This window comes from Siniperca chuatsi, linkage group LG14 (genome assembly GCF_020085105.1).
Source record: "Siniperca chuatsi isolate FFG_IHB_CAS linkage group LG14, ASM2008510v1, whole genome shotgun sequence".
Lineage (NCBI taxonomy): Eukaryota > Metazoa > Chordata > Actinopteri > Centrarchiformes > Sinipercidae > Siniperca > Siniperca chuatsi.
The window spans coordinates 9,638,090-9,759,985 of NC_058055.1; the positions used below are offsets into that span (position 1 = coordinate 9,638,090).

Genomic DNA, 121,896 nt, shown 5'->3' on the forward strand with positions numbered 1-121,896 from the left:
GCTGTGATGTGGTGCTGCAGGAGACTCACAACCGCCATCCTCAGCCTGCGAGGACACCTCAGGGCCCCTCAGCATTTATTAACGGTAATTATGAGCTAGTCTGAGATGCTGGCATGTTTAATTGCCAATTACAGGTAGGTTAGACATAGATGAAAATGACATCGATTTATATAGTACAGCAGCCTAAGCTGTGTTTATACCTTGAAAAGAAAGGTTGGGAAACATCCAGGATCCTCACACAAGCCTGGCATTGTAGGAATTCAAGTGCAATAATGAGCAATGTTCAATGGATATGCACTTAATTTTATGTGCATCACTAAATTATCTCCCTGCGCAGCCATGTAATGGTTGCTCCTCTTTTGAAGCGGAAAATTTTTTTGACAGAGCTGTGTAATAGAGTCAATAGTTGATGGTAAGACTGCTGTGGATGGGGAGATGAGGCACTCAGGTGGCTCTTTCCTCCCAGACTCCAGGCCTAATGTAGCCTTTGGCATGGAAATTGACGTGACATTGATGGGCACTCTCCCGCCAGCAGAGAGTCATGCGCCTGCACAGCCTTCCAATTCACTAATAATTGCTGATTAAAAACTAGTTAAGAGTCCATGAAAACTCAAATGTGCATTAACCAAATGACCTTCTGGGAATGGCAAATAGTCTGCAGCCAAGAACGCAGACAGCTTCATATGTGAAACTGGTCCCTGGATTGTTTTGGAGAATAAGAAACAAACAGCTGCGCGCTGTGTGAGACTATTGAGTTTCTTCCAAGAATGAGTTTTATTGTGTCCTAAATCACTTCACTTTATTTTTCAGAAATTGTTCTGTTGCACAGATAACCTTTTCATTATGTAAGAGGAGTCATTGTAATCTGTAGCATAATCCGATAGACAACCCCAACTGAGTATTATAATCTAAAAATCCTAAAAACAGGAAATTAAGCTTTTTCTTTTACAAGTTGTAGATTAAATGAATTAGCTGTAGATGGCAATGAATTCAAATTAGGTTTTATATGACCAGTATCTACATATTTTTAATTAATCAATCAAATGTATTTTGTAATGCAATTATTTTTCTTTTCAAATTTCTATGGGATGAGATAACTGCAATCCTACTACTCTGATATGTTTCATTATTCCCCTAATATAAATTATGCTGAATATGATTTATTGTGAGGTCTAAAGATTGGCATGTTTTGACAAAGACAAGTACTCGTCATTAACCTGTAGACATTGTTTTTCCTACTTATATAATATTTTGTTTATTTTATATGTTATCACACACAAGTTTAACATAATGCTCATCGTGGAAATGGAATTTTAAAAAAAGCTTTGCAGAATCATTATCTCCGGCACTTTATGTTTTATGGTTGAATGCAGACAGGTGACTGCGTTTCTTACAGAAACACACTTGCAGTCTTTTTTTTTTATATCAAAGTAATTATAGCCTCAATATTTAGACTATGAGCATGAAAAGCAGAGGAGACCATGAGCTAACTGACTCAGAAAATCCACATATTGTGTCCCTCTTTTTTTCTCATCTTACCCACCAGATGAGGCATTACATGCTTACAAAGGCCATCAGTTTTGGCCCAGATCACAGAGGATGCAGCTGTCTGTTCATTGTTCATCATCATTGTCTTCATGGACCTGATGCTCCAGAATCAATAGCTGCCTTAGAGCAAACTAGTGAGCAACAGACTGTAGAAGCAGGTAAGAGTGTCATTATTACCGGAGGACAGAGCAAAAATACAAAGTAAATGCCAAAGGGGGGGAAAGGTATTGGTGTTGATGGGATCATTACCAATGGATTAATGATTACTTGGCTGGGTGCTGCAAATTTCTGGCTTTTAAAGTTCACTTCACAGTCTGTAGTCTCTACTTTGGGAAAAATATGAGGTACTGTATATTTGAGATTTCCAGTCCTCCCTGTGTTGAGGCATCCCAAAACTATTATGACAGCAATTCAGTTAATGAGAGATTAATGTGGATGTGGAAAGACTGCTTATTGTCAACAGGTCAAGAGGCCTGCTACTTCTAATATTGTTTTAGTAGAACAGTTAGAGTATGTGTCACTAACACATTCTGACATTTGACATCAAAATGTTTCCCAGTGTAAAACATCCTCATGCTGATTATTTTTTATCACAATACACTAACTTCCTTGTCTAAATGGCACAGACCTCCACGAGAAAGAAAGGCCTGCAGTTAATTAATTAGCCCCCCCAAAAAATCCATGCAGACTTTAGTATTAATTGCAATGTTGTTTGAGAAGATTAGTTCAACAGCTTTCATACTGTATTTGTGGGATTTGTGATCAATTAAAAAAAAAGTCAGAGAAATGGCCTCAGAGGGGCCCTAATATTTAGTTTGACACCTCTGATGTCAGGTATCCAATCCAGTTGTGATGTGGTATCAAAAAATGTGTCTACAAAGTATTGCTGTTATTATACAAACATTACCGTGCTTTTTCAATGCAAGGAAAAGCTCAGAAAATCCGTTTTGCTGCCTTGAAAGTGTAAACACTAATGAGAGCTGTAACCTACCATGCACGAGAAGGAACACAAGCACTTCTGTTTGTTAACACTGTCATGCAGAGGTTTTTATCAGATAAAATGTGATTTGTGTGAAAAGATCTGCTTGTGAGAAGGCAAGGTCAAGCTCAAGGTCATTTTTATATCTCATCGGGATAATTTGATAAGCAGCACAGTAATGCAATAATACATCAAATGCATGATGCATACATATGAATTAACAATAATAATAAACAGCAACCACATAAACTTCATAATAGTGCACATTTTTTGTAGCAGGAGTACACCTAAACTTGTGCAAAGAAACAATTGAATTTACTGTAGTTACAGCTTAATGGCAGTATGAAGGTAAGGTGATACAGTTTATATTTTATTTTAAGTAGGTTTTTTTCTATCTTTTTTTTGGTGGATGGGAAGAGCAATAGGCAATTCCAAGCCAAACAGCATGCTCTTGCTTTTTATGTTTTTTTCCCCCTGTATATGTGTGTGTGTGTGTGTGTGTTTAGACAACACATACTCTTATCAATCTCTGCACAATAACAGAAAACAATTTGCTAATGTTTTGAAAATAGCGTTCCCTTCCCCTGCTCCAGCATTGAGAGATGTATGCACAATTTCATAAACACAATCAGTGCGCTGAATGGCGGCACTGATATTCAGAAAAAAAAAATCTCATTATTGTTCCTGAGCTATGGAAAAGCAGTCAATGGCCCATATCACACAAAATGCCCCCCACCCCCCACCCCCCACAGCAGCCCACCATCACACAAAGCTTAATTCCACCTAGCAGCAAACAATATGCAGCAGTTTGCTGAGAGAATATTACTCATGACCAAAAAGAAATCAGCAGCAGGCCAGCTGCACTTGCCACAGTCTTCAGGCAACACTGGTGGCCCTGCTGTTGAGATCATATGGATGCACCACTGGGCACACTGTCTCATCATGTATCATGTATATTTTGAGCTACAGTACCATCATTATAGCTGGACTGTATCATGTCTTATTTTAATAATCTAAATCTGGATCTCTTTAGTGCAGAGCTGAAGTGACATGACCCGTGTCACAGTATCCGCATGCGTATATGGATTTCCAGTCTATTGTAACTCACTCCATCTTCCCCTCACTCATGAACAAGTGTCAAGAAGAGTGGCCACTGAGGAGTGCAAGTAAACAGGAAATGAATGATCAGCATGCAGAGAGACGGAGTGTAAGTAACTGGTGTTTGTGACTAGACAGACTAGAACCAGAGACATGCTGTATGTTTCTGAGGCCACTGAGCCTAAATATATGGACAGCTTTAGTGATGGATGATGACAGTCCAGTGCACAATCAGAGGATTTCAATGAGCCATAATAAGGGCATATGTATCATCTTATAGAGCCCCTTTACATTACAGGCACAATATATCATATCCTGCCTTATATTTGAAAAACTAATGACATTCCCATCAGCCTCAGCTGTAGTTTGTGTGTAGTGCTTATTAGCAAATGTTAGCATGCTAACACACTTCATTAAGATGGGTAAGTATTATCTGCCAAACATCAGCATGTTAACATTGTTACCGTGTTGCCATGCTTGCATTAGCATTTAGCTCAAAGCACCACTATGCCACTATAAGTACAGCCTCACAGAGCTGCTAGCGTGGCTGTAGACTCTTAATCTTGTTAAAAATAGGTTCAGAAAGTCCTCCAATATCTAATTCGTTACCTGAAGAGTATATTCACACTCTAAGTGACACCCTAGTTGGTATCATCCTCTGAAGTCAGTGCAGAGGTCAGCCAGAGGGACATGTCTTTTGTGCACATGAAACTGACCGCTGGGAAATTGTCTATTACCCTTTATTCCAAAAATTATTTTCTATATGTAGCTTTCCCATACCTTATTAAAATGCATGGGGGTAGCTGTAGCTCTGCCAGAAGAGGTCGACCATTAACATAAAGTTGGTGGTTTGATTCAAATCATTTGTATGATGCAGCCTGACACCTGAGCAGCCTGAGAGCGTACCAAAATAAAATAAAATCACAGAAAGAATGTGTATTTGTACAAATAAATACATATATAAATGTGTATAAAGTGAGCTATTAACACAGAAATATGATACAGTACATTGTGATTTCACAACCTGCTGTCCCATTCCCAGTAAAGCATTTTGAGCCCTTCTGCGCTCACACACGGCCAACGTTAATTTAAGTCTGTGAGGGTTCGATGTTTAAAGGCTCGGGGTGAACATTGGGACTGAGCCTGCAGTATTTGTTCTTTGAACCATGATGTACATCAGGTCACTTGCAAACTCTGGCAAGTGCTTCAGTCTGACATTTGATGATGTATGGTTTATGGTGATCATTACAGATCACTAAATGTCAGGGGCTGTCGGCTCAGAGCTGATATATTCATCCCAGAAAGCAAGAGATGCACCCGGATGATACACTGCTCCTGGTTTCTGTCCCTGTCAAGAATGAACAGCATGTAAGGACTCATCAAAATGTGTGAGGGCTTTCAATAGAAAAACTTCTATAAAACAGTTCTTGACCTGTACAGCTGAGAAATGTCATATATCACATTTCTTCGGTTGTGACTTACAAAACCAAACGATAAGCAACAGAGGAATAAGACCACGGATTATTGAACAATGTTGCATGAACATGAGGCCTGATTAATAGACGCACAATCACACACGGCTTTAGAGAAACTGGCCAGTCAGTGTCACATTTGACATTCTGTGCCATAGAGCAGTTCAAGCAGAATGCAGATGTGTTTTCTATATGAAATCCTTTATCCTGTGGGTCAAAATAAAGTTAGAATTGATACTTTATTTAATGTAAACATTAAATTTTTACTGTTGTTTAGTATGTTGTGTTATTTTTTTTTATCTCACCTTAAGGCCAGACACTTGAGGTGAATAGAGTAAAAATGTAACTAATAGATATCACAATGAAACTTCCCCAGTTGATTACTGACATTAAGACAGTACATTTTTGCATTACAAGATTTCTGAAATGTTATTTTTAAATATGCAAATTAGACATGATCTAATTAAATATGTGCTAATTTGCATACATTTCCAGAACAGAAATCAGAACATTGGATGAAACCAGGTTCAAAATTCTTGTTTCTTTTTCTTGACATATTAGAGTAAAACGTTTTTATAGAAGGAATTTTGGATATCTCTTTTTATCACTCCATAAATCAGAAAATACTGTGAACAGCCATAAAAAAAACTAACTATTTTGTTTTTAGGAATAAAATGTTGTATAACTCAGGCTATGAATGATAACATGAACAAACCCCTCTTTAAAAACCTTCAGAATATAGATAAGAATAAAACTTACAAGATACTACAGGTGAATAGGGAAAAAATTTAACTAGTAATTATCGCCATGAAACGTTTCTGAAATTTTATGTTTAAATATCCAATTGAGGCATTATCTAATGCTACCTTTTGGTGAATTTAGGAGAAATCTTCAGATGCAAATAGACAAAGTGTAGTAAAATAAGCACCTAAATGTGTATTTTTGGGTATTGGGTATTGGTACTTTTACTTAAGTAAGGGATGTGAATACTTCTTCCACCACTGATGACTACTACCAACTCAGTAAATGTCTCAGTAATGGATCTATGTCATAGATGGAGATTAATTTACAGACCTCCTAGCAACATAAATATTATTTGTGCTGAATTGACATATAAAATGTATAAAGATCCATTTTTAAGGTTCACGTGATGTCATTTCTACTGGCAGTGGAAACAGAGTTGCTTGATGGTTGTATTGAAACAATAAATAAATTGATTAAATAGTGGAATAAGGGAATTACATATAGTATATGGTATTTTAAAAAGTTCAGATCAAGTTAACTTTTGATATTGGTGATGGAGTGGAAATCCAGGCCTGATCAGGTATTTTTCATTAAAAGGTGTGGTTTCCAGTGGTACACATATTAGACCTCTGGTAGCACATACATACTGTATTGTGTTCATGTTTTTCAGAAGCCTGATCCACATCTTGCAGCAGCGACAGGAGACACATTCAACAGATGCAGGTCAACATACTGGTGGAATACATATGTATTTTAATGACAGTTAAGGAATATTTGGTAGATTTTAAACCTCTTTTACCTCTGTATGGACAAGTTTGTTTGTTTTTGCTTGTCACCTTTTCTTTTGCTTTGCCAAAAGGGTCACCCTGTGCTCATCCTTTTTGCAGCAGTCCTGGAGTGAGAAGAAGCTCAGCGTCTTGTTCAGAAACACCTCAGCAGAGATGAATTGTTGAAACAAAGATCAAACCTTTTAGTGACCTTCCAGCACATTGGACAATCTCTCTGAGCACCGGTACACTAACCATCAAGCCCCATGTGGCCTCCGTGAAGTACAGAGTAATCAAGGTAAAATTGAGGGGGTGGCAGTAAACACCGGTTCAATTCCATGGACAGAGTGTAAAAAAAAAAAAATAGTGTGTATGTGTGTGTTTGAGGTGAAAATATGCCACCTGCAGTGTCAACAGCTCCCAGAGTCATCCGAGTAATCAAACAACTCCAAGATTTACACAGGTGGCAAAAAACATTTCAAAACACATACACACACACACATATATATATATATATATATATATATATATATAGAGAGAGAGAGAGCGAGAGAGAGAGAGAGAGAGAGAGATCTATATATATATATAGTGGGGTGAATAAAAGGATTTTCAGTGCATCGTGTCAGTGAGCATTTAGAATTTTGATGTGTATTAACGTCAGCTGTTTTACATGTCCTGGACACAGATACTTTCATTTTAGAAAGCTAGTGTTAAAGTGAATGAAGCAGGCAATGATATTTTAATTATTTAGGGAATATTAACACAAGACAGTTGTAAATAGTCTAGTAATAAAATAAATATTAAACTAAGCAGATTATAATCCATTTAGATATATATTACAAATGTATTAAAAAATGTTACAAGTCAAGTTAAAACAAAATTTATTGATTTATACTGCAATTTATTTACAAATACTGCAGAAAGATCTTATAAAAAAAATGTTTCAAACTTTGATTTGTAATTTTTTAAAGACTTGGAACGTTTGGATAACCAAATTAAATCTGCACTGAGTTATACATCTTCTGCTCATGAAATCAAAAGATGATTAAACCAGCATCTCTTTAGTTTTGTAGTGACTCAGTCAATGTGTACTAATTCTGCATCCACAAGAGGGCGCCTTTGAACAACAATCAGCACCTCTGCTCACTGACGGTACAGCAGTTCTCCAAGGCCTTTTGATCAAGCTGAGCTCATTATGCTTCCACCAATGCTGTCCTTGCTCCAGCTGCCTGTCTGAACAGAGTGGCTGTGAACACATCCATCACTGAGCAGGAACATTTCCTAACATATGCTGTCAAAAGAAAAGAGGACTTCCAAGAAACAGATGTGTGCACTTCCAAGAAAACCTCCAATTTGATTTGTAGTTTTTGTTGGTGTTGGTAACCAAAAAGGTTAGTTACAGCTAACTTTTGCACAAGTTGCAAAACTTCTTAAAAAAACAGCAAGGCACATTTGATGGCTAAATCTGATTTGATGTTATCACTGAGATTTTGCTGTAGGTTGGTTATACTAAATAATCATGAAATAACAAGGTAAACAAATCTCAGCATCGCCCAAATTACTGAAAATTTTTACTCCATGAGACTCAACGAATGATAAGAGTCTCTGCTGTTATCATTTGTCAGCACGGTTTATATATTGGACATTTTGTCTTTCGAAGCCGCATTTACAGTCAAACAAAATGAAGACATTAAAGAAATCAATATGCAACATGAGCTACTGTTTTCATACTTTAGATTTAACTGTTACATATTCATCATAGATTATCAGAAATTATTAAAGCTGAATTATCAGACAGGCAAACTAACAAAGCGGACAATTGTCCCAGGGCCCCAGAACTCCAGGGGCCTCTAAATGCTCCAGACTTATGGTATGTGCTAATTTATTTTTAAATCTATTATATTTCAAGTACACTTTATTTGAACATTTATTTTAGAATATGCACCACTAAAAAAAACGTATACAGATCATTCACTTAAGTAAAAGTGTTAATACAATGTGCAAATATTGCTACAAGTAAAAGTCCTGCATTAAAAATCTTAAGCTTATTAAAATCTTATTTTTCGCAAATGTACTGAAGGGTACCATAAATTAAAGCAGAATGACCCATTTCATAGTGCCATTAACAGATTATATTACTGTATTATTATTACTGATGTGTTACTGTGTGAGTAGCATTTTACTGTTGTAGCCAGTCGAGGTGAAGCTAATTTTAACTACTTTATATACTGTTGCAGTTCAGTCTTAATTCAAATTAATCTGTCTAAAGGATTGACTGTATCCTCAATAAGAAAGTATAAGGCACATCACTGCACCAGACTTCTGGAAAAATGAAACTTGACTTTAAGAAAGTACTTGAAATTGATTTGCATTGAAAACAGGCTGGCATATTCTTAGTCCTCTGGTGGATTTTTCATGTTTTGAGAAAATAAGGGGTTATGACTCAAAGACTACAATGAAAAATCATTTTGTATGAAAAATCTTAATTAGTAACGTAACTAAAGTTCTTAAATCTAGTGTAGTAAAACGTACAATATTTCCCTCTGAAATATAAAGTACCACAAAATAGGAAGACTTAAGTAAAGTACAAGTACCTCAACATTGTACTTTACATTCCACCACTGCTAAAGCACAGTATCAATTGACATGATAAGGGCCTTGAGGTGGGTCCTGCTTTATTACCTGATCTTGAGGCCTTGTCATGAAGAGAGTCCCGGGTTTAAGATTTTGAGCTTATTAATATATAAAGATGATTTGTCATGGTAAACAAGCCAATATACTCAGTGACAGCTTTTCAATCCCAACCAACATCAGACAGCAAAAATGCCAAACACCACCACACACAAAACACCAAATTCTTCATGAAAATTCAACATTTTAATGGAAACTAAAATTGTGAACACTGGAGGTTTTTTTTTTTTTTATTGACTCGATTACATTGTTTGGAATTTGAGGGTTGTTATCATGCTTTAAAAAAAAAAAAAAACATTGTAATGTGACATTTCTGTTCTCAAAACAAATTTAATAATCTGACTGCTCACTTATGAAGAAATGCTATTGCCTCTTTTTTTTTTTTTTTGGGGGTAAGAGATGTAAAAGTGAAACAAGGAGGAGCAGACCAAAAAACAAAAACAATAAAAGCATCAACAAGCACAACAGCCATTTGAGATGATACAAACAAAAAGATGACTCGGCACAACATATCACCTTTTTCCATGACTGAATCCTGTAAAGACACGTGTTGCCCTTGTTTACTTCACCCCCCTCATAAACACTGTAGCACTCAGGTGTCATTGAATAAAAAAAAAAAAAAAAAAGCCCCCTAAATCAAAACATTTCCAGAAGAGGCAATGACAGTTAAAAAGGAGGGACAGTTTTTAAGTTGAGCACAAACACCAAGTCCTGCATTTCCCATTACAGACGATTGATTACTGGATGAAGAAGCAGCACTTTCGGTATTTGTTTTCTTTTAAGATTTCTCCTCTCTCCCACCGTATAATAACACGCTCAAAGTGACATTCAGCTGCTACAGTAGTGTCTTCCCTAAAAACTCCTCCAAACCGAGCTGGAAGCTGGTTATGACATCAACGTCCCCCGTCTGTGTGTTTGCCATTCAGTAGCTGAATTTTTATCTGAGTAGTGTACCTTTGGCGAAAGCAGAATCAGAGTTGTTGAACCGCACATTAACACCACACTCCCCCTCACAACATGATCAACATCACTACAAATAAAAAATATATTAAGAGGAACTCTGGGATGCAGTATGTTTCAATGCTCAGCACTCCATTACAACTATTTGAAGAAATGAATTAAAGTAATTTGTATAAAATCTGCTGGAAAAGAGTAACTTCAAATATATTAACATTGGTGCTATTGGAGGAAAATAGGTCTACATCAGCCTTAATCAGTAACTAAATCATCTAAAACTCATCAAAAATGAGACATCTTGATTTTCTGTTTCATTTATTCATTTTAGTCTCATCCTACTTGTGCAACTATGGATAAACTGGGTTATAACTCAAAAAATAAGTTTTTAAAACATATGTTAAAACATTAATTTGTTACATCAGTTCAATTATGTGCTACTTCAGACATTAACTTGACAATGGACTGGCATGAATATACACCAGCAAGAGTTTTTCATCCGTCCCATTCAAACTGATTTTGGCTTTAGGTCACACAAATCTGAACACAAGCCATGAAAATTTCAAAACACATAAAATGCTCAAAATGCTCAATGCTTTCAGCTGCGTCCATGTCGCATAAAAGAAGAAAGTAGGATTAGCTGTAAGAAAACTTAAACAGCGTTGCAAATGTTACAAAAAAAAAAAAAAAAAAAAAAGAGACAAAATGGCACGGATATATGCTGGAAGCAGATTTAAACAATCAAAATTGCTGTAAAAGTATATTTTTTCACACAGGCACCTGAACATGAAACAACAGGGGGGGATTTTGAAATATACGAGGAACTTGCATATAATAGGAAGAACTCGCTATGCACGCGCCCACAAAACAACGAGGCCAAACTCGTCACCTGGAAGCCTGCATCATCGTCCTTGAGGTGATTGCACATCCTGAGGGGGTGAAAATATAAACTCCACATGATCAGGCTTTTCTTTCTCAACACACCAACTGTCAGTCACTTAACCCCCCCCCCCAAAATCACTGATTAACCATCTACTCAGCTTCAAGAACCTGTTTTTGGTTTGCAGGCTACAATGCTAAATAATAGTTCTATTTTTATAAATGCATATTCAACATAGCCTTTTTGCTGTATTAAGTGCTTGAAAAAGAGGACCCTCGGGGTGGGAGGATGGGAGATTCTCTAATTTCCCTGTACAGGACCATCCTCTCAAAAAAAAAAAAAAGGGAAAAAAAAAAAGACTAAAATAATTATTTAATAAAGAAAAAAAGTCGTAAGACTACAGTAACGTCACATACTACTCATTTTGATCACCCTGTTTTACATTTAGAAGCCTATAGATGCCCCACTGATAATGCTTTGAACAATTTGGCATTTACCATATGGGAACCTGATTATGTCACTTTGTCTATGGATTACGAGCAATCGGAAGAAATTAAATTGCGAGTTTTGTGTAACTTTATGACAGATTAAATGTCACTTTCCACAAGTACAGAAAAACATAAGTCTAAATGCTAATGGACAATATCTCCTCAAACACCCTTGCTTCCTCATTGACCAGCTCCGATACAATTCTTATTCGGAGGGCATTATCTGATGCTACGCTCATCCATCACGCGCTGTACAATGGAAGCCAAAAAAACAACAAAGCATTTTAAATACCAGAGAGCTGACTGAGATTAGGCATGGAAGTTAAATGTCAAGACAACTGGCTGCAGTTACGACTTTCCCTCTCTGCACACAGTACAAGCTGCAGTGCTGCCTAATCAGGACACAGTGAAAAGAAGTGTACTTGAAAGCTCCTACCCAGATTGTAGCTACCTCACAGAAACACCACTGATGTTCAGCAATAATACATCAAGAGGTGCTTCACTATGAACACATGAGGGAGAAAATCAACCATCAAAGATTGCAAGATTACAGTCTAGTATACATAGAAAATGGAGCATGGAGCAATGTGCTTTTTTTGTTGTTTTTTTTGTTTTTTTAAAAGGGGGAAAGTTAACAGGTCAACTTCTATTTTTAGAGCCCAAAATGATCAATGACAGCACCATGCATGCCATGACACTTTTCCTCAAGTAACTATTTGGTGTTTTGTCACAACATCATATGATAGGACTCCAATTCAACATTTCCAATTTGAGAACATGACATGAGAGGAGGCCATTTGGCAAAAACAATATTCAACATAGTCATGGCTTTATCAACACTACCTGAGTTACATTTAATAATTCTGTATTCATCAACTTGGTTTTTTTTCTGAAAAGTAACAGCCCAGAGCCATTCTTTCAATGAGTATTTTTTGTCAGTACATATAGATCTCTCTAGCAATTAAAAGATAAAAGCAATTAGTTTACATAAAGTGCTATTAATCCACACATTAACCAAATCATATCTAGAGAAAAGAAACCTGGACAGTTCCTTCGTTATGTTGAATAAACCAATCCTGATTTGGAGATGGTGATGAAAGTGATGTCACAGCTGGCCAGTTAGCAAATTTGGGCTCCCTAGACTTAATTCAATCTTTCAACATGAGCTCTTTTGCAAAAATCACTTAAGCATTTGTGCAACAAATTGAAAACGCACCTTAAACATTTTGAACAAACAAATGAACTGCAGGCCACACCAGCATCTTGGGTGATGATTTTGTAGCTCCATATAACCCATTTCACACATTGTGTGGATCACACGGTGTTATTGCACACTGCTTTGCAATTGTAAAATGTTATCCACAGTAAAACATAATAGTACAACTCATCTTCACATTTCAACACAGTTTGAGAAAGTGGCTAGTCGGGGGAACCTAGATTAGTATTGCAATTGTTGTTGTTACTGTTATCTTTGTGTGGCTATGACGAGCGACCTCTGACTCATTCATTTCCACAAGTAAACATGCAAGAAATACAATGCCATAAGACAGAAAAGGAAAGATCAAACACTGAGTCAGAAAAAAACAAAAAATCTAAGTCATAAAATGCAACACATGTTCCTTTGACAAGAAGAATTGAACTGTTTTTACAAAGACAGAAAAGCAGGCAAAATAATCTGTATGGACTTCCTGAGTCTTGCTGCTGAACAAATAGCACAAAACGCAGAAGACCTTATTGGTTGCAATGTCTCTTGCTTAGCAGTGTCACTCAGTTCATTCCTAAACTCAGGATTCACATATTAGAAGGTATACAAATCTGAATTTAAGAATTGTCTGTGCTGACCTCATAACAATCCGCATGACACGTATGAAAAGCTTTAAGATTAAAAAGGTTTTGCCTTTAACGGAGACCTGATTAAAACATTTTTAAGCACATCTGTAATAAACAATTACATGAAGGGGCGTACAGTAGCTTTCCTTCAAATTAGGCATTTCTGTACCTGTGCTCTGGGATCATACTGCAGTGCAGATAACACTCATGTTAGGTCAGACAAAAACAGTATAAAAGAAAAGCAAGCATTTCATTTCTGGGCTCTGATTTAAGACAAGGTTCTCCCTTCCTGGATGGGGCCTCACCTACGAGATTCCACTTAACTTACAGTTTAACAGATCTTTATTCAACAACTTCAAGGCATTCTTTGCAAAGTGTGTTCTCCTTTCTTCCACGATTAATTCAAGCTTGCACACAGATGTGTATGTATAATGTCTAACATATCTACAATGAACTCATTTGAATGCGTGAAGAAAGAAAATGACTGAGGCATCCCATAGTCAGACTTACGGCTGCCGCAGTTCAACAGGATAAAGGCTTAGGGAGGTGCAATACACGACACCTTCCTTTGTTGAACTCCCAAACATCATCCAAAAGAGTCATGAGACAAACGACTATCGCAGCTCAAAAGTTGTACGTGTCTATTGGAGAGGCACCAATCAACTCCTTTAACATCCCTCCAGAGTATGTGTGTGCGTTTGTCTGATGCCCCCAAAGAAGTCTGTTATTCCACCCGAGATTCCAAGGAAAATCTGTCATGCTAAACTATCAATGTTTTCACAGTTGTCACTTTATCTGTCCAACAGGATTTATGATTTCCAAGGTAGATAACTGCAGCACCCAGAAGAGAAGAAGGTAAGTACTGTAGACGATCTACCTCACTGGTCAGGTCCATCCTTGGTCTCATCATAAACCACTACTATTTTTGGATCTACAGCAGAGGGGGAAGAAAGGAGGAAACAGGTTAGATTATTCAACATGATATCAGTCTCACTGATGTTAGGAATTTGGGTCTGAACTCACAAAAGAACACAAGCAACAGATAATCCTGATTTAAATCAAACTTTTGGTATATTTCATTTAGGCTATATATATATATATATATATATATATATATATATATATATATATATATATATATATATATATATATTTTTTTATTTAAAAAGCTGCAATGTTGGTTGTTCATATTAAAACGTGACCAAAGTTTCAAATAATGGAGGTAAAAGTAATCCCTGTGAGCAAAAAGCCCAGGCTTCAGACTGCTCTGAATACTAGGTTTTCCAGCGTTTTTTTTACTTTCGTGCACATGTCCTTAAACCTCATCTGCTCATCATCTGGTCAAGGCACAGCACGCCCACGAAGTACAGGGACACGCCCATCCACCTGCTCAGTCTGTTATTCGACCGTTCTGCTAATAGCGCTAAAACGAAGCATTGTGATAGGCTACGCGAGACTACTCGCGAGACTACTGTCCTTGATGGACAGTTAGCTTTACTTGTTGCTAAAGTAACCGCTAACAAATGCTTACTGTAGATGCCGTTAGCTCAGTTAGCCACGCAGCTAGGAGTCCCATTAGCTCTACAACTCTGCCCGGACTGGGAGCTCGTAGCCCAGGTCCAAAAACCTCCTCCTCCCGGCGGTCCAAAGCTCCTGCGCTAGCAGTGTAAACACCAACACCTCACTCAGGGCTCCGAGCTTCCAGTCCGGGCAGAGTCAGCTAAGCTAAAAGCCGAAGGACATCAGAGGGAAAACCAGAAAATATTTTCTCCATAATATATACTCCAGTTTCACCAAAATCAGTGAATAAAGTTACAAAAGTTGTGTGTTTTTGTACAGTAATCAGTGAGGCCCGGTTCCCAGAAACACCAGTCTGGCAGCGTCTATCGTTTTTCCCAACCTAATTCTTGTCTCATTTATGGTCTGATAAACCGTAAATTCGGCGGTGCAGCCGGTTCACAAGCACCGGGGCAGGCTTCTAGGGAGCTGGCCAATCAGAAGAAAGTGGGCTTTTAGGGAGGGGGGCCTTAAAGAGACAGGAGCTAAAACGGCTTGTTTCAGACAAAGGATAAACTGAGGGTCTGCATAAAGGGCCAGTATAAGATAAATAAGGATTTAAAAACAAACAAAAAACAAACAAAAAAAAAAAAAAAACACTGTATAGATCCCCTTTAACGTTTACTTAAAACACTTTGGTTTTGTTGAAAAGTCAAAAAGTACCGTTTTGGCATTGGCATGGGAAAGTGAACTATCGGCACTAGTATCAAAAGGTTTCAAACAATACCCAGCCCTGGTAATAATGGCATATTTCCTTCTAGCTTGTGGTTGGATATTTAGCTAACATAGCCTCAAACATCACTGAACTCAAGCCTGTGTTGATATCAACAGACTGTTTGGAAAAATTGCTGTATTCCACCTGCCAGCTGGCATGAATGCAATACCAGAGGACCATACACCAGCAGTATGTCACACTCAGTCATTTTAACAGTCTCTGTTGATGATTACCTTGGGTTACTTATGTTTCTGCTGTTTAGTAATAAAACACGCATGGCCTTTTGTTGAAGGCATTAATGCAGCCCTGTGCACATGCAGCCACACGGCCCAACTAGAACAACATTTTATTTGTGCATGTCATTGATTTATAGCAAGACGTTATGTCATTGATTTATAGCAAGATGTGATAGCAACAATCTTTCTAAGCACGTCACCAGTATTTATGAACTAAAAGTCAGTCAATGGATCTACATGCAAAATAATTTGATTACAACCACAAAAAAAAAAAAAAAGAAGAAACATTATGGTAAGGCGACTGTCATGGGCACAATGTTACCAGACCATCTTACTCATATGAAGGTCGTAGAAGGAGTAAGTATAACTCCATTAACAGTAATAGATAAGATGTCAATCTTTAGATTCAGCATGTTTACAGCTTAGTCAGGATCCTCCATGTTTTGATGTTGACTATGTGCCGCAAGAGCTGCACAAGCAGTTCATTTTTGATGAAATAAGTATTCTGACAGGCTGTAAGTAATAGAGCTCACAATAAGGTGCTCTGTAAAATTGATTTAAGTGAAAAATACATACATCCCATTTAGATCAGAACCAAAAACACCAATGCACTTGGTTCTGTACATTTATGAATATAAGTAACTTCAGGTCCGGCCACCATTATGAATGTTAGACAGCGATATCTTTCATGAATCGTTTCTCAATGTAATATGTAACGTTTCTAGATGTAATTCTAATTGAGAAAACTGAACTGCCTAAACATGTCTAAAAATACAGGTTAGGAAACAGTGAGAGTAAGTTTAGTTTACCTTGTTTTTGCAAGTTGAAAATGGATTCCATTTCTGTTGAAGGAAAAACATTATTTCAGCATCTTAATAGGTCACGAAGAACATTTTCAGAAAATGCAATACTGATCTCTCCAAAAACATATAAAAAGACATACTTAAGCATTATTTCTTAATTTATTGTTTCAAACATTGGGCACATCAAATCTCTTGAGACTTGACGGTGCTTTAAGTTATAATCCTTAAGATTTTCAAACCCTGTTTTTGATACTATTGCATTTTTCTGCAATAGCCATTCAATGTATTTACATTCTGTAATTACCTCTCTATATATTAGTTTTCATTGTTAATGGCAGAGTCCGCCATTCCCGCACTGGATTCAAATGGCCTTCACACGCACAATGGATTCACAGGAAACGATGCAGCATGTAATACAGCCTTAACGTTTGTAATTTTATCTCATCAATACCATCACTCACTCTCCCACTGTCAAATCAGAGCTGTATTAAGTTACTGCAAACCGAACATTTCCTAATGCTTCACATTAAAAGTATTCAACTGTCGAAACACAGGGCTTTTACTGTGACGCAGTCACAAGACAATGTATTTGTCAGAGTTTAGTGCCAACCATATTTGTTCATCAAATATTTGTCATTTTCTAAATGTATTCGTCAGTGGATCATTTTTAATTTTTGCAAGGCAAGAATGGAACAAGTGGGAGCAGCCTGAGCGAGCTGTTAGATGAAGAGTTGCAGGCGACAGGCTGGTGACCAAAGGTGACCAACTCCTGTTACAGTGCCCTGCGCTCATGAGGAAAACTACTCGTGCCTTGCACAGCATGAAATCAGATTGCAGATGCAATTATTACTAGCAGACTTCTTTACTAAAACAATGCTAGCTTGTTTGACGGCACTGTAAACAGTTAAACCAGTTGCTCTTCTGTTGATTTCCGACAAAGTAGCTGCTCAATGAGTGTTTGCTGTTACCACCAATAACCACGGGTGTCGCCAAATCAATCAGGAACTAAACCTTAAGGATTACAACTTAAATGGTTACACAACGTAATTTAGAGTAGATAGTCAAAGTTACCTTTAGTGTGATAAGTGACAGCAGCTTTAACATCAAAGGACCCCCAGCTACACCTTCTGCCAATGTCTTTAGAGTGGGCCTGTTCTTTAGATGAACCAAACAACAAAGTGGTTAGCTGGCCCTGTGCAGGCTTAGCACCGATGTCTTTACTGGGGGCCAACACAGCAAAACCTGCACCCTTGGCCTCAACTTTTGTCTTTTCCTGGCCACATGGCTGCAGCTTGTTCTCCTCCACACTCATCACACAAGCAGGAGAACAAGCATTAGACACATTGCAAGGGACACAAGTCCTTTTCTCAGGGTCTTGAGCCAAAGTGCCAGGCTCTAAGAATGATGGGCTAACATCAAAGCAGGGCTGAGCAGCCTTGGCTGCAACAACCTGACACTCGCTTTGAGGTGTGACCACAGTAGTCTTGTCCTCTACAGGCACCTGGCCACTTCCTCCTTCTGGCCCCAAGTTGGGCTCATTGATGAAGGAAAGCCCCCACTGATTCTGGAAGATATCTCCCAAGGCTTTCTGATTTGTCTGAGCAGCCGGTGGGTCAAGGTGACGAGCGCTAGGGAGCACAGGTTGCATATTTAAAGGATAAATTAAAAGAGTACACTTTCTAAGCTCATATGCTTCTCCGTCTACAGGACTTGTTGTAGAGCTACAGTTACTTTCCAAAGGAGATGCTACATTCTCGCCACTTGGGATAGATGGGGCTGATGGAATACTACTAGCAGCAGGAGCAAAGAAGGTACCCACTGATGGGCAGCCGTTTCCATTTCCAGAAACAGGACCATTAGTAAAGCTAACTGAGGTGATAGTTTTCATAGCAGACATAGGGACCTGTGACAGTCTGACAGGAGGAGGCAGTGCCTCTCCTCCACCTTGAGCTACTTTATTGAGGTTCTCTTTTACTTTACTTGCATAACTGATCTTGGGAACAATTTTAGCACTGCTATTGTCCACAGGAAATACTGGAGGGGGCTTGAACAAAGTCCATGAGTCCTCTTTTGAAGGTGAGGAAAGCTTGGCTTTGTGCCTTTCCTCAGTCTTTTTACCAAAGGTGCCAACTGTTTTGCCATCAGAGTTTTTCCTCAGAGATTCACCCATTGAAGCCTCTGTCACAACAGCCCGTTTAGCTGCTGACTGAGCTTCTACTTTATGGGCGGCTCTGAAGCCATCAAGTCTGGAAGTCACTCCCTTCTCAGTTGTCTCAAGATTAAAAGCCCCATGCTCCTGTGTAGTGTTGCCCTGCTGCATGTCTTTCTCCTTTTCTCTTATCACATTATCAGTGTTCTTGGCGTTGTTACATCTGGCCTTGCGTTTCTTCGGAGTAGTATATCCACCTTCGGAGCCGCTGCCATCATTGTCCTTGCTAGAATAGCCATTTGTAATTAAGCCACAGTTTATAACGCCATTTTGAAGCAACACAGAGTCTTTCTTATCCAAAGGTTGGCCCTCATGATGATTCAAATCCACAGCCTTTTCCTTGTCATTTTTAAGGTCCATAGTCTTCTTATGGTCCAGTCCTTTGCTGCTCACTTTTGGAACAGTCGTGTACAGCTTTTGTGTTGACTTCTGCTTCACATTTGTATTACTTGTGTGTCTGTTACCATTGCTGTTGGGGGGATGCGACATACAAACCGTATCAGACAGATGTGGATTCTTCTCCCCCTCCTCCTCACTGATGTTTACTTTTTTACTGCCTGAAAGGGGAAACAAAATCAGTTTATACTGAAATGATAGAACACCTGAACTATTCTTTCCACTACCTTGCAGAAAACTGCCCCAACTGCTAGCAATGTACAAAAAACACTGTGTCAATTCATTTGACCTTTCCCACTTACAGAAAATAACACATATGCTAAGATTTTACATAAGCCATTTTGGGGTAGGCTACTATACCAAATGTTTGGTAAAGTATGTGATTAGCAATATAGGACTCAAACGTCACAAAACCTGAAAAATTATTAAAATGCTACATGCTAGTATGCAACTCATATTCAAAATTAATCCAAGTATGAATTATCCACACTGCACATCTGGTGATAAAAATGTGTATCTGCTATCCACACAACTAGTGTTTTCTATACAAACCACAAATATGCATCATAACTGATGAATGATAACAATTCATTTATTGTGTTCATAGCACTTTTTTCTTTTCTGATAAATTATCACAGCAGTCAATGTTGTTAAGAAAGCTATCAAATGAAAGTTGTCCAGCAACCTTTATCCCAAGCAGTGAGACAAAGACAGGATAAATATCTGAGAAGAGAAGAAAATATTCATGCCATTGCTTGTTTTTGTTCATAGTGTTGCCTGAAAACGTATCTCCTAACACATTCCAAGATGGGCTTGGTGCTCACTGTATTTAACCAGTTATGCACACACATATAATATCATATTTCCCCCCCAACTGTCAGCTGCGGACTGGACTGTTGGCTGATTAACTTTCTAGAGAATATCTGATCTGACATCAAAGAACAGTTGTTGCAAGATGTAAAAGGAGGAACAGCAGCATTTATGAAATACATGTGGACTGGCAGTGAACCACAAATAGGTATATGCATTGCACAGAGGCATGGGAACTGCTGTCAATGAGGGGCTTCCCATTCAATGGTGCTGCCCCTCATGTCTGTGGGCACAGCACACACAAGCTTCTGCATACTGCCTCGCTTCTCTTATTATACGTAGACAGGCTCTCGCTCATTTGCAAGCAAGCGTGTTAACATAGCTATCAGCAAACGTAAGGTCGATGGTTACACTGTCTGTTCAGCTGCAGCAAACCATATCTTTATCAAGTGGTCATAATCGAGTTGCTGCGTGGCTTTGTGTTGACTGGACATGCAACAGGCCTGCCAGAGATGGCTAGCGTTGGCTAATGTCAACTAGCCAGCGACTCGTTGGCATTAACATGCCCTGGCACCACTAGTTGGTTGTGCCACAATATAGCCGGCTAACACCAGCGACCCAAGTAGGCAAAAGACGACGACGACATGCCAGTACGGCAAAGTATCATGGTTGCACTTTTTTTTTTTAGCTAGCCAGGTAACTATAGCATTAGCTCGCAGTGATATTCTAACATGGCCGACAGGAAATGGCAGCAGAGAACATTCCAGTGGAGCCGGCTCGTTTTCCTAAACTGGACACAAGCATGCTGACATGAATAAGATAAAGCTTTGACTACTGTTGAAGGTGAATCGTCATGCACATATAACAAGTAATGAGTTTAGAACACATGGTGACCCAGCGGGATTTTCTGAAATGATTTAGTTGCATTTGCAAAAGAAAAATGGGTGCTGAAACCGGCGCACAAGGTCAATCCCCGATATGTCAAACCACCACCAGCGACAACTGTCACGCAACGTCAGCTAGCCAACTAGCTAGCTAACTTAATGGTTGGTTTCTGGACCGACAGTGGCCAACTATCGGTCTAATCAGCTACTCACCAGCTGTAACGTTTCTCAAATTATTCCGGGCAAAAACATATTGTTTGAATAAATAGCTAGCTAACAGACTAAGCCCTCAATCACGATGGAGTTAACACATTGGTTAGCAAATGCTAGTCGGCTCGTTGACATTAGCTGACTAAGGCTAGCAAGCGTTAGCTCACTTTTCCGGATGGCCCAACCTGTTTTCTTCGTCTGCGTTTCCTGATGCTGGCGCTGGAAGTGGCTCTGATCATTTTTTTGACAAGTTGTATGTTGAATAGAGTTTCTGTCCTCTCCGTAGTGGTGATGTTGCCTTTCTTGTGCCCGATCTTTGGGCTGTTCCTCCATTGAAGTGTAGAATGTCGGACTTCAACCACTGTGTTAGCTCACTGGGTAAGTACAGCGCGGTCCAATCACTACCAGTGTAAAACGGAAGCTATTTGAAGCCTCTGTAAACGTCAGCAGTAAACGTCTAAAAATGGCACTGTTTTGGGGTGGACTCCGCCACTAAATTCCTTGTGTAGTATTTGGGTTGATTTATGCAGGGAATATTTTGCAGGACTTTTCCGATTTTGGCAGATGTTTAACGTCACTTAACACTAAAATAACGGACAAGTGATATTTAAAAAAATCTTTTCAGGGTGGGAATAACGGGGTGGGGTTCGTGTATGAACTAAAATCATATGACCGGAGGCGCTGCCACGTCTCCAGCCAGTGGACACTTTGGTGGAGGGTCCCGGAGAGACCAACCCCACTCCCAAAAAGGAAAACAAACTTATTGCAAATTCAATATTTCTGTCTTCAAACATTCCTAATTCATTTGTAAAATATTTTACCACATGTCGAATGAAAAAAATGAATGTTGTTGTTGTTGTGCCAAAAGGAGCACAAATTAATATTCTAATCAGAATACATGTGCACAAATGAGTAATGTGCAACATGAATCTTCCATCAGGAATAACACTTTTTTTTTGCATACTTTAACTTGCATTACATTTTTCTGTGTTGTGTGATATATTTCATATGCTATGTATCTTGCTTGCTTAATTTTATATCCCATCACAAATACCACCTTACACATATGGAAATAGCCAGGGTTCTATTCCACTCCAAACTAATCCCCCTCTATCTGCCTACATTCAAGAAACATAGAGACATATCACTTGGAAAGGATTCCATCATCACCAAAAGATTTTAGCACTTTTCCTTAGTAAGTTTGGATGGAGCAGCAGGCAGAGTAAGTCATTATGGTATTAAATATTGTGTGTGGAATGGTTATATTGCTTTGTATTTCCTCAATGTCTGCCCTCCTTCCATCCTTTTAATATCATTTTTTAAAATCCTCCCTTAACTGCCCTATAATTAAGATGTCTATCAGAACCAGCCTACAATTTTTGTCCTGAGACACTACTAAGTGAGTGAAATCACCCTCTCATTTAATGTGTGGATCTGGCTTAATTGCTTGTTTTTGACAAGTCAAACAAAGAGTAAATGCATACTAAAAGGTTTTTGGGCTGGATTAGAACAGCTAACTCACACTTAGTGAGCCATATAATAGGCTGACATTTGGCACAGCCTGTAGCAATTCAAAACCTCACTCAAAAATGTAGAAAAATAAGAACAATTATTATATAAGACATTACACATTTAAATATTGTGCAAGTAACTAATAATTTGCAAGTTAATATCACACCACAGAAATATAAATACCTGTACATGTAAAAGTCAATCTCAAACAGCAAGAGATCCTCCCCTAACAGTGAGTAAAAAGGAAAGTCTCTTACACTGTACTATGTGGGCAAGTGTAGCATAGTGCAACAATGCTCACATTGGACATAAAAGAGCGAACAGCACCCTCTTGTGGCTAGAGACACAAAGTCTCAGATTTTTAGCATTATACAAAAGATGCAATTAATTTTGCAGCCAAAACAAAGGTGTTTTTATATAAATGTAACAAACTTTCTTGAGTTTCTGTTCCTGTCTGTGATCAGATTCCAAGATTCATAGTTGTGTGATTGATGAAGACAAGCTTAATGTAACAGAACAAATGATTAACACAAACAATGTATCTTTCAAGATAAAATGTGATATTATGTGAGACAATTTCTTTGTAATGATGTATGTATTCCCTTCAACAACTATAGAAATCTCACAGTCCTTTGTAAAAAAAAAAACAGGTATTTTGTTATCAAACGTTATTTTTGTATTTGTGCCTCGATGTCTGCAAACTCTTCAACAGTTCAGTATCAAGAAACCTCTCATCATTCCTTTACTGTTATTTAGAAAAAGAGCCCATTACTGTTTCACGCAGACTCACAGTGCTGATATATGCAGCCATTCTCCTCCTACTGTATGTACATGGCAGATACCTTTTTAAATTAAATATTAATATGACAGCTTCATTTTATGACAAGATTTAATTTTAAAATCAGACTAGGTTTCCAGAGATGGACCTAGTCTCCAGGCATGTGCACAGAGAAATGCTAATCTAGCAATATGTTAAAAACCCATACAGTGTGAGGTACTGTGCAAGTCATGGGGACAGTTCAAAAGACAGTTATTTGCATTTTGCACATTTGCACTTTTAGAGTGACTATTGAGAATAACCTTGACTGAGGAAAGTATTAGAGGGAAGACAAATCTAGTGAAAACTGGTTCAGTGCTGGTTCGATGCTTCTGGCAAGTCATAGTTTGAACATTTAAATATCATGATAATAAAGTGTGCAAATCAAGTGTAATCATTTGGTTTAATTCCTGGCATGCTGTTACATTTGCAGAGGAAAAATACATTTTCTCATATTACATATCATCAAAATGAACACATCTTTTAAAAACTGTCATCATACATACGAAAGTTTACACTTTGATTCAGTATTTCTTAAGCATTTCTTTATTTTATATTGACCAACAAAGAGTTTCAGGGATGTTTGTTTCTTAAGAAACAATACACAGAGACAATTTATTCTCAGTGTGCAGGCCTCAGGATAATTGAACTGATAAATAATCATGTCATAAAAAATAGCATTTAATCCTAGATTTCTGCAGAAACTAAATGTTTTGATTCATGTATTTCCCTGGTCTGGAAAGCATAGTTAAGGTGAGAAACACTGTTTCAAAGTGCCATTCCTGCTTGTGGTGATAAATGTTTTGTCTCTGTGATATGAAACCTGTAGCTCTGGACACTGTTGACCATGACACCAGTAAAATTAGTGCACAATAAAAAATGTAGGCCTGGTAAGGGTGTGCTGCAGTCCAAATATATGTGAAGCTACAGTAAGTGCACATACAGAAATGTTTCCAAAAAAGTGTCTAATACTTAATAATAAATACTTAAGATGCCAACTGTACACACATACTGTACACTGACGTGTAATGCATAAAGAATTAGTGCCAAAAAAAGTGCATTTCTTTGGAATTATTAAAAATTAAAAGAAACCGATGGACTCTTCCATGTCATGGAATTTCCCAGTGGCACTGGATATGCAGTCACAACGCATCTTGCATGGCTCGGCTGAGAACTCAGCCTGTAAATGTTTCAGTGAAGGGAGCTAAATTAAAGGTATCCAGTGTCTTTATGATCCTCAGTCGTTGTGTTGTCACAGTGTAGCTAGAAGGTCTTCATGTCGTAGAACTTTGTAGGTAAGCCAGTAGAGGACATTAAACATGAGGAAACTCATGGGGAAAAGAGCTCGGGAGATAGTATCGATCCTTTTTGCGCGATCCACAAAGCGCCTGCGTATGTCATAGAAACCTAAGCCAGGAGGTAAATCAGCAAATACTGGTGTTGCATCCATTTCCGGAGCACTTCCTGTTGACAGTGCAAGTCCAAAACTCTGGAAGAGTAATCCCTGCTGTGCCAGCTCCTCCTCCTGGAAGAAAAAGACACAGCACAGAATAACTGACTGCTCTCAGTATGAATCACACAGCTATACTTTCTTTTTGAGCCACTGATTGGCTGGCGTTAAACCGAACAAGGCGACAGTACGTACCCTGGCACAGACATTGCACTGCTGGGCTACGTTCCCATGAGGAGCATTGTTGCCTGACATGTTATTTCCTTTCACCTTACTGTCACCACTTGCCTGCTGATGGGGCAAAGAAAAAGCAGCACATAAATGTAATCATCAAACAGACTGCATTGATCGAAGAGTCTGCAGCCACGACACACACTTTGCTCTGCTGCATGTATGTTTCACACCTTGTACATCAACAGGCAACCATCATCTGTGAAATGAGGTAGCTTGAAGATGTAGTCAGAGCAAATTTCAGTGGCATTGCATAATCCCAACAAATGAAGTACAAAGGATTCAAGCAGATGTTTTGTGTATTGTGTTATAAATATTCCAAGGTATTAATGAATCCTGCAGCTGCCCTCACACTGCTTCATTCAAGAAATATTTATTAAATATTATTCAAATGTGGTTTTGCCTCTTTTATCTCCCCTACTTTTCTCCTTTTCATGCGATCCAAAGTGAGGCAACAATATGCTGAGAACATTCAGCCAACAATGGAATAAGGTGATGGCTTGAATTAATTACAGGTCAACGCTTTCTGCATTTCCCTGGCTGGAGTGCAACATGCAGCCGAGTTGTGTAGCTCGTGCATAGCTAGGCGCAGGGAATAGCAGGTGACAGCCGCCCGAGGGGCTGAGGGGGTGGGTTGCACTCACAGTTCTTTGCCGCTGTTGCTCTTTGAGCTTCTTCCTCAGTCTGAAGAACTCCTTGTGCTGGCGTGAAACAAAATTAACGGCCGCATACTCCAGCAGTGCAGCAAACACGAAAAGAAGACACACCGCCATCCAGATGTCTATGGCTTTCACATAGGACACCTGCGAAACCATGAAAATCAAATCCGTAAAATCACTCAGTGAACAATAGCGTTTGTGTCATGCTGGGCAGTGACATGAAAGAAAGATGGAATTACAAACTCTATGTCAAGAGTTACATGTTAGATTACTTTGTGTATCTTCATTGTTATTAAACAGTGGTGGAAGATGTAAACTTCCACTATGAAAATACTACATTACAAGTAAAAGTCTTAGATTCAAAATTCTACTCAAGTAAAAGTACAACACATACTTGAAGTATCAAAAGTAAGATACTCATTACTCAAGTAAAGTACGAGTACCTCGAAAATGTACTTAGTTACTTTCCACCACTGATATTAAAAGATTGAAAATGATTTCAAAACATCTGCTCTACCTCTTTATGTTTCTTTTTGTTTTTTTCAGCAGTGGAAAGTCACTAAGATGCTACTTTATAGATTTCAGATTTTTACAAACAAAACATGACCAGTTTCTAAAATATAGTGCACTGTTAAGTAAAGTAGTTCAAATTAGCTTCACCGTGACCAGCTACAGCATCAAAATGCATGTTAATGTATCAATAATTAGAATAATAATTATCCAGTATTATAATATATGCATCTTAACACTCTGAAAAGGGCAATTCTGCAGTAAAATGTAAAATGTGTCATGCTTTTACATGTAGTGGAGTATTTTAACATAATGGTATTACTATGTTTATTTAAGTAAAAGGATCTGTGTACTTCTTCCACTACTGCATTTTCAACCATTTCCTGTGAACCTTTCTGGTCTATTTCAATGTCTAGGGCATTAAAAGACCTATTAGGGCTCAATGCATCATCAATAAAATTTGGGATTGAATTGACTGGAACAAATAGTTACACACCTGTGATCAAAAACTAAAATGGCTCAATTTAAAGCTGTTTTCCTGCCCAGTCAGAAAGCCATACCTGGGTGCTGCAAATGTCTTTTTTATTTTATAGGCTTTTTTAAACGTTTGCTTTCTTGAATTATTACCATCTCTGCTCCCAATAACAATAAATAAATGACAATGATGCAGCACTTCTATTTGTCCCATGCCAGCTTCATATTTGGAAGGTTTGTCCTTATGAGTCAATTAGAAAAGTTCAATGCACACATTCAATCTAGTAACCAGTTTTTCCTGAAACCACGATTTATAATAAACAATGAATAACTTGCATTTTCTACTGCAAAGTGTCACAAACCAAACTGTCTGACCTTTGGCAGGGAGGCCCTGGAGCCAGAGCTCTGCGTCGTCATGGTGAGCACTGTAGTGATTCCCAGTCCCACTCTGGCTGGAGCCGCATCCATGTTGATCCAGAACGACACCCAGGACAGGATGACAGTGAGCAGGCTCGGTATGTACATCTGGATCAGGTAGTAGCCCATTTGACGCTCCAGGTAGAATTTGACCTCAATGCAGGTGAATTTACCTAACCACAGGAGGAGATACAGGTACAAACTGACAGTCTTATTAGAAGTTGATTGACAGCATCTATCGAGGATGTTGGTTGGCAGGTCGTCACACGTCATGTACCTGTGTTGTAGTTCTTGGTGCAGTAACCGAGGCCTTTCTCCTCTTTCAGCACAAACTGAGGGAGCGTCAGATCATCAGCCACCTGCACCGCTCCCACATCCAGCCATTCAAAAATAAGATCATTCATGGTGTAGCCAACTAGAAGAGAGACAGAGAGAAGGTATACGGTATGCAATACAAAATCTATGTGTAATGTTTTCAAGACTGTCTTGAAAGATTAACTCACAGCTTTCAAGCTGCATCGTGCATGTCTGGCTGTCCATGGGAAAGTTTTTCAGATCCATGGGACAGGAAAGGGTAAGTGTCAGCCTGGAAAACAGAGACAGCAACACCATAATGGTACTGGAATGGTGTGTAAAGTAAAAAAGGTGATACCCTCATACTCCATCCCAGCTGGATACCCAGCTAGCCCACAGCACTAAGCCTGGAGCACCAGCCATGTCCTGATTATGTGTCACTCAAACCCTTTTTGCACACTCACCCTACATTAAGGGTCACATCAAGCAGCTCCAACCTCTCTGACACCTGTCCTCCTTTCCATCTGTCTACTCCACTGCGCCCCACACAAACCACACAAAGGACTGACAGGTGCTGACTGACAACATGTCAGCCTTTTATGGAGGGCTTGATGTAAAGTGGGCTGAGAACACAGCACCACAGTCAGTAAAAATAGGAGAGTGCTTCCCCCCTCACAAGACATAGAGCTCAAGATTGACAAAAAAGAACATTCCATTCCTCAATAGAGGTGTTGGCATGGACTTTACTGATGTCTAATGCATTGAGTTGCACAGCTCTTTTTGTTGAGTCATGATGTCTTTCACTGTTCATTTTAAGTACCCTTCTTCTCATTATTCCTGCAAGGACAAAGTGAAGCATCTCACACAAATGAGCAATATTGCAGAGAGGAAGAAAGGGAATGATCCTGGTTCAGTGTCATCCAGAGATACAGTGGTTAGCCATATGTGAGTAAAAGAATGAGGGCATATATATGTTTGTGTGTGTGTGTGTAATGTGCTTAGTGTTAATCTAGCTAGTTGGTCATTTCAGGGTGGTCCCCTAAAGTTAAGGGTTACTTTTAAGGTTCAGTAAGCAGAGAAGCAACTGTTTTGTCATGTTTAACAGAATTGCTAATAGAGCTTTAAACATGGCTTCCTCTTTGTTATACTCTAGTGATAATTTCTTACCATTACGCTACAATTCACCACTGCTTTAGTGCCACGTTACTGACCTGATTCTGTTTTAGCCTGCAGTTATTGTTTAACATGAACTTATTCAGAGTGGCTGCTGGACAATACAATGACAACCGAACTGAACTGGAGTGAAACAAACATGTTGTTGGACCATATATTTAGAACTGGCAACTTGACAAACCATGGAACTGGCTTTGTAACGTCTGATAGAGGTACATCCTGGTGCATTACTCTGCCAGATTCACAATTTTGAAAAACGGTCACCTGATGCTGTAGAGGACATTTCCATTCTGGAATATCCGAAGCAGCTTGTTGTCTGTTGTAACCTCGTGAAAGTTTGCTCCCTTTTCATTTGCAAAGAACAGGTCAGGTTTCCAAATGGAGTCCAACATTGAAGGGTCCAGGTCCAGAGAGTCATCTGGATACTCCTTATATGCCAATCGAGGGTCGTTCCACTGCTGTCGCAGAAATACATTGAGCCGGTAGTCCTATAGAATTAAGTCATAATTAGAAATTAAACTAGTTATAGTTATAAATGACTGAAACAAAATATATAGCCACGACGGGAAATTGTGTAATTATGCCATAGTAGAATTATATTGAGATTGTATAGGTTTGTCGGACATATTCAGTAACATTGGACTATTTTGTATATGTCTATGCATCTAATTATGGTCTCATTTTAATAAACTTTGTGAGAGGACCAAGATCAAGTGAACAGCAAGAAGCAAATGAACCTGCAGCATCTTTCAGCAGGTGAGGAGCTCTGTGCCCATGCAAACTCTAAAAAAATACACTGACAAACAGACCTCAGTGCTCATAACCTGAACGACAGAAAACTCCACTTACAATCATCATCAATTAAAATTTGATGGCCCTCCCTAGACGTATTTTAGAAAATGCATGAGTCTTCCTAACTCTAAACTTGAATTTTAAAAAATCAAGACCATCTCAAAAACACTCAGCATGGGCCTCATAAATAAAGAATAGTCCCTTATTTGACAGAGACAGAGACATGAGAAAATCATAGCTGACATTATGTAATGAACTTTTAAGATGGTGTTTACAGTCATTAAGTAGTCGTAATCTAATGACAGTATGTTTAGGCATCATGGAACTTGCACCAAATGGCCTCTCCAAACAGAGGGAGAAGAGCCAGAAACGCTTCAAATGAATAAACACCAACGAGCCTGATGCCTCTGATAAATGAGCATTCACCAGCTCTGTTGTCCAAATAACATACGGCCTGCATTGGCAGCAAGTTAAACCAGCTGAGGCCTTTTTAAGGACAGTTAACATCTCTAAATAAAATCAATCAGTTTTGATACATGACTCATTAGTCTGCACTCATTGTTTTCAATGAGTAATGTTTAGGGATAGCTAAGAAACAAATTGGGTTACTAAATATTTAAATTACAATACATTAAAATATTATTAACCTTATGAACTCAAGAGAACACATACATCATCAGTATGTGTGTCTCCCAGCCTGTATAAATGGCACTGGAACAGATCCTAAATAGTTCTGCCTCAAATTTGGACTACACTCCTGACTGAAATATTGTGGTTTTTACTCCACTACATTTATTTGACAGCTTTAGTTACTAGGTACTTTTCAGATTCAGAATATTGTTGATTATATTAGTACAAATTATAATCAACAAATTATAATATATTTTTATACATTAAGCTTCCCAGAAGTATATAAAGTAGTTAAAATGAACCCCAATCGTTCTGCAACATTGAAGTTTACGCATTACTTGAGTATTTAACAGAGTATTTCTGCACAGTGGTATTACTACTTTTACTTAAGTAAACTATCTGAGTACTTCTTCCACCACTGTTAAAACATGATACTTAAGTTCTGTGACAAGAATCAGTGGTGCAGTTATATGAGTAGGAGCGATTATTTTGAGTGGCACATGTTGAACAACCTACAACGCAGAGACAATATCATGACACTGATATTGAACAATAATATAACTATGAAACTGACTACTACAGACACCTGAATAGTTGTTTTAGGCATCACTTTTACAGTCTTTCCTATCAAAGTGACACTTTGAAAGACTGAGATGATCAGCACAATTGTTGTGCAGAGCATATCATCAGGAAGTCTTACAGGATACTGTTTAAAACCTCACCTTTCCTTGCTATTGCCATCCTGTACAGTAAGTCAGAAGCTTTCTAGTGGTGCAATCAGCAGTTATATGAAAGAACAGCAGGTCTACTTCATCTGAAACCATAGTGGAAGACCAGTTACACTGATACAGATGACAGATACAGTAGAGTGCACTCGTTGCTGAAATAAAGTGTAAAACCTCGACTTCACTAATGTCCATATTATAAGACTCTGATGCTAAATTTGCTATTTTTAAGGTAATTATAATGTAGAAGGCCAAAATTGCCACTTGTAGTTACTTTTGTTGCTGAAATCTTTATCATGCACTTGATGCAATCAGATGTTAAAAGCAGATGTTCATCGGTAGTATCTTCCAGATGATCTGAGTTTTTTGTCACCATCAGATCATCTGAATAAAGTGCGACCACTGAGGATTATAAAGAAAATTCTCACCATAGTCGTTTCAGTGATGGATCCGAAGCTGTTGATGAAGATGTTACAGGTGACATTGACGGGAGGACCTGACAGAAGCAGATTGTCATCACACATCATAGTCACAGTGGTTTCTTAAACACCAATGATGATGTTTACTGAGGAGACCGCATGAAGTATTGAAGCCGGTAAAGAGCAGAGCGTTCCTGCAAAATAACATCAAGCTTGTTCTCTTCATAATGTGCCACATGCACTATGTCCTGATTATCCAAGATAACCAGCATGAAATTGTGTTGTCATTTCCAGTACGCTCCCATTAGTGTAGTCCATCTGTCGACCACCACAACCTTAAATATTTCAGTGACTCATTTCCTAAGAGGCATTCATTTATTGATTCTCCTTTAGTTACATTAGTGTATTTATAGATAATCAGCCGGGATTTACCCAGCATGCGCTGACAAGGATGTGGAGCAAGTATGAAATATATATGAAATGCTACCCCCGAGATTGAAGGGGAAGTATGTCAGAGAGAATCTGCTGGCTTCACTCACAACGAGAGATCAAGATTAGACTGAAATACGCCTGTGGGCTAACATACGAGGGTAACTGCACATATATGACAAAAGAAAAACACAATCTGAAAGAGAAGTCTGTGTAAAAATATCATAACCTAAGGCTGTGGGTCAGCATAAAAACAGTAACAACACATGACAAAAAAACAAGGCTCGTGTGTGAAAACATCATGGCCTGCAGCATCTCTCACTTTCTGACCCATCTGTGAATGATTTGTGCTGCTTCACTGCCCTGATTGTTGAATTCAAATTGAGCAGCGCCCTTTCTCACACCTGTCCTGACAGAGGAGGTCCTCCCGCTGCACGCCACAGTATGTTACCTTTGAAGTTTGGTCTGATGCGAGCGTCATAACCAGATGTGCGTCCCATCAGCTTATCCAGAAAGTCAGATGGAGAGGGGGGCTTGGCTGCCCTGCTGGGGAGCTTCATCTCCTTACAGACCACAGACCTGCAAGGTGACGGGACAACCAACTCTAGATATACTGACATATTTATATAGATTTTTTTTCTTAACTTAATATTTAATACTTGTACTAAAGATGGACAATATCATTTGTCATTTTAGCTGAAGAATGTTTTACTGGTTGGCATCACATGCATTTTGTAATTTAAAAGGTACTGAACAGTATTCAGATTAAATGTATTAAACTATTTTTAAACATCTTTATACAAAGACCCAGCTCAAATAGTCACATCATCTTTGAAATTACTTCGGCACACTTCTTATCACTTAGAATCAATCACAAGCTTTTTCTTCTTTTTTTTTTTGGTCTGTTCAGTATAATCCTGCATCTTACATTAATGAACATTTTCCCTTAGAAACGGAACTGTTGTCTTTTAATTATGGATTACAAAATATTTCATGCATGATTCTTCTCACTTTAAGAGAACAGTAATGTTGACATGCCTCTTGGTCAAAGAAGCAGAAACTGCCACTGTCAAATAATTTTAAATTCCGTAAATACACTGCCAAACAAACAGGCATTTGCATTACAATAGCTAACCAAACAGCAATTTACAGAATTCTCCTACAAATAAGTTCAGGAAGCTTGATCTACTACAATTTCAAATTGTCTCTTACCTGCCTTGTAGAAAAATGACAGATGAAGCCCACACCATACACAGGATGTGCAACAGCATTCTTAGTTAGTAGAAACAATAGATATAAGACCAATGGAGGGAAAAAGAAGTGAAAAAGGAAAATAAAAGCAGAGATGCAGGGAACTTGTTGTTGCTCTTCCAGCCAAGCTCTGTCTTCTGCACTCAGCAGAGCATCCTTCCCTCTCTGCAGGTGTAAAATACAGGAAGCTGCTGCTGTATAATTCAAAATCCCAGGGAAGTTTTTTTTTTCTGCCCATGTTTGTGTGGATGACTTCAAGCCTTATCTCTTTTTTATGGCCATATGCATGTTCAAGGAATTACTGCAAGAATATTTAAAGAGACATGACCATTTTCAAAGCAGAGTGGCCAACATTGCTCTTCATGACAGCATCAGATAGCCAGTAATATTTGGGATTCCAACCATGTTACAATTACATTTTTTTTGCTGATAAATAAGAGATACAATTTATTAAAATAAAAAAATACATTATTCAAGACACAAATATTTTTTTTAATAAGGTGTCGTGTTTTACCATTGATCAAACATGGCTGAAGAGACAATAATAATACAATAATAAACCACACACTTGAAAGAAGCCAATAAATATGAAATATTATTGGATTTCAACAGCTGTCTTCCAAAGCCACAAATGAAGAATATGGTCCTTAAAATGAGATCATTCACAGAAATTTTAATGACACTGATATCTTCCACATTGGCTATTTACTGTGTTTTTCATATTGTGGTGCAAAATTGTTGACAAGTGTGGCAAAACAAAAGCCAGTATCATCAGTATATAACTTCCTATAGTGTAAATGTGTCAACAGATCTTTAAGGGAGATCTGATCATTTAAATCAAGACTGAATTGTCTACAATTATAAGAACATAATATGTAATCACAGCAAAAGGGAAATAGGATGAAGGCATTAAGTTCCAATTAATTCAAGTGTAACACGTCTCTAAGTGTCAGTACACATCCAGAGGTTATTTATCTTTAGCAGAGCTGTCCAAAGTTTCTGGTCTAATTATTTCATCTTCAAATCAGCATACAAATTCAAATATAAATGTGGACGCTCATGTTTATTCCTCCATACGGAGGGGGAGGCAGTTCAGCCATTTACTCATGTAAAATTAATGTCAAAGAAAGCGATGGGACGTTATGGCTGCACGTGTTTGCCTCACACTTGAAAGGCCGCTACACACTTCGCTCTGGAGCCCACAGTGTCAAATAGGATAAGAAATGTGTGAGAAAACAAAGCATGAATGCATTCCTAATAAGAAGCCCACGGTATGAAAAAAAACCCCCAATGTTTCTGCATGCTTGAACATTTTTACCTCCAGACAAGATAAATAGGCCAAGCTTCATTTTACTGTTGCTTTTGCTGGAACGCACATTGGCTCTACTTAGATTGTACTTCCACACACTGTAAAATGTACTTGTCAGGTGCCATTTATACAAGTCTGCCTGTTCCCATGTAAGCTAACAATAAGTGCTTTTAGCTGAGAGTAGACCTTTAATTTCACCTCACTCAATTTTAAACAGGTCTGATCACCATAGTTGACATTTACCCAAGTAAATTTGCCACATTGATTAAAATGCTTCAGGACAGATGAGCTCAGCCACACAGGCTTTAACAACCATCACAGCTCAGAATGCAGGTCAACTTATCTGCCATCAGTGCATTATCTAGGAGCAAAAAATAATGGGATAACTCCAATTTAAAAATAGCTTTTATTGCAGCTTTTCTCACAACAAGCTGCCCTGATCACACAGAGGAAAACAATAATCCATGCTCAACATTTCAGCCTGGTGGGGAAAAGCAGACAGACAATCACATCTTGACCGGGATTTTAAAAAACATGAGTAAAAGTGTGGTGGAAGATAAGACAGTGATTTCTCCTGAATAGAAAAAAACCCCAACAAAAAACAAAACAGGTGATGCAGGTACAAATTCCAAATATGAAAATATTTCAGCGACATGACGTGATTTCCATTAATTCTCTCATTTTGTAGGTATGATCAGTTGTGTCTTCAAGAGTGTGGTAATGGCTGTCCAAGTTCAGTCTTAACATGAAGCGTAACTCCCCTCCCATGATCGATTGTCCTCCATTTTATTCCTCATGGATGTTGAACAGCTTGGCCACTTCATTCAGATCTGCATGTTCCTCTCCATCCTTGATGATCTACAAATAACAGATACAAAACAATTTACAATAACCAAATCTATATTTTAATCCTTACTATGACACATTTTCCTTACGAAGAGACAGTGCTTACCTTCCTTGCAATGGGCATTCTGTTGAACACGTTCCACAGGATAATACCCACCACCACTTTGTCTCTCAGGTAGAAGATGACTCCTTTCCCATAGTCGTCTTTGTGCTGCTCCACAGCAGGAGCAGGCGTTGAAGAGGCCACTGGGCTAGTGGCCGTGTCCTCCGTTTCACTTTCTGAACGGATCCCAGTTCCTGTGATACATTTAACAGGTAAAACTTAAACTGACCCCTTGGTCCTCAAATTCACTCTTTATTTTTGCTTTATAAGATTAAGATTTCTTTAACAATATAGTGAATGCTCCTACCTGACTTCTCTGTAGCAGCTTTAGGTGTATCCTTGGCAGTGGCTTTGGCAAACACTCCTACCGTTGGTAGACTGCTGTCCACAATGCCAATCGCCTCGTAGCCTACATCAGGACCCAGGTCACTCCTGTGAGAAAACATATGATTGGAGAACATGTTGAGGGAATAATATGATTCAAAGCTCTCATTGATTTATTTTTCCTGCGCTGTGACAAGACCTTTCAGTGCTACATGGAACTGAATAATAACTAAAAAAACAAACAAAAAAAACCCCTCTTTCAAACAAATGGCTTAAAACTTTACTATCAAAACAGCTTCCAAAACACTTTGTGTACCTCACACAGCTCCTATTCTAGACACACACAAACACACACATACACAAACAAACATGGCTGAGAGGGCACTTGTTAAAAATGTAGCTGTGAACATCAGTGACACAACCCCCCCGATGAGTTTCAAGCTGGCTGACCTGAAGTAATGTCACAGCCAACTGTACTTGACAAATTACATGCTGTGGTCACTCTGCCCAGAGAGCCTGTACACTAAATGTGGCATCCTTCAGATTTATAGTTCATTAAGATTTTTGGGGAATCTGTTGGCACCTTTTTAGTGTTACTATGCTAACATTCCTGTTAAACTCAGACAGATAACAATTTAAGTAAATTTGCAGACTTTATTTGAATAGTTTTACAATTTAAAATGTTCTTGAAATAGTTTACAAAAAAATTCTGTATGTTTTATATGCTGTATTTGACCAAAAAGGCCTTTTAAACTAAAAGTTGTCAAGGAAAAGTGGAATATGGTACTTGTATGTTTAGAACAAGTTAAATATGAGAAAATTGGACTTGACTGCCTTTAAATGAACTAACTGACCACTGCTGCTGAATAATAAGGTGGTGTGTGTCCTGGTAGTTTACCTTTGCAGTCTAAATGCCCAGGAGGCATCACAACAGCCTGACTCTGCAGACACATTACACTGGCATTCATGGGAATATAAACATATCATCTATCTACATCTGCTGGTGCATGAACCATGACAGTTTGACTAATGGCCCTGTGTTTTTTTGGACTGCAATGAACCCATGTTGTCAGCAGTGTGTCATATTTCACCAGCTGCTAAAAGCATGCAGTCACAGCATTCATCTGTGCAGTGCGGACCACCCTCCACAGTGTAGTTCAATTTTTGCCAACTCCCCTTGTGATCATATCAGTAATGTTTTTAACAGAGTTCGTAAATTTATGATGGGCTTAAAAATGTCTGGCTGAGTAACGCAGCCCTCTGGTGGAAACTCCTATCCTAATGTCCTCTAAAGGCATTTTAAATATTTCAGAACTTAATGGTGTTCAAGACTTCAGAGCAATCATGCGTGTTCATTTGACTTAAACCAGAGTCATTTGCAGAATTGTACATGCTGCCCCAGTGCCCGCTTATTTAAATGTATTCACTGAACGTGGACCTGTGCTATCAACAAATCAGATTGGATATCGCTTTCTCAAATATTTTCCTTCATTTCCACTTCAAGCTGGTTTCATAGCTTGCAGCCACACCTCTCATTTGCAAAACGGTTTGAATTTGTGACCTATGAAAACCTTGAATTAGCATCACTAGCAGGAAATAGGAAGTGCTCTAATACCCACCAGAACATAGACTGATGCCAGTAGGGTTTGTTGGCTCCAGTCATGTTCTCTCCTGCTAGTCTTCCACTCACAACGGCGTGATCGTGGTGCTCCACTCGTCTGCGGCCCAGTCTGATGTCATAGAAACACGCAGCATCTCCTGCCTAAATGGAGACAGAAGGAATTGAGGATATGTGGCATGGATTCGAATTTCTGACTACATTACAATTGCATTACATGTCTACAGAGGTGACCTGACCATGACCTGAGTTTGCCTGAGGAGGGCACTATAATACAAGATAGGACTGAAAAGGTCATACAGGCTACTTCTGAGTAAACCATATTTAACCTCAAAAATCCAGCACAGTGGATTTTGTTTTTAAATTCATGTTTGTTCAATTGGAAAAACAAGGGTGAGTCGTATCACTAAACGACCATTAACTCCATGAAAGTTAATCCATTTATTATGAGTCTCAGCTTTTGAAAGGAGATACAGTTAAAATTGGCACATGGGGTTTTACATAAACAGCAAAATTGCTACCATAACCAGTGATCAGTTTCACTAAATTAAGTATACATGATCATGATCTTGTTGACTGTTGTTATTGGAATACTTCAACTACTTTACAAACATTAACTTACCACCCAAATATTGGATCTAGCTTGCAGCTCTGCATTGACCCGATAGCCACCAAAATCAGAGTCCACCTCCAGACCTGCTGACTTAGCAAGGTCAACACTGGGCTCCAGGCCAACAGCTGCAACAATGTGATCGGTTTTCACCTACAAGGCGAAGCACAAGATAATCAGTAACTAATAATTGAATTACACTGAACTTGTGCAAAAACCCGGACCTACCAATCGGCCATCCTTCAGTTGAATTTCTAATTTATCATCTTTGCAGGTCACAGACTTCACCAAAGCTTCTGAGATGACTTTTACCCCCTCTAGAAAACCAAAGGGAGAATATTTAATTAAAAAAATTAGGAGATAAAAAATGGAAGTGCAACTAGATATGAAAGTTCAGAAATGCTAGAGTACAAAATGGACATTAACCTCTCTTGACTTTTTCTGTTGTCCAGTTGCTCAGGTACTCAGGCAAAACTTTTCCCATGTTGCCCTTCTCAGGGTACATCTGTATCACTTCCAGGTCAGACTCATTTGCTGAAAAAAAGAAAAAAAAAAAAAAAAAGAAAGAGGATGAGCGATTTCTGTTAAACATCAGTATTATCTATTCTGTCATTTTCTTATCTTGTCCAGTAGTCTTACATCTCCTGCCGAGGGCACAGGCCAGCTCGCTGCCCAAGAAGCCGCCTCCAATGATTGTGATGGACTTGATGTTTCTGGTGACCTTATCCAATGATTTGAAGTCCTCGATCTGTGGAGGAGAACAAATGATCAAACAAATGTTTGATCAAATGTACTTTTTTTTAATTGCGGTAATTACATGTCACACAGTTACTCTAAACACATTAAAATGGCCTTCATATGAGTGTGTTAACATCTTTGTGCACCTATGAAGGGACTCTACAGTCTTACTGCAGGAAAACCTCTTGAAAATGTAACATAAGTAAACAAAAGTAAAAGTTGCACACACTGAAGCCCCCTTAATACCATTGGAGTTATTGAGTAATGCATCTGCATTTCCTGCTGTTTTCATATCTATCTATCTATCTATCGTGCTTTATTGGCATGGCAAACAGATGTTAACACTGCCAAAGCATGTGTGAAATAAAAACATAACCAGAAAAAACTCTCTCTCTCTTTATTTATTTATTTATTAGTGGTGTAAGCCGTACGTGTATTCGTCCCAAATCGTTCGGTACAGGACGTTCGGGTCGGTCTGCGACTCCCTCGGATCGGTTCGCCCTGTGACCCAAACTATTACTGTCAAAATAGTCTGTTAATGTCGACTACTCGCGCGGAACAGAAGAAATAGCGTGCAAGTTTTACCCGGAACGTTTTGGCAGCGCACCAGTTGCTGTCTGTCAGCTGCAGCATGCTAGTCGCTGCCTCTGAATGGTAAACACAAAGGAGAGACCAGAGCTGGAGGTCCTCTGTATGGAAACATTACGGTTTCCCGGTTAGTTACGATGAGCAACTATGAGTGTCAAACTGTATGCCGACATTGTTCAACTGAAGTCGGGTGTGTCTGTGGAAACGCTTCATTTCCATTTTGCATTTACACTCGAATGTGTTGATTAGCAGAACGAGACAAAACCAGACAGGAAGGCAGCCTCTCACGGCAGATTCAGACCGTGCCAAATCAATAACTAATGCTATAGGAGTGTTTATCGCTGCAGATATGCGACCATACTCGGTCATAGAGAACACATAATTTACACATATGGTCAAAGTGCTTTAGCCCTGCTACAATGTGCCTACGAGGTGCATTTTAGTCAGTCCGTTGTGCTGCTCTGTATAAACCAGCCCAGGAATTATCAACAGGTCAGTCTTACATGGAGCATTACAGCAATTTGTGTTATTTATGTTTTCTTACTGACAATATGACAGTATTTGAGTGCATTAACTGTTCAACACGAAACTCTCATACTCTATTATTTTCAACACGAAACTATGACATATTCCAATATTTCTTGTTATCCAACACTTCCAAATAACTTTTAATATTGGCATCTAAATATTCCCATCTTGTCATACCTTTATTATTACTCCCACAGCCAAAATATTTATATTTTAGAGCTTTGTACCATCAGCCAGAAATTCCCAACCTGACACAAAGCTATCGCCCCCTTGTGGCTAAACACTGACCTTGCGGAACAAAGTTGTCTTCTTCATCACCTCCTCTCCTGCTCTTTCAATGACCTGGAGATTTCTTGGCACACCACCTAAAGAGAACCGTTCAAATTAGCTTCCACCAGGTTTAAGCCACATGTGGTAATAAAAACATTTTAAAGTGGCTTACCTGTAGCAATCAAACACTTGTCATATGAAATCTCAGTATCATCGTCCAGTTTGACTTTGTTTCCTCTCACATCCATGTGAACCACCTAAAATGGATTCACAATGTAGTTGTCAGAAATCTCATTCAGTTTATTCAAAAAGTAAATTTACATCTGCCAATAAAAAGTCCTCACTTCTGGTATGAATCATTTATCCAACTACTATCATGTACTGTATGTAATTATGAAGTCAACACACTGTAGTGTCTGAAGGAAAACAAATACAAACCAACCTTTTTGCCAGTGAGAACAGCCACTCCCCCATTTTCTGCACTATCCAATTCCTCTGGATTAATGTAGAATGATGCTGGCTGGAAGTAGATACTGGCAAATAAAGACAAAGGTTATTCAAGTCTGTGAACATTTTTCTTATAAAAAAAAGAAAGAAAGAAAGAAAAGCTTCTCGCAATGTTAATACATAGTCTGCTAAATTTTCGCCACTAGTCAGGCAGCAAGTAATACATAAACCAGCCAAAACTAATGAGAAATCAGTATCAGTTTTACTTGGTTTATGGCAAAAAGGGGATGTCAGTAGTAATAGAGTTTAGTAAGTGCTGATATTTCACATGTACAGTCATGTCCACCAACAGAGTTTCTGTAATGTAATAAAAGTAAAGAGATGTCACAGGACATCCCAGTCTAACTGACACTACTGTAACGACCACTTATCACAGCGGAGAGAGACAGAACAATCAGACAGACAGACTGTAAGAAGGCACAGTGAGACAAAGAAAGAATTCAAGAGAATAAAGTTGAATAAGCCAAAAGTACAATACAAGAAACTTAAACACACCTTCTTTCCTTTCCATTCCACTGTTTGAAACGCAGTGTTTCCGTCACACGAGGGTCATCGGAGAACCACAGTTCCTTAGAAAGAGGTGGTCTCATGTATGGAAGGTCTGGCTCATCAGTCACAATCAATACCTGGGAGCAACAATTTTAAAAACGCATTAATGTAGGTAGTGTCACTCGACAGATACAATACATGAGGAAAAACACACAAATCTAACTGAGAAACTCTGGTACAACTATGTGGATAATGAAGTGAATTCTGAGCTTGGCTCTTATTGTGGAAACAGTGGCCTGACTGACCTTGGCACCGGGGTCTCTGGCTCGAATAGACCGGGCAGCTGCGAAAGAGGCAGTCCCTCCACCAATAAGGAGGTAGGGGGTGTGTGAGGGGACCGTGAGAGAGGCAGGTGTTGAGTCCACGCCTGGAGTTTGCATGAGTGAGTGACAGCAAGCACACGAGAGAGAGAGAGAGAGAGAGAGAGAGAGAGAGAGAGAGTCAGTGCATGATCTTGGGTGCTCATCAGTACCCATGACTTACACAAATACACCTGAAACGAGTAAATGGAAAAAGAAATTAAATTTTTCATATCAGCGAGATTAACCTTTATCATTACAAGAAACCAAACAATGTGAAAAAAGACATGAACAAGCAGGAAAAGCTGTAATGAGAAAACATGTTAAAAATATAAATGGTGTTCGAAATTAACATTAACATTATCAAAATAGGGAAAAAAAAAAATATCGGTGACGTGTCTGCCCACTTCCCCGCTCCAACCGAGGCTGGACCATAGTCTTACCACTCACTGCCACAACTTCAGGCTGAGGCTCGGGTGGCTCTGCTGCGGGGCTTTCTGCTGCTGCTGCTGTAGTTTCTGTTAGTATAACCGGAGCATTAACCAGTTAAGACAAAATAAACCCTCAGATGTGGTAAATGTACATCACTGGTTCCATGCACAGGTCTGACTGAGCGCTTACCACTCTCCACAACAGGTGCAGGGGCCGGCTCTGTAAGCTCAGCTGGGGACGGTTCAGAGGGGGGCGATGGTTCTGGTAGTATAGTGGCAAAGTTACATAATAACCTCTGATGTGCACTACAGCTTGTATGTGAAATCCATCTATAACTGAGCTGTAGTATGTATCTACTCCATAGACTCAGGTCAGATGGAGTCCAATATTTCCAATAGAATGAGTAAATTAGTAAGATCAGAGTATCCTTTCTTCTCAAATCTTACCCTCCTCAACTACAGGTGCAGCAGGTGGTTCTGCTGCCTCCTCTGGGGCTGCTTCTACCACTGGCTCATCTGCTGTTGAGGTAATCCGTAGTATGGGTTAAGATTATATTCTTTACAAGACTATTGAAGGGGAAGACCGTCACGATTTATGCATTTCTTCAGCTTTACCCTGGGAACATTCTGCAGAGCATGCAGACATTAATAACAACTGGAAGCTGCCCAATTTGTGGTTAACCTGATAATTTTTACCAAAACTGATGTTCACAAGTACCAAGACTTTTTGTTTGAATTAGATCTTAGACACAGCATGAAAAAAGTCTGGAGGAAATAAATGTAATCCACTTCCAAAGGGCAGCTTCCAATCATGAACAATATTATCACATAACAATTAACAGTAAAGACAATCCGATCCCAGGACAACGTTCCACAAAGTATGACACATTCACAGAAAATGTCAAACAGGATGGGTTCCATTTTATATCACAAATATGACAACAAAGCACACCAAGAGCCAACATATTTGTAGAAAATACTCCAACGACGGTGTCCCACATAAACAGAAATATTTACAGTTCAGAATGGAGACGAGTATGTGAGTGTTGTACTGAAACTGTAAAGGGTTCATTTACAAGGTTATAGGATACAAACTAAATGAAACCCAACAGAACACACCGGCCATGACACATGTATTACTAAATACAAGAAGGTGAATGAAAAATAAACACATGCAACAAGAAGGCAAAATCACAGTTAATGCAGTAAACCTCTCAGCTTCTGGATATAGACAATACAAGTCTAGAATATCCAGGGAGCCTCGTGTATGAAACACATCATCACCATAAAATTGTATTTTTAACACATTACTGCAATTATGAGCAGGGTATAAAGAGGAGTGAAAAGACAGGTGTGTTTTACAGCCTGATTATTTTTGCACTAACCTGACTTTACCAGTTGGTGTTGCCATTTCTGACACCTTAATTCTCTTCAAAGTATAGTATGTGTACAAAGTGCAATAGAACACATTACTTTTTGGTTCTAAGATACTGTTTATACAGGAGGCACATGTTATGCATGCACGTAGGGGTATGGAAAAGTATGCAGACAACCTGGGGGTGGTTCAGTGGTTTCACTGGGGGCCGCGACTTCAGCTTCAGGGGCCGGAGGTCTTGGCTCCTGTGGTGAAGGTGCTGCTTGAGGTTCTGGCTCAGGGACGGCTGAGAGAGAAATTAATATAATTAGCAAACATTAGCTATGAAATTATGAACTTGGACTGACACTCAACATCATTTCTTCTGTGTAATGACATGCCATTCAGATGGCTTATTAAATCAGATGGCTTATTAAATCAGAAAGGGAACAGGGTTAAAAGTAAGTCATTTAAATCAATCCACCATTAATTTAAATACAGTTTTAAATACAGTTTGTTTTGCAGTCCCAGAATCTGTTGTTAACATGGAAATAAAGAGGAAGCTCAACTGTGCAATGCAGAATCAGCTGATTCCAAGCCTACTCTTACACCAAATAACCTTTAACTATGATTTGAAAGCAAAAATCTTTCTGTCAAAAGAGCACAAAGACACAGTAAACACTATACAGGCACTGTTCTTTAGATGTTTATTGCGTATGCACACACTCTTTGTTCATTGTTATAAAAATATCATGGTTAAGTTAACTACCTATTAAATTATTAACATAGGTGGAGTTTGATCTATAAATGTTAAGATCTACTCAGAAATGAGAGAGAAATCACTCACCCTCTGTCTCCGCGGCTTCCACAGCTAAAAACACACACACACACACACACACACACACACACACACACACACACAAAAAAATCAAAACAGTGAAATTCTTAATTGATCATACAGTACAGTAACTACTGGATGCTGATAAGGGTATCTTTAGACTTGTTTATGTAATTAAGTAAACAGTCAAAGTTTGATTATCATTAAAATCAGTTAATAAAAATTGTGCACCAGGAGGCTCTGACTGGATGGGTGTAGCTGTTTTTTCTGTAGCGGCTTTATATGGTCTGGATGCAATTTCATCAATACGGTCCTGATATCTTCGTTGGTCTCCCCTGATAGTTTGGTAAGCCTGTGAAAACAAACAAAGCTCTATATGTACTCACAACCAGTTCAACTATTACTCTGCGAGTCAGCCCTGATTCTGCCAATCAGATCCTGTGACGGTCAGTTTACAAGCATGAATATTTGCAAACAGGCAGAGTAGGACCTTCTGGGTGAAACACAGCAAACAAACAAGTGATGTACGAAACACCCCAAACATATTTCCAACTTATCACTTATGATTTTCAATGCCTGTACTGTATGTTATGACAGACAAAGCTAACTCACATATATTCCACCACCAAGGCAGGCTGCTCCAACCAAAAGGACGTACAGCTGATTTTCTCCACCTCCCCCTGTAGGCCCGGTGGACATGTGAGCCACGGGTACACGTGCTGGTATTCTGCCATTGGTTAACCCTGAAAACAATTTGACACATAACAAAATATTAGATTTGTCAAAACTGCATCAATTTCAGTCTAACAACTTTGACAGTGCTCAGAAAAGTAATCCAAACAGAGGTCAATCATAGTTGACAACACAACTAATACACTGAACTTGGACTTTTAAATTAAATGTGTCGTGTCTGTATGGTGGAGTATGGTAAAACACTAAAATTGGTGCAATGGAGATGCTCTGCAATCTTTGTTTATGTTGATCAGGCTTACCAGGTGGCAGCAGTCTGACTGACAATGCCACTTAATTAAATTAGATATTAATTGTTCAGACAATAACATCTCAATTTGCTATTTAGCTGGACACCACTGATGATGAGGCGAGATGTAACAAGCGTGACAATACATGTTCCACCATCTTTTCTATAGTTTATAGCATGTGAAAAGGTGTGTGCATAAAAACAACAACAACAACAACAACAACAGCGTCTGCCTAGTCAGATTGCCAAGCCGTAAATTAGGTAGGTGACTGCTACATTAATGTAACAGTCAAAGGAACAGAGTGCTAGCTTGGTGAAAATATAAATATATGCAAACAAGAGACTGATTGTTGAATAAGACAGATAAACCATTTCTAAAAGTTTAAACTATTTGTGTAAATGCTGCTGGCTGTATGATATAGCTGCAGAACATGCCTGTGGATATTGCCAATGAAAACACATGTTATTACAAGATCTTCAATGTAAGCATATTATGCTGATATGCAAGGTAATAATACAATCTATTTAACTGGAAATTCCCCAAAATGAGGGGCATACTTTGGTGCTATGCTTGCACAAGAATCCTTGAGCTTGTTAATTAGGTTAATTAAGGAAAACACACACACACAATTTGGGTTTAGAGGCTACAATCCTCATTATGATCAACCTTCTCCCATGAACAACTTTCCTCTAATAACTCCCCACTGCTTCCTTTCTGCATCATTGTACATTCAAGCAACCTGTTAGGCATGCTGTGCATCAGGACTCCGTTGTACCTGTTGTGCTTATCCTTTCAGGCTCACAAGGGGCTGAAAAAACCCCGTGATCCAAATCAAAGTGGGCCTATGTAAGCATGACCAAAATCATGACGGGTTACAGAACATGGTGTAACACCTGTAATAGAAACACTGCAAACAAGGACTGAATCCAAGCACGTCAAAAACACGTGTGACAGTGACACGAGTTTATTTTATATTCACTACGGCCAGTTAAGTGCAATATGATTTAAGTTAGTTATTATCTTAATGTCATCGACTTTGCATTTTCCCATTTACTAATTAGCTCAGTTAACGTTAGGTTAGCTTTGTATCAGCCAAACGAAGGTCAGAAGTTACCCTGTCTGGTTTAACAAACTGCCGACATTGTGTAATATCATGCTACAAGCAATGTATGTTTGAAGTGAGGCCAGCTAACAAGAAGGTAGCAAGTTGACATAACGTTACTGTAACTAGTTACTTACCCGCTCTTCTCACATTCTGCCGGCACACAGTCGATGAGGCTCTAGCAAGAGGAGCAAGCTTTTTCCATACGTTTCTACATTTCAGCATTGTGGCTCAGCTCCGCTGTAACGGTTCCCAGTTTACTAGCCGACTTGTCGGGTAGGAACACCCGCTAGTTAACGCTAATCAAGTCCTACAGCCAACACACACTGACAACTAGCAGCACCGCGCTACACGCCAAGGCCAGAGACAGGTCATACGTTTCAGGAGAATCATGGGTAATTGAAAAGACTGTTTGAACACCTAAGATTGGTCACCACTAGAAAACGAAGTAGGATAACGCCAGAGACGTTCTTTGATAACGCTTTTGGAAGAAAGATGGCGTCGCCCGTGATATCAGTGACAGTGCTGAACTTGAGTTCCGTAAAGTTTTAAAGGACTGGACATTGTTTTTTTTGTGCTATGACGGATCAGAGCATTTTTGTAATCCTGTAGTCAACAGCTACACAATAATAACGTTGTTTCATTTCAGATTTAAACTCTGTAAAAAAAAATGCTGTTACACCGAGACGCAGCTGTTCCGAGCTCTTCCCTTCAAGACTCTTTGGTAACTGCCGTAAACCCGGTTCTTCCGCCACAGTGGACTCAGACTGCTGCCCTCCACAGTTTATTTAACATTGAGTAACATGGTTAAGAAAAGCTTTCCAGACAGTTTTAACAGAGACGAAACGGAGTCAGAGGTGGAGACAGGTGACAGGAGTCCATAATAACATTGTTATGGTTGTGTAAATAAACTATTAATCTAAAACACATGACAACATAATAATATTAACAATAACAAGGATTTACTAAATATATGTCATCCAAAACACATGAGGTAAAAATAGAACAAGAAAAAAAATGTTGCTGTTTTTTTCACATTATTTACATAGTGTCCATGGATTTGTATTTTAACTAAATGACGACATAATTAATACAATGCACTGTAATGTTATGTAATTGTAGGCTAATGTATGTGGGTGTAATGTAAGTTATGTGCACAAATCTTAATTTTTCACTGAGTCATGATTTAGGAATATGAAATTTGCCCAGTGATAGTAGACAACATCATAAACTTAATCATTATGTCGCTCCCTGGTGGTTGCTCAAGAAATTTAAAAAGAGGTGAGATTTAGTCTGTTTATATTTATTGATTTACTGCAATCAACTGCAGAATGCTAATTTAGAAAGTTCATAATGATGTCTTCTGCAATGGACTTGCAGTGGTCTGTGTTTATCTGTTGAAAATTAAGTTAATATTAAGGCAGTTGATTATTCGTGATAGATAATCATTTTCATTTAGACAATGAGGATTTATGTACTTCCCTTCAGAGAGGAAATCTGAAATGGTGATGATGACATGTGAATAACTGGTGGCATGCCAGCGATTTTACTGATAAGAGAAGTTATAAAGCGAACTTCTCTTATGCAATAAAAGGTAATTTCATGGCAAACAAGCCATTGTGTTGCTTTGTTGTTTTTTTGTGTATTTCATTAGTGTGCGTGTCTGTGATGTATTTGATTAAGTGACTGATAATGATGTTAAAGTTAGAATATTTCATAGAAATTAATCTTAGAATAATTGTACCCCACCTCTCCTACTAGTGCTGCTGCTACTACAAACAACAGTACTACTATGACTATTACTATTGCACTACCACTACTGTTATTAGTACTTTGACTACTACTACCAATACAACCCCCTTATTTTATTTGATGTTCATTTTTTTATTGGGACAAGTATAAAACATGGACCAGTACCACATATCACAATATTTATAGCCAAAACTAGTCTGCAGTGCCTGTTCCTTTTTACAATTTATACATTTTATACAAATACACAAAAATCAACAAGAAAATTCACACAAAACAGCACAAAACATAAACAATGACACAATATAATTATCATAAAACTCTATGACAAGCACCATCATTCATGACTACATGACTGATCCCTCTTTTGAGTTTAATAATATCCCATTTATGATCCATAATGATTTCCACATATTGATCCCCACGAGCAGAGAAGGATTTACGAAAGGGCACCTTACTACTCCTCATAGATGCACCCTGAGTTACTGAGGCAGGAACCCTGAGAGGTACCACCATGTCACTGAGCCCCTTAGGGGCCTGATTATGTAGGCATTAAGTTTAATATTAGCAAATTGAATGAAATGATCACAAATATGGCAGTGCTTGGATCTTATCAGCTTCCTGTGCAAAATTTAATTGCATGGTTATCATCTTAAGAGGCTTGATTGTTGTAGAAGCTGCTTGTGACTAAGAAGTTACATAATAGCTTGAATGTGAAAAGATCATAGAATGCATAAAACTATTTACAGCATAAAATAGTAAGTAGTCTCCAAAGAGTTTAAATGTTTGCTTTTTCAACCTTTCTTACCATTTTAACATGTTTCTCAAATTTAAAGTGGGAATCTAACATAAAACCAAGATATTTTACTTCTTGCACTTACTTTAAAATCTGTCCAGTACAGTGTCCATCTTTAAATTGACCTACTTTTGACAAGGGCTGAGCACTAGAAGAAAAGCAAATTGATACATAATACTTGTAGTACTACTACTACTATTAATATTATGTCTGCACCAAGACCTCCCTAAAAGCTCAGATGGAAATAGACACTTATTAGTTGATTATTAACCATCAAAGAAGTGCAGCAGGTCCATTTTTCAATCAGTTATGCACAGTTAAAACCACTTTTGGTTTCTGTAGAGTTCAGAAACCACATTGAACAAACAAACAAATGAACAACATTACAACAGCAACATGGAATCAGTAACACGTTTATTGTATTAAACATGAACCTTAAAATAAGATCTTTTAACATCATGTGACTCAGCCGCTGTATGTTATCGGTTTATACAACTCAAACCTCATATCTGTCAAACCACGTTATGTGTAGTATTTGTCTCCTTTATCGACCCCACAGACCAACAGCTCCATCCACTTGCCCCGAGCACTTGAGAAAACAAACACATAATTCTCTCTCTCTCTCTCCCCTTCTCTGTCTCTCTCTCTCTGTCAGTGTGATCAATTTCTTGACTTCCTCCTTTTGGAGTGGCTAGGCTGAATACCAGAACACAGGATATGCTTCGCAGTGCTCTCAGTTTCACAGCAGCAGCAGCAGCAGCAGCAGCCGTGAGGACGACACGCTCTGCAGTCAAGATGAGTGCTGGGGATGTGGTCTGCACCGGCTGGCTCATTAAATCCCCCCCGGAGAAGAAACTAAAGAGATTTGTGAGTAGGAATACATACCGGACACTTGTTTATGTCCTCTACCAGCAGTAGGAATGCCAGGTTGTGTTGTTGAGCCTTGTGTTTGTGTGTGTGTGTGTGTGTGTGTGTGTTTGTGTGTATCTATGTGTTGCGGTGTAGAATGATGATTTAGAAATATACTGTTTGTATGCCTTGGTTAAACTGAGCTGTAATTCAATCTCCTTTATATACCTTCCTCATTGCTCATAATAATGCCTTGCTTTTGTGTTTTGGCTTGTGGATGCACTTTGTAGTCATAACAACAAGGTATTATGACAATAATAATATATTACAAACTGCAGATATACTTCAGACAGACAGGGAAATTACGCCTACAGCAAGTATATGTAATTGCTTACATGAACAGCATACAGCCTTCTCTGTTTTGTGGTTGTTGGGGTCATGTGATAATGTTGGGCTGGCCACTCACCCTGCTCTGTGTGTATGTGTATGTGTTTGTGGGATGAGCGTGTGTATTGTGAAACATGGGAAGTAATGTCAGAGGCAGTCAGACACTTCAGACTTAAGTGACAAGCAGAAATAGTCCAGCTTTATGATGGCTGTTTGCACTTCCTTTGTACGAATGGAGGAGGAGGAGGGCAATTTGTTAACACCAGTGCAGGGAAAGGGTGGGTGTAGGTGGAGGTGTGCGTGTGCGTGTGCATTGATGGGGTTTGGAGTGGGAAGTAGAAACTTATTTTAGCAACGCTATGCAAATCCTGTTGATTCAAGAGAACAAAGTAAATACATGTTTTTCTGACTGTTGTAAGGACTATCTGCGTCAGTATTCAAATGCCAAGCACAGGCATGTAGCATTATGGAAATTTTGATCATCTTGGTCACACTTATCTTCTTCTATGGTGTTATCAAATTAAATTAAAATCTTCAGACAGTATTAAAGCCTACTTCAGTGTAGAGTGCTATGATGGTGTTCACAAAGGTGTTTGTTTAGTTGCTGTGTTGCTGAATTTGGCTGCAGCTCCTTGGTTTTACTTACTTGGTTTACCTTGTTTAGGAACAGAAGTAACAACACACTTCAGACCTAATCCTTTCTGACATGGAACAAGTTCTGTTGTCTCATTTTCTGTCAACATTGCATTTCCACTTTCTGCCATCATAAATGTGCATTTAACACTTGTCTGCTGGGTCCCGTCCACTACAGTGTGAGGTAAAGTTGGCCCTTACTCACAAGTGCTTGTATTTCTTGTATCGCGATACGATACATCAGTTATTGTCATATCCCTTGAAGGTAGGAATATTACCTGTTGGACCTTCCACAGTGTGCTATTACTGTTTTATAGAGTTGTTTGCTGTTTATTTGTTTCATTGCTACTTTTGAGGAAATATATTTTATTATAAAAGCTCTCTGTCACTGTTTTTTTTAATAGAATTTCATAAAAAAGACTAACTTCCACTCCCCAAGGTCACAGGAAAAGAAAAATAAAATCTTATAAATTGATTGAACTATATATAGAAATCTAATGTCTCATACTAAGCATTGTTGATACTATAATTTTAATACTTTTGAGAATGGATATTGGCAACATAACCTGCACATGCATAGGCCTTTTTCACTGAAAACATTTTGACATGTTGCATCAGGAAAAGCAAAGGTGTAAATAATGAAATTAATGATGGCTGAATTCCATTTAGCTGCTTCAGTTTCAGGGTCCTGGTATTGCGCATGCTGGCTCACTGTCACACTGTCATAGCTCACTGGGACACTTGAATAGAACGGAGACATTGTTTATGATATTAGTAACACCTGTGCTTTTCCTACTATAACAAGTCAAAATGTCAATGCTGTGTAAAGGCCTAGTATATTTTAGAATGTTGTAAATATAAACCTCAGCTTGAGCGTGAACGTTCATTCTTGACCTTGGAAATTTTGGCCAAAAAAAAAGATGTAACCAGCATTTTCCAGAGTATTTAACCGCATTTCATGGTCATCCTCAGTGGATTAAGTTTGCTCAGTTGTCACCACCACTGACCTCCTTCTTTCATGTGACCAAAGTTCCATACTTAGGTCACATAATGACAAGTAAGCGAACTCCATCTGCTGATGAAGACCATGAGATGTGGTTGAAAGATCTGGATAAAACTAGTAAGCAAACCATGAGTTAAGATTTTTTTGTCAAACCTCAACTTGATTCTCTAGTTAGTCATGTTCTTGTATTATATACATAGTGGGGGGAAAGATGGGCTTTAGTTTGCAGATAACAGAAAGCAAAGATTGGAAGTCCACTTTAATGAAAACAGTAAAACTTTCCAAAGTGCTCTGTCTTTACTTGCTTTCTATTTTTCTGAAAGAGCAAAATAAGAAATAAAAAACATGGATCAGCTTTTACATTTACCATCTACTTCTATTAGATGCACATGGATATACAAAACAACATATTTCTCATAGCGCACACTTTCCATATTCAAAACATCTATAGGATCAAGATGCCATCTGCTTAGTTACGGTTTCCTCTTAAATGTGGCAATGTTATTGGCAGTAAGTGTGGCGTGTCTAACCATTTCCTGGTACAAACACACAAACTACCAACTGACTTGAGCAGGAGCAGATTACCCACATGCAAAGAAAAAATGTGTTTTAAGTTTTGACACCACAAACATATCAGTAAAAGGCTCTGCTCTAACAATGAACGCAAAACCACAAAACCAAGTGTGAAAATGACATCTACGCATTAGTATTGGATGAAATATGACACCTACGCAATTGGGCTGACTTGATCACTCTACAGTATGTAGTGAGGGCTCAGGCGTAACATATTACAAGTAGATCTTTGGAGATATAAATACCTGTTAACAGTTTCAGTATTACGTTTTCAGTAAGTCCTCAGTAAAAAGCAGTGACCAAGTATTGTATAAATATCTCTTTCGTTGTGTTAGACATTTTCTGCTAAATACAGTGAACTTCCTCTTCTCTGTTCTTCTGGGAAATTTGAGTTGAGGTTCCGCTTACTGACCATATCAAAAGCAAAAAATTGAGTTTAATGTTACTAAGTTAGCTGTTGTGAGCAGGAGCTGAAATCTAATTCCCATGACTATGACTAATACAATGGTGGTGGGGGAAAGGGAGTTATAGTAGATTACAGTGTAAGGAAGTTAAAGTTAAAACTTAAAAGTAACTCCATGATGAACTATTTGTCCCTTTCTCCTGCAGGCGTGGAGGAAACGCTGGTTTGTGCTTCGAAGAGGTCGCATGAGCGGTAATCCTGACGTGCTGGAGTACTATCAAAGTAAAAACTCCAAAAAGCCAATCCGCACCATTGACCTGAAAGAGTGTGAGGTCGAAATGCTGAACGGGCAACTCAGGATAAAGCGAGACTTCCATGGGAAGCACCTCTTTGTAGTGAAGACCTCATCACGCATTTTTTACCTGGTGGCCAAAACTGAGGAGGAGATGAACAGCTGGATCAGTAGCATCAGTCAGATTTGCCAGTTTGGGAGCCTGGAAGATGCAGGTAAATACACAGAAAGATTTCATTCTGTTTAGTTTGAAATGCGGATGTGCAAGTCAGTAAATTCACCCTGTCGGTCCAGAAGAAATTGGTGTCACTTGAGGCAAGTAAGTGAGGAAGTGAAAATCAAACTTTAGAATGAGGTCAAAACAAACTTTTTATTTGGTGCTGTGTGGCTTTTGGTAAAAGCTTCACAGTATAGTCAGGGTTCAAACAGAAAGGTGCAGTTTACTGACGACTCACATCATTTTTCAGTATTAAAGTGTTATATCTTGCTGCAGAAATGTCCAAAGTGCAGCATTAACTGAGAAACTGTGTAAATCTGCTGTACCCATGGGTGTGTTGATTACTACACACTCATGTTTGCACAATTTGTTCAAACCTAAAGTACTTCATTAAAAAAGATCCTCAAGATAGCAGTTTCAGGCAACATTTATAAAATGATGCACAAAACATCTAGAATTTCCATGGTGTCCTAGTTTTGAGTATTTTGTATTCTTTTCAGTGAAGTATAGTGTCAAGTGTTTTTTCTAAATTCAAAAACACCTGAGGGAAAATTTCAGGGGAAAACCAGGACTTGAAGAAATAAATTACTATCTGTCTGAATGATCTATGCTTCTTGTTGGAGTGGCAGACTTCAAAAACACTGTATCAGCTGAAAAGTCTAAAGAAAAGTCGGTGTGCGTGCACAGAGCTGTGGTCTTTTCAGGCTAATAGATTTCTCTATAACTGAGCTCCTACACCCACACCCAATCTCACGTCATAACATTGTGGTTAAAACCATTTGATGCAAATCATATCTGGTGTTCTTTCTACAGCAGCAACAACAACAGGTAAACAGCTCATCACGCAACTCTTGGAAATGGAATGAAATGAATTAAGATGAGGGCTCCAGTCAAGCAATGTACACGCTTTAATGATGCAACCTCACATTTGACAATAAATCAGCCTGTTGTCTGTGTACAGAAGATGTTTCCAACAGTTCAAAATGTTGTAACTACTGCTTGCCTGTCACGCAGCCTAATGTTGGAGCTGTATTAGAGGAGATAACAGCAGATCAACAGGGAGCTAGGGAGCTGAGGTCACATTCATATTAACAGATAAATAAGGAGATTTTTGTATCGCTTCCGTGAACGTGCTTTGGGGCTGCACAGAATAAATTTTTGTATATCATTAAGTGCATTAATGGTGTTGACTTTTATTTTTATATTTACACTTATTTTGCTAACATATGATCACATTCTAATCTATTGTCAGGGTGATGCTGTTTTGACCTTTGCTTTACTGTTGTTGCTTCAAATGAAGGCATAAGTACAGTGATATTTTGTGAGGAGACTTAAGGACATGTCTGTTAGAACACTGTCATCTGTGTGAAGGAGATAGAGCAACGGCACAAAGTTGCTGATATGCTGCCCTGCATGTTACCCTAAATCACATGTGCTCTCAGAAAAACACACACAAGTAGTCGATTATAATGCTAAATTATAAGGCACACACTTATCACTGAGATACAGATTGTTGCTGTAGTTTTTGTAGAATTTTAGTTTAGAAAGTTATGTTGCTTTAATTAAAGGTTTTTAGAGAACGTCTTTAGAGAGAGTTCTGTGCAATGGCACCTCATAACTTTTGCAACGGAATATAAGAGGTTGTTCTGCACCCACAAGAGAACACAAATGTCTATTAAGGGTAGCAAATGTTTCATGAGAACATGCAGAGACTTTTGGATTTTTTCCCCCAACATGGTTCTGCAGGGACAGCCTTGACTCAGTGGCCTTGAGTGAAATGGAATGAAACAAATTTCTGAACGAGGGCCAATCTGACTAAAAGATTGAAGAATATATAAACAAAAGAGGGAACAGGACTCACATGTGTCTACTATCAAGGTGCTTACAAAAAATACCATTCCTCTTTTCGAATTCCCATGCTCCATTGACAGCATATCATAAATGTGAGTACAAGCTGGGATTGCCCGCTTCAGCTAGCATTTGGTGTCAGCATGATGGCAGTTTCACTCTTTAGTGGTTGTAACATTTCAGAAACTACATGCTCTCTGTCCCTCTCTGCTTGTTCTCAACAGAGAGCTCAGAAGAAGGCTTTCCTCACACCCCCACCTCCCTTCAGCCGTCACCTGACAACTCTGACCGAGCATCTGTATCAAGCCAACTAGATTCCAGTCATCCACTGGACTACCTCTTTCTCTCACAGTGTGAGACGGGGAGTGTAAGCACTAGTAGGTATGTGTGATCTGTAAAACCTTTGACACAAGACGAAATGATGGCAATAGTTCATGTTTAACAAGTACAGTGTTTTCTTTTTTTCCTCCATATTTGTAGATGTGACAGCTTTTCAAACTCTGAGATCTCTCTGGAGCAGAAGTCATCAGATGATGCTGTCAAGGACATTGTCCCCTCACCTCTTTACAATGATTCCTCCTCATCTTCCATCTCTCATGCTAGCTCCAGTCCATCTCTTTTCCCCCATGGAAGGTTCACTAACCCTCCTTTCAGCGCTCCATGCACCTCCATGGCTTTACCGTCATCCTCTTCCTCTCCACTACGTCACTGTGCCACAAGTGTCTTCCAGTTTGACAAACCTTATTCTTCTGCGTCGCTCGAGGCAACGAGTGACAGACAAACACCTCCTCCGCTGCCACCCAAGCCGAATCACCTGCCAGAGCAGCCAAGTTATGAAGAACCTCACTGGCCGAGGGCAATGATTCCACGGCATTTCTCAAGCCACACTGCATTATGTCCCCGGAGGACCTCTTTGTCAAGCCTGGACCATTTCAGAATAGGTATGTCCTCAATAGGAAAGCAGTCTCATATGCATAATACAAAAACTGAGAAGGTTGGGTCCAACAAAATTAAACATAATCCTGGTGCTATAATGATGGGGCAGCATACTGATTAATATCGACAAGAGCTCACTGTAAGGGTTGAGAACGTAAACAAATGTCATTTTTCAATAATATGTCTTTTTAGGAGATGCTGATAGCAGATTGGTGAGGAACAGGAGGCAGAGTCTTAATCTGGTAAGAGAATCATCAACAGCAGAAAAACAAAAACATTTTTTATAAGATCTTGCTGAAAAAAAGACATTTTGACATTTGTATCTTGGTAAATACGCTTATTCTTGCCGAGAGTTAGATGAGAAGATTGATACCACGCTGTCTGAAGTATGAAACTATAGCTAGCAGCCTGTTAGCTTAGCTTAGCACAAAGACTGGAAACAGTCTTCATTTGTTTACTCCATACGACAGGCACAGTTCCTTCTCACAACTTCCTGGAGTTCCTGCTGGAGCTAACGCTACAGCTGGGAGATGGTTAGCTTAGCCTACCATACCTGGAGTCTTTACTGGTTGCCAGGGCAACCTCACGGTGACAACAAAACTCCAGGTACATAAAAGCACATAACCCCCCACGACTTGCCATTTTTACACTTTTGTTTTTGTACAGATTAAACAAACGAGATAAAACGTGTTAATTGGTGAGCTTTAGAGGTGCTGGTAGGCAAATGTTGTTACCGTTGGACAAAGTCAGGCATGCTGTTTTCCCCTGTTTCCAGTTTTTGTGCTATGCTAAGCTAACCAGCTGCTAGCCTCATATTTACTGTATAGACATGAGAGTGGTATCGAGCTTCTTATCTAACTCTGTTGAACTATTCATTTAAAGCCACTGTGGGGTTTGAAAATGTACAACTTCAGAGCCCCATGGGTTATTATGCTTTTTCTACAAATAAAAACATATAACATCAGAATAATTTGAAATATGCTATAAGCAATAAAAATTCTCCACACAGTGGCTATAACAAATCTTCCAATTGTACCAAAATGACTATTGCATTTGTCTGATCTTATGATGCTTTGTCTTTCAACAGCCTTGTTTAAATACCATACAAGTTCAAAGCTACCAGGATGACTCATATGTCCCCATGGCTTCCCCTTCTCCCTCTGTTACCACTGGTGAATGTGATGGTTACATCCCCATGAGCCCCAGGACATTCACTTTACTCAATACACGCTGCAGTTTTGAGTCCTCCATGACCCTCAGCCCACTAATGTGTAAACCTGGAGATCTTGTGCCACCTCCAATTCACCGGCATCTCAAGCCTCGCTTAAGGAGAGGTGAGACTCATAATAGCCCTGATTGGTTCTTGTAAAATTTTTGGCATTGTGTAGAAAACTGAGCTTTTATATCTACTTACGGGGGCTTCATGTTTTTGAGTATGTGGTCTTTGTTAAACTTTAAACAGGGTTTACAAATGTATAAAATGATTGACAATAATGACAATTCTGATCCTTATACACATGCTAATTCATGGGCGCTGATATGTCAGTACAGGATTCATGCAAATATCAGATGCACAGATTTTTTTCACACAATGGTCTTTACTATGCGTCACTGTTTGAAAGCTGGCTTTTCTGTGGCACATTAGAGAATTACAACCAATCCAACAACTTTGTCCTTTCTTGGTTCACAGCTCGACCCCCACCTCTTGACTTGAGAGGCCTCTCTACAATCACAGAATGTCCCACTCATCCTCCTTTGAGCAGAGCAATGACTGAATCATGGTGAGAGAAAAAAGTAACTTTATCCACAAAGTCTTTCCTTCACATGGTTATCTACAGTACCTAAACATGATTGATACATTTTTTTAAATTGCTATATTTTTGACCAAGGCAAGTTTATTTGTATAGCACCTTTCAACAACAAGTGCTTTATGTAGGACAGAAAGGCATTAAGAAAACATATAAAAGAAACATAAGGAAATATAAAAAAGAATATAAAAAAGATGTTAAAAGTCCTTTGACAGCATCATAAAACCTTACTATTTTTTGTTTTTATTGTGTAATTGCAGCTTTTCAGTGAACTGTTTACCTTTTGAAAGAAGACTTGAGAATGGGGACAATCCAAGAGTTGAAGACACAAACTGCACTGCAATGGTAAAATTTCTATTTACAGTCAGGACACATTTTAAACAATACATATGTAGTATATTTTAATTTTAAACATCTTGACATTATTGATATAATTAATCAGTAGCTCTGATGGTAATATACTTTTACTGTGTAGCTCATTAAGACAGCCCACCTTTTCACCTCCCTTTGTCATATTACTTGTATCAACATATGAATCATCCACTGTTCACTTGCAACTGGCCCTAAAAATTGTTAGTAAAATAAAAAAATTGAGTGGAACTTGATGGCGCTTTCCCCAACGAAATGTAAATCCATGTGTTATCATATTGTGACACTGCAAAACTGTCTTAATATCCATGATGTGGGCAGAAATCCTTAAATCCCTGTTAACTTTAATATCAACAGCATGTAGCCAAAACATTTTCTAGATAATTTTGGACCTCACTTTACTAGTTTTTCTTTTACAGAACACTAAAAAAGAACAAACTCTGACATTCTTATAACCGTAGGACCATTTGAGAGTGGTGAGAGAGAGGTGTGCACAAATCTATACACACACATAAGAATGTGGGTGTGGAAAGTGACTGAGTGCTTCTAAAATATTCTGCTCAGCAAATTGTAATTGCACTGGGGACCTTTCAGGATGTGAGAAGTTGTAACAGTGCGATGTTGTACAAGGCTGTTCCTGGAAATGGAAAATTATTTTCCTAGAATAAAGTTTTAAGAGAACCATATTAGTCATGTGTTGGTGAGCTGCGCTGTCCTGCAAAAACATGCTGGCAGGCATCAGGTGGATGCACACACAAGTAGCTTCCTATGATTTCCTAATCTCAATTTGAAAATGAACAATCTAAGGCAGTCTTAGGAACTGTACATATTTCAGATCTGTCAAACTGGGAACAGGGATGATTCAGGAAGGTCTTCATCTATTTCTTTCTCTGACAGGAGTCAATGCAACAGTTCTGTATCTCCTTTGATGGAGTGGTTCAACCCTGGGCGAGAAGATCAAACCTTGACTATTTGTCACTGGATTTCAATTCCGCATCCCCGTCGCCTGTGCAGAAGGTATGTTTTGATCAGATAAATGACACTGGCTTATTATTGTAGCCTACTGTATAGACAGTAACAGACTTCTTGATTTGTCTTAACTTGACAAGACTAACATTGTTGATGTAAATGTTCTATTGCTAGCACTTATTCTGTCACCCTTCCTACCTGCACCACTTAAATGCTACAAGCTATGGATGTTGCCGAGGCATCCTGGGAAACAAATGAAATCACTGTCTGAAGTGGAGAGAGAACACCTAAAACCACAGATTAGTCATCTTTGACATTGTAAAAGGAATTTTTTTAACCTTACCTCACACCCAGCAGGGGTGTATCATTACAATCACCACCAACTATTAGCTCCACTGACCCTTATTATTACTATTCAAATGACCAAATCAGTGCTCACTCTGAGGGTAAGAAACCCTATCAACAGTCTTTGAAGACTTGTTGCTTGTGATATGTTGAAGCAGTTGATGCAAGAATGCTACTATTATGGCACTGAAGAATTGAATGTTGTGCACAACATAACTTGTAATAAGAAATGCACGATCAAAGATATGATCCTAAAGATTTCTACAGTACACTAAACAGCATCAGTAGTTTAAATACATTAAGTGCAACATGAGTGTTTGTTCGCACAGGTATAGCAGTATCGTGTTCACTTTGGAATCTGTTTTTAAAACGTAACCACATCACATCACTGTCTCCTCATCGCTCCCTCTCCGTGTCTAGCAGAAGCCCTTTCTGTCTGATGAGTACAGAGTGGATTACGTGCAGGTGGATGAGAAGAAGACACAGGCACTGCAAAGCACCAAAATGGAGTGGACAGATGTCCGGCAGTCAAAAACATGAATGGAAAATACATGATGGAAAAAATCTTGGTTTCAAGAAGACCAACAATAACACCAGCACAGCGGACATACATGAAGAGGACCAAAAACAATTTAAAAGCACTTTGAAAAATAGTATTGAAATAAAAGCACAATAGTAAATAAGCAGTTAGGTGCTTGTTTGCAGGTTGGAAACACTGTACTTGCACTGTAAAAACGTATTTAACTCTCAGTAGATCTGTACTGTAAATAATACCAGACTGTGCACTGTATCACAATGATTTTTTACTGTAGCATAAAGTTTTACAAATTTTTGAAAGGACATCATATTGCTTCATTGTAAAAAAAAAATATTCTGTGAGACTAGCTGTAAATGTATGTATTGTAATTGTGACTGAAGAAGAATATTTTAATTATAAAATGTTTTTTTTAAATATTTCTCTTTCATAAAGGGTATCTCAAAAACCTATGCAGCATTCTTCAAGTGTTTCCAATGTTTCTATGCTACTGAAATAGCGGTCCATTAAACATTCAAAACTTCGAGAACAGCAAACTTTTGCTTTATAACTTTTACATCTGAGTCGAAATGTTGAAAAAAAAAGTGAAGGCTTTTATTTCAAGTGTGCAAGTGACACTGCTACTCTGCACCCTACCAAGAGGTATCTAAAAGATTCAGGCAGGATATTGAAGTGAACTGCTCCTTCTGTGACCTTCATATTGAAGATTTTTTTCACTTGGTACTATGATTATACCAAGAGATTCTGGAAACAAGTCATGGAAATTATTTCCTGTAGCCTATATCCACGCAAACATCCATAAGGTTTGAAAATGTTATCTTTGGTTACTGATTGTAAGACAGGGAACTCTTACTCTAACCTTATCCTGCTTCTAGCTAAATATTACATCCGTAACTATCAATCATCATTCTCTGTTTTCATGATCAATGTCAAAAATTATATTGAAATAATCCCCATTTCCTTTACATTTAATGTTTTCTCTCACATGTTTTATTTATTATGTTTTGGTTATTTATTTAATTATATTATGTCTTTTGTCTTGTGTGTGTGTCTTCCCACTGGCATGTTCTAATGTTTATGCTCTGATAAGTATAAATAAAGTTTATATTAAAAAAACTTTATAAAACCGTTTTCTTCAATTCACAGATGACACACCAATCATCAATTGTTTTCATTACACCTAAGCAGATAAAAAATATCTCACCTCATTAAGGTTCCCTTTCCCATGCAGACAAATGTGTAATACAATGTGTAAAGCATATAAATAAAACCATGAACCAAACAATTTATCTAGACAGATAAGTATAGATAGATAATAGATGTGTGGATAATATAATGATTTCAAAATTGTACAAATGGACATAAAGGTTAACCCAAGTCCTATGTTAGCAATAAGGGTATTTTGGAATGGATAGACATTGGTGAAGGAACTCTCCCTGCCTACTTTGTTTGGAAAAAATATATTTATAAAAACAATAGTGGCGTTAATTGTTTTTAAAATTAATGCAATTATGAGTTTTTTTCCGGATTGAATATTCTATTATTATTTTTATTTTATAAAACACTCGTTACACACATGTTGCGTCACTAGCATGCGCCGAGAGGAGTCTGAAGGAGATTTGGGAAAATTACCTGAGAAGTCGGGAGAGGAAGTCATCATCCAGCATTTAAACGCTGGGGGTTTTGTTAACATCTCAAGTAAAATCGGCATGCGTAGCTAAACTAGACACATTAATCCAATCCCTGTTGGTTTGCGTATATACACCATACTGTTTTGCTGCGATGTTATTTAACGTTATCCACCGCTAGCTACTGTCAGACTCACATTACAGCCACAAACACACCGGTGATTTGGGTTAACGTAGTTAGCAAACACCCCAGCTAGCTAACGGTAGCTGGAAACAAATGAAACCGTATCTGGTGTAAGCTACTCCGGGGCCCGAGTCGACCACAAGTCCGCTGCAGTAACCCAAAGTTAAAGCCGAGTTAGCGTTACCAGAAACCATGCATTGAGAGGTAACCTCGTCTCTTCCACCTCGCCGAGAAACCAACACGAGCTCCCTGCTGCGAGATTTTGGCTTTGGTTGGTAAGTTTGTTTACTTCATGACTCAGTTAGCTCCGTGGTTTGAATGTGCTAATGTGGCATTTTGTTTGGTTTACATGGAAACTACGGTCTCACATATATCTGTTAGCTACAGTCTATTATCTTTGCTAATGCTCTCTTTTAAAGTACATTTTTGGAGTATTTTCGACCCACCTGCCACCGATGGTCTTTATTGTGGCAGAGCAACTGTACAGCTGTGGCATAGTTACATCTCTAGCCTGTTGCTTTATCACCTGGGCTTTTATATCAAAATACAAGTCAAAATCTTACGGGTTTTGTTTTATATTTGATTAATGTTCAATCAGTCACTTCTGTAGGTAACTGTGTAGACTAAACATAGTTTTGCCTTAGTCTGTCTTTATTTTACTCTGGCATGCATGGAAGTTTAGATATAGCTTTGCAATACTATATGGTTGTATTTATTGGTGTAGTTTAGTTTTATTCTCCCACAAATACATAACATACTTGCAAAAATACACATTAAACATACACAGAAACAAAATAGGCCATAGCAGACCCTTGTACCAGGGAATACACCAGGGCCGGTGTACATGCAGTAGGTGCCAAGACAAAACAGTAAAATTTACTGTAAAATAAACAGTGAGGTAAGAAAGCAAGTAAGACAACAAGACACCACAGAGGCATAAAAACTTGAACTTGCAGTCAGAAACCTTTAATATATTGAAAATTCCTAATTGTTTGTATAGTCAACTCACATTCGGCTCTAACGTACACCTACCCCGCTAGACATGCCACCAGAGGTCTCTACACAGTTCCTAAATCTAGAACACCAGCAAAGCAACGCACAGTATTGTACTGAGCCATGGTTGCATGACTTCCAGCTCAGACTGCTAAGGGACACAATAAAGCAAGCTTTAAAAAACAAGTGAAGCAACACCTAATAGCCCTATGCCTGTAACCACATTTTGTACATTTTCTCTTTTTTTCATCATTGCAAGTCACCAGTGTCTGAAAGAGAGGAAAGGCACAAAGACAGACACACATGGCCACACAAAGCATAACACACACACTAGAACAAGCCATGCAGACACTGAGTTGTCATAGAGAGAAGAGTAGGGGAGACTCTGGCTCATGCAAATCCACTCTGACTGAGAATATGTTAAAAAATATGAAGTAGTAATTTGTTTTCTTTGTATATAGGGTTGAGTCATTTTAGCTGACAAAAGTGTGACTCTCATCTCCAATAGTAGGCTGAACTAATAGCAGGGAAGGGAAGAAAAAAAAAACGTGTCTTGTCATCTCATCATACACTAGTGGATGTCAAAAAAAGTAAAATAGGCTGATGGCCACAGTGATACAGATGACACCAGTTAGTATTATAAATTCCACCCCCCTAATGGAAATAAGTTTAAAAATGTGTTTGTTTCATATCAATGTGGTCAATGTTGAATTTGAGTTGATCATTGATTTTGGTCTCAACTTTCTCAATTCAGGGCTCATATCAGATGGAGGACAAATTCACTGCAGTTATCCTACCAGCTGATTTAGAAAATTCAGCTACTATGCCTTCTGTTGGACTGCTTTTGTAAACGTGGTAGCCATGGCTTCTCGCAAGGTGGATGAGCTGCCAAGTGACACCAAGGATTTAGCTTCGGTCTCCAAACAGCTTTCCCGATGCGGCCCTGATGACATCACGGAAGAGCTTCAGTCGGATACGATGAATGCTACGGTGAAATCCCAGAAATCTGGAAGATTTAGGAGGACTGCCCTGACATTTTTTGGAGTTCGTAAAAGTATCTGTCTTTTACCTAGTTTTTTTGGAGGAAGGAGTAAAAATCAGAACAAGTGGTCTTCTAAGAAAGGAATCACCAAAAGCAGAACACACGATGGGCTGAGTAAGGTTAGTCATGATGACAATCTGAGAAGTGGCTACACCTCAGTTGGAGATTTTGAGTACCACAGCCAGAGGGACTCTGCTGGAGAGCTCCACAGTAGCTGCCGCAATGAATGTCGTCACCCCACTGCTGACCAGAAATCACTGACTCTCACCCGGCAGAAAAAGGGTTTGAGGGGTCTTTTTCACAGCTTGAAGCATCACAGAAACCATAGAAATGGTGGATTGGATAAAACTGAAATGATTGCAATGTCCTCTCGTCACTGCAAGAAAGAGGTGCCCGTTGTCCAGAACAACACCAGCCAGTATGTCACAGAGTGCCTGGGATCTGAACCTGATGTGCCTGATTTTGCAGATGTTATATGTGATATTTCCATTGGCCCTGAATGTATTGATGCTGATGCAATGGCATCAGAGAAGAGCGAGGAGCAAGTAAGCCCAAAGTCTGAGCTTGATGATCAGATTTGTGATGATGAAATGCAGGAAATGAATTTGGTGGCCATAGTTTCCAGAGAATATGAGGAGAGTTCTAGAGGCCACAGCGAGCCTTGTCTGAAACTTCAGATGATGTCTGAGCCTGTATTGAAGTCTGAAACACCCGCTGGCTCATCGGATCAGCTAAACCTGATTTTTGGAGATGTTGCATCATTAAAGAGCTTTGATTCACTCACTGGCTGTGGGGACATTATTGCAGATCAAGAAGATGACAGCATCACAGAGAGCACGGTTTCTGGAGAAAGGAGCAGAAATGGAGGAAAGAGGGCCTCTTGTTATCTTACTTATCAGGGTGGAGGAGAAGAAATGGCCTCACCCGAAGATTTGGATGAGGAGTGTCTTAATGATTTCTGGGCAAATAATGCGTCAGAGGAAATTTGCTATACCTGCAACCAAGACCACACAGATTTGACTGCTGACCTGACAAGTTCTCACAATATGGACTTACTCAACAGTAACAGTGCACAGCAAGCCAGTGGCATGGACACTTCTTCAATTGCTGATGTGTTAACTCCTCAAAGTGAGCATCAAGAATCAGTTCCAACTAGTGATGAGGGCTACTATGATTCTATGACCCCAGGGCCAGATGAAGGACAAGAAAAAACTGACAGATTAAGGACAGACAGATTACCCAGGGACAGTTACAGCGGTGATGCCCTCTATGAACTTTTTGCACCTGATGAGAGTCTCATCAGTCCACATTATGAAAACAAATCAAAAATGCCCGTTTCCAAACAGTGCGAGTATTTAAGTGAGCCAGTTGATGTGACAGATTCTGCCTTTGTTCCAGAAATGAATCGATTACAAATAAGTGCTGAACTGTATAAAGATCATGATTTTCTAGAGATGCCGAGCACATGCAGTAAATCCTCGGAGTTGGCACAAAATATGGTTGGTCAGCAGGAAGTCGGCACAAATAAAACCTGTAATTTGAATTCAAAACCACAAGCGTCAGTCAACAAGAATGACACAGAACCGGATATATATGATGAAAAGGGAAATAGTCCTGCTTCCACTGAAAAAAGAACAAAATCTATAAATGCTGATTGTGAGAAAAGGCACAGCAGCATATCATTCGGAAGCACATCTGACCCAGATTTTGAAACATTTTGTGAACCCAAAGAGCAACATCTTGAGGAAAACAAGCCTGTGGCTCTACCATACAGAAATATAAATTCTCAGTCTCCAGATTGCAACAATGATTTGGATGATGGGCAAACTGTGAGTTTCTCTCAAGCACTTGTGGACTACACAAAACACTCTGAGATGCTGAGTAACTTGCACAACAATGTGGATGATTTGGAGACAAACGCTGCCTTCACTCCAAATATGCAGGCCTTACCTACGATAGTCACATTTGATGTAGTGGATATGCATAATGAGGGTGAATACGATGAGCAGATTCACATGGAACTGGAGGAGGACATTTCATCACCCTATCAGGAATTTGAAGAAAGCTACCTACAAAAAGATGCATTTGCTGAATGTGACTATCAAATGTTAGACCTGTATGAACAGAACCTGATCAGTAATACATGGGCAATTGCTAGTCTCCCACAGCACCTAGGCCTTACAAGAGTCAGTCAGGCCATGCCTAATCCGTTGCCTCTAGACAGGAGAAGTAGATCTCTGGACACAGAAAGCCTTGAGTTGAATATGCCTGACACTTACAGAGACAACAGAGCTGCTATCGTTTCTTGTCCTCAAACTGAAAAGGACTCTGAAAGAGATTCCTCACCATATTACAAAAAGAATGTACTAGTGTCTGCATCAGAGGTTAGAGACAGTAGCAGCATTATGGCCTTATCGTGGCAAACAAGGTCAGAAATGGCTTTAAGCCTTCCTCTGACAGATGGGGAAATTGCACAAGAAGTACAGGGCCTCAGTCAAACCCAAGCAGAACACAAAATATTTTCTAGTTCATCCAGCAGTAAATCGCAACGTCTTTGCTCGAATGTGTCGGACAGAGTGTCCTGTGATTTAATTTCACAGAATACAGAGCTTTACAGTAGGCAGTGTCACCATCCTTTGGAATCAGATTCTTGTTTACCTCATGGCACCTTTGTTTATTCCGGAGGGATGGAGGAGGTATCGGATGATGTTGATGAGGATATTTTTTGTAAAGCTGCCACTAATTTACAATCCTATAGTCAGTGTGGTAAAAGCAGACCAGTGGCTAGTAGGGATGGAATATCTCATACTGGGAGTCCTCTGAACGCAGGTGTGTCTAAAGACGAAATGGCCGTCCTCAGTGAAACAAGAACACCCAGAGATGTGGCGTGCCCTGTTGCCTGCAACAAACTCCCTGAGGCAACCTTTAATTGAAAGTCTGTCAGTCATACAGTTGGCATTAAGATCACATGTATATGTGCCAATGAGTGCTTTTATGTTACATCCAAAAGAGTAATTGTTGCTTAATTTGTACTTGCACAACTGATTTCTTTGAAAAGTTGTTGTACACTGTGATGACAGGACATTAATTGAAATTTGAAAATATGTGCCATCATGCTGAGTTAAGTACAACGCTGTCTTATTGGGAAGTCAAAAGGGATTTTCTGCATTTGCACAGTAACTGTCGCTTGCTTCACACAGGTCACATAGTCTGTTCAAAGTATTTAAGCAAGTCATTGTTTCATTTGCATTGAAAATGCTCACAGATTCATCTCATTACGCTACAGAATTGTACTAGAATGTTTTTACACACATGTAGCCTCATTATCCAGGTCTCAATAGTAATGTCACACTTGTTTAATGGATATTAATTTGCCTGGTTTCCATAGCACAGCCGAACAGGGCTAGCCAAGTCTTGCTAGCAACTCATGTATGCTTATGCTTTAAGTGCCGGCTTATGTTTGTGTTTACTGCTTTTTCACAGCCTCTCTGTGCTCCAGTAAGGTTTATGTTGGCCTGTCATGATGCTTCGATTTAGTGTTTCTATCTGTTTTCTTGGTTTACCTAATTTCAGGCCAGATTGGGTTTAGGAAACAACAAGAGAGGAGTATCTCAATTCACAGAAAAGAATAGTTCAAGATACACAATATAAAACCTATCTCTTGATACCATCATGAGGTATGATGGTAGATGTTTTTGCATTTGGCTTAATCTCAGAATATCTAACAGCTAGTTCTTTTCCTCAACCCAGAACAGGATAAGCAGGTATAGGAAATGTACAGATAGACTCATAGTTGTTGCATCTTAACTTCAGCTGCCATTTCATTAACATGTTGTAGATAGCTTTGCATGGTGAAACTACTTTTATTTGTATAGCGCATTTCACATACAGTTACGCTGTGTATGAAAGTGCGTTACATAAGACATCAAAGAAACAGCTTGGAAACAGCCGGAGTAAAAAATGGTAGAGGAAAACAAATCGAAGAAGAAACGCTAGTAGTACCTAATAGTCTCAAACTTACTGCAATTGCTTCTGGCCTGACAAGCCAGTTTGGCCTTACTATGGCTGTTGTTTTTCTTTGGTCCCATTTTCCAACAGCTTGACCACCTGTGAAGTGCAACATTATGACTGAAATGATGCACTCCATTATTGCATTACTGTACGCTTGTGGAATGAAAAAGTAGTTTGGTTTTGTTTGGAATTGAAATAATATGTCAAAAGATGAACTGGTTGTATAATTTTCTAGTGCATTTAATGTTTGGTCAGAGGTTAAACTGTTGGATGATGTTTTTTTTATAGTGTAATATTGAACAAATGTCAAATAATTTGTATTTATATTCTCAACTCTTTGTACACTCAGAATGGTTATTGCAAATTGGCAATATTCTTTTTGAGTTTTCTTTTTTAATTTTGGATATTTGTTTATTGTCTCAAAGTTACATCCATGTTACATTAGGGGATTCCTCTTGAAAATATGTTACTGTTTTGTCAGAGTAGAACACTGCCTTACACTAAAATAAACATGACATAGACATAAGACATACTTTTTTCCATTTTCATTTTTTTATTTTCTCTATTGTTCATATTCAGGACATTGGGGCCAAAGGCAGGGAATAGTCTGTTGTAGTGCTTACACATAGGCAAACGTTTATACTGACACCTATAAGCAGTTTGGAGGGTCAAGTTCACCTGAACACCTGAGGAGACCGTGTACATGGAAGCCCCCAGTCTGGTTTGAATCCAGGACTGTCTTGCTGAGAGTCGACACAAAGCTGCTGTGCTGCCCCATGACCGCAAACAATTCAAATCACTGAGACCTGTCTTGTGTATGCATGTATTTCATATAGATTGTTTTAAAAACACATGACTTCTCTAATGAGTTTGGAGCAAGTCACTCAATGTGCAATGAGAACAGGTTTAGCTATTGTGGGCTAAAAGTATAAAATAAAAGTAGTCAATACTACATTTCATTAGAATTTACATCACAATTTGAGTTCATAATAAAGTTATTCATATCTCATGTACCCTACTAAGAATCTATGACATGTCCATCCTTGCTTGTTTGCAAGGCTCCATGTTCTGGGAAATGTCCCTTATTTTCAGAAGGCAGCATTCACACAGGTATGGGATAATGAGTTCTGAAACTATCGTTACAAGCCACAAAGAAAGCATCATAAAAGCCCTGCGTTGATGAAACGTCTGATTAAGTGGCGGGGAGCAGAAATCAAGTTTGTAACGGTGTTCTGAACCCGGTGTCTCCTCACAGCTTAGGTTACTTGTTTCCCTCGCGTTATCTGGCAACCTTGACCAAACTGCGACAGCGCCAATGGCAGCAAAACATAACTGTTACAGGCGAAGAGGATGACAGCAATAAGGTGAGATGATCCCCGTTTGAAGTCAACGATGGCAGTGATAACGTTATACGTGCAGGTTATGTAGAGATTCATGTTGTGTTGCTGTGGTTTCACCTCCGTTTGAAATATTAAAAGGTCGTCAACTTTATCTCAAGTTACTGTAGTATTCCGGCAAAAATGTTAGCACACGCTCAGCAGCTAAAGCTAACTAATGTTAGCAACCTGACGTTTGAGTTAGCCTGTGGAGGCTCTGAGTTTGCTAATAGTACTGTAGGTTAGCTAACTACCTAGCTTTGCTAACGTTACCGTTAACTCGCGTTAAAGAGAGACCGGGTTTGCTTGACAAGCTTGGTAGTTAGCGTTAGCTTGCACTAACGGTTATCTAATCGTTCTCTAGCCATTGACCAGCAAGATAAACCGAAGTAGGCCGGTTAGTTTATGTTGCTAAAATGTTGACTCTCCAGCTGGCGAAGTAACGTTAGACTAGCTTGCTAGGGTGTGCTAACCGTACCTCGGGGCCTAAAGGTGTCAAACCACTTCCCTCTAATCAAATTCAATCGCAAAGGTGACGTCGTGTACAGTAGTAATGCCATAACGTTATTCGAAAAAGTGTATTGTAAGTATGAGATCTCTTTAACTGTCATATTGTTTAACCTTCCCCCATTTCATACCTATCAAGTCATGATGCTGTTGCTAATGATATCAAGCACTTAAGTTTTTTTGTATTGACGTGTCAACTAGTTAGCTGATGAATGCAGTAACATCTAAGTCGACCTAAGTTAATTCAACAGTTCAGGAGGTTTCCTATATGGTCACTGCCATTAGGATCATTGCAGTGTTTGAATTTGGTTGCACATCCATGTAGTTTGATGTTAAGTAAAGGCAAAACTGTCCTAATATGAGAACACAGTTAAATCCTCACTTATCTTTTTGCCTACTGTCAATAAACCCCCGCTAAAGGGATAATTTCCTACTTTACTTTGAAATAATTCTAGTTTCCAACGTGTTTAAAGACATAATTAATCGAAGAAGACTGTTAAAAGTTCAAATTCTACTTAATAATTACCAAACAAATTAATGAGAAGAAAAACGTAATGCTGGTTAAGTAGAAGCTCACATCAATATAGTTGGTTTGAACTTATTGCAATGTTTATGACATACACACATATGACTCTTTAAAGAATGAGAAGTCATGGCATGCAAAATGAAGCAAGTTGTTGCCCAGGATGATATTCATGTTATTTGTTTCCTCATTCATGCATTCATTAATTCATACAGATAAATGGAATAGATACAGCTTTTCTGTATACCATATGATTAAAAAAATATCTTTTTATCACTGAGACATCGGTCTTTCTTGGTGAAGTGTTAGCTTGACACTCTGGAACAGATCATCTACCAGGGTCATATGGAGGATTTTGGTATCAGCGTTCTCATCTTTTGATGCGTAAGATGACCAGAGAACAAGTCCTCCAAAAACGTAGTTTAATGATTATCAGCCGGCATTCAGTCTTCCCATTGTAGCAGTAGAGGTGTCACTGGTCAAATTACTGTGATTTTCCTTTGGTTATGTTGAAGCATATTCATGACCAAAAATGTACACTCTTATTTATGTGTGTGTGTGTGTGCTTTTCAGCTCAGAAGATGAGTTATTTCTAGGCCAAGATAATCTTCACATGCCCTAATGGCAGAATACACTGATTAGGTTTTGCAGTAGCCACTGTTCAAGAGCTGTTTGTCGTTTCGAAGTGATGGGTCTTCTTAAAGGTGGTGGCTAAGCTAATGCTGAAAGTATGTCGGAACGGTCGGTATGTCTTTATGCAGAGTACTGGAAACTGGTTGTGCTGATTGAGTTTTCACAGATGAAAACACACTTTGTATTCACAAAGCAAAACAGCAAAAGGAAGAGGTAAATCATCAACCTTTCACCTTTAGTGTAATGTTACAGAATGTTAGTGGTGTAGATATCACAGTAACAAATACAAGCTATTCTGTTATTCGTCTATCTCATATGAAATAACTGCTGGATCATTTTTGTACAGTGGTGATTGCACTTAAATCTAAATTTGTCTTAATTTCAAGATATCTAACTAGCCAATTGGTACATGCAACCAACACTGACCATAATGCAGTTCATCCCTGCTTCATACTGGATACTATGTAGGGTCAGCAATGCAAAAGATGGCTTCAGAGACCTTCTTCACTTGTTGCTATGAAACAGAACTACACGAGCCTGTGCATGTGCAGAGATAGTCTGGAGGCCTCGCTGAGTCTATGCCTGTGAATCTGGAGGTGGAAGGGAAAGGATTGGAAGAGCTCTGCTCCCTTAAACATGTATTGGTGGTCATAAAATGTCTTACATGGCAGTGGGCTGTGTGAGTTTGCTGTTGCGTTCCACAACAGTGCCTCAACATCCCTCATTTTTCAGCTAATTGTTTTAAATGTTCAAACCTTAGTTTGTCCATCCTAGTGAGACCGTGTGCACCACTGATGCTGTAACCCTACACCAAATACTGACATTAAAAGGCATGCATTTGTAGCCATAGATTAACCCTCAAAATATCTAACATTAAAAAAAGAAATCTCAGACAAATACATTGGTCATCATTTGTTTTATACATGCATATCCAAGTACCTAGATTGATCTTTCTTTTTCAATGGTCAGCACTGATCTAGGTACAGGTCTAAGTAATGTCATTTTTATTCCAAAATGGGCTGCCTCAAGAGTTTTAATGTAGAGTTGTAGTGTAGCTGTAAGTGTTCTGCATTTACTGACTGCCTGAAGAGAGATGATGAGCTGTGTTTGTGTTAGTCGTGACTGGTAAAAAGGAGTTAGCTGATGACAAGGCTGTGTTGCTAAGCAACCCACATCATGGGCTGTGCCTCTTGAAGCTCGAAGCTGGCTGTATTCTACTCTCTGCGAGACTGGGGGAAAGTGTAGTCTAGTGTTTCTGTTCATTAATGCACTTGTTGTTAAAATTACTTGATTACCAATTTCCATATGTAAAAATGTACACTTGGAGATGTTGATGGTGTTGCATGTTTCTACTGCAGGCTCCCCTGAAGTCCTGCTCTGCTTCACCATAAAACAGCTTTGTTCCCTAAGGAATTCCATTCAATTCAGATTGTCTGTGAGAGGGCTGTAGGCGCAGGGATACACTGTTCAGCCCACACTTTGTCTCAGGTTATGTTAACTCATGCACTCACCCCATGTGTGTCTGGCTCGAATGTTGCTTGCGAGACCAGTAAGGCTTTTGTGCTCATAGACGTGAGGATTGTTCTGCAGTACACTAACACGTTTTGTGCAGGAAGACTGGGGGTTTCATTTTAAAAGCAGTAAGCCGGAGAGACAGGGAAGTTGGGTGGAGGCTTTGTTGTCTGTTGTATCTATATTCTTCCATATTGCACCTAGAAGCAGGAGGAGATCAGTGACACAGTTTCTTTTTTGTATGCATCATGTATTTGTTTATTGTGAAAAAGTGCCAAAGTGAATTTATGTAATATTCACATGCTGATGCTATTACCATCTAACATTAGTAAAATATTCACAATTCAGTTCAGGTTTGTTGGTAACTTTCTCACTGCATACCAACAACAACTAGGGCAAACAAACTTCACAAATACAGCACTGCTGTAGATGCTTTGCTATAGTTTAAATGTGCAGTTAGTTACAGCTTACAGCTTTAAGTACATCATTGGTTGTACATTTGTAAGAATCAGTGGGTTTGTAGGTGTGACATATAACATTCAGACAAAAAGTATAGCCTCCAGTTTCACTAAAAATGCAACCGAAACAAAAGACTAGACCGGATTAGTTACCACAAACACCAAACACAGTTAAACAGAGAGAACATACATATGTCCATATTCAGATCAGTCCGTTTCCTGCGCTGTTGTTGTTTTTTGGTAACTTGTTTATTTGGTCGGGTGACCAATATATCTGATTCATTTTGTCACTTGACAGCAGTGTTTCCCACAGGTGGAGAATTTATTGGTCTACCACAAGTGGGATAAAGGGTGGGGAGGTGATGGTGATTAATACTCCCCGCTTTGGGGAGAGAAAACTGCTGTTTTAGTCTGGACAGTGGGCTGAAACTGAGAGAAAAAGATGTCAACAAAATATAATCTATGTATGGGAACAGAGGCAAATGATTTCTCTCAAAATTATTTCAAGGTTAAGTAAATTTGAACACACATATTACTAATTGAAACTTCCCATTGTGTTCTTGCTCTCTTTCAGGATTTAATAGTTTGATTTTGCCTGCCGACATAGGGGAGACCGTGTTACTTTGGCTCTACACAAAGAGCCTGTAGCGCTTAAGTCCAGCATTGAGTATGATTCCCTGGTTGCGGTGGAGGTGAGGAAGCATGGGGTGCAAAACTGAGGTGTCAAGACGAACGTGATGACAGTATGGTCGATGGTGGAGAAGCTCAAAATGGAAAAACGCCCATTGAGGGAGGAGAACATTGACTCAAGCGAGGCCCAGCATGCCACTGACGATTCAGAGGATGGAAGCAGCTCAGAAAGCGAATCAGAAGAGCAGCAATGCCACAGGGTTCAGGTGAACAGCAGTAGGTGTAAGAAGAGGGAGCCTTTGGTTGTAACAAAACCCCACCGACAGCTCTGTCGCTCTCCATGCCTTGACCGGCCCAGTTTTTCCCAGAGTAGCACTGCGCAAGATTTTCGTGAGGATGAGACCAGCGCGGGATTAGGGATCAAGCATGCCAGTGATAGGGAGTACCAGACTAAGATGGAATTTGCGTTGAAGTTGGGCTATTCGGGAGAGCAGGTGGAGACAGTGCTCAACAAGTTGGGGGCTGCTGCACTTATTAACGATGTTCTTGCTGAGTTAGTAAGGCTTGGAAACAAAGTAGAGCCTGAAATTCAACCTTGCAGCAGTACGGCCACATCAATATCACGGTCCCCATGTGTTAAAGAGACTGTTAGTCCAGAGGTGTCAGTGGAAGATGACTCTGTGGATACCTATGATAACCTCAGGCCCATCGTTATTGATGGCTCAAATGTGGCAATGAGGTAAGAAACTAACAAACATACACTCATTTTTAATTGGCCTTTGCTTCATAAGGAATGCTTAAATTCTGAAACATTTCCCGCTAATGGATGTCCATTTGGTGAAGTTTAAGTAGACTTTATACCACACTGTTATGTTTTCTAGCCATGGAAACAAAGAGGTATTCTCTTGCCGTGGTATCCAACTTGCTGTTGAATGGTTCTTGGAGAAAGGACACAAAGACATCACTGTGTTTGTCCCAGCGTGGAGAAAGGAACAGTCGAGGCCTGATGCCCTCATCACAGGTAATAAAGTTATTTTTTAGGTAGTTGCTATTTTAAGTTCTACTTAGTAGTTGGTAAGTTGTAGTGAAATTCGTATCAATACCTACATGTCAGAAGAGTAATATCATGTAGTATTTGTGTATGTGACAGAGGCATGACCTTGTGGTGTGGTCATGGTCAGTAAGAAGGGGGTGCTGGGAAACCCCCCACCACATTTTAATTGATAAAACACCATAATATACCCTAATGCATACCATTGCCATCCAAAATACATCATGATATTGATTTTGGTTGTTTTTGATGGAATTATGATGAGCTGTTAATGAAATATTAATCAACAGTAAAACTTACATGAAACTTCTGTTTCAGATCAAGAAATATTACGCAAGCTGGAAAAAGAAAAGATCCTTGTTTTCACCCCATCTCGGAGAGTTCAAGGCAGGAGAGTGGTGTGCTATGATGATCGCTTCATAGTGAAGCTGGCTTATGATTCTGATGGAATTATTGTGTCAAATGACAACTACAGAGACTTGCAAAATGAGAAGCCAGAGTGGAAGAAGTTCATAGAAGAGCGTCTTCTAATGTACTCATTTGTCAATGACAAGTAAGAAACCATGATGCATTCTTATAGCAGCCAAATAATGTAAAAATGCACTCTAGGACTCTTTCACCCCATGAGTATAGCCATATATTTTGAGGATATGATCTTTATTAAAAAATAAGATATCTCCCCCACTACAGTAGAAAAACAATGTTTATCTAAGTTGGTTAGTAGTATAAATGGTTATTTATTCAAAACATTTTAAGACTATCTGTGACATAATCTATTTAGTCATTGTATTATGTATGACCGTTGCTAATTAGAAAGTCGGGGAGACCAGTTATTTATTCCATTTGGGGCAGAGACTCTTTATGCTGGAAATAATAAAGCTGACATTTAATAATGAAACATTTTGAATGGCTATTGTGAATAGGTTTATGCCGCCTGATGATCCATTGGGAAGACATGGTCCAAGCTTAGAAAATTTCCTCCGCAAGCGTCCTGTTGTTCCCGAGCACAAAAAACAACCTTGCCCCTATGGTAAGTTCCCTAAATGTCTTTTCAAAGCAATGTCTGAAGAATGCTGCATTTTTGTCAGCATAACTTAAGTGTTTAACTTTTTTGACTTGATCTATTCTTTCTTTAAAAAGGGAAAAAGTGCACGTATGGACATAAGTGCAAGTACTATCATCCAGAGCGTGTCAACCAGCCACAGCGGTCAGTGGCTGATGAACTACGGGCCTTTGCCAAATTGTCTGCAGTGAAGACGATGAGTGAAGGAGCTTTAGCTAAATGCGGTACTGGTCCAGCAACTATAAAGGGGGACAGCAACTCTGAGGCCAAACGTGTGGCACCCAAACGTCAATCTGACCCCAGTATTCGCTCTGTGGCCTGTGAACCTCCAGAGGCACTGTCCGTTATTAGGAAGTCTGAGACAAATTCAGTGCCTTCCCTTGTGTCTGCTCTCAGTGTGCCCACCATGCAGCCTGCCAAGAGCCACGCAGCTGGGGCCTTGAACACACGATCAGCCAGCAGCCCAGTGCCAGGTTCTTTGCAGTTCGCACACAGTTCTCTGGAGCACATGTCTAGTGTACAGTACCCTCCTATATTAGTTACTAATAGTCATGGCGCCTCTGTTACATACAGTGAACAGTTCCCAAAGTATGACTCAGTTAGCGACCATGGATATTATTCACTGCACAGTGATTTTTCAAATATGAGCATGAGCAGCATGCATAATGTCGACAGTTTCTGTAGCATGGAGCACGAGCATGGTGTGTATCAGAGAAATCCCAACCACTGCCCTGAATCCTGCCTCAGCCATTCAAACAGTGACTCGTTCTCCTCTTATGGGGACCTGTACCCAAGCTCTGTGGACAGTAGCTTAGAGGAGAGCATGAAGGGGCAGCAGCAGTCTCCTGCACAGGGTAGGATGCAAACTTTCTCCCATGGGTTTCGTCATGAAGCACTGACTAGGGTACAGAGTTATGGACCAGAGGAACCCAAGCAGGGCCCCCGTAAGCAGTCTGGATCTCATCTAGCACCACATATCCAGCATGTTGCTGTGGGAGCGAGGTCCAGCTGTCCTGGAGACTATCCCCTAACGCAGAATGTCCTCCCACCTTTATCCTCACAGCCCACGAGGTCTCTTGGTATGACTCGTATGGACAGCATATCAGATTCAAGGCTATATGATAGCAACCCAATGAGACAGAGGCGACCTCCACTGTGCCGTGAGCAGCATGCAAGCTGGGACCCTCTGCCTTGTGGTAATGAGTCCTATGGATATCATTCATATCCACTGAGTAACAGCCTGATGCCGTGTTGCGAGCGGGTGATGGTCCGCAGCATGCCAGACAAAATGGAACAAATCTGGAACTCACCATGGGAGATGCCATCTGCAGTTGAACATCAAGAGCGGTATGTCATCCCAGACCACCAGTATCAAACATATCGGAACCTTTGTAACATCTTTCCTGCTTACGTAGTCCACTCAGTAATGGAGAAGAACCCTCATTTGACAGATCCACAACAACTTGCGGCTGTCATTGTTACAAAACTGAGGTCATGCCATTGAGCAGTTAATCTTATTAAACATTCAAAAGTGATGTGATAAGGGAAATACGGATTTTGATTGCAAGATAGGCACTTGTTAAATGTTGCTGCATGTGCAACATCTGCCCTCAGGAGTTTTTTAAAAATGTCTCGGGTGTGAAATCTGGCAATCAGATTTTACATCACTAAGATGACATAGAAGTAATCAGCATAGAGGAAGTTTGTCTATTAAGTCTATCTCAAATTGTAAGATGTTTCACATAGGAAAGCTAAGTTTTTATATGAAGTGTGGTGCAGCTGATATGAGGTAACACCTTATTAGAAATCTGGTTAATTCAACACATTCATACTACCTGAGCAGGAGCTGCATAGCAGCTTTGTACCATATCAGTGATTAACTGAACCTTTGTTCAACATCTTCAAAATATATATAGAATAGTCTGCTAACATTTGGCAGGACTGTTGTACGTCCCTTAGATCAATTCTGAATGTGTTCCTGTTGATTTAATTGATACATGTTGTATAAAAATTATATATGGCTTCCCAAAGTGTTCAGTATTAAATAAATAAATAATTATGAAATAAATGATCACAGGAATAAATTGTGTAAAATATATAAACAAAACAATCATTTTTGAAATAATTGAAGAAGTACTTCAAACTCAACTCACTCACTTATTTTTTTAAAGTTTTTATAGGAGTTCATATGGGACTGTATGGCACTTGGCTTGTGGTGCTCAAAGCACCAAAAAAACACATTTGAAAAACTCAACAGCAATGTCTCCTTCCAGAAATCATGACCCGGTCACTCAAGATAATCCACAGATTTGTTGTGAGCAGTTTCATGTAGGAACTATCGGTAGAAAATAACAGTCCATTATTTTCTATAACTTTAATTGCACACATTTTACAGTATTTTATGATTGCTTTTTCAAGTTTCAATGTGAAAAACTCACAAAGAGCCAAACTGACTTGCTAAACTCTTACCTTTTTAAATACAAAATGCTAAACATGCATACAAAATTCAAACCTCTAAATCACACGCTCAGTCCTCAGAATACCCCATACCGCCCATTATATTCAGAAAATGCAGACATCTGTACGGCCGATATCTCCAAAACTCAGCAACTCACACCAAAATAATCTAGATGGATAAATAGCACTACAGGTAGGAGTAAAATATAAAATATGTATTTTATTTGATTTTAGGGTGAACTGTCCCTTTAACATCTGCCACCAGATTTAGCCAGTTAGCACCTGTTAGCTAGAGCAACAACGCAACAATGTCTGAATCTACCATCTAGCTGCTACTGTAAATAAGCACTGAATAGTCGGGGGACTGAGTATACAGGACCCTCATGTAAGGATGGCCCAGAAAGATACTAGAGTGAATAGCCATGGATGTGGGGAATTTTGTGCTACGATCCTTGGTAGCATTAGCAGTCTTGTTAAGTAAGCCTTGAAAGCTGAAGAGGTTTAGTTACAGAGTCTGTGTACTGTGTTTACTTACTTAGCAGCAGTCTCTAAATTGATAACTTTGGCATTGTTGTTGCGCTAGCTAACAGGTGTAAACTGCCTAAATTTGGTAGCAGTTGTTGAGCTGTTGAGGTAAAATGCTATTATGAAATAAAAACAGACTTTTGAATAAGGGAATTTCTATGATGAAATAATATTTCATAATGAGTTGAGTTTTAATATTTTCTTAAATTATTTTACAAATTGTTGGTTCATATATTTAATCTATATATTTTACAAATACATTTTTTGTATGTATTTTGTAATGTATTTTTTTATTTAATTAATATTGATTACTTTGGGGTTCCATAATTATGATGGCCAGCTGGATAACCATCATAATTTGAACTAACCATAAACTAATCCTAACTAATATAGCTAGCTAGTGTAATACTGAACGTTGTCCTTATGTAAATCAGTGGGAACTAAGTGATCAATTAACAGGTTAGCTACATGGCAATGCAGTCAAGATAGGAAGTAATAACTCAGCAACATCTCCCACATTTGCCTTATTAAATCTGACATAAGAGTACATACATTTATACACCATGTAGCTTTTATGAAGATCTTGTTCAGGCCCTGTGAATGTGTTATGAAAGGCATCTAAGTGTTTCTGGTGCAGTGGAACTATAAATAACCTTGCTTAGGTCTGCCTCTGCTGTAAATAATTCTTGTGACTTTTTTGTGCATTTATTTGAAGATAAGTAAGAGGGAGGTAGGTACCTCACAGCATGAACTATGACATTTAATGGCCTTATATCTGAATGACCTCACGCTTTAGTCATTGTCTGATTGGTTTCAATGAAAGTCTTAGTCACTGAAGCCTCCTATTTTCAAATGTAAAGCACTATCTCAGTATCTAAAGAGATATATTTTCTCAGCCTCACTTTACAAAGCTACTATTTTGGTAGAATTTGACAGTGCACAAAACAAGCCAAAAAAGAGATTTGACTTGTATACATGTGCACATATCTATGTACATATAATCACACAAAAGCCATTATTTCAAAGTCATTTATAAGCTGCTAAATAATGCCAAAAAAAAGATAGAATTTATATAGTGTCAGTATTCTATATAACTTTACATTTTGGTTCACAGAATTGATTGGATTATAGTATAAACTAATATATGTGTTTGGATAATTTCCTATTGTGTACTGTATAGTTACCTTTCTGATTTTATTGGATGCTACGTCCAGAATTTTCCTATTTATATATTTGTCAAATTTGTTGTGCTGATTCTTTTCAATGTAAAAATATTCAAAGTATCTTTGTTTCAAACAGTAGCTCTAATGGACTCCTTCAAGTTGTCAGTGGAGCAGTTTGTTTTCAGGGGCAGGTTCATTTTGTTTCAAAGACTAATTTTACATGCACTTAAGTAGTCTGATGATTTCCAGCTTTTGTCAGTGACCTGATGCATGAATGAAAAATGAAGAACCTAGTTTCCTTTTATCAGTTTAAGGCATTAAGAGAAACTTGGTTTACCCAGGTATCATCACTGTGGCAGTAATCTAGCAGGAATAAATTTATGCCCATGCATCACTGCTTTTAGAGCAATTACATCCAAAGTCCAGTCTATGCTGAACAAACCTATTGATTTTCCATATTATAACTGTAAATGGTTTAGTTTATTAAATGGGCGGAGTCTGTTTCCACAGATGAACAGTAAAGAAGTTAAATTTAAACACATGCACACAGTAAACAAACGGTGGTTTTACAGAAATCAGACTATTTCAGTGCATCTAAACGAGTTGTCCACTTTCATGCCTTAACCTGATTTCTGACAGTCATCTGGTTTCTTATGTGCATGTAAACGAAGGAAAGCTTTGAGAACTCATTTCACTGGGCTGTGATGTGACTTGGATAGGGACAAGTTGTAGAAATGTACTATTGCAGATGGAAACATTGTTTACGTTTGCACAAGGAATTCTGAAACAGAGTGAATATTTACTTGATGCATTTGTCAGATAAAATGATAAGAATATGACTGTAACAGTTAGGTCTGGGAGTGAGTTAAATATTGGACTCATTTTGTGATATCTTGTAGAGTATGAGGTTTCAATAATTGTATAAAAAATGAAGTGAATGCTAGAAAGCATGTTGAAGATTAAATTTACTGTATGGCTTTTTATGGGAGGCTGAATTGCTCAAATACAGATGTACAGAACGCATACATGCAGCCAGTCTCCTAGGATCATGGAAGGGTTTGGCTGTGCCTTGCAGCACGTTGCTCTCAGGATGCTTTCAATTTTCTAATTTTCAGTCTTGCCCTGCCAAAAACCAGTGGTTACTGGCAAGAGTCTACTCTGATCTAGTAGTGATATATTTTGTGAAAATCCTACATGTAACATGTAGTACCTTTTAAGGTTAGTTATGTACAGTTGAAACGTGGAGATGGCATTGCAAAACTTTGTACTTTTTGTGTATATCCTTGTTATGCACCTTGAGATTTAGAAAATCGGGCTAATAGGGTGGCTTTACTTGATGCAGCTTTGATGTCAGATGAAGTGATGTTTGTGTCCATTAGGGTGTGTTCCCATGCAGCCAAAGACAAAAATGGGTGTTAAAAAACTGCTTAAAGACCATTTGTTTGCATATGCTGATTGTCAGGCAGTTTTTGAGCCAGTGATCTTGATTTGACCTTTAAATTTTACCCATGAGTTGCGGGCCTAAGGATGCTAATGTTGGATGCTAATCATGACATTTGGTATGGCCCCCAGGTCATTAGGTCAAACCTATCACTTATTCTCAAGAAATATTAACTAATGGTGTAGATTAGCATCTGTTTTGCTAAGCACATTCATGCTCTCACGAGGATTAACTTCCATTGCCTTTTCCCTACTCCCACCCTCAGGACAAAGTGCTACATTAAACATTCAGCCTACAGTTGCAGTGAGGTTGTAACATGTAAAGCCAACCCTAATAGCAAGACCATGCTTTGAGTTCATTTAAAGGGAAATGCCACTTAATTTCAGGATTCAGGTATGGTACCCCTATTAGATTGCATGGCTGAGCATTACAAATTTACAGTATAGTAGCACATGCCTGTGAAAGAGAGGAGTTTCCCCCCTAATGTTTAATAATCAGATTTGTGTTAAGACTCATTGTGAGTCAAATAAGTTTATTGTTTTGGTGTTTTATTAATAAATAATAAAAAACAGGGAAGTGATGTTGAGCTCAAACACAAAGTCCAGAAACTTGGGCTCCCATTTGGAACAGCATCAGACTATGTTTTGATGACATCACAGACCCGAATATTTGTCCTTTTTGATTTAGGAAAGTGTTCATGATTACAAAGAAAAAATTGTATGAATTTTTAAACTAAGTGGTATTACTCTTTAACAGGGCTAATTATGTGAGCCTGACTTTCTCATTGGTGGTGCTTCAAAAATCTATATTTCTTTATAATGTTTAGGTACAACAGTGGTATATGAACAGACATAAAGAAAAAAAAAACATTTGAATGTGTTTTGCCCAAATAAATTTTGGGCTTTGCTGACTTTGTTTTTTCATGAAAAAAGACGAGGCCACTTTAGGCCGGCTGTCTGTTCATGAGAAGGTGAAACAAACTGCCTAAATGTTTCTTCATGTGAAACAATCAGATTGCAAGGCTGCTGTCAAGGTTGTTTCTGGCATTTGGCCAAACGTTTGCGTGCCATCCTTTTTCCTTGAGATAGTCATAGTTTCCAAGAGAAACGTGTTCTCAGTGCAAAAAGACTGAAGTACTGTATGCTGTGATAAAAGAAAAAACTCTCAAATTTAAAACACCAACATGGTTGCTGATTGAGAGACCAAATTATGATCACTAGTGTTTTGATTTTAATATGCTAATATGATATCGCAATATGTTTCTTGGTGATAGTGAGATCCTTCTTGAACCTGAACAATGGAATAGTCAATTGCCCTGATGAACTCAGAGTACATTTACTTAGGTGTGTTAAGGAATTAGTAACTGTAATGTAGGCCACAACACAAATCTACCAAAATGAAAATGGTCAGGGTTCATCATAGTGATTTGTATTCATTGTGGGAATTATCCTAGAAATGTTACTTTGGGTATTAACAGGTAATCACACTGACTGATGTTCACAGACATCTGTAGCAGCTGAAGCAAGTTTCTGACAAAATAAACGTATACAGTAGACTACATTAATGTCAAATCAATTTAATATTGGATAGATCTCGTTATATTGTCCTTAAAACAGTTAGTTTATGATTTCATAAAGATGTGTACACATTTAATTTTAACTGCTGATTTTGCTCACAAGCTTGTGTGTTACTATTTCTGGCACCGTGCCACATTGCTAGCACTTCTCTGTAATTAGATAAAATGCACTCATGGACAATGTGGGCTTAGCAAGTATTAGAGCAACTTCACATTCAAATCCCAGTGATTGTTAAATGTTTGTCCATAATGCTGAAATAGTATTGATGGTAGCTGCCCTAATCATAAAGGTTAGACTCTGCTTTCACAGATTCCGTCTGGACATTTTCCCATTTCCCAGCATTAGCGATATTTCATCTTTTGTCCCTGTTCCTAAGACCACTTCCAGAAAGATTCTGTTTTCACTGGGCGATAGACTACTTCCAGGCAACAAACAGAAACCTTGCAATTGCTGCAAAAAACTTTCAATGTACCAACCCAGTATTTTACTGCTTTGCCAAAAGCTTACACTAAAGGCCAGAATGGTGGTTCATAGTCCCCACCCTCCCTTTGAAAGTGCCGCAAACAACTAAGCCACAAATGTCTAGAATTGACTTTTGCTTGTTGATACAAATTGTATCTATACCTTGAATGTAACAAAATATGAAATGTATAATATGAAAATAGTTTTATTTAAATAAAGGGGGAAAAAATCAATGCCATAATGTTTGTGACACTGTGTGTCACTGGGAGTAGCCCATTGGTATGTACTAATTCTTACTGGGTACAGTAGTTAACTTACAGGGACATTTACGTGCTACATAAAAGTGCACAGATACCCTGTGTACAGCAGTAAGCATCATGTCCTCTTTGTACATAGTCACACGTGTGTGTGTATATATAGAAAGCGATTTGTAAATGTAACAGTAACTTCAGTTGTTCAAATACTTAGATCATTTCTGTGTTGTAACCTGTGCATCTATTTCCTCTGAATTGACATGTCTGCTTTATGCTATTTTAATGGGAATTTCAATATTTTTTTGAATATATTTTGCCTAATAAAACATGCCAAAGTTATTCTTCGGTGGCTTTGTCAAACATAATTTCTTGTGATTCGAACACACGGGTTGTCATGTAATGAATTCTGTATTTCAGGGGACAAAGGATTTCTTTTCAACACACTGTAAACTAAGAGTAACTTAACATCAAATGCAAATCTGTGTCTAGCCTGACGGTTAAAAAAACGGTTAAAAGCATAATACAGAAATTGCAATCTGTCATTGGCTGATCTCTGGGTGCCAGATGATGTCACCACATGCTGTCCATATGATTGACAAGGAGCAGACGGCAGTATCAGTAGCATACTGACACTGAAGGCTAAATTCAGTGCCAGTTTTTACTTGTGATTTGTGTTTGATGTTTAATGCTCTTACAAGACACAGATCCTTTTTAAAACAGGAATTTATTGGAGTGTTTAGCAGTTGATTTAATGACTAACCCTGTATGTTGACAAAGCAGAGGTGTGTTCAATTGTGATTTATTCTACTATCGAATTATTCACCAATTGTAATTTTATAATTTTGGTATCTGAGGCCAGTTTGCATACTGTTGTTTGAAATGAACAGTCTGTAGGTTTTAGCTGGCCCTATGGGAATTAGACTAGTGCTATTTTCAAGATACTGATATTGTCAATATAGTATTAACTTAAGTTCAGAATCAGTTGTTAATGGCTAAGATCAAGACCAAAGTGATTTTTGATGTGCACATATTACGTATCTGTTATGATAATTGGTTCAAACACACATACACAAACAGTTGTGGTCAAGTAATTGTGAACCCCTTGACGTATTGCAGTTTCTGCTACCATATCATTTAAAAATCGAATTGTTGGTGTACAAAATGCCACGACAAGAGGTACACACATTTGAACATGACTGTAGATATATACAGTGTAATACTCAGGTTAAATCACACAAACATTTTAAATCACATACTTGGTTGTTTTCTAATATTAAGAAATGGTCACATTTCTGAAGTGGTGTAGGTTTCCTGTTTGAGCAGACCGTTGTGTCTGCAATGTAAAAACGGAAATGTAAAGCAGTGTTTTTTGTGTTGTGATGATCTGCAGTATTGTAATCCACACTGACTGGAAAGCATTGCTTTTATAGACCAAAATATACAAAAATAGACTATTTGGGTCTGTGGACTCAAACAAAATGTAAGTCTTAATGACAAAATGTGTTTCTCCCCGTAAATAAAGCAAAATTCTGTTCAAACTGTGTTTTATCTTTTTTAATGAGACAGGAAAGAGACCTGACAAGATTACAAAAACACAACTGTGTTGAAAGTTTTGTGTGGCAACTTTAGTTATTTACATGAACAAAATGACATATTAAACTTTGGAAATTGTGATGTCTGAAATAAAGAAAGGTAAGAAAATATTTCCCTTTGTCGAATATCTCAGTAGGCGTACTGATTAATATGTATAGCACTCATCCTCCGGCAGTGTATGTGACATTTCCTGGGATTCAGGCCTTTTTTGTACCAGCTGTTCAATAACTCTTACACATCTTGAACAAGTTACCCTAGAACAGAAACAAGTTCAACAAATCCAATTTAGATTTCAGTCATAGAGAAATAATAGCATCATGATTTCTCCATGACACCTGAATAGATGACTTGAAATGATTGTTCATTGAAAACAGTCTCCATTGTTTGTTAGAGGAAGGTAAATATGTTAGGAACAATGTAGCCAAAGAATGTAATATCTTATTTTCTGGGCAACTTGTTGTGTAATTGTCTATGGCAAAACCCTGTTGAATTAAACTTTACTCTGCAAACATTTATCAAAGCCAAATGGTAAACTTGCTTCTACTGTACATGTGGTCAAACATCACTAAAAGATGCAAATGTTTGCCAAAGCAGGGCCGTGACCTTTTTTTTCCCCCTTCCCTCATTTTTGTGGATTTATAGGCTAAATGTTTTCACACAGTATCTTTGAAATGATAATATAAAACCTTTGAATTCTATAAAACATAAAGTTCCTCATGAGTTAGACACAAGCAAGGCCAAGTTACTGTGTTTCTCGCATTTCTAATGCCTTCAACCCCTCTTTGTATGTACAGCAGCTGTACAGTAGTTATGCAACAGGTTACACATCACATGCACACTATCTGCTGGTTAAATGGTGTATTAGCTCAGGGCATGTAAACAGACTTTCATGATTTCACATGAATTCCTCTTGCAAACGGACACTAAAACGGCCTATTTAACTAATGCAATATACTGTACATCAAAGTGAAAAAGAGGCCACTGCTGCTTGTCCCTAAATGACTTTAACAAATTAAAATATGCTGCCTTTAAATGAATAAAACATATGGAGAGATGTAGATCTCAAAAGTTATACATTTTTACAATTGCTATCAGGCCTGCTAAAGCGATATGTAATGTTGATATGTACAGTGTCATAAGGAGAGAGTTGTACATGTTAGCACCATCTTAAATGTCACACATTCATTTCTACAGCCTTTAAAAAGCAAAACTCAGTATTCAAGTCAGATTCCTAAAATTTGTAATATCATTGATCTAGAAAAGTACAGTAACTTGAGATGATATTGAATTAACCCCGAAATGTTCTTTTAAACACCACAGAGACAACAAGTAACCCTCTGCAAAAAAAGTGAATATGTGGATAACTACATTTTGATTAAAAAACTCTTATAGTTCCAAACTCACAAATACTGTCGTTAGGATTAGTTAATTAAAGCAGTACAGCCGTTGCGGAGTGAAATCTTGAGTTCAACAGCTGTTTTTACACCAAGTACAGCATTGTGTATCATGAATGTAAGTCAGATTGCATAGACTGTGATGCAATCCACACAGTAACCATGATAACGGAGGATTAGAGGCCTGTTCTCTTTGGCCAGCATCAACCTTGATTTTGGAGAATTACGCACCATCTCGTCTGATTCGGCTCCAGTGAGCAGCTCATACAGTGAGTTGAGATTGTGGGAGGTCATCCTGCCCTGGGAGTGTAAGGATGAGTCAACATAGAAACGCAGTGACGTCTCTGGGAATATTTAAGCACTAGCCGGTCTCCAGGGAATCCTTCATGTAGTCATTGTTTTTTGCTGTTGTCACTATTTCCACAGTGTACATTCAGCATTACACTCTCTCGTTTTTGCAAATATTTTGAGTTAAAATTGTCATTTAAATATGTAAATGAAACTAATACAGTCGTTGGAGGCCATACTCAGAGTTAAGGTTAAAAAAATATACCTACACCAAGTACACAGACTGAAAATGACATGTATGAACATGCTGGACCGACCACAAAATGGAGGTTAAGACATAATCATCTGTGGAGGGAAATGTGTGATTTGAGCTGCAAAGAAAAGAAGACTCTGACAGTGTTGACCACAAATTCTCAATCTGGTGTGAGCAGGAAGTTTCATCCAGAGACAGATGCCTTGACCGAGTTGTAGAGCATCAAGCATTTATTACACACACACAAAAATGCACTTTTGCGGGTGAAGTGGTACAAAGATGACATATTTTGATTTACTGAGCAGTGGAAAAAAGTATGGTTTGATGAGTCATCGTGCTCTATTTGGTGCACACCAGAAGAAGTCAAGAGGCCTGAGGTCTTGACTCCCACGATAAAACAGTCTGGACTCTCTGTCATGGTGAGGGAAGCATTTTGTGGCACAGTTTAGGCCAGCTGAACCTCTGACAGAGCAAGGTCAAATTTCAGTAAGCACAATGTTATTCTGAGTGATTGGGGTCGCCCTTTAAAGAAGCATTTCTCTCCTGATGGTTTCCAGGATATGGATCCCTCTACAGGAGATAAGTGGTCACAGAACGGTTTGATAAACGCGAAAACAACTTTGACAACACACCATACTCCACTGCCACCCCATGTCACCACATCTTAGCCCAGCTAGAAGTTTTTGGAGCAGTGCCCAAGTGTCTTCCACCACTCCATCATTATAACACCATTGGTTATGTGTGTGGAAATGGCAGTTGTCTCCACCACATTACATTATGTTGTTCCTTTCTTTTTGGTATTGTAGAAAGCCTGCATATATAATAAACTGGGAGTTCAAAAACATAATGTAACATTTCACGAAAAAGGCTATTACAAGGCTCCTATTGTGATTGTGTGACATAACTTGTTGGTTGGTTACTGCTGTTGCAGTTTGTCTGCGATTTACATTGTAATCATTTTTTAGACTTTACCCCTTGATATTTCACTTTTCTTTCTACTTTGAAAACTCATAACTGCTGATTGCCAAGACCTCGTTTATAACTTTCATCCAATCTAATATAACCCAACTTTACAGAAGTGAAACTGTGAAGTTACCTCAGAGTTTAAGATGCTGTAGTCCCTCATTCGTCCAGGAGTGTTCTATCGTAGAAAAGGTTTCAGTCGTAGTCATCAGAATCAAGACGTTTCGGCTCCCACCCGGACGTTTTTCACAATTGAGAATGACTTCCAGATGGGAGCCGAAACGTCTTGATTCTGAAAACAGTGTCCAGATGACTACGACAAAAACCTTTTCTCAGAGTTTAAGTCATACTCCATGCATTATGGTGTCTACCTCCTGTAATTACTAAAAAAAAACCCCACTCTGAAGCAACTGTCATTATTGATTCAATCCCTCTTTATCTGGATGCAGGTGCAGGATCTCTGCACTGTCTCTACGTGATCTCCTCTGGGGCCACCAGGACTGCGCTGCTAATTGCATTCACTTTCCTTATGTCCAAAACTGAAAGAGTACATAATGTCAGACGCACTGAAATGGATTAATTGAGAAGGTAAATGTAGCCAACCAGCATGTGTGGACACACGATGACAACTAAGATTTTCATGGTACATACAGTACATGATGTACATTAGTGTACTGGGTCTCAAATACAATATCAGAGCTGTGTGCAAATATGGCAGCCTAAGAAATAAGACACCATCCTTTTAAATAAACATATTGATTGGAAATATAGATTGGAAATATGCCAAGAGATTGAATACCACTAAGTACTTTACGCTCTTAAATCAATATGTTCAGTAGCCTATGTAGTAGGTTTTCATCCCCCCCCCCAAAAAAAAACACTCCTCTAAACCACTTCATTAAATTTTATGATTATCATCTATCATATAGTTTGTGTTAGTTGCTGGCAAAATGCTCAAACCGTTAAAAAAAAGGCTGGTCCTCCGGTGTTTTAGTGTAGTAGGCTATAAAAGTTATTGCACCTCTTGATAGACCTGCTTTAATGGTGTACTTGTAGGCTAGTAACACATGAGTAATTATTTTGAGAGAAGAATTACCCATGGCGTGGTGCTGAGCCTGTCTGCCGAGCGTGAGAGTGCTGATGAAGTTTTTGGCTGGGAGTTGAGAGGCAGTACGCTGCAGCCATGATGATGCGGCTGCTGCAGGCGGAGTCTGCTGGCCTGAGCCCTCTTTTCAGTCTGGCTGGCTGCTGTCCTGTCATCGGCCTGGGTGTGGTCTTGCAGTCAGGGGTACCGTTAGCAGGAAATCAAGCTCCAGCCCATTTCACTTTAAGGCGAAACAAAGAAAAAAACACTCTCACAAGCGTAAGGCTGAAAATAGTTCTTTGTAGTCGAGCTAAAAGTAACGTTTGTTTCCTCGATACGGGAAGGCGTTTGATTGGCGCCGTTGTTCTGATGGGAAAAAGTTTTCTTCTGGTCTCGCTAACTACTCGTCTGATTTAATAACTTTTTTATTAAACCTGAACCGGACGTGAACGAAAGAAAAGATGCCGAAGACGGTAAGACTGAAAACTGCATTAACGTTATCATGTAAAAACTACCGTCTTTTTGTCTCTCTCTCCATTGTTCCTGTAAAATTGCCAATAGGACTTAATGTTTGACACTGCTTCTTAATAGCAAGTAACCTTAATTGCATCTCTGGTACATATTGTGGTATTTTAAAATCTTTTACATCCCTTCAAGCTCACCCGAAGATGACTGGGCTACTTTCCGTTAGGTGTGTGCGCGTGCGCGCTCCCGCCTGTTTGTTCATTAAAATTAGCGCCTTTAATCAGCTCGTTCATTCAGCCATTCGGGCTCCGCACAGCACGTTATTAGGTTACTATGAACTTATCTGCACTGCTTAAGACCCCGAAATCACATTTATAGAATCGGTTTCCAGCGGAAGCCGCTGTGTGGCCTGCAGTAGCAAGCGAGCTAGTCCTCCCAAGGCCTCCTTTTCAGTCAGGTCTAACAAGGAGGGATTTGAACTGTCATTCAGGCCAGCTGTGCTGCCCAAATCTGGAGCAAATGGAGGCTCACTTAAAACAGGGAGGTGGCTTAATAGTAAGCACTAAGAACTACAATGCCATATTGCCACTGATAAGAAAAGAGGCCAAGATTTGGCTCTGAGCTGTGATATCAAATGAAGCAGCACCCAAAGCTTAATAGATTTGTGCTGGTGTAGCTCTGAACAAAGAGAAAGAGGGCCTCACACAGACTTGACTCTTTCTTTCATTCAAGCAGCGTTATAATAGGCCAAGCCCAGTGTTTCGGCTCATGCCTTCATCAGTGGCAAACAGAAGTGAAAATGGTTTCTAACCCATCTGTTCTCAGCATGAGATGAAAGTGCAAGTTGGGCTTTGACTCAGCATACTGCTTTTCGATTTAAGAAGATAATATAGAAACCGAAGTCTGTGTGTGATTCTTCCTATCCACAGTTTGTTCGGAGCAGTGATACCCACATGCACACTCTGACAATGAAAGGAACGTTATGCTACAGAAAGAGTCACTCATGACCCATGAGATGAAGGTGATGCACAAAGCCATTTAGGTGTCACAATAGTGCAACATCAGATTACGCATCTCTACTCTGGGTACATTCTTCAGACTCATAATTTTCCCCACATTATAAAAACTATATTATTTTGGGCACCAGCCAGTAACTTGGCCAATGTGATACCAGGTCAGTATTTCAGTAATTAAATATCTCAGTGTAATTGTAAATACTTAAAATGCATGTATATTTATCACTGCTGACATGATATCATGAAAACTGACTTGTGAACTCAAATTACAAACAGAAATACAAATGGTACCAAGGGTTGTAGCTGCTTTCTTCCTGCAGTATTGTTTCAGCTAGTACTTCCTCGATATTTTTTCCAGCTGTCAACCAGAAAAAATGTTGTAGCATCCTGGCATTTAAAGTGTGTACTTAAAGAGCCTTCACTCCCCTCCACTTCCCAAAAGGAATTCCTCTAATCATATCAGCATTTTAAAGTAAACTTTACAGGGCCATTTTGTGTAATTCATTTCAGTAGTAAAAATTGTGCTATTGGGATCATCAGTTATTAATTATTAGCACTAAATTGGCACATTTATTCATAAAATGCTCAAAATTTTAAGTGCAATTTTTAGCACAAGACAATAGAAAAATAGAAAAAAACTATCATGTTCAAAATACATTGGAGCAGTGATACATTATTGGTCACAATCATAGAAAGTAAATAGAGCTCAACAATATCTGAAAAAGCATTAAAGCATTAACTTTATTTTCATTGCAAGTGTTTACTATGCTCTTGATATGTATTTTTAGTCCTTCACTTAGTGTCAGTCTTTGTGCCAAATCTCTGCACAGTGCAGCTGGGACGCTGTTAGCCTCAACGACAGCAGAGTAGTAGCTTATAGTATGTGTAGCAGCTACTGAAGTAACAGCTGGGGAACTCCAATACCTCAATATAAAGCTGTTTGGCAATCACGATCAGTTCACAGTCACAGGGATACTGCAGGAAAAGTGCAGCTGTGTTGCAGAGACCTTAGCCTGTACAAAACAAACAGTTAGAAAAGAGGAAACTAGTAGTGGACAGAATAGATGACAGGTAGCAGCACAATTTTCTCAAAATAAACAGAGACAATGAATGATGACCATAAAGGATTGTGGAATATGTTAGACAGTAAGGCTCATATTCATTAATGAGCAGCCTATGATGTGTTGCCAAAACCCAAACTAGGGACCACCAAGAGAAGTTTTATTGTCCCCTTTGTGCAGATGCAGCAAAGCCTAAATACATCAGGCTATATGCTGTTGGGATGCCAAGTTATCCCTTCCCAGGATCAATCATTGCACCTGGTGGACGATTATATCAGTGATGAAGTGGTTAAAACCCAGACCTGTTATTACAACAGTCAGTGGTCTGTTTCCTTTAGTAAAAGCTTGCGGCGCCATGTGAAGCTGCAGTAGACAAGGCATATGAAAGAGGGAAGCTAGATACACTGATTCAGCAAATGCTCCAAAGCTCACTCTGCACCGAGGGAAAGTTATGTATCCGATTTAATTAACTGTAACAGCCTTGATGTTTCACAATAGCAATAATTATTGAGAAAGTCTGCCTTTGCTGGACTTCTCTTGGCAGTGCTTCAGTTTCCCAAGGAAGTCATGTTGTGACTCAAGGTTTCTGCACTTACATCAGTTCCTCTCTGGTAATTTCCTTGCCTGTAGCCTTATATGGACTTTCACATCACAGTCTAGCTGTTCTCCTCCCTGCTTTCCCCTAGCGTGGTCCTCAGATGCCATGCTCCACTTTAGATTGCATTACAGCAGTGCAACAAGTTCAGGGTTCACTGTAGGTCTGTGTTTATCAGTCTTTAAAGTGTTATTTTACACCTTAGTGGAGATACTAAAAAGCACCTCCATTACGTAAGATTACATTTTAAATAGACAATTTTTTCTCAAGCACTTAACATACACAAAAAATAATGTTCTGTTTGGTTTCATTGCTTTGTTAACCCCTTTTAACAAAAAAGATTTTTCCCGTTCTGATCTGCATTGCTGAATGGGCCTAAACAACAGTTTGCTCTCCTTTTCCTACTTGCTGTTATGTTAACAATAGAAGCATTTCAATGTTAGTACAGAAGACAACCAGCCTGTTTTTAAACCAGTTTTTCATTTTTTCACAAAACTTGACACCCTTTTATCCACAAATACAGAAACAGCCCATTACTATCACAGAAAACGTAAGCATAACTTACCACTTTAGCCCATTATGTAGAAATCATGGCAGATGATGATAGTTCATGGTAGTTTTCTTCATGGCAGGACCAAATTTTTAACAGGTTTGGCTATGGAGAAGTGGTAAATGGAAAGACCCAGAGGTATGCAAGCAGGGGATTAAACGAGTCTGTAGTGCACATAGCAGAGCAGATTAACAGTGTGTAGAGGTAGAGGTTGTGGACAACTACAATCAAAACGTCTGGGGATTTTTCACAAATAGCTAGTTCGATGTTTTCTGTTTGGAGGTTGTGAGAAAAACTTCTGAAAGTAAGTTCTTTTTTATATATTTATTATTTATTACTTCTGTTTTTTGTCTATTTCTATAGTTGCTGTTATATAAAAAAATCATCTTAATCGTCTCAAAAATATAACCTACCATTATAGACATTAAAATATTATTACAATTAGATGTTACAATGCCATGAGAGGTGAATAAATTATGATTATTTGGCCCTCATTATAATGAAAGTGTCTAGTACAACATTCAAGCCAGCAAAGTTCAAACTGTGTACATAATACAAGAATAGTATAAGCAAAGCACTACAGTGAGCAGTAGTTAACATAATACTGCATTACTGCATACTGCAAACAAGAGCTGGTGGTTTCTATCAGTGGACTTCTTGTGTTTGTGTGGTAAATGTTGTGTCCTGCTCTGGATCTGCTGAGGAGCCATGAACTATGCTGGAAACATGGAATTAGGTATATGAAAAGTTGTGTTAGTTATATAAATAGGTATATTGGAGACAAGTATTAGTACCTCCTTGTTGCTACCTAATGTTTTTGTTCAGTCTGCATATTTTTGCATATATGGCAGTAACAATATAACAGGATTTGAACCCAAAAGCAGACTTGGCAGACAAAACCAGCAGGGATAAAATAGTCCTTACTTGGTCAGTAGGAGGCTTACAGTTGGCAAAATGATGGCAGGCACAGTTAGTGAACAAATGCAGGGGTCAAAAGGAAGGCAATATGTCACCAGAAGAAAGGCAGCTCAGGCAACATTGTCAATTTGGTAAGGAGTAGCGTCTAACTGATAAAATACTGTTTTATTATGCTTGTAGTGACATTTGATTCATTTAGAAAAGTGGTTGTGTGTACTGTCCCCTTGTCAGAAAAATTCCTCTTCTCCATCCTCCCTCTTCGTGTCACCCAGTTTGTTCTCTTCAGCCATAGGGTTTCTTCAGTGTAATGCTGAGAGGCATCCAGCACAAAGCCACAGGCTAATCTGGATAGCAGACAGGATGAGGACTTGAGCATTTCTTTCTACAGGCATCCATTGATATTCTGGCAGACAGGTGGTGGAATTGTATCTGTACCAAATTTGACCTCAAACGAGAAAACCCAGACCACTGAAATAAGAGTATTCATGTTTTTACTTATTAGGAGCTGAATTGATTTTTGGATCATAGATCTTTCCTGTTGACTCACTGCAAACTCAGTACTGTAGTAGAGGTTTATATTTGTATATTGGCTTTAGAGGATATCAACATGCTTGCTGTCTTTCTCACAAGTCTTTTCACATGATTTCCCTTGTATTGCTGGTTTCAAGCGATAACATAACAAGGCTCTTATGCTGTGCCTCACACAGGATAGTTCATCACCGTCACATTTGTTAACTGTATGCTGTTGGGTGTGACAAGGTTAGAGTATAGATTTCAAATTGTAACTGTATGTGCCCTGCCACATTGTAATACTGTCAATAAATTGTCCCACCTGACTGTATTGAATCTGACCCATCATTTGTTATGTCTCTCAAGTAGATCATAAATTTGTTGCCTTTGACATCTGCTGTCTGTCTTTAAGATAAGCTGTAAATCAGGTAGTGGTAGATGTCACAAGCATGTTTGCTGTGGTTACCAGGCTGTATCCATTGTTAAAGATTTGCTGACCTTAGTTGCTGACCTTTTGTGACTGTTATGGATGGCATGACTCAGATTTAGCAACTGTTGTATGTTTAGTTACTTGTATTACGTTTCTCATATTTTATTTTCTATTATATTGTCTTTAAATCTGTGATCGTGGTTGTGAACAGCACGCTGAGTTAACACTGTGGGAATGTAAGGGTGGTGACTGAATGCTGCGTCTTCAAGGGATCCCAGGGAATATTTTTACTATTAATCTCCTTGTCAAATGGTTTCTGTAATGTGTTTGGTGATTATTTATATATATATATATATATATACATAAAGGGGATGTTCCCTCACATACAATATTTGATCAAAGTGCATCTCAGTGGAGAAAAAAGTATGCTGGACTGTACTCACAGTACATCACTGGCTCTGCTCTATGCTAGCCTGCATCTCACACCTTTTCCGTTCAGAAGTTTCGCTTCCTCTTCCTGACAAGGTAACCTGGGGTGTCTCCCACAGTTCACTTTTGGGTTAACTTCTCCATTGTTGCAATTCTTAATAGCCATATCATTTTAAAATAAACATGTCCACTTCCTACAAATGATAAGTTAGTGCTATTTTTCTCTCGATGGGTTAATGACGTTAACATTTAGCTCAAAGCACCACTGTGCCTAAGTAAAGACTCATAAAGCCACTATCATGGATGTAATCTCTTGTTGTCTTGTTGCTATAGAGTGTGAGTTGAACTGATATGGTGAGGTGAAAATGGAAGAGGAGTTTATTATTATGGCTTATAATGTATTGTAAGTCAGAACCTAAGTCCAAGACGACCTGTACAATTATCTTGAAACTCGATTTGAATCTGATTTAAATGACAAATCAATATACCTTTGTACCATATATATTTTTATTTTTCATATGATTTAATATCAATAATTAGGTTTTTATTTATTAAAAATGGTACAGGACTTACTCAATACTTATGAAGTGATAAGTTGGTTTGATAAATTAATGTTATACTAGCATAAGAGGAGATGAGACCTTTATGATTTGCGGCCATTAATAGTAGTAGGACACAGTTGTATGAGTGAGGATAAAGCAAATGAAGATATTAAAAATAACACAAGTGTCAGGAAGTCAGTGAAGCGGAGGATTCTTGAAGAAAGCTTCACAGGTCATTCAACAAGCCAATAGCTTGTCAAAAACAAATCATCGAATACAATACTGTCACAAAATTAGTCTTTAGATATGCTTCTAAATGTATAGGTAGTTAAAAGTTGAAGAATTTATTTCTGCAGTATAGTTTTGGTGAAAAACACAGTCATGGAAACATGACACGTGGGCCTGAATAGGGTGTTTTTGAGCATGTGCTAATAATAGCGTGTTAAGTGTTTTTGAATTCTGGCCATAAGAGACACACCCTAACCAGGCCGAAAATGTATGAGTGTAGTTCCTTTTTCATGCAGCATTTGCAATTCTGCCTCAGGAAATGAAACCGCTTAAACCCCAGCAGGGGTAATGAACTGAACACTCTTATCTGCACTCGTGAAAAAATGTTCATCGAAGTTTATAACTGTCCGTTTAAAGAGTGGTATGTGACTTTAGGCATCTGTGTTGGAGTTCAGTGTAGTACCGGGTTGTACGTTTCACTACAGACTCTAACTGCTGGTGATGACAGGAAGTGACAAGAGGGGCATGTGTCCTGAGCAGTAAATGGGGTCCTGCTGACATGAGTAGGAAAGAACGCAACTCTAATCAGCCCCGCAACTGGGAAATAATGCATACCATTGTTGTTCAGGGCAGGCGTGGGCCTCGGCCTGCACAGTTATTTCCCAATAGACATGCATGCTGCTGTTTTCGTCATCTCTAAGAGAACAGAGAAAATGAGAAATGCCTACATGGTCAGTTTACTAAGTACAGAATCAGTTTGTTCTCTGGGCAACATTATCGAGGGGGACTTTAAGGTTAAATAAATGTATTCAACTTTTGACATATAATTTTGCAGTACACAAACTTTTAAACTCACTGAAATAAGAAGTGCCTCACTGGCTAAATAACAAGCTGTAACAAAATGTGTTACTTTATAAAGTCTGTTCTTTTCCACTGTGGCAGATAGCTTAGCAGAAAGCTGACAGGTTGTCTGATACATGACAGGATGTAGGCGGCTCTCATGAGAGCTCAGCGTTTAGCAGCAGTGCCCCACAAGGCTCAGCCATCAGAGGATGTGGTTACTTCCTGTAGATAAGTTCTATACTGAGAGAGAGCCAGATTGCCATGTTTATCGTGCAGACTGTGGGACCATGAATTCTACATATATCAAAATATAACTTTTCATGATATTATGATGGTTTGGTTGGCTTATTGTTCACAGTAGGCCTGATTGGACTGTGGAGTTACCTTGCACTCCAACAGACCTGTTGAGTGTGTGTATTGAGGGTTGTTTTTGTTCCCAATAGCTTAATTTAAAATCAGCTGATGAACCACTGTATGTAGAATTATAAGTGATTATAGCAGAGTCTCCTGACAACAATGCCAACAATAATAACAATAATAATCCTTTTGCCAAGAAACTGAAGGTTGATTTTAGCACAATGATATATGTGAGATGTATTCACTTTATCCAAAATGCTGTCTATGTCAAATTAGATTTAAAAAATCACTCATTCTTCTAATTTGCTCTCTTCCTCAGATTAGTGTGAGAGTCACCACAATGGATGCTGAACTGGAGTTCGCCATTCAGCCAAATACAACAGGAAAGCAACTCTTTGACCAGGTATGAGAAACTTCTGACTCGTAACCAGTGTTATGTGCTTTCCAATGACAGTAAGAAGCTTTTGGATCAAACTGAATTTGGAAGCATATGTTACGGATTTTGTTTTTTTATGTGTATTCTTGGGAGTATTTTAAACCCCTACGTGGGAGTATTTTAAACCCCTACGTTACTGTAAAAAATGCAGTTTCTGCACATTTCTTTATTTTCAACTACAGTGTAATTACCATACTAATAATTGCAATAGTTCTTTAACTTGGTACTAGGTATACAACAGTTGTCATTTTTAATGCAATACATTTTATACTGCCATTTTAAAAACACATGGGATATAATACTAAATTAATAATTTAAATAAATTTATTGTAAAAAAAAAAAAAAAGAGAGAGATTTTTTTAAGGAACAGACACTTTATTTTTAAAAACTGGTACTTTATGGAGATGCAGTTACATTTGTTCATTTATTTAAGTTTTTATTTTTGTTCTTAGTTACGACAAAGTAATTTTTTTAGGTCTGAAAATTATTTGTATTTGTTGTTTTTGATGTTTGTTAAACAAACAAACAAAAAAACATATGGCACCTGTTGCCTGTGGCTCATTGTTCATAGACATGTTATAGAACAGAGTGTGCTAATGTTCTTGTAAGGAGGCATATTAATAATAGTTCTGCTTTCACGTTTTAAGGTTGTTAAGACCATTGGGCTGCGGGAGGTTTGGTACTTTGGACTCCAATACCAGGATACAAAGGGTTTCTCTACATGGCTCAAGCTCAATAAGAAGGTGAGTGCTTCCGTGTTTTGCTTCACTACAATGTTTAATACACGGTTTTGCCCTTCTTTGTCAAAATCAAACTCTTTGAAGTCTATTTACAGAAGTATAACCTCTACCCCTCACCCGTGTCACGTTTTATTTTAGGTGACAGCCCAGGATGTGAGGAAGGAAAGCCCGCTGCTGTTTAAGTTTCGTGCCAAATTCTTCCCTGAGGATGTGTCAGAGGAGTTAATCCAGGATGCCACACAGCGGCTGTTCTTCCTGCAGGTGAAGGAGGGAATCTTAAATGACGACATCTACTGCCCACCAGAGACAGCAGTCCTCCTGGCCTCCTATGCAGTGCAGGCCAAGTATGCTGACTACAACAAGGAAGTCCACACACCAGGCTATCTGTCCGGCGAACAGCTGCTCCCTCAGAGGTAACACAGGTTTTTATCACCATTTCAGTCTGGCAGTTAATGGCAGCTAGATTTCACCTTTCGGCCAGTGTGTTTGTATGAGACACAATTCTCACTCGGATGTCTTATGATCCTCAGAGTTCTGGACCAGCACAAACTCAACAAGGACCAGTGGGAGGAGAGGATTCAAGTGTGGCATGAAGAACACAAGAGTATGATGAGGTAACAACTGACACACGTATGCACTTGCATATGCATGCACGCACACACAAACGTTTAAAGAGAAACATCTTTGCCCACTTGCTCTTTCAACAAATGCTATTTCAAGTGGATCTTTCACACTCTTACCCCAAAATACTGAATGATGTGTATATTTGGGAGATTATTGCACCACAATTGCATCTGATTCTACCTGACCAGAGTGTCTGCTCAACTATCTCTCAGTCTCCTCCTTAATGATGCCATTGGTCTTTGGAGGTTTCAGTAAACATTGGATCACTCTCATTACCCTGAAAATGTGTAGCGTGAACGTTTTCCTCATTGTCCTGCTCCTCTCAAGGCTTGTTGCTGTACATTTACAGTAACACATCCGGACATGCCACCTTGAGCTCAGTGTTGTCTGATTAGGTCTGTGTGATGATCAGGGTCAGGTAGAGTGTAGACTAACCCCGTGCTTCAAAGTCAAAGCTCCAACATTTTAGGCTTTTGTGCTCCTTAATCAGCTCTCTGAAGCACTAGTTAAAGACACGTCTTATTTGTCCACAGAGAGGAATCCATGATGGAGTATCTGAAGATCGCTCAAGATCTCGAGATGTACGGAGTCAACTACTTCAACATCAAGAATAAGAAAGGAACAGAACTGTGGTTGGGAGTGGATGCTTTGGGGCTCAACATTTATGAACAGAATGACAAGTAAGTGATTCCACAGCAATGTAATAATTGAAATTGCTGTCAATTTATATCCTCAGCGTAGTTGGGGTTTATTATCGTTACTAATACTAATATTACCTGTCCAATGTAATGCAGCTGACCCAGAGTTTTGGTTTTTGCATTGTCTTCAACAGAATGACGCCCAAAATTGGATTTCCTTGGAGTGAAATTAGGAACATTTCCTTCAATGACAAGAAGTTTGTCATTAAACCAATTGACAAGAAAGCACCTGTATGTGAACCCTTAATAACATACAACTTGTTAACAATTGATAAATCATCTGTCTATGTATTACTCCTAATAAAAATCTGTAATGTTGCTGTTTTAGGACTTTGTATTCTATGCTCCGAGACTGCGCATCAACAAGCGCATTCTGGCTCTTTGCATGGGCAACCATGAGCTGTATATGCGCCGCCGCAAACCTGACACCATTGAAGTGCAGCAGATGAAGGCTCAGGCTCGGGAGGAGAAGAATCACAAGAAGATGGAGAGGTAAGACAAGCTGTTGTCAGACAAATGCACAAACATTTTGCACAGATTTGATTACACTCTGTGACTTCTGATATTTGAAATAATTTAGTAAACTCTGGAAATAGTCTACTATGGTAAACTATGGTCTACTTCTCAAAAGATCCTCTTGATTACTGTATAATTCAATACATCTTGTATCTTGTGAACTGTATTTCCAATAGAGCTCTGCTGGAGAATGAAAAGAGGAAAAGAGAAGTTGCAGAAAAGGAAAAGGAAAAGATTGAAAGGGAAAAGGAGGAATTAATGGAGAGATTAAAGCAGATTGAGGAGCAGACGAAAAAAGCCCAACAAGGTGGGTGACCTGTCATTGTGCTGTAATGAATGGTGACAATGTTTTTCTCACATGACACTTACCTTTACTGCTTCTCTGTGTGCATGAATGTGTGTCTGCGCAGAGTTGGAAGAGCAAACACAAAGGGCTCTGGAGTTGGAGCAGGAGAGGAAGAGAGCTCAGGAGGAGGCTGAACGCCTGGAGTCTGATCTGAGGAGCGCTGAGGACGCCAAGATGGCACTGCTGCACCAGTCAGAGAACCAGATGAAGAACCAAGAACACCTGGTCAGTTATCAGAAACTCTTTGTCTAATCATAGGCATTGAAACTAGAAAATGTAAGGGTTTGATGGCTTTGAAATGTCGTGTTCAGGTCCTATCAAGAAAGTCTAAACGAAAATGTTGTCCTTTTAGGCCACAGAGTTGGCTGACCTGACTTCAAAGATTTCTCTCTTGGAGGATGCCAAGAAGAAGAAGGAAGAAGAGGCAGTGCAGTGGCAACAGAAGGTATGATCTTTGATTGCAGTGACAGAGCTGTTGAAAATGAAAGTATAAAGAAGTATACTGTATCACGCTCCACTTTAGAACTGATGACAGAACTGGTTGTCATTGAAAAAATATTCAGAACTGGATCCCTCTGAAAAGTCTTTTTATATATGAAAATGACATAGCAGTGTTAATAGGTAGTTACATACACAGTTACACAGCTACATTTTTTCTTCCCCCTCTTTCAGTCGTCAAAAAATAAAATGTATGCATTACAGCCATCATGTGGTGAGGAGTGATACAGACAGCTAGGCTACTCTGATGATCTCTGATCTCAGGTTAAATCTCTGCTCTATATCCTCTACATAATGGCTTATATTGTGTTTCAGGTATTGGAATACTTTTCTCAACAAGTATAAAGTAGTGATTTTACTGTGGTTCATGAATGCCATGTGTTAACCAAGGGAACAGTAATTTCTGCGTTGCTGCACTCTCTATTTTGGGCTTGGGAAGTCATATGACAACATGAATACAAGTTAATGGCACCTGTGTCATGTGGTAAGCATTGGCATTGGCATTCAAAATGAGCTTAATGTGGACATGGCAGAAATTAGTTAATCATCAAATATAATTTCTGTCTGATATTTTGCTGATCACATAGCCCCTCCCTTGTGATACAGTGAGGACAGACATTCCTGAGGTCTTGTTGTTGTGTGTGTTTGGGGGAGGGGTGAAAGCTCACAGTGAGCCTCATGTCTTTTTTGGTAAATTTATGTGTGCCAGCCCAGCCCCTTCATTTTTTTTTTTTTGGGCAGAGTGACTCATGCTGTTTGTGGTGGTAACAGCTGTCTTTGTGTGAAGGAAAGCCTGTTTAACTCTTTTGCACCATTATGATATTCCAGTGAGACTGCTGTGTTAAGTGGTGGTTTCCATATTGTGCATTCTTGGCAAACATTCAATTGAAATTCCAGTCTTACTCATAATTGACTCTGATGTTGACGCTATGTTGCACAGCTAGCAGGGTAGAGCTGCATTGATGAGTCAATTAATCTTCTGTTGATTGGTTATTCACTGACTTTTCCTCTAGCTCCACCATGAGGACATTTAGGGAAATGGACAACTATTGGATGGATTGCCATGTAATTTGGTGCAGACATTCATGTTCTCCTCAGGATGAATTGTAATCACTTTGGTGATCCCTTAACTTGTCATCATCGGGTCAAAATTTCAATTTGTGCAGTAGGCTAATTTATAACCAAATCCCTGCAAAATTAATGACATTCCTATTACCATCAACTTTATATTGTTTAAAGTGCTAATTTGCAAATGTTAGCATGCTAAGTTGTTAAATTAAGAACGTTAACATGGTAGACATTACACAAGTATTTTAGCATTGTCATTGTGAACATGTTAGCATGCTGAAGTTAGCATTTAGCTCTAAGCACCACTATGCCTAAGTACAGCTTCACAGAGCTGCTAGAATGGCTGTAGACTTATATTTTGCCAGTGAAGAAACAGTACTACTTTAAAAATATATATATTTCTGTCAGGTTTTTTTGGACCATTAAATCTCTGTCTACTTATCTTAACAAGGATATAGTCGAAATGGTAGCGAGCCCTGTAAATATGTGCAATCACCTTGTTGGCATTCTCTGTTCCCCCAGGCTACCATGGTGCAGGACGACCTGGAGAAAACCAAAGAAGAGCTTAAAAACAAAGTGATGGCGGCTCACATTCAGGAGCCCCTCAACGCAGAGAACGAGCACGACGAAAACGACGAGAGCAGCGCCGAGGCCAGCGCCGAGTTCACCACTGCCGCCACGTACAAGGACCGCAGCGAAGAGGAGCGCATGACCGAGGCTGAGAAGAACGAACGTTTGCAGAAACACCTACTCGTAAGTCTTCACTCATATCTCATATAGAAGATAAATCTGATCTGTCAATAAATATTTTGCACATTCAGGGATAATAATGAGTCACAATAACATAGTGGTGTGAGATGTATTAATGCTGTGATGACTGTATTTCCAGGTTTTAAGCTCAGAGTTGGCCAACGCTCGGGATGAGAGCAAGAAAACAGTGAATGACGTCATCCATGCAGAGAACATGCGAGCAGGACGAGACAAGTACAAGACCCTCAGACAGATCCGGTCAGGAAACACCAAACAGCGTATTGATGAGTTTGAATGCATGTGATGCCTGCATTCACCAATGCTAAAGCTCATACAGATGGGCCATTCTTGCCTGGACTGCAGTCCTGCCTCACTCAAGCTGTTTCCTCTGTACCCAAACAAATCAGATCCACAACATGACATGGTTGCACAAGCACAGCACAATGTTCAAATATGGATCTGGAAAACTCCATTTGTTATCATTCCTAACTTTGAATTTAGGCAAGTCACTGGTTGAAAAGGGACATACTGTATTTTATTAGTACATTCCTCACAAGGGGTTTATGTAGCATATTAGTATTGGGCTCACGCCTCATTTCATAACTCATTGAGTAAGCATTTGTAATTTCTTTATATATTTCTGTCACATTTTTTGTATCATGATTTCAAAATAAAACACAGAGACCAATCCAAATTTCAGTTTGAAAGCTGCCTGTAGACATATTTCTGCTGTACACATGCAATGGTTCTTCACAGCGAGTTGGATTTTTCAGACAGTAATATTTCTTCCATGTTCCGTTGCCCGTAGTTTAAAACCAAATGCACTGTAATCTGTCTGTGTGGAGCATTCATTTGAGCAGTATTATTTTTTGCAAATTTACAATTTATTTACTTTACTTGACTGTATTCAGAATCTGCCAACTGTTACAAATCATACAGTCTTTACACCCCACTCACAAGGTGATATTAAAGGTCAATTATCTTTAATCATTATCATGTAGATTTTTTTGTCTGTTTTTACATTTCTGAACACCTTCTAGTCAGACTACAAGGCTTTAGTGTGAAGTTTGCTATTAAACAAATTAATTTCCTTTTAAATCTGCGTAGCGTTGTGGACAGAATGAACTTGATATGGCATAACCTAAAATCCTAGAATCCTAAGGTTTACATCCTATGTGTTTGCCTTGTACAATATTTGAAACAATCTTTCTTAGATATGTCCACAATTAGGCTCCCTGTCATGTTACATAAGAAAAAGAAGTTGAATTTTTGTTATGAAGCAACTAATGCAAATCTGGTGTCTGAAAAGCATTTTAATCACTAGCTAGAAGTTTTTAGCCTGCATACACTGAATAAATGAGGTTGAAATTTTACCTGCAAAATCTAATAAAAATCATGTATTGTCTATATCTATATATCTACACAGCCCACATCTGTAGAAACTTTCACTTGTCACTTTTTCTAAAATTGAGTGTTAATCAGTATCATCATCAATTCAATTCAGCATTCAATTTAAAAAACTAATCAGACATTTGAAGTTGATTGTACTGAACCTATAAGAGTTTTACCCTAGTTTAATTCGCCTGCTTTTAATTTTCAATTCTGCTCATCAGTGAGATTTTGTTTTTTTGCATTGATATAACCGGTACAGCATAAGGAATTACACTGTAATTGTAACATGTCAAGTTGGCTTTTGTTGGTAAACAAATGCCAATAAAGTAATTTGTAAAGGTAAAAGTTGTAGTTTAATCTTAATTGCTCAGTCATGTGTCACAGAAGGAACCTTTTTTCCACAAAATCTTCATAGAAGTTGATGCATAAAATAAAATCATTTCATTAAATGTGCACTGGAAAAACATAACTTACCTTTGCAAAATAAGTCAAAACAGACTTACTGGCCTAGATGGGCACAGTTCCCAATGCATGCATTTTTGATATACTCTATGTATTTAATTACATTTGTGTATTTTGTAATTTGGATTTTTCAGATGTGAAGATGAAAAATAGACACCTCTGAGGATATTTTTGTATGATAAAATCTAGAAGTACTAGTCAAAGATAGCAGTTTTTGTTCAGAAAGAACAGCATTTTGAAAACAGTATTTTGTTGTAAACTAATTGAGCAGTTCACTGCTGTGACAGTAAGCTGATGGGACAAGCAACACGCGAAAGCCTGTGATAGGACCAATGAAAAGCCAGCCGCTACAGGAAATGCTGTTCATGGTATATTGCTATAGGCAGACAATACACCATGAATGGAAATTTTAAACCAGACTAAAACATTTTGCACAAAAATTAACATAATGTACTTCCTTGTGCAATTGTCCCAGATTACATTTTGGCATTCAGACGTGCATAGGGTTTTGCTTGTTCTCGGATACTTAGAAATTAGGGTTTGAAGATTTATTTTCACTATTTTGAAGTTCAAAGTAAATATATTTTAGTGATAAATATTTCTTTTTATTTTATTTTGATTTCTCTTATTGAATGAACATTTGTCATTTGTACCAAGATGCATTTTGATATACAGTATTCTTGCCCATTGCTGCGTATAGTTCTTGTGTCTGCCGTGAAATATAAAAATGCAGTTGTTGCTATTTTGGATACCTTTCTATGCCTTTGACAATAACTTTTATAATGCTACACTGTATGTTCTACCTGAAGCACCATGTATTGACAGCCTTCTTTTAAGAATCAAGTGTAATTTGAACTCAAGTGATCATGTGTGAAAAAGAAATGAATTTAAAGATGCTACTCAATATTTTGTCTTGAAGCAAAAAGGACTGAAACATAATTAATATTGTAAATTGACAGACAGTGCCTTGCCCAGGTTTTTCATCAGATCTTGCTGCTTCAATTTTTCCTTTCACCAAGGATAAAAAAATTAATAAAAGTCTAATTAAACTGTATTTTCTTGTCCTGACGGTTTCTGCATTTTACAGCTAATACTATTATACTACTGATTCTGATTCTGATGACTACCATTTCTGCAATAATTGAAGTATAAAACCAATTTCATTCATGTCGTGTCTCATATACTCCATATTTCTTAAGTTTAAATTTATCTTGACATGCAGTTCATTAATATGTTTACAGGGACTCCACATTATAGCAATTATACTCATCAGATCCACTTTTGGCCCTATGGTTAACAAGATTTAATCCAAGTCATCATCACACCTGCTGTTGTACTTCTAGTTGCAGTCTTGCAATGAGCCACATGGTGGCAGTTTACCCTCAGCCTGCAATGAGGGCTTCTTCACATCAGTGAACTATTGGTCAGTGATACCTGGATTGGCATAAATATAAAGGTCATGTTAATCGATAGTGAACATATCTGTATATAGTATGCTTAAACATTTAAAGAAATTTGACATTGAGGTTAATTGTTCTCTACTTTACCAAAACAACTTCTCATAATAGAATTTTAAAACTAGCAGGATCTCATTCACCAGATAATAAAACATGGCCATACAGGACCTCCAAAACCATCCAGACCCTCACTACGTATGGAAAATTGTTCTGCAAATTATTTTTCTGCAAACATTTTAAAACGGTAAACACTGAAATATCTCCCAGAGTTGATTTTTTTCCTCTGAAACTATTCTACTTGGAGTATTCAGGTCTAGACTCAAAACTCAAATATATAATAAACCCAGTGACTAACAGGCAAGCAAATAAAAAACTCTCTGTTTGATTTGTAGTTTAAAACCTATGAATCTGGGTGCAGATGCAGACAGCTTCTGCCTCTTATACTTAAACAGGAGCACATTTCCACAACCATAAGCGCCTGCCACCTGAGTGCAACAGCATTTAACATTTTATAACATTTTGTCATTAGTATGTTAAATGAAAAAGAACTGAAAATAATTGCAGTGTATGGACAGTACTTCCCTTTTCTACTTGTGGTAGCTAAATATTATACAACATTAATTCAATTATTCGTGGTAGCTAAATAAATACTTAAGTTAAGTTAAGGTATCAGCTATTTTTGCAATAGGAAATTCAGTTCATTCTTGTTGAACGACTTGATGAAAATCAACCATCTCTTTCTCAACACCAAAGGGAGGTGGTGTTGTTTCATCTCCAACTTCCTCTATATTTGTGGTATTAGTGTCCTGAAAATGGTGTTGAAATGGTTCACACTCTGAACTGCCACTTAGAGATAAGCTGCAATGAGCCTTACTGTATGAACAAAACTCATAGTATATACTTCAGTGTTTGGCATAGAAAAAGTCAGGATTACTAGCTTTCCTCGCTTCCTTGCTTCATTCTTCTTCAAGTTGTCAGATGGGAACTTTAACTACATCCCATTGTCCTTCAAGTCCTTTACTGTAATACTTTATTCTCAAAGTGTCAAATATCTTGTTCTAAATTTGACCAAACTAGAGTTTTGAAAATAGAGTATAATATTAAAATAATGTTCAATATGAATATAAATTGGGTCATAGCATTATTGTGCATTAGGGCATTCTGGGAACTCATGGCTGATCTGTAACAATGTAAAAGTTTTCACTGCCCTCTGCACATTCAAATCATGTGACCAACAATCCTTCATGCCAAAACAACCAAATAATTTGCTTGTCAGTGCCTTTCCAAACAAATCTTTAGAGGTGTTGGTAGGCAGATTTTGTTACCTTTGGACAGAGCCAGTCTAGCTGTTCCCCCTGTTTTTATAGTCTTCTAAGCTAAGCTAACCGACTGCTGGCTGTAGCTTTATATTTATCGTACAGACATGAGAGTCGTATCAATCCTCCCATCTATCTCTCTGCAAGAAAGTGAATAAGTGAAAAAAATGTTGAACTTTAAGTTGTTCCTTCAGCAAATCATTTGAGGGTTTCTGATCTGCCACCACTTCCTTAGGTATGTTAAGTTTGGGCAATTATAACGACATACTACGTTTTACTGATATTAGTTAACAGTTTTAACATGTTGTATTTGAACTGTGAGATATAATAAAAGTAGTGCTGCAATACAGCGTTAGAACAACTGAAAGTTATTCAACAAAATTTTGGCCCTTACATACATGAAAGACTAATACATCCTCTTAAGATTGTACTATGGTATACTATACAATACTATACTATACTACACTATACCATATTGTACTACACTATACCATATTGTACTATACTATACTATGCTATACTATATTATACTATACTACACTACACTACACTATACTATACTATACTATACTATACTATACTATACTACAATATACTATATTATACTATACTATACTACACTACACTACACTATACTATACTATACTATACTACACTATTATATACTACACTATACTATACTACACTATACTATATTATACTATACTACGCTACACTACACTACACTATACTATACTATACTATTCTATTCTATACTATACTACACTATGCTTCACTACACTATACTTTACTACACTATACTATATTATACTATTCTATACTATATATACTATACTATACAATATTACTACTACTATAGCCTACACCTTCCAGGAACATTCACTTCACTTTGCAGATGTAGATGATATGTACATTTGCATAGTTACTGCATGAGTCACAGGATGCTATATGTTGCAGACCTTAGCATTTAGTGAAGGTGGTTCACATACGGAACTGTATCAGGGTGCTGGTGCCTTCTTGATTGGCTGAGGATGGGGGTATTTAGAAAAGAATTATTGTAAAGTATTCATAGGACCTTCTAAAATGCATGGTGCATGGCTGCACTCACCACCATAGCTATGGTGGCAGTTGTTATCTAAGATCAAGTTCAGTTTAGGCCTTTTCCTCCTATTGGCTTCCCCAAGCCATCTGGGTTCATCACAGCCAGCTTTTTTCTTTCTTGTATCCCTGTAGACTTGATGTTTCCTCCCCTGCATGCTGCTGCAAAGAGATTGGTGGAACATTTTGATCAGTCTGGTACATACAGGCACATTGAAAAAGCTGAGCTTCCACAAGAACAACAGTCCACTCTGTAATCCAGTCTGAACAGTTTTTATACAGTATATTCAATTTTCAGTCACTTTGTGTATTAAGGAAGTGAATGTAGAGGGAAGTCCAGTGAGTGATTCATGGTACATTGGTCCAGAGTAACATGAGGAAGTTACACAGCACAGTGCATAGTACATTCTGGCTGTTACAAAAAAAGTGGGTAATGTTAAATAGTGGTGCAATAAAAAATGACAGGCTTTTACAGAGTGTTCCTTGGAAGTTTAGGAATCCAGACATTATAAAATCTTAGCAGGGACTAAGTGCTGGGTGGGCTGGTTACATAGGCTGACAAGAAGTTGTTGGGTGCTCTGTGTCAAAGTAAAGCAACGTTCCACACCATGGGAAGCCTTTTGGAACCGTTTTCTTTGCCCTGATCCTTGTAGCTTTCGTGCACAGGGGTGTAAACTGACAGATAGCCCACCAATCAGCTGTGTAGACTAAACACTGATGCTTTTCCTTGAAGCAGAAAGGAGCAGATGATGGCCATTGACGGCTATGTTCCAAAATTAAAGAAGAATACTACTGACATTGTTATTAATGTAGATAATAAATCAAGAATAGAGTGATACAGAATAATAAAACAGACCATAATACTTAATTTGATCTCATAGTTTTAACACTATTACGGTGTTAATATTAATACATTAATAATAACAGGAATGACAGCTATAAGAAAAATAATGTCAGTATTAGTAACAGAGCCAATAACAACAACTGCAGTAGCAATTGTCGAGCAGGAACACGGGGGCAGCAGGTGGCCCACAACCACAGATTCAGTCTCTGCAGCTCCAGAGGCAGAAATACCTGCTGAAAGTGACAGAACGAGAGAGACGAGAAAGCAACTACGGGAGAGAGAAGATGTCGAGTTAGTAACATGCAATAATGGGATAAAAATGCATACAGATGGAGAGGGAGAGAAGGAGAGAGGAAAGAGGTGCATCATGGGAAGTCTCCCGGCAGTCTAGGCCTATAGCAGCATAAATAAGGGATGGTTCAGGGCTCACCCAAGCCAGCCCTAACTATAAGCTTTATCAAAGAGGAAAGTCTTAAGCCTACTCTTAAATGTGGAGATGCTGTCTGCCTCCCAAACCCAAACTGGGACTTGATTCCACAGGAGAGGAGCTTGATAACTGAAGGCTCTGGCTCCCATTCTACTTTTGGAGACTCTAGGAACCACAAGTAACCCTACACCCTGGGAGCGCAGTGTTCTAGTGGGGTAATAAGGTATTATAAGATCTTTAAGATACAATGCTGCCTGACCATTAAGAGCTGTGTAGGTGAGGAGAAGGATTTTAAATTCTATTCTAGATTTTACAGGGAGCCAGTGCAGAGAAGCTAATATTGGGCTAGTTGGTTAATTACAGCTACTTTAAAGGATTGTGGTACATAGCCTGTTAATAAAGACAGATTGATCATATCCAGTAAAGAGGTGCTAACTAAGGGTAAAATGTCTTTAAGCAGCGTAGTTGGAATAGGGTCTAAGAGACAGGTTGCTGGCTTAGATGAATTAATCGTCAAAGTCAGCTGAAGAAGAGCGACAGGAGCAAAGCAGTCAAAACACACATCAGGCTCTACAGCTGTTTCCAAGGTTCCTGTGTTTAAAGACAAGTTGGCACCGGTTAAAGGCAGGACTTGATGAATTTTTTCTCTAATAGTTAAAATTTTATTATTGAAGAAACTCATGAAGTCGTTTCTATTGAGGGCTATGGGAATACATGGTTCAATAGAGCTATGACTCTCTGTCAGCCTGGCTACAGTGCTGAAAAGAAAACTGAGGTTGTTTTTATTTTCTTCTATTAATGATGAGTAGTAAGCTGCTCTGGCATTACAGAGGGCCTTCCTGTATGTTTTAAGACTATCTTGTCAGACTAAACGAGATTCTTCCAGGTTGTTGGAACGCCATTTCCTTTCAAGTTTTCGTGATGTTTGCTTTAATTTGCGTGTTTGGGGGTTATACCACGGAGCTAAGCTTCTTTGTTTTATTATCTTCTTTTTTAGAGGAGTGATAGAATCAAGTGTCATTCGTAGTGAGCCTGCAGCACTATCTAAATCCATCTAACTAAAATACCATCTATACTCTACACGGGCTGATCTGAAATTGTCATTAATTAAATCTCACAAGGGTGGTCGCTACTTCCTTGAATTTTAGCATTATAAACCTATATACACACAGTTCCATAAGCATATTCTGAACACAATAATAAGTACACATGAATGCCACCAAACTGCTGAAACCATTATCTCAAAATCTGTGAGCCACGAAAGCCTTCAACAGCCTTTCACAACCATGACATGTTGACACTTTATTTCCACATATTTCCTGCGAGCTAGCTTTGCAGTTATCTTCCTTGTTTTGACTTCCTCTTTGCAGCGTTGAAGCTCAATGGTCAAACCAAATGTCTTGTGCACAGTGTCATCATTGTGAACTCATGTGACAGAAAGAGGAGCGTTGCACTCGGACTCATCTGCTTCCCCATCAAGAGATCAGAACTATCAGGTAACAGCTTGGTATCCAATTTCTAAAATGTTGTGTGCAAAAAACAATATCTTTGTGTAAAAAGGGAAATATGTGCATGTTTTTAGGTCTTTGATAATGTTTGGTTGGAGTGGTATCAGTGTCTTGTTAATTTATTCTACAGAGCCATCTTTGATTTTGCGAGATCAGGCCCCCCACTTAGTGTATTTGACAAGCTGAGTTTGACACTCTGTATCAGTGAGTGTCAGTTTGTCAAATACCCCAAGTGAGGTGTCACTTGTCTACAAATTTAACCCATCCTGGGTTACTCCACAGACTGAGCAGCCAACTCCACAGGGTGATCTACCACATCAAGGAACGTGAAAACACCAAGGCAACAGGCTCGAAACGCTTTTCTTGTGAAACATTTGAGGATATAGACAAGGAACAAGGTTTACAGTGGTTAAAGTCGTAATGGTGACAAATGCTTAGTCATTGTATCATCTGTTTAACTGTCTGTTATTTGGTAAATCATAAGCAAATTACTCTCATACATAATTGTTGTAATGAACAGAAAGATTAATTTTATCCCATGAGAATCATATATGTGTATTTAATGAATCAACAAAGGCTTCGTAGAGATGTTTGAATAAGAGAGAGGTGTGTTAATAGGTTTATTGACCAAAAAAGCCTAACCTCTTGAACCCAATTTTGTTTTTCAGTCTTTTTATTGTTAGGCTTATTAGCACTACATATCTCAGCCAAAGATGCCACATACTGTTATTTACAGGACAGGCAAGGCTGCTCTGAAATTCCATCATTAGGTATGTGAGTGGAACTATACATGTTCTAGGACCAGAGTGTTTTGACACAATTTGCATCTAGAGGGTTACAGAGGTTAAAAAAAGGTTTTGAAACATATTGTTCAAAACCCATGAGAACAACCTCAATATGAGATCTGAGTGTCATATACAATGATCTGTTGCCAGGGATGCAAATGAGCAAACATTAAAATGCATGCATGCATGCATAAATGTACCATATTATACCATCATATTATATGTATTCACTTGCATGTCTTGTGTAAGAGCAAATCCATGTCAAATTATCAGTTTCTACTTCAATAAAGACTAAAGGGGTGGTCAGTCTTTTATGAGACTGCACATCTGTAAACTTTTTAGGTGTTTGTCTTATTTTTCCCGTTCAGTATTTTGTTAAATCATTTTGTTCAGCATTGATGCAAGTGTCCTCTCTCTGCCAACATGTGGGACCACATGTCTTATCAATTTCACAAGCAAAAATCAGACTCGATCTGACTTGATCTGCATCAACCATGTATAATAAAAGTGAATGCGGCAACAGGCTGATCTGTGATCTCTCAAGGGTTATACTTATATTCTAAAGCCGCAGAAAGTGCTGCGGACAGAAGTTTATCATCCAACTGACACTAATCGGTCTGCCTTGCATTTCCTGTTCCTGTGGGGACTGGATTGCCTATATATGTAACAAGAAATGTGTGTGCCTGTTTGACATTCAAATACAAAGTAATGGCTACAGTCTTACAAACTGTTTCTAACTTCTGTTTCAACATTGCACCAAATGAGGCTTTATTGTCATAAAGGTGTTTAAATTGCATGGTGCCAGCACACACATCTGCTACTATCCATCACTACATTAATGTCTACTACAGTGCATCATTGCATGAGGCAGCCGGTGACACAAGGTGTAAGTCATGCGCACTCTTTCTTGACTGCAGAAAAGAAAGCATTTTACACTGCTGCTGTGGTTTGCATCTCTATCAAACATTTGCAAACCGTTCCATATATCATCTGTGTTTGGCATGCTTGGTATAAACAATGTGGATGATGTACAGTCATGTTTTCTGTGTTATGTGTAATTGGTACAGATGTAGTTTTTATGGCACTCCCATAAACAGTCACATCAGTCTACTGATTTCTGGCTATATAATTTCAATCAAATTTGGAAAATTTCGAAAAAAGATTTTTTATGTTTTACATTGTGAAGCACTGCAGCCAAAACCACATCATGTTGCTCTTATTGCTTTCCAGATAACTTTTTTTTGAAGGTTGTCCAAATGTCAAGTTGTACTGAATGCTGTGAGTCTTGTCTAGCCTCCAAGGCTGTTGGAAATGTTCCAAATTAATATTGGTCTGGAACAGGAGTTCAACACATGTTTTAAAACCATCTGAATAACTTTGAGTCTGTAAAAATATCCTTTATATTTTTATAAGATCAGTTCCCCATTAAACACAGTGCATACATCAAATAGGTATAAATAGTACCACCTTCAAATTATTGAACCACCCAGGCTGTACATTTGGGAATGCAGTCTGTTGTTCTCAACTGATTTCATTGCACAAGGGCCTCCAATAAGGCTGCCAAATTGTGCATTACAGTATGTATTTGCGTTACTGCTCCAGTGTTTGCAAGATGACATCAAACCCACACCTGCAATACAACTTGACGTCAATGAGAATTGCATAAAAAGTTTTCACTGTCTGTCTATCAGACAAACATACAGTTTACCTGTCACACATTTTTCATTAGAGGTTTTAACACGGACACCAAAGTTATCTGTGTATCTGGTGGATTCACTCCACGCTTGTTAAATTATAGTGGGTGAAGTAATTCAGCGGGAGGAAGTTCAGGTAATATGTTGTCATTTGTGACAGTTGTGTGTAGGAAATTGTTAGACAATTCCACTGAACAATGTAAAAATGGTTTTCTTTGCTGTGTTCTATCTTGCATTTGTTGCTGAAACTCTACCACCACTCACTGTTTGCCCATGTGTTGGTAGAGCTCTATTCTTTGATTTGTTCCGTTCATCAAGTAACTTTCACTTTTTTTCACACAATACACAAAGTAAGTAATTTCATATACTAACATATTTAGTTTGTCAAGACATTTATTCAGTTATTCTGCAAAGAAAAGCTCAAATCTACAACATGTATTAGATTAATACTGCGACACCACAGGCTCAAAGATCTTCTTCTTTGTTTATGGAGATACAATACACAATCTCAATTACACTGGTCAGGACTTACGTGACAATGAAGGAGCTTTCTCCCACATTTCAAATGTTGTTTGAAATGTGTCAAACAACAATGTGTCAAACAACAAAATGAAGACTGACATAATTTGTGAGTGATAGCTTCCCACACTATTCTTTTCTATACTGTATGTTGTCCAATAACAGCTCCTTCATTGTTTATGACATACAGGACATAAAAGCTGATTTAGGCTCTCTAACATCAGTTCTGATCTACAGATTGACCCCAAACTACATTATTATAATTATTTTAAAAACATATAGTGTACTATTTTATAGCTATAGCTATAAAAGTACACCCCTCTTCTCAGGCTTAGCCAAACGTTTTGTTTCCAAACAACAATAATGTATACAACATTGATAAAAATAAGAAGACAAAATTTAAAACCTTTTTACAATGTAATTTACCAAAGTACATTTTTGTAAGTATGTCATAATTTCAAAATACATGATGCCATGACCAATTTCTTTGTCATATCAACACTGTTACCCCATTTTTCCTATCTTGTTACCCATTAACAATATTTCTGTGCCATGTAATTATTAAATATGTCCCTCAAGTATTCTCTTTTTTACTTGATATATTTTTTCGGTTATAGGTACCCAGTAAGTATTTTATTGATACTCCATAGATTAAAATAAATGAATACAGTGTAATTTTCGAGCTGCAATTTGAAGCATTAACATGTTTCTAATATTTGTCATGAGGGTGGCAGAATACTTCAAACACCTTCCAACATAGCAGTCCAGTACAACACCACCACGAACTACGACCTCAGTCATAAACATATAGATGATTTAACATCTCTCTGACAGTGTCAACCAAAACTGAACACTTTAAGCTTTGTAAATGTGTTGTAATTTATGGCAGAGCTGTTGTTGTTGGATTGAATAGCATTAGACTGTACCAGTGTACCTAATAAAGCGACCACTGAGTATATATAAGTGCCAACAAGCTCTGTCACCACCTGTAAGTTACCATTTGCTACAGGCTAAGACACTTCAGATTATAGTCATGTATTCTGTACATAGGAGGGATTTTTGGTGGGTGGCTTTGTTTGACTGCCATCCTTTCTCACATCTACTTGGAGGCAGGTGATTTTCTGGTCAATAGAATCTTTACAGAGATAAACAACCACAAGAAGAGCTCCCACCAGCAGGAAAGTTCTTGCTCTGATGTTCCTCCTTAAAACTTATCTCAGTCTGAGATAATATAACTACATTACTAACATTAAAGTACTATGTGTTTAGTGTAAATCAACCTAGTTATAATTAAGATCTACATGCATTGCAATGACAAAACAATCATTCAGAGGTCATTTTGGGTTACAAATGACTGTTATTCATAGGACCATTTTTTTGATCTACCACTGCTATGGTTTAGCTGGTTTGCTGTTGTTTTTCTGGTGAGTACAGTCTCAGAAACATAGATATAAACCCTTCTTGATATCTCTGATGGCTGTTCTTGCCATCAAAATTAAAGCTGACCTCCAAATCAGAACGTCCACATATTATCTGCTGACAAAAAAATCTCACCACATTTTCTTCCAAGTAACACAAATGTGTAAAAATATAAGCTATTTATTTTATATAGTAAAAATAATTAAATCAATTTTCATAAGAGGAATGAAATTTACAGAAACATGTAGCACACAATTAAACCAAAGTTCATTCAACAATAATTATCTGAACGTATTGGTAGGTAGATCAATGTGAGCGCTTGGAAAGTTTCCCTCTGATAGTCAGGAGTCAGTCTGTGCAGATTGCAATGGTAGTTAAGGTAAAGGTGATGTATAGGATGCCTCTGGGTAACATTTTGCCTTGGGCTCAGCCAATCAGGCAGTCTCTACACCAAGGCATACCACGCTCCCAACAAGCTACATGATTCAAATAGTTTGATGTATGAGCAAATACGTTGTTGATTTAAAGAGTAAAAGTATAGCACAGATTGCTGAGCTTGTAAGTGGTGGAAATTGCCAGGAGAGAAACACCACCTGGAAGTCAAAGCTGCCTGAGAAGACAGTGTCGAAGGGTAACCAGCCCTCTTAACACTGAAATTTAGATGATAGTTGCCGTGGCCTTTACTACCAGCTCAACAACCTAGCATGGCTCTGTGCTCTGTTCTGCTGGTAACCTGCCTGATGGTGTTTCTGCTTATAATTAACCAACCAGTCAAACAATAAACAAACCACAAACTTGCAAAAACATATTCTGAGTGAATCTACATAAAATGTCACATTCCTGTGCATTTATTTAATACAGTTTATTACAAATTACAAGATTTTTACTGTAAGTATGTGATACTGCAGCACTTGCACCAGGTATTGCCACTATACTGTGATTACCACGTGATTATAGTCTAACTAATTGTACAGTATAGTGTGGCTTGACTAGTGGTACTTGACTAACTGGTGATCTCTGTTAAGTGCAAAACTAAAGTGCTTAATAATAAACATGTCACTGTTGATGGTGTTTGAGTCTTATAGCTGACATTCGTTTCTTTGTGTGCTCCACACGCAATGCTTATTCTTTGGTAAACAGTTATGCTTGTTTATTTAAATAAGACATACACTGACACCTAGACTCGGTGGTCTGTGGGATCTACAGTCTCCCAGGACGTAAAGTGGAGGTGGAGGCTGAGGTGGCGCATGTGAATCCTGAATGGAGTCAAATCCAAAGGTAACATGGTAATCAATAACAGTCAATAATAATGGCAAGAAATCTCCTCCCTCCCAAAAGTCTAGAGAGTATAAATGGCAGGCCATCAAGACTCACCGCATCCCACAGGTAACTTATCAATGTGTAACAACAAAGTGTATATTTTTTAAATCACTCTCATTTTATACATCGTTTGAGTTGAAACAACAAAAAGACTCAATAAAAGACTGTTCGTGTTTTGTCCATTCCCCCACTGCCTGCATCACAGTCCCACCTGCTCTCTATTTGGAGGTTCCAAAGTGTTTGAGTTGTGTATGGGGGGCACTTATTCAGTGCTCTTAAACAATACTTGTAGGCAATTGTTTGTGCACGACACAATAAATAGCTTGTTGTGCCTGAGATGCTCAACAAGCTGCTCCAAAGCAACTGGTTTTGACAATATTCCAGCTAGATTCTTAAGAGATGCTGCTGAAATCATTACTCCATGCATCACCCATATTGTAATTCAGATTATTGAGCAAGCTTGGCAGTGACATTTTCACAGTTTTAACATCAGTACTTAATTTGACACTAAGGCTTTGCAGCTGTAGATGGAGCTGCTGTCACACAAGAGGTGGTATAATGACAACGTTTCACGCTGCTCTCTATAACTTAGTAATACTAAAAATAAAACTATACATCAATGGGGGTAGGGACCGAAATGGATACTAATCTTCATCATGGTTTACAACATTTCAATTATTATCAGAAGAAACAGCCATGACTTATATGACTCATAAGACACACAGCAAGTTTCCATCATGAATGTTTACTGCAAAGAAAGGTCTCCAGAGAGTTTTAAGTCTGCTAATAAGCTCTAATAAATATCAGACTTTGGGTGCACAGACAATATTTGTTAGTAGGATCAATTCATACATTTTATTGCAGACCAAGTGTGAGGCAGTGCTGCATTAAACAATTAGGGACAGGTTCACCTTTTTCATATCCATACTGTTAAACACCCTAGCCAAGGAATAACTCATGCTCCTGTAAAATTTGTTGAATGTTCTGGAGAGATACATTTTCATTTTCTCCATTCTTATTTCAACAATGGTTGAATGAGATACAAATAATTTGCCATATAAGTTGATGTTGCAGAACCAGGGGTGCAGCACAAAGTTCTGTATATAGGCATTCTCTATGCCCCCACCCTCGCCTTCATGGCTATTCATTCTAGTATCTTTGTGGACTTTCCTCAGTCTCCTTATTCCCCAAAGTTCTACTCCCCTGTACAGAAAAGCAAACTACCTAAGCACTGTCTTTGCCACTCAGTGTTGCAGTGTGACCTCATTCATTGTTGATGTTGCACTCTCAATGTCACTCTGACTTGTGCTTGGAGGAGCCAAGCATCCTTTTGGAAGAGATTGTTAATTGAGGTAGAAACATGGTTGAAGTAGGATTACTGGTTCCCTGCCTTCTAAAAAAGTAATTCAAATAAAAACATCACTGAGCTCACATAATTACTTTTTCAGTGACTGGCTGAACATCATTATTATGTTCAGTCGCATCTCATGCAATGATACTTAATTGAGGACAAGGTTTTTGTTTGAGTAGATGATTTTGGTATGTAATGTATGTGAAAGGTGTAAAGAAGACAACAGAGAGTGGGGTTGCTATGGTAAAAAGAGAAAATGCTACAGTATTAGAAACCTCAAGATTCTGCACTGTACTTTTTTGAGTTCTGCACTGAATATTTGGTCACATGGTCCATTTGTATGAGGGCTGTTAACTGTTTAAAACAAACATTCATTATTTGTAGGGATTAAAACTGATTTGTACAGATTACATTTGCATTTTGACTGAGTACCAAGGCTTTATTACGGTCTGAGCAAAGTTGCTCAGGCAGAGGTGAAGGTGTTTATATGTCTGTCAAATGGAGAAAACTTGGAATGAAGTTGCCAGTTAGAGACAATTTCTTTTTTTTACTTTGGCTGCTACTGTCAAAACAAACCTTTAAGGCTTGATCATAGATTTAAACTCCTATTTTGTAACATACTGTGCATTCACTAAGCCAGAACAAGAACTATTTACCTTTAAATGCTCAAATAGTGAACAGTAAAATATATTTTTCTCTTACAGAAGGTGAAAGAAATACCTTTTCTTTAAAAAAAAAAAAAGGTCCACATTGTAGTTAGACATTTGCCATCACTCTTCACTAAGAGATGTAATGAGTTTTTATTGTGAAAGCTATATCGCTTTTGCTAATGTGATAAATCACTATTGGCTCAGTTTCTTTACTCCACCAAAGTGACCCCAAGTTGGCAGTGTGACTAATGACTGAAAGGAACATGTTTTAGCCCATTTACTACTGTACAAACCACTTGACATAACAGCTAACCATTTTGCAAACCATGCTGGAATGCATTTTTAGCCATGCTAGCGATATGGCTCAAAATTTACTTTGTCCAATACTTTGGTTTACAGCAAAATACCTGCAAAGCTAATGCCATTCCCATCAGCCTCAGCTTTAGGTTACTTTGTGTTTAGTGTTGAGTAGCTACTGAATGTTAGCATGCTAACATGCTAAGTTACGATGGTGAACATGGTTAACGTTACACCTGCTTATCAGCATGTTTGCAATGTCATTTTGAGCATGTTAGCATGTTGACATTAGCATTTAGCTCAAAGCACTGCTGTGCCTCAGTATAGCCCATAGACTGTAGGTATAGCCTCACAGAGCTGCCAGCATGGCTGTAGACTCTAGTCTTATTTCAACTGTTACATTGGTTTCATTTTTGTACAATAGAAATATTTATTGGCACAAAGTTTAAATTAGTTTGAGTTATGTAATCCATCAATAAAGGTATGTTAACATAGTGAGGTAATCCCAGTCGATCACACCTTGGGAAAACTCAGGGCATAAACACTCTAGGACCACAACCACTAAAGGGGTCACAGGATCAGTGTGACTTTCTGTGTTGCTTGCTCCTCACACTTTGCATGGTGTTAAGTTGACTGACTCACCCCCTTTAATACATGATGCAGGCTGCCAACTCTCATGCACTGACTGTGAGACTCACTCAATTGACACTTTTCACATGCTCTCACACCAAACATCCATTTTCTCATGCAGTGAAAAACAAATTCATAACTGATAACATCGCTGTGCGACAAGACAGAGCAGCACAGCTGGGAATATAGAAAAGCCAAACATAGATGGAAAAAAATCTAAAGTTCACCACCTCCATATGACAGAGTTTTTGTTGAAACTGAAACAAATTATTAAAGATGCACAAGCTGTATTAAGTTACTGCTAATGCAAACCGAACATTTCCTACTGCTGCAAAAATGCGTCTACAAAACAACGGTCATTTTCTGCATTTTTTGACAGCGTATCAGTTTGAAATATTGCAGGGAGTAATGGAACAAGAAGGAGCAGCCACAATGAGCTGTTAGATGAAGAGTTGCAGGCGACAGACAGCACACCTCCAACTTCTCAGCCAGGTAACCAACTCCTTTCACTGTGCCCTGCTGTTTGCAGAGTCATGCCGTGTGCTGCATAAAATCAGATCATGGTTGCTCATAGAATGATGGAAAAAGGCCAATTATTGCCTGACTTCTTTATTAAAACAACAATAGTTTGTTTTGCTGCCTCCAGAATTCTGTGATCTGTAGTATTAAACTGAATTTGCTGTTACCACCAGTAACTACAGGTGACGCCAAATCAACCAGGACTGAAATCTTAAGGATTGCCACTTTGATAAAAATGATAAATGAAAAATCGTTCACTGCTTGTTGATAATGTTCCTAGACAGCTTCCTTGAGGAATCTCGCAACTAGTAGTTTTTACACTTGAATGTGATCCATCAAAAAAGACCAAAGTTTCCAAATTTCTGTCAAGCCAGAAAGTCGCTGTCCTCATTAAACTGTAACATTTCAGTTTCTCTAATAAAATAAATTGCGATCATTTCAATCAAACGCAGCAACAGAGTCAAGTAGCACGAAACCTACCATATTTTTCTTATCAATCTCTCTAAGCCAATTCATCACTCATCTGATTACCAGATAATGGTAATAACAGAAAGTTAGAACAGATAATTACAGTTGCACACATTTTTGCTGATGTACTTTTGTGTTCCCTTGTTTAGGGCAAATAGTGAAATACTGTCCAGTTTTTCACTAGGCTACCTGCTATAGCTCAATAAACTCCCCACTGGAAGGGTTTCAGGACAAGCATGGCGGACACCTGCTGGAAAGTTCTACAAATACAATGATGCATTATGGAACTGATCTTGTCACCTTAAAGAGAATCACATACATTAGTTACTGTAAAAGCAGCAAAATTGTTCAATATGTCAAGGAAACCCATCTGGGAAATTATGGCAGCATTTGCTTAAGATGGAAACTGTCTGAAGCTCACTAAGAGGGAACGATGAACTCTTAACAGAATTACCATGGCACAACCACAAAAACACCCTCAGAAGTTACCAGAGAATTCAACAAAGTCAACTTTTACACTGTAAACAAAAAACTGCACATATTAGGCTTCTAAAAGTTTCCATTGTATTCAATCCAGTCCAAAAATATTCCCAACCTGATGTAAAGATCATAACAAGTGGATACTTTTTGAATGAGTTTGATGCTCAAGAAATTTTCTTTTCTGTTTTACAGCAGTTTTTACTTAATTTTCTGTATATATATGGACCAAGGACATCATGTGAACTGCAGTTTCGTCTTTGGTCATTACATCAAAATGACCACATATTGGACAAACATCAGTGCCTCTTGGATGTCCTTCCCCTCTCATCCATTCAGTTTGTTTGATGTAGACAATTACATACTGTGTACTTGAGATTTGGAACTGAGCAGGTTTGGCATGAGCCTATGTGTTAGAGACAATTATACAATAATATTATGAGACACAGGCCTATTTCTAACCCTCTTGAAGGACTGAATTTTGTTCCAGCGGGAGCAAGCACTGTGAAGGCCATGAATGCTGGCAGCCAGACAGAAATGTCCCCGATAAGAACGCTGACTTTAACATTTAACACCTGCATCTTGTACTTTTTTTCTTGCCCTATAGTAGCCTTGCTTAAGCCCACTGAAATGGGAGTCTACCGAAGACACAATTCAGCAAAAATTATTATTGGAGAGAGAGATTTTATATGTTGTGCTGAATGAAATTGACTTATTAAGCTACCTTGTGTTAAGCCTTTATATATGGAAATGAAACAAGGTAAAGGTAAAAGGTAAAATGACAATATTCCAGTGAATGAAATGTTCCATTTGTGTTC

General features: G+C 38.5%; 7 protein-coding genes and 2 long non-coding RNA genes across 20 annotated transcripts; 6 read left to right on the top strand and 3 right to left on the bottom strand.

The window, feature by feature from the left end:
• Positions 1–9,463: 9,463 nt before the first annotated feature.
• On the bottom strand, positions 9,464–21,779 carry nufip2 (nuclear FMR1 interacting protein 2). 2 transcript variants are annotated; one of them, XM_044221491.1, is made up of 4 exons: positions 21,439–21,779; positions 17,834–19,528; positions 16,769–16,801; positions 9,464–14,382 (listed from the first exon to the last, which is right to left on the bottom strand). In XM_044221491.1, exons 1-4 carry the CDS (start codon positions 21,602–21,604, stop codon positions 14,330–14,332), a joined length of 1,947 nt encoding a protein of 648 aa, XP_044077426.1. In that variant the 5' UTR covers positions 21,605–21,779; the 3' UTR covers positions 9,464–14,329. The 2 variants fall into 2 exon arrangements, with proteins under 2 accessions (XP_044077426.1, XP_044077427.1); XM_044221492.1 differs by having other exon boundaries at positions 21,457–21,764.
• On the top strand, positions 19,535–32,355 carry LOC122887867. The gene is made up of 4 exons (XR_006380626.1): positions 19,535–21,020; positions 27,309–27,439; positions 27,668–27,785; positions 32,220–32,355. It is a non-coding gene; the product is annotated as an uncharacterized LOC122887867 (long non-coding RNA).
• On the bottom strand, positions 23,340–33,532 carry glra4b (glycine receptor, alpha 4b). 2 transcript variants are annotated; one of them, XM_044221494.1, is made up of 10 exons: positions 33,016–33,532; positions 32,255–32,382; positions 31,384–31,451; positions 29,073–29,296; positions 27,845–27,927; positions 27,619–27,756; positions 27,300–27,514; positions 25,926–26,084; positions 25,246–25,338; positions 23,340–25,125 (listed from the first exon to the last, which is right to left on the bottom strand). In XM_044221494.1, exons 1-10 carry the CDS (start codon positions 33,072–33,074, stop codon positions 24,853–24,855), a joined length of 1,440 nt encoding a protein of 479 aa, XP_044077429.1. In that variant the 5' UTR covers positions 33,075–33,532; the 3' UTR covers positions 23,340–24,852. The 2 variants fall into 2 exon arrangements, with proteins under 2 accessions (XP_044077429.1, XP_044077428.1); XM_044221493.1 differs by having other exon boundaries at positions 25,246–25,341.
• A 1,218-nt stretch (positions 33,533–34,750) lies between these two features.
• Positions 34,751–46,765, bottom strand: aifm1 (apoptosis inducing factor mitochondrion associated 1). 3 transcript variants are annotated; one of them, XM_044221489.1, is made up of 21 exons: positions 46,186–46,765; positions 44,579–44,709; positions 44,198–44,318; positions 43,976–43,999; positions 43,328–43,435; positions 42,222–42,290; positions 41,965–42,036; positions 41,787–41,861; positions 41,290–41,411; positions 40,991–41,121; positions 40,431–40,521; positions 40,161–40,245; positions 40,007–40,083; positions 38,504–38,612; positions 38,291–38,398; positions 38,093–38,181; positions 37,877–38,017; positions 37,256–37,398; positions 35,620–35,744; positions 35,316–35,506; positions 34,751–35,221 (listed from the first exon to the last, which is right to left on the bottom strand). In XM_044221489.1, exons 1-21 carry the CDS (start codon positions 46,271–46,273, stop codon positions 35,150–35,152), a joined length of 2,172 nt encoding a protein of 723 aa, XP_044077424.1. In that variant the 5' UTR covers positions 46,274–46,765; the 3' UTR covers positions 34,751–35,149. The 3 variants fall into 3 exon arrangements, with proteins under 3 accessions (XP_044077424.1, XP_044077423.1, XP_044077425.1); XM_044221488.1 differs by having other exon boundaries at positions 42,222–42,293; positions 46,186–46,764; XM_044221490.1 differs by lacking the exons at positions 41,787–41,861; positions 41,965–42,036; positions 42,222–42,290 and having other exon boundaries at positions 46,186–46,762.
• A 2,354-nt stretch (positions 46,766–49,119) lies between these two features.
• Positions 49,120–60,877, top strand: gab3 (GRB2 associated binding protein 3). Of its 4 annotated transcripts, XM_044223555.1 has the most exons (11): positions 49,374–49,460; positions 51,493–51,582; positions 52,648–52,948; positions 55,023–55,179; positions 55,279–55,739; positions 55,927–55,976; positions 56,822–57,068; positions 57,425–57,515; positions 57,803–57,887; positions 58,809–58,928; positions 59,646–60,874. In XM_044223555.1, the coding sequence occupies exons 3-11, from the start codon at positions 52,687–52,689 to the stop codon at positions 59,763–59,765; spliced, it is 1,593 nt and encodes a 530-aa protein (XP_044079490.1). In that variant the 5' UTR covers positions 49,374–49,460; positions 51,493–51,582; positions 52,648–52,686; the 3' UTR covers positions 59,766–60,874. The 4 variants fall into 4 exon arrangements, with proteins under 4 accessions (XP_044079489.1, XP_044079486.1, XP_044079487.1 ...); XM_044223554.1 differs by lacking the exon at positions 51,493–51,582 and having other exon boundaries at positions 49,120–49,460; positions 55,402–55,739; positions 59,646–60,877; XM_044223551.1 differs by lacking the exon at positions 51,493–51,582 and having other exon boundaries at positions 49,124–49,460.
• Positions 60,878–61,340: 463 nt separating this feature from the next.
• amer1 (APC membrane recruitment protein 1) lies at positions 61,341–68,146 on the top strand. Of its 2 annotated transcripts, none has more exons than XM_044223546.1 (2): positions 61,341–61,847; positions 63,320–68,146. In XM_044223546.1, exon 2 carries the CDS (start codon positions 63,427–63,429, stop codon positions 66,538–66,540), a length of 3,114 nt encoding a protein of 1,037 aa, XP_044079481.1. In that variant the 5' UTR covers positions 61,341–61,847; positions 63,320–63,426; the 3' UTR covers positions 66,541–68,146. The 2 variants fall into 2 exon arrangements, with proteins under 2 accessions (XP_044079481.1, XP_044079482.1); XM_044223547.1 differs by having other exon boundaries at positions 61,341–61,843.
• Positions 68,147–68,302: 156 nt separating this feature from the next.
• Positions 68,303–84,788, top strand: zc3h12b (zinc finger CCCH-type containing 12B). 3 transcript variants are annotated; one of them, XM_044223548.1, is made up of 6 exons: positions 68,303–68,982; positions 73,202–73,996; positions 74,139–74,278; positions 74,627–74,861; positions 75,232–75,338; positions 75,449–84,788. In XM_044223548.1, exons 2-6 carry the CDS (start codon positions 73,365–73,367, stop codon positions 76,873–76,875), a joined length of 2,541 nt encoding a protein of 846 aa, XP_044079483.1. In that variant the 5' UTR covers positions 68,303–68,982; positions 73,202–73,364; the 3' UTR covers positions 76,876–84,788. The 3 variants fall into 3 exon arrangements, with proteins under 3 accessions (XP_044079483.1, XP_044079485.1, XP_044079484.1); XM_044223550.1 differs by having other exon boundaries at positions 68,982–69,037; XM_044223549.1 differs by lacking the exon at positions 68,303–68,982 and adding an exon at positions 69,056–69,577.
• Positions 84,789–88,640: 3,852 nt separating this feature from the next.
• On the top strand, positions 88,641–105,353 carry msna (moesin a). 2 transcript variants are annotated; one of them, XM_044223556.1, is made up of 13 exons: positions 88,641–89,298; positions 97,089–97,172; positions 97,853–97,948; positions 98,084–98,358; positions 98,476–98,559; positions 99,103–99,249; positions 99,402–99,498; positions 99,596–99,759; positions 99,960–100,090; positions 100,194–100,354; positions 100,482–100,574; positions 102,218–102,448; positions 102,585–105,353. In XM_044223556.1, exons 1-13 carry the CDS (start codon positions 89,287–89,289, stop codon positions 102,747–102,749), a joined length of 1,740 nt encoding a protein of 579 aa, XP_044079491.1. In that variant the 5' UTR covers positions 88,641–89,286; the 3' UTR covers positions 102,750–105,353. The 2 variants fall into 2 exon arrangements, with proteins under 2 accessions (XP_044079491.1, XP_044079492.1); XM_044223557.1 differs by lacking the exons at positions 88,641–89,298; positions 97,853–97,948; positions 98,084–98,358 and having other exon boundaries at positions 97,114–97,172.
• Positions 105,354–110,853: 5,500 nt separating this feature from the next.
• LOC122888706 lies at positions 110,854–112,073 on the top strand. The gene is made up of 2 exons (XR_006380762.1): positions 110,854–110,937; positions 111,080–112,073. It is a non-coding gene; the product is annotated as an uncharacterized LOC122888706 (long non-coding RNA).
• The last annotated feature ends 9,823 nt before the right edge of the window (positions 112,074–121,896 follow it).

Excerpts from the sequence above, each read along its gene's own strand:
- nufip2 (XM_044221491.1), bottom strand. The coding sequence starts at position 21,604 with ATGGAGGAACAGCCCAAAGATCGGGCACAAGAAAGGCAACATCACCAC. Across the intron at positions 16,802-17,833 it reads TGTCACTTATCACACTAAAG|AAATGGAATCCATTTTCAAC; the intron begins GTAACTTTGACT and ends TTCCTTCAACAG. Across the intron at positions 14,383-16,768 it reads TTTCAACTTGCAAAAACAAG|ATCCAAAAATAGTAGTGGTT; the intron begins GTAAACTAAACT and ends CCTCTGCTGTAG.
- glra4b (XM_044221493.1), bottom strand. The coding sequence starts at position 33,074 with ATGCTGTTGCACATCCTGTGTATGGTGTGGGCTTCATCTGTCATTTTT. Across the intron at positions 27,515-27,618 it reads CACCAAGAACTACAACACAG|GTAAATTCACCTGCATTGAG; the intron begins GTACATGACGTG and ends TCCTGTGGTTAG. Across the intron at positions 25,126-25,245 it reads AGTGCAATGTCTGTGCCAGG|GAGGAGGAGCTGGCACAGCA; the intron begins GTACGTACTGTC and ends TTTTTCTTCCAG.
- aifm1 (XM_044221488.1), bottom strand. The coding sequence starts at position 46,273 with ATGCTGAAATGTAGAAACGTATGGAAAAAGCTTGCTCCTCTTGCTAGA. Across the intron at positions 42,294-43,327 it reads AACCACTGAACCACCCCCAG|CAGATGAGCCAGTGGTAGAA; the intron begins GTTGTCTGCATA and ends TTACCTCAACAG. Across the intron at positions 38,613-40,006 it reads AGACAACTTTGTTCCGCAAG|ATCGAGGACTTCAAATCATT; the intron begins GTCAGTGTTTAG and ends TCTCCTCCACAG.
- gab3 (XM_044223551.1), top strand. The coding sequence starts at position 49,311 with ATGCTTCGCAGTGCTCTCAGTTTCACAGCAGCAGCAGCAGCAGCAGCA. Across the intron at positions 55,180-55,278 it reads GGGAGTGTAAGCACTAGTAG|ATGTGACAGCTTTTCAAACT; the intron begins GTATGTGTGATC and ends CCATATTTGTAG. Across the intron at positions 55,740-55,926 it reads CCTGGACCATTTCAGAATAG|GAGATGCTGATAGCAGATTG; the intron begins GTATGTCCTCAA and ends ATGTCTTTTTAG.
- amer1 (XM_044223546.1), top strand. The coding sequence starts at position 63,427 with ATGGCTTCTCGCAAGGTGGATGAGCTGCCAAGTGACACCAAGGATTTA.
- zc3h12b (XM_044223548.1), top strand. The coding sequence starts at position 73,365 with ATGACAGTATGGTCGATGGTGGAGAAGCTCAAAATGGAAAAACGCCCA. Across the intron at positions 73,997-74,138 it reads GGCTCAAATGTGGCAATGAG|CCATGGAAACAAAGAGGTAT; the intron begins GTAAGAAACTAA and ends TATGTTTTCTAG. Across the intron at positions 74,862-75,231 it reads TACTCATTTGTCAATGACAA|GTTTATGCCGCCTGATGATC; the intron begins GTAAGAAACCAT and ends TATTGTGAATAG.
- msna (XM_044223556.1), top strand. Across the intron at positions 98,359-98,475 it reads GAACAGCTGCTCCCTCAGAG|AGTTCTGGACCAGCACAAAC; the intron begins GTAACACAGGTT and ends TATGATCCTCAG. Across the intron at positions 98,560-99,102 it reads GAACACAAGAGTATGATGAG|AGAGGAATCCATGATGGAGT; the intron begins GTAACAACTGAC and ends ATTTGTCCACAG.